The sequence below is a fragment of the Myotis daubentonii genome, chromosome 12 (assembly GCF_963259705.1).
Source record: "Myotis daubentonii chromosome 12, mMyoDau2.1, whole genome shotgun sequence".
In the NCBI taxonomy this organism is placed as follows: Eukaryota; Metazoa; Chordata; class Mammalia; order Chiroptera; family Vespertilionidae; genus Myotis; species Myotis daubentonii.
Window position 1 is genome coordinate 23,851,118 of NC_081851.1, and position 128,537 is coordinate 23,979,654.

Sequence of the window (128,537 nt, forward strand, 5' to 3'; positions counted from 1 at the left end):
CTCTTAAGAAGATAGTTTAAAAGTTTGGAGCTGAGTGAATGTCCCCAAACCCCGGAGCGAGGAGCATCCTGCCAGGAGGATGAGCCCCGCCAGCCAGGCAGGCAGGCGGGCGGCTAAGAGAAAGGACCCCAGGATGGCACCCGTCCGTCTCCCTACCAGCCACAAGCAAATGTTTCCAAAGCGCGGATATAAATTTAGAAAAGAAGGTATTGTGATGTCAAACAATACCTAGAGTGCGCCAGGTTTCCGCTTCTGGGCCAGTGCCTGAGGATCTCTGAAAATGCCCTTCACAAATCGCGGGAGCACTCTGGCAAAACCGGCTACAGCCATTTTTTTCAGAACTCTGGGAATTAAGTTCAAACAGATGAATTCAAAGAGAATTTACTCAAGAAAAACAGCTGGGTTGTAGTAAATGCCTGGTGGCCATGACTTGCCCCAATCTCACCCCCCTCCCCAGCTCACGACGACAGTAACTGTCAAAGCCAGCGCCCAGGGGTCACCAGTGAGTGGAACAGGTTTGGAGCTCCTCAAAAGCCCCCAAAAGGTTGCACTTTAAAAATTCCTCACCTGAGGGTATTTTTCCTTTGTTTTTGTTTTTGTTTTTTTGAGAGTGGGAGGGGGAGAAACATTCATGTGAGAGAGACACATCCATTGGTTGCCTCCCACACCGGCCCCAACCAGGGCTGGGATAGAACCTGCAACCCAGGTGTGTGCCCTTGACCGGGAATCCAACTGCGTGAGCCACTCGGCCAGGGCCCAGTCACTTTTGATCTATGTGACAGCTCACAAGCAGCTATACTCTCAAGGCATCTTCATCTGAACAGACTGTCGCGATTAAAAACCTTCTGGGCTCCTTAGGGAAATGGCTGATTTGAAGGCTGAGGTGGGGATGTACAAAGTGAGCTGGAGCTCCTCAGGCAAGTCCATCCAGCTAGCTGGCAGAATTCAGTAACATGAAGACTCAAGTTCCCAGGGCTCGCACAGCAGGGCAGCTTCCAGGCTGGCAGGCCCTCCCTCTGCTTCTCGTCTTTGATTTCAGGAGGTGCCCAGTGTCTTTTAAAGGTTCATCTGATCAGCCGAGACCCACCCAGGAACATCTCCTTTTTGTTAAACTCAAAACCAACTGACCCAAGACCTTAATTAAATCAAAGGTATAACTGCTTCATCTTTATCTGTATCATAAACTAGTCCTGGGAGTGAAATCCCTCACACTCACAGAAATGCCCACTCATCGAGGGTTGGAGTCACCAGGCAAGTCTTGGGAGCCATCTGAGAATTCTGCCTTCCACAGCCTGGCTGGGTGGCTCAGCTGGTTGGGGCATCATCCTGCTACCCCAAGGTTACAGGTTTGGTCCCCAGTCAGGGCACATACAAGAATCAACCAATGAATGCATAAATAAGTGGAACAACAAATCATTGGCTCTCTCTCTCTCCCCGTTTCCTCTAGGTCTCTACAAAAAAAAAAAATCTACCTATCTATCAATCAATCAATCAAGAACTCTGCCTACACAAAGGGGGCAGGGGAAGTGACAGAAACCACTCTTTCATAAAAAACCTCTTTGTTTTCATAATTTATTAATCCAAAATAAATTTCATAACAAATTTTACTTCACAGTAAACTTTTGACTATATACATGTACAACTTCAGTTTAAAATTACATTCAAATCTAAACATGTCACCAACCTAACAAGAGCCATTATTCATGTACTAATAAAAATAAACTGACAATTAAAATGTGACATTATACCAACTGAAAAAGACACTCCAACCTTAGAGATGTTAACTACAAACACGTACCTCAGAATTAGTGACATAATAACCAAAAATGTTTACTTCCCCCACATTTTTAAATGATGTAAAGGAGGGTTGCACATTTCACAGGAACCAACACCACCTTCAGGTGAGCTGGGCAGCTTGTCCCTCCCTAGTCAACATGCACATTCTCTCCTCTCCTCTCAGCCCTCTAAATAGGTCCTTTCCTTGCGGATGTCGTGTTTCCTCCTTTCTCACACCGGCTTCGTGCTGTGTGCTGTCAACAGGAGCCAAGGCAGTGAACGCAGCCTTCGGTGGAGAGGGGTGAGCAGAAAGGTGGACTCGGACAATGAATGTAGGTTTGATTCTTGGCTCATATTTATCACCTTGCCTTTGGCTGCAGATAACAGAGAACTCAAATCAAAATGGCTCAAACAGTAAAGAATAAAAAGAAATTGTACATATATAATTTCACGTGGTATATGTAACGTGCAGGCCGAAGGCTGGCTCTCTCCTCACTAAGGCTGCTGAATTCCATGGCTCAGCTACCGAGGACCAGCTTCTTCCCAGGTTTCTCCTGTCAACCTCAGCTGGTTTGCTAGCTCCCCCTGAAGTCCTGAGACAGCTGCATCCGCTCTGGGTGTCATATTCAGACATGGCAACGTCTAGCCTCTTCCTGTGTATCTCAAGAGATGATCACTTTCCCAGCAGTGTACCAGAGGATCTGTATCCCTATTTCAAGCCTGAACCAACTGCTGGCAAAGAGTGGCACTTCTAATATTTGTTGGGGCCAGTGTTTTTCAACCTTGGCTGTGCTTCAGAATCACCTGGAAGCTACTGAAAATCTCATGTTCGCACCCCAGCCCCCAACCCCAAATCAGAATTTCTGGGAGTGGGCCCCAGGCACCCTATCTTTTACAGAGCTTCCTAGCTGATCCCAATGTGACGCCAAGGTGGAAATCACAACTCTAGACCCTTGTTGCTACACCCTAAGGGTTGGGGCCAGGGCCGTCATACACAAAGCACAGATCAGCCATGGACAAGCAGGGACACCTCAGTGAAACTGGAATTCTGTTAGGAAGGGAAGCACACATGCATGATGTTCACAACTAAGAACAGGAACTGGGTGGCCTTCTCACAGACACAGCTTCCTCATCTGTGAATAGCAAAGCTGGATTTCACCCCATAATCCCTGCGTGGAGCTGTGACAGGTATTAAGGAGGACTTCATGTGTATGATCCTAGCATTTCGTCAGCAGCTGCTTACCCTGAGATACTCTGATCCCACTAAACCCCAGTGTGGTGTTGGTGCTTCTAACCGGCAGTCTGAGCCCCTATTATTCAGACCAGATCACCCAATCACAGCATTTTGACCTCTACAAGCAATTTTGTAAGAAATCCATAACCATAACCCCCTAATGGTTATGCTTATCAGAACCTAGTCAGTGAACCGAGACAACTGTGCAGGAAGTGAGGGACAAGTCACTTAACATCTCTGATCGGAATTCCTTCAGTTCTACAACTGGATCAAGTCAAAACACCAAAAAGCTACATACTTGGTTTATCTTACAAACTGACAAAAGTTGAGTTTTACTGTTGTGGCATTTAGTAAGTGACCACAAAAATTTATATGAAACCTGTCACACAGGATCTTAGAAATTAAAATGCTATCCATTCTATTCAGTGAATTCCATAATGAAGACCTACGTAAGAACTGTTTTTTATGAAATTACAATTAGGAGAGGTTTTGCATCTACCTTTCTGATAATAAAAGATAAATAGATAAACTACTCATCCTTTTTGTTTTGGCTCTAAAAAAGAGCAGATATAAATTTAATACAGCCATGATAACCATGCTGGCCACACACGTGTAAATCCATATACAGCTTTTCCCTTTCAGCTTTCTTACTTATATTTCCTCTGGTCCTCATTCTTTAACCAACTATGGTTTCATTATACATGGGCTTGTTTGGAGCTGCAGGGGTCGGTGAGATTTAGTTCCCAGGAGGAAACCAAGGGGGGCAGAGTGGAGCAAACGGCAGCAGGAACTAAAGCTCGGTAGGCTGAGATGGCGAGACTACAGAGAACGTAAAAGGCAGACAAGCAGCTCCCGACTCAGGGCACTACACAGTGAAGGCGCAGGGGAAGCAGTGCACTGGGAAATCTGCCCTCTAAGGAAAAGAAAGTGGAAATGGAGGCAGATCGGTTGGAAAGGGCTGCAATAATACAGCTATAAGAAACGCTAAGAATTATATGATGGTCAAATGAATATTAAAAATATATGCAAGAGTAAAACATACGGTGACAGATGGAGATTTGACTTTGGGTGTTAAACACACAATGCAATATAAAGATGATGTATTATAGGGTTGTACACCTGAAACCTACGTAATTTTATTAACCAATGTCATCTCAATAAATTTAATTTTGAAATAAAAGTATTAGAAAAAAATTTTAAGTAAAATAAGTTTTCTGTAAAACAAACAAACAAATAAACAAATAAACAAATGCAAACAAATTTCCAGTTGCAATGCAGAATCTGAAACCACATCAAGGAATGATCTACCCAGTGGTCGGCAAACAGCAGCTCACGAGCCACTGAGTGTGGCTCTTCCACAAAATACCGACTTCTGCGCATGGGCCACGAAGTTTCAATTGCACTCTCCATGCGCACCCGCACGTGGTATTTTGTGGAAGAGCCACACTCAAGGGGCCAAAGAGCCGCAGTTTGCCGACCACTGATCTACACTGTTACATGAAAATACATTAGTCTGTATTACAGGTTGGATGGGTGTTTTGCCCACGCATAATTTTGTGATGTCATGCATTGCTTATTTGGAAAATGTTAGTTTACTAATTTATGCAGATCTTTCAAATGTTCTACTATACAGTATTTTAAAAATCACCAACCAACTTCACCAAAAGAATGTTTAAGTACAGAAAAGCTTTCAAGCTCAGAGGCAGATAAAATGTTCTGATATTGTCCTTTGTGCTCAAAAGCCAGAATTTTACCATTGAAAACAAATATTTCCCGTTGTTTTCCTTGAAGTGACAGTCACTCCATTCACCTGTGGAACAGCACCGGCCAGACCGCCACATCTGAAGAAACGAGCTGGCCCCACGGTTGTTCTTTGAAGCAAAGAGTATTCATAAAGACACAGCTGATTCAGCTTCAACTCAGATATAGCATGAGTGCTCTTCCTCAAAATACCACTTAGTGTGGAAATGTAAACACGTGATAATATCTTTCCATTTTGCGAGACATGATGATGAAAGACGAGAACTCAAGAACTGAAGTTTAATAGCATGAATACTTTTTACTGCCTCATCCAGGGCATTCATGAATGAAACTGGCGCCTGGTGCAGATGTTTTCAGAGAACTTCTTCAACTTTTAGAAACCAGACAGTCCCATTGGACATTTCTAGTGGAAATGCCTCTTCTGTTTGCCCATTAAGTACAATGCTGACTTTCTTACTAAGTGTAACATTATATCATGTGAAAAAAACATCCATCCAATGATCTCATATGTAGAAAATTTACTTAAAGATTCCACAGAAAAGCTAGAATAAACAAATTCAACAAAATAGTAGAATACACAGTCAACAAACAAATATCTGTAACATTTCTATACAATGATGGTAAACAATCTCAAAAGGAAATTAAGAAAATAATTCCATTTACTATATCTCAAAAGAATTAAAATACTTAGGAATTAACTTGACCAAAAGGGGAAAAGCTGTACAGTGAAAACTCTGAAACATTGCTGAAAGAATTTAAAGAAGTAGTAAAAAATGGAAAGACCCCCAGTTCATGTGTTAAAAGACTTAATATTATTAAGTTGTCAATATTATACAGTGACCTACAGATTCAATGTAATCCCTACCAAAATCACAATGACACTTTTTTTTTTGCAGAGAGAGAGAAATCTATCCTAAAATTTGTATGAAATCTTAAGGGGTCCCAATTAGCCAAAACAAAGTTGAAAAAGAACAAAGACGAATGGAATAGAACACAGAGCCTAGAAATAAACTCTCACATATTTCAATAAGAAGCCAAGATCATTCAATGAGGAAAGGACAGTGCTTTCAATAAATGGTGCTGGGAAAACTGGATATCCATATGCAAAACAATGAGGTTTTGGCCCTTACCTAATACCATATACAAAATTAACAAAAAATGGATCAAAGACCTAAACATAAGAGCCAGAGCTACAAAACTCTTACAAGAAAATATAGGATAAAAGCTTAATGACACTGGATTTGCAGTGATTTCTTAAATATGACACCAAAGGCACAGAAAGTAAAAACAAACAAATTTGTCTTCATAAAAATTTTTAAATCTTATGCATCAAAGGACACTATCAACAGAATGAAGAGGCAACCCAACAGAATGGGAGAAAATATTTGCAAATGATATATATCGTGATTAATATCTAATATCCAGAATATAGAGAATTCCTAAAAACTTAACTATAAAAACAAACACCCAATTCAAAATTGGGCAAAGAACTTCAATAGACATTTCTCTGAAGAAGATAAACACATGGCCAATAAGCACATGAACAGATGCTCAACATCACTGATCATTAAGGAAATGCCAATAAAAACTACAAGATACCACCTCCAAAAAACAAAAACAAAAAAACAAACAAAATAATGTTGGTGTGGATATGGAGAAATTGGAATCCTGTGTACTCCTGCTGGGAATGTGAAGTGGTACAGCTGCTGGGGAAAACAGTATGGTGGTTCCTCAAAAAATTAAAAATAGAATTACCATATGATCTAGCAATTCTACTTCTGGATATATATTCACAATTGAAAATATGGTTTCAAAAGATATTTGTATACCCATGTCTATAACAGCATCATTCACAATAGTTAAAACATGAAAGCAACTCAAGTGACCATTAACAGATGAATGAGTAAAATGTGGTATATGCATACAATGGAATATTATTCAGCCTTACCATTAAATAAAGTAAATGATTAGCTGCACTTCTTCCTTTCTCCCTACAGCCATAGCCACACTCTTTTTCGTGTAATATAGAAGCTCCTCCCACACAGAAAGTATAAAAAAAAAAGAATGTCCTTCCTACTCCTTGACTTTGGAGTTGGATATGTGACTGACTTTGGCCAACGGTTGTATGCAAATGTGATGCAAACAGGACCTCTTGAGCTGCTAGGAAAAGAACATGCCCAGCCAGCCTACTGGTCCCAGGAAGACAAATGTGGGGCAGAGCCATCCCAGTGGACCTGCTACATAAGTACAGCCAACCCAACCATCTGCAGCTGCAGGAAAAAGAAATTTTTATTTTTACCTGGTATGGAGAGTTTGTGGTGGTTTGTTAACATCATTACTGTGGCAAATGTTAACTGATATAATTTCAGTTCAAGGAATCTATTTATATAAAAACCCTGGGTGTAACATCACGACCACGACCGAGGCTCGACCAACCGGAAGAAGTCAGTCCTGCAGGGGTTGTCTTGGCAACGGCTGTGCCCTCCCCAAGCTGTTTCCCAGAGCTGTTTCCGTAAGGGCGAGGTTTGAAGCAGGAACCTGACCTCGGAGCGTGGAGGCAGATCTTTATAAAGTTTTAATACATTATATTAGAGGTCGTGGTAGTACTGTTTTACCCACAGCGTCTACAGGAATTGCTGCAAGTTTACTTCTCGGTGGAAGCACCTTTCATTCCCAATATAAATTACCCATTCCACTAAATGAAACTTCAATTTCTAGACTCGATATAAACAGTGAAGTTGCTAAAACTATTAAAAAGGCCCAACTTCTCATTATTGATGAATGCACCATGGCATCCAGTCATGCTATAAACGCCATAGACAGATTACTAAGAGAAATTTGAATGTTGTATTTGGTGGGAAAGTTCTCCTTCTTGGAAGGGATTTTCGACAATATCTCAGTATTGTACTGCATGCTATGCAATCTGCCATAGTACAAACGAGTTTAAAGTACTGCAATGTTTGGGGATGTTTCAGAAAGTTGTCTCTTACAACAAATATGAGATCAGAGGATTCTGCTTAAAGTGGATGGTTAGTAAAACTTGGAGATGGCAAAAATAGCAGTTTTCATTTAGGAATGGATATTACTGAAATTCCCTGTGAAATGATTTGTAATGGATCTATTATTGAAGCTACCTTTGGAAATACTATACCTATAGATAATATTAAAAATATATAAACATGCAATTCTTTGTCCAAAAAATGAGCACGTTCAAAAAGCAAATGAAGAAATTTTGGATATACTCAATGGAGATTTTCACACATATTTGAGTGATGATTCCATTGATTCCACAGATGATGCTGAAAAAGAAAATTTTCCCATCGAATTTCTTAATAGTATTACTCCTTTGGGAATGCCATGTCATAAATTAAAATTGAAAGTGGGTGCAATCATCATGCTATTGAGAAATCTTAATAGTAAATGGGGTCTTTGTAATAGTACCAGATTTATTGTCAAAAGATTGCAACCTAACATTATCGAAGATGAAGTATTAACAGGATATGCAGAGGGAGAGGTTGTTCTGATTCCAAGAATTGATTTGTCCCCATCTGACACTGGCCTCCCATTTAAATTGTTTCGATGACAGTTTCCTGTGATGCCAGCATTTGTGATGACTATTAACAAATCACAAGGACAAACTCTAGACTGAGTAGGCATATTCCTACCTGAACCCATTTTCGCACATGGTCAGTTATATGTTGCTTTCCCTTGAGTTTGAAGAGCATGTGACGTTACAGTTAAAGTTCTAAATACTTCAGCACAAGGGAAATTAGTCAAGCACTCTGAAAGTGTTTTCACTCTTAATGTGGTGTACAGGGAGATATTAGAATAAGTTTAATCACTTTATCAGTCATTGTTTGCATCACTGTTGTTTTTATATCATGTTTTTGTTTTTATATCATGATTTTGTCATTTTTATATCATGCCTCTGTTGTTATATCCTTTTGTTACTGTTTATTTAATAAATTTATCTATTATTTTCATATACATTTTACTAATTTCCTTTCATCTCTCACACTTATATTATAGAGAAAGGGCAAATAGCAATATTAAAATATTTCTGCTAATTAATTCCCTTTTAACGTGCACGAATTTCATGCACCAGGCTACTAGTTAAAATATAAAGGTAAAAAGTAAAACTTAAAAAAATATTAAAGTATTTTATAGCTTCATGACTGGGAAGGATTTCTTAAATAAGATATGAAACACAAAACATACCATAAGAAAAAAATTGCCAAAATAATTCTGCTCATTGAGACACCTCAAAAAAAGTGAAAAGACAGCCCACAAAATGGAAAAAAACCTGCCACACATACCTCACAAAGGATTATACGTGGAATATGTAAAACCAATTTATAGAGGACAATCAGCCCAACAAGCAAAGACATTCATGAAAATAAAGCTATGGGCCTAGCCAGTTTAGCTCAGTGGATAGAGCATTGGCCTGCAGACTGAAGGGGCCGGGATTCAATTCTGGTGAAGGACACATGCCTGGGTGTCAGGCTCAATCCCCAGAAGGGAGCATGCAGGAGACAGCCAATCAATGATTCTCTCTCATCATTGATGTTTCTATCTTTTTCTCCCTTCCTGTCTGAAATCAATAAAAATATATTAAAAATAAGTACATAAGCCCTAACCAGTTTGGCTCAGTGGATAGAGCGTCGGCCTATGGACTGAAGGGTCCCAGGTTCAATTCCGGTCAAGGGCATGTACCTTGGTTGCGGGCACATCCCCAGTAGGGGGTGTGCAGGAGGCAGCTGATCGATGTCTCTCTCTCTCTCATCGAAGTTTCTAACTCTCTATCCCTCTCCCTTCCTCTCTGTAAAAAAATCAATAAATATATTTTTTTAAAATAAAAATAAGTACATAAAATAAAGCTATGGACACGATTTTTCCACCTACTAAATTGGTTAAAAAAAATTGTTGGCAAGTGGATCAAAAGCTCTTTAACACAATTGGTGGGAGTACAAACTGTTACAAGCACTTTACAGAAGATTGGTATCATCTTAAATATTAAGATAATGCAACAACTCTATTCCTTAGTATACACCCAGGATAACTCACACACTTTTGTATCAGGAGACATGAACATGATTATTTGTAGTAACAGTGTGTATTTAAAAAACTGAAAATAACCTCAGTGTTCATCAATAAAAAAATAAATAAACTATAACATACTCAATTATTAAAATACTATGTAGGAGTAAAAGTGAATGAATGACAGCTGCATGCATTTACATAAATCTTAGAAGGATAATGTTGAGTGAGAACAGCAAGTCACCAATAAATACAGAGGATGATAGTATTTAAATAAAACCCAAACACAAGCACAACTAAATATACTATTTAGTGAACTATGTACCTTTGGTAAATTTACAAAGAAACAGAGGAGGAAAATAAAAATGTGAAAGATAGTGACAAACGCAGAGGAGGAAGCAGGTCCATGGAGACCCATAATATACAGGGTAATACTCTTTAACAGCTGATTTCTATTACATTTTGAAAATAAATGTATTTCAATAAACACTGCCTTTGTAATTTTTCAAAGTGTGCAAACATTTTTTGGGACACCCTATATATCTATGCGTATGTACCAAATATTTTATCATTTTTTTAGTGGGGGAGTAAAGAGAAAATTACTTCTATTTAAGAAAATGGAAAAGGTCCTGTTTCCATGCCAACTTCTAGAGATGTTTCAGAAAAAAAAAATGCACTAAATCTTAATTTTACCTTATTTTTATGTTTTTGGTTTTCATGATGACTTCTTTTCAGTGTTTAAAACCTAATATGAAAAAAAAACAATCATTTTATGCATATCACATATACCATAATACTCGTAATTTTTCTCATGATCCAATAATATTCATCCAGTAATCATCTAATGTTGACTGTAAGAGAAACTGAAAAACAAATTTTATATGCCATTTTCCCATACATATTTCATACTAACAAACAAATAAATATTTGGTATGACTTCTAATTCTAGAGTAACCCTTCAGATTTTACAACCTAAAAATATCTAGAAACTAGAGGACTGGTGCATGAAATTCGTGCATGGGGGGGGGGGAAGGGTGAGGTCCCTCAGCCTGGCCTGCACCCTCTCCAATCCAGGATTCCTCTCACAATCTGGAACCACTGGCTCCTAACCGCTCCCCTGCCTGCCTGCCTGATGCCCCTAACTGCTCTCCCCTCCTGGCCTGATCCCCCTAACTGCCTATCTGCTCTCCCGTCCTGGCCTGATCCCCCTAATTGCCTATCTGCTCTCCCCTCCTGGCCTGATTCCCCTGCCTATCTGCTCTCCCTTCCTCTCCGCACCCTTTGGACCCCCAGCACAGGCATGCTGAGAGCTTTTTGCTGCGGCCCCGTCCCTGCCCCCCGTCCTGATTGGTTGTTATGTGACGGCACCCCAGCGAATTTGCATATTCCTCTATTGTTAGTATAGATAAGCACCTTTGAGTTTCTAACATTTGCATGTGTTCAAAACAACTGTCACAATATGGTATGGCTTAGTTTTAAAATAATCTTTTATTTTCACTTATATGTCAATTTAATTTTTGAGACTTGCTCCAAATAACATATGGGAAATGATAGAATATAAATGACTATTACTTTTCAATTATCCTTTCTCACAGACTGAAAGAATATTTAAAGAAAAGGCTTGAAAGAGCTAGAATATTCTGTAATGTGACTCTAAAATATTTATCAACCAACCAATGATCCTTAACTTTCCTTACCTTTCTCCTATTTGCTGTTTCCTTTTTTAGCTTAGCTATTAACATTTCTAACTACATTCAAGGTTCTAAGAATACTCAAATTAATACCAGCAACGAGTGTAAATTTTCCTTCAAGCTACAAGGAAAAATATAAAAATGAATAATAATATTCTAAGCTGAAGTAAATTCTCAGATTATCAGTCCTAATATATGCTATTTGCTAAGCTAGGAGGCATGTTCCTCCAAGAACAATAGCTTTTCAAATTCTCACCCTTAATTCAAACAAATTCTTTAAAAAATAACAACAAAAGATGACTAAAACTGTACTTACTTTAACCAAAAGTTCCTGTGTTTCAGCAGTCAGAGGAGCATGGGAAAACTTGCAGCCCTCGCCTTGATAACATTTTGCTCCTGTGTGATAAAACTTGCAAGGATATTCATGTATCCCAAATGTTAAGGAAGAGAACAATCTTAATCCAACTAAAACAATTTGTGATGACTTTGATATAAGTAAGAGGTGTGGCTCTAGCCCAGCTGTGGGCAAACTACGGCCGCGGGCCGGATCCGGCCCGTTCGGCTGTTCTATCCGGCCCGCGGAGCCGAAAGAGCGGAGGGTTCTCTTGCTCTCCCCTCCGCTCCTTCACCAGCAGCAGTGTTAACATGTATTAGTTCACACAAACACTCCATCCATGCTTTTGTTCCGGCCCTCCGGTCCAGTTTAAGAACCCATTGTGGCCCTCGAGTCAAAAAGTTTGCCCACCCCTGCTCTAGCCCGTTAGCTCAATTGGTTAGAGCAGTGGTTCTCAACCTTGGCTGCACATTAGCATTACCTGGGAATCTTTTTAAAATCCTGATTTCTGGGCCTCATCCTCCAGAAATTGTTACTAATGTTGTGGCCCCAACCCATAACAAAGAAACAGAATTTCCGGAGGATGAGGCCCAGAAATCAGGATTTTTAAAAAGATTCCCAGGCGATTCTAATGTGCAGCCAAGGTTGACAACCACTGGGTTAGAGCATCATTCTGATGCTCTAGGTTACGGGTCTGATCCCCAGTCAGAGCACATACAAGAATCAGCCAGTGAATGCATAAATAAATGGAACAACAAACTGACATTTCTCTCTCTTCTCACTCTCTTCTTCCCTCTTTAAAATCCTATATAATAAAGCGGTAATATGCAAATTGACCATTACACCCTCACAAGATGGCTGCCTACGACCAGGCCAGCAGGGAAGTTAGTGAGGGACGACCAAACGACTGAACAAGCAGCCTGCGTGGGGTAACCAGGCTTGCGGGGGGCCATGAGGGGCGACCAGGCCTGCAGGGGGTGGGGGGGCAGTTGGGGGCAACCAGGCCAGCATGGGGTGCAGTAAGGGGTGACCAGGCCAGCAGGTAAGGGGGCAGTTAGGAGCGACCAGGGCGGCAGGGAGGGGGCAGTTGGGGGCGACCTGGCCGGCAGCAGGGGGCAGTTGGGGGCAACCAGGCAGGTGAGTGATTAGGAGCCAGCGGTCCAGGATTGTGAGAGGGATGTCCGACTGCCAGTTTAGGCCCGATCCCAAGGATCGGGCCTAAACCGGCAGTCGGACATTCCCTGAGGGGTCCCCGATTGGAGAGGGTGAAGGCTGGGCTGAGGGGGACCTCCCCCCATGCACGAATTTCATGCACTGGGCCTCAAGTCAATAAAATTTTAAAAGAAAAGAGATGTGTATTTTAAATACCCTGAGAAGTGTGATTATTTTTAAAACATTCTTTTGGGGTAGAGAAATTCAAGTCAATGACAATGTTATGTCTTAACAACTCTGAATCCTTCATGTATAAGAATCAATTTATACAATGTCAGCATTGTTTCCCAGGAAAAAAAATCTCAGGTTAGAATTTGTGATTTCCTGTTCTAATGACTAAAAGTAATCAAAGGTGTTATTACCTTAAAATGTTCATGTTTTTACAACATGTCTGTACCCTATGCTCTGAAGTGAGGGTTAGCTTCAAATCAAGGAAAAGTTAACCCCTACAGAATACAAAATATACAGAAAACAAGCATTCCCAAATAATGAAGTCCTGCCTCTGTTAGATTCAATGACTGAATGTCACAGCAGAAATTCTGACAAAGTCTTTCTGGACTTAAACAGGTCTCACAAACCTACTATACTTCATGTGAGAGACTTTCTAAGGGATCCCTCTTTTCTTACGTGAAATAAAAAATCTATATACAACTGAATCACTTCAATAGTGAGTTGGGCTTGGATAATAAAGTATGGCTTGTCTTTGCCATAGCTAAGACACTGGTTCCATTCAAAATTGTACATATTTTAAATGTTCACATAAGTGCTTATGAAGAGTAAAGTTATATCTTGTGATAAAGGATATTATGCAAATACAGACAGTTTTCAGCTTTGGTACAATATCCTTGTACATAAAATTTACACATTTCCTTTTTCTTCTCTATCTCTGCATCATGATCAAATTTACATTCGTCTCCCTGGGCCAAAAGAAGAAACAAAAAAATTATTTTTCACAGTTAACTCATTACAATTCCTACTAAACTTTAGATAAACAAATAATTCCAGAAAAAAAATAGTCTTAGAAGCTATATGGTTCAATTCTTAGAGTTATCATATTTATCTACTTAAAATTTTAGAGGCCTAAACATCTGTAATACAAAACATTTTTAAAAAATTATCTTTCTTAAACTTAAAAAAGTATTTTAGTAAAATTTTCTAAGTGAACATTTTCCAAGAGGAAACAGGTATGCTTTTAGAGTGTTTAATGGAAATAGGAGTCAATCTTAGTACATTTTTGCTACACCTTCCATTTCAGTATGTTTTTGCTTACACATTTTTCATACCTTAATACATTTCCTTTCAAGGAAATATTTACAAACTTGCTTTCCCTTTCGCTCCACTGTATGTTGGTTGATGAACCCCTGACTCATTTGCACGTGCTGCTGATTCTCTTTAGGTTTATCATCCTTTGAAAACAAAAACAAAAAACTAAATGTGAGAAACAGAAAATGAAATATTTTATTTCATTGCACAAATTATTTTAAAACACATACAAAACATTAAAAAGTAATTTTTCTAAATTGACCTTCACATATAAGATCTGGACTTTTGTACACCAGTTGAAAAGTGAATATTTTGCCAGTTTCAACAGCATTCTATCATTGAACTTTAGTATTTATACAATTTGAATATTTTATTGTACTTTGCCCTTACTTTTTTAAATGAATAAGAAAAATAAAAGTGCTACTACTTGTGATAGAGAGCGAAATGTAAGAGCAAGTCTCTTTATTTTTATTTTTTAAAACATTTTTTATTGATTTCAGAGAGGAAGGGAGAGGGAGAAATAGAAACATCAATGATGAAAAATAATCATTGATCGGCTGCCTCCTGCACACCCCCTTCTGGGATCGAGCCCATAACCTGGGCATGTGCCCTGACCGGGAATCAAACATTGTGCTCCTGGTTCATAGGTCGATGCTCAACCACTGAGCCATACCAGCCAGGCAAGAACAAGGCTCTTTAGAAAAATGGAGACAAAACTGGAAATCATAAAAACTAAAAGCAGTGTAATGTTTCATGTCAATGAGATGCTCTCTGGGTGTGAGCTAAGTATACCGACCAGCTCAAATGAACAAATGTAGCCCAACCTAAGTGGATCATTTGGTTAAGTGTTGACCTGTGCACCAAAAGGTGTGAGATCAAGGCACATACCTGGGTTGAGAGTTTGATCGCCAGTCAGGGAGCATAAGAAAGGCAACCGATCGGTTGATATTTCTCTCTCTCCATTCCTCTCTAAGCATGTCCTCAGGTGAGGATAAAAATAACAAAAAACAAATGTAACTAGAACTATCCCCTCAAAGATGGTCATAAAGGTATAAAAACAAAAGGGGATCTCATAATACATTTTAGCTCTCTAGAAGCATAAATCACTGCTAGTGTGTTAACTTGTAATACAGCTTCTAGCTTCTGCACATCAAATTTCTTAATAGTTTGAGAAATACAAAGAAGGGAGGTGGCTGTATGTTTATATGTCTGCTTCATAATAATGTCAAATTTTCACTGAGCACTATCAAATAATTGTCTTATAAATACGTCAATTTAAATCTTTGGTTCTCTTATTAAATTGTAACATATATACTTAGATTTGTTTCTCATATAGAAAAGCTCTCAGCTTTGGCTGAATAACCTTTTAAGTCAATGTAAACCAAATGAAAGGAAATACTCATGGGGGTGGGGGTCAGAACACGAAGTGCCAGCACTGGCCTGGCCCTGGGTGGCCACGACAGTCACCTGAAACCTCAGGGCCTGATTCCTCATTTGTTAAATATGGGGGCGGAGCAAGATTGTATATAAATATACAGTTTAGTATTTCTAGTAATTTAGCACATGTCCCTTTGGACAAACCTGATAAAAATGGTTACCACCAGTTTAGAAGCCCTCAGAAAGGCCGAGTCCAGAGTCATTTATTGAACCACCCTGATTACATGTAAAGAACTTTTATAAGCAAAATCAAACTAAGAGGAGGGTAGAGGTGGGTGGTAAGGCCAATGCTCGGATATATTCTTTTTTTTTTCCAGGGGGAGTCTAGACCCAGTAGACCCAGGACTGCAACAGCAGAAACTTTGTAAGACTCTGTGGCCTTTGAAACATGCTCATGATTATTGTATTTTCTCCCCGTTACCCGTCTGTCAATCCATATACACTGACTGCACAACACTAAAAATCAAGTCAATGTAAACCAAATGAAGGGAATACTGAGGTGCATATATGCATGGCAACGGTGCTTAAATGGGGTGCTGGCAGCTCCTGTGTGAGCGAGAACGTGTAGCCCACTGCTGTCGGAGATTTCACTACTGATAACCCTCATTTTGTGCCTTGTCACTGAGGGTAAGGCAGAAATGGTCCTTTTACCTGTCCCTGTGAGCCACTGTTCCTCAGTGATGCATATGATCCCTTGTCTGCAGTGCCGGGCCATTTCCGCTTCATTTTCTTCTGTTTACCATTCTTATGGGCAGCTTTAAAGTTTTTATTTTTTTGTTTAACATCTGAAAACAGAAAATTAACTTTAATGATGATATAAAAGCACAACAGCAGCACTGGCTGCTATTGTGTGGCTCAGTTGTTTGGAACGTCGCCCAGTACACCAAAGGGTCTCAGGTTTGATTCCTAGTCAGGGCACATACCTACACTGCAGGTTCGGTCCCCGGTCTAGCCACAAGCCAGATCCTTCTGAAGTGTTCAGGATATAAGGAATCTAATTAGGAACTACCATAACACTATAACAGTAAAACGTCAAATGTTTAAACTGACTGTGTAGATTACTATCAGATTTTCCACTGAAAACGTTTCATACAGATTGAACTCATCTATGACTCATATGAAACAGAAAAGCATTTTAAGGGGGGAGGCAGTAAATGAGGATCAAGTATTGCATTTACACAATGATACTGTAATAACTATGTATGGGGTCAGATGGGTACTGGACGTATTTATGTAACTCACCTTACAGTTATATAACTGACTAATCACTAAGCTGTACACCTGAAACTAAGACATCTAAAAGAATACATACGTGAAATTAGTCTGACACACCACCATCCCTGACATTGAGTCAATTCATCTTCAGCTGACAGCAATACAAACAGGTATATCTTGTCCCTTTTACATGCAGAGGCTGGGATTTAGCATTCTCCCTTTCAAAGTAGTCATGGCCTTTGATAACCCTCCTGAACTCCCAGCTCCTCCTGCAAACTCAGTGAGCACTGTAAACTGAGTGGCCAGGTGTTGAAGGGTGTCTCACATCTGTAGTAAAGACCATATAAAATATGATCTTCTATATATATAAAAGGCTATTATGCAAAGTGTCCCCTCGGGAGTTCGACCAGGAGTTCGATCACTCGCTATGATGAGTGCTGACTACCAGGGGGTGGCATGGAACATGGTGGGTGACCAGCAGGCGGTGGTGATGGGGCACTGAAGGAGCAAGGGAAGTAGGAGGCTGGGAGGTTGGAGGCGGTGAGGCAGGGAATCTGATTGGCCCTGATCACCAGCCAGGACTAGGGAACCTACCCATGCACGAATTTCGTGCACTGTGCCTCTAGTCCTATATTATAAAAGAGAAACATGTAAATTGACCGTCCCTCCACTATGCTCACCAATCAGGAGTGAGTATGCAAATAAACCCAGCAAAGATGGCAGGTTTATTTGCATACACAGGTGCCAGGCAGAAAGCAGAGCAGGAGAGCCAGCAGCCTGGGGGGATGTGGCTCCCTTGGTCGCCCCCCCTAGCCACTGGGCGGAGAGCAGAGTGGGAGAGCCGGCTGAGAGTAGAGCTGCTTGGCGAACTTGGCTCTCAAGCTGCCAGGCGGAGAGCGGAGAGGGAGAGCTGGCGGCTTGGAGGACTTGGAAGAGTGGGAGGCCGTGGTACAGAGACAGAGCAGGAAGGGCAAACTAAGAGCGTGGGGAGCACCAGGAATTCTGGGAATAGTTCTGGTGGCAGCCCCAGGACCGGAAGCCCAGAGCATGGGGAGCACCAGGAATGCTGGGAATCGTAGTTCTGGTGGCAGACTGATCTCCCAGACTGGTGATGGCGAACCTTTTGAGCTCGGCGTGTCAGTATTTTGAAAAACCCTAACTTAACTCTGGTGCCATGTCACATATAGAAATTTTTTGATATTTGCAACCACAGTAAAACAAAGACTTATATTTTTGATATTTATTTTATATATTTAAATGCCATTTAACAAAGAAAAATCAACCCAAAAAATGAGTTTGCGTGTCACCTCTGACACGCGTGTCATAGGTTCGCCATCACTGTCCTAGACACTAGAGCAAAGTGAGCCTGGAGCAAGTTACTGTTGTGGTGGGGGGTGGAGGGAAAGCAAAGGTGAGAGACATAAGTAATATCAGAGTGTCTAGGAAAAATTAAAGGAAAGATATCCTAAAACTTCCAGGAAATCTCCACCAATGAAGCAAAGCAAAAAAAAATGCCTCTATTATTCTGTGAGCAACAAACCAAACTGGGTTGGGGGTCTCAGACAACTCACTCATATGATTACAAAGACAGACAGAAACTCCCAGATTGGCAAGGGCTCCCTTGAGGGCTCCCAGATTAGACAGGGTGCAGGTCGGGCTGAGGGACCCACTCCCAGTGCACGAATTTTCGTGCACCAGGTCCCTACTCTTATCTTAAAATGCAGTAGAACCCCCACCCTCCAAGTCATGAACAAAGTGATTGCTCCTCTAGATAGACTTTAAATGATAAAATAGTTTTACCTTTACCTTCCTGTGTACACTCTGTTTCCTCTTTCTTCATGGATTCTTTATGAGACAATAAGGACTGAGCAGCTTTTGCCATTTCTCTGGCTTGTATATATTGTTGAAGCTCTTTAGCAAAATTATCTTCTGGTTCCTGATTGCAGATATTATCAGTGTATACATCATAGTCCTTACTTCTTGATTTTCTATATAGCAAATTCTTTGGTGATGTTGTAGAGTTTCCAAAGTGCCTAAACTAAGTAAAATTAAAATTTTAATTTAAAAAACCTAGCATGCTTCAAAACTATGTGGTTATAAAGAAGAAACAATGACTAACCATAAACTGATCATTACTGAGGTTAGGTGATGGATACATGGGAGATATACTACCCTTTCCATTCTCAGGTATTTGAAGTTTTCCAGAATTAAAAAACAAAACAAAACAAAAAACAAAAACAAAAAGCCAGCATGACACAGCCATCCTTAAAGGTAATTTGAGGGAAGATTCTTAATTTGTATACTCTATGTACTTTGCTGAATTAAGAAAGTAAATACCGAGAACTGAGAACACAGAACTTAGGAGACAGAACTTGAACCAAGATGGCGGCATAGGTTAACGCCGGAGTTTGCTGCTTTGAACAACTACTTCAAAAGTGAAACCAAAAAACGGAAGGGACAGCACCCAGAACCACAGGAACGCTGGATGAGTGGAAGTCCTACAACTAGGAGGAAAGAGAAACGCACACGGACACTCAGAGGAGGCGCAGTGCTGAAGTCAAATTCTGAGGTGCGGAGTGTGCGATGCGGGCTGGCGGCGGAGGGCGTGGTTGGCGTTTTCAATCGGGAGGGAGTCGAAGACTCTGAGCTCCAGATCCAGGCAAGTCTTTAGGGACCCAGACTCAAACGGGAGAAGCGGGACTGTCTGGCTTCGGTCAGAGCGAGTGCAGCTTTCTCTCCAAGCTTTGCAGCGGGTGCTGGGACTCAGAGAGGCAGAGCCCCTGGGGACAGGACTGAGAGCCGCCATAACTGCTCTCTCCGGCCCACACTGTTGATCCTGTGCGACCGGCCCCGCCCAAGCCCTGCACAGAGGCATTTGCCGGATAGCCTCAGGCAAAGGCTAGATTAGCACCTCCCTAGAGGACAGAAGTTCTCTCACTGCTGACACAGCTGATTCTCATAGCCACTTGGCCTGGAGGTCAAATCCTCCCTGGGATTAGCTACAACAATCAAGATTTAACTATAAGACTGCGAACAAAGACCAGAAGGGGGTGCACCAAGGAAGCATAACAAAATGCGGAGACAAAGAAACAGGACAAAATTGTCAATGGAAGATATAGAGTTCAGAACCACACTTTTAAGGTCTCTCAAGAACTGTTTAGAAGCTGCCGATAAAGTTAATGAGATCTACACGAAAACTAATAAGACCCTCGATCTTATATTGGGGAACCAACTAGAAATTAAGCATACACGGACTGAAATAACGAATATTATACAGACGCCCGACAGCAGACCAGAGGAGCGCAAGAATCAAGTCAATGATTTGAAATGCGAGGAAGCAAAAAACATCCAACCGGAAAAGCAAAATGAAAAAAGAATCCAAAAATGCGAGGATAGTGTAAGGAGCCTCTGGGACAGCTTCAAGCGTACCAACATCAGAATTATAGGGGTGCCAGAAGATGAGAGAGAGCAAGATATTGAAAACCTATTTGAAGAAATAATGACAGAAAACTTCCCCCACCTGGTGAAAGAAATGGACTTACAGGTCCAAGAAGCGCGGAGAACCCCAAACAAAAGGAATCCAAAGAGGACCACACCAAGACACACCATAATTAAAATGCCAAGAGCAAAAGATAAAGAGAGAATCTTAAAAACAGCAAGAGAAAGAAACTCAGTTACCTACAAGGGAATACCCATACGACTGTCAGCTGATTTCTCAACAGAAACTTTGCAGGCCAGAAGGGAGTGGCAAGAAATATTCAAAGTGATGAATACCAAGAACCTACAACCAAGATTACTTTATCCAGCAAAGCTATCATTCAGAACTGAAGGTCAGATAAAGAGCTTCACAGATAAGGAAAAGCTAAAGGAGTTCATCACCACCAAACCAGGATTATATGAAATGCTGAAAGGTATCCTTTAAGAAGAGGAAGAGGAAGAAAAAGGTAAAGATACAAATTATGAACAACAAATATGCATCTATCAACAAGTGAATCTAAGAATCAAGTGAATAAATAATCTGATGAACAGAATGAACTGGTGATTATAATAGAATCAGGGACATAGAAAGGGAATGGACTGACTATTCTTGGGGGGGAAAGGGGCGTGGGAGATGCGGGAAGAGACTGGACAAAAATCGTGCACCTATGGATGAGGACAGTGGGTGGGGAGTGAGGGCGGAGGGTGGGGCGGGAACTGGGAGGAGGGGAGTTATGGGGGGGAAAAAAAGAGGAACAAATGTAATAATCTGAACAATAAAGATTCAATTAAAAAAAAAAAAAAAAAAGAAAGTAAATACCCAAATTTTAACTTTTGACTAAAAAAAAAAAAAAAATTGCCCAGGTGCTGTGGCTCAGTGGTTGAGCTTTGAACTAGGAGGTCATGGTTCGATTCTCAGTCAAGGCACAGGCCTGGGTTGCAGGCTCGATCCCCAGTAGGGGGCGTGCAGGAGGCAGCTGATCAATGATTCTCATCATTGATATCTCTAGCTCTCTCTCTCTTCCTCTCCCTTCCTCTCTGAAATCAATAATAACATATTTTTTAAAAGGAAACAGAGAATTCTTGTATTAAAAAAATTACAGTATTATAGTTCACATTTTATTTCTCCCTTCATATTGACTATACTTCCAAATGGTTTAATTCATAACTCATGATTTCATAAAAGTAAACTGTAATGGCCCAATTAAAAATGTACTACACTAAGATATATCATAGACACCAAAGCCTATTCTTTTTCCAATTTAAAGGTCTGCCAACCGCAAGCCTAGAAAATGAATTTACTTCTGCTTGAAGAATCCAAAGAAACTGAGAAAGTTTCCTAGCCTGACAAGGGCCTCAATGCACACTTTATCTTCATTACACCAGACAAGACTACCAACCAATCCAACAGTCTTCAGGCCACCAAGTTCATCTCCACATCCTCAAGAAAGAGCACCCTTTTCCAACTAACACCATACAAAAAACTTACAAACGGAACTTCTGGTCAGGAATTGCCAAACACTGGCCTGGACTCCTGTTTTTGTAAATAAAGTTCTGCTGGAACACAGGCACACCCATTCATTCATCATCTATAATCTATGGCTGCTTAGTGGTGGCAGAGACAATATGGCTCACAAAGTCGAAAAGATGCACTATCTGGTCCGTTATGAAAAAGTTGGCTCAGTCTTGTAATGATTGTGTTTACCATGGTTCTGTTCTTTAATTTTTATTTAGAGAACCAAAAAATCATTCAATATGCCATAGCTCCCAAGTTTAGCTCAGTCAAACACACAGATAAAATTCCATTCAGTGTATGTGAATTATAATTACAATAATCCAAATGAGTGACTAAATGCCCCCTTTGCACAAAACATACAGGCCTACAGTACTGCAGCAGACCCCTTCTATTGCAAGTAATAACGTATTTGATTTTCTTGTATTAAAGAAAAAGATGAGATGACTTAGGAATATAAATAAAACCAGGACAATGGCAATGGCCCAATTAAAAATGCACTACACTGCCCTAACGGGTTGGCTCAGTGGATAGAGTCTCGGCCTGTGGACTGAAGGGTCCTAGGTTCGATTCTGGTCGGGGCATGTACCTTGGTTGCCGGCACATCCCCAGTAGGGGGCGTGCAGGAGGCAGCTGATCAATGTTTCTCTCTCAACGATGTTTCTAACTCTCTATCCCTCTCCCTTCCTCTCTGTAAAAAAACCAATAAAATATATTTTTAAAAAATTTTTTAAAATGCACTACACTAAGATATATCATAGCTACCAAAGCCTATCCTTTTTCCCATAATTCACAGCTTTGGTGACAGAGGAGGTGGCAGTCCTGATGACAAGAAGGAAGACCTGCCCGGTTCTCTTTAATCAGGGTAACTTTATTTGCAGGAATGCTTTTCTAACTGCTGCTGGAGCTGTTCTGAAATGACAGCTGCAATCATAGGTACCCACTGTAGCAGAAGCCCAGGGCTGGCAGCTGCCCTTGGAGAGCCTGTTTTAATAATATTAGAGATGAGTATTACTAGTTGATATGATTCTTTTCAGAGGGCAATGAAATAACCCAAAATACAAATTACTGCCTTAATACTCTCCTTCACACAACTAGCTATAAACTCACTGCTTTGATGTTTGCTGTTCTCTACATAATTTAGAATGCACACAAACATGACAGTAAAACTTTGTTTCCCCCCCTTTTTGTAAAGGAGTCTAAATAAAGCAGTTTTAAGTAAAAAAATTTCCTGCTTTTGATTCAGGATGGTTTACTGAACTAGTATGGCTTCCTGACATTCCACAGAAATAAAGTACAGAAGGAGGGCATGAAGTTAATTGAGAGAATTCAACAGGTTCTTGGCAGATTTTTTATAAATGAAAAGCAGGTTTTAAGCTGGAGGCTCGGCTTAGGTGGAGTCTGAGAAATAAGGCCATAACTGAGGACAAATTAAAATTCTACACGGAAACAAACAAAGCTATTATAACAAGTTCTCTCTGCCCACCCCTCATCAGAACACAATTAAAGAGAAGTTTACCCTGGGCAAAAGAGAGGGCTGTTCTCCGAAGAAATTGAATACAATGCCTGATAAAAGCCAGGACTCCTTAGGTGGGTAATAAGACCTCAGAGTAAGTCCTCTACATTCTGGCATTTGGGAACACCTCAGTGCACCATACATTTCAGTGACAGTTATAACTTGACTAGAGGCCCGGTGCACGCAATTAGTGTACAGGGAGAGGGGGGTCAGGGGGTCCCTCAGTCCAGCCTGCACCCTCTTGCAATCCAGGACCACTGGCTCCTAACCGCTCGCCTACCTGCCTGACTGCTCGCCCCTAACCACTCTGCCTGCCTGCCTGATCACTGCTAACCACTCTGCATGCCTGCCTGATCGCCCCTAACCACCTCTGCCTGCTTGCCTAATCCTCCCTAACCACTCACCTGCCTGCCTGATTGCCCTAACCGCTCGCCTGCCTGCCTAATCCTTCCTAACCACTCCGCCTGTCTGATCACCCCTAACTGCTTGCCTGCCTGCCTGATTGCCCCTAACTGCTCATCTGCTTGCCAGATCGCCCCAAGCCCCTCTGCCTGCCTGCCTGATCACCCCTAACTTCTCACTTGCCTGCCTGATCACCCCTAACCACCTCTGCCTGCCTGCCTGATCACCCTTAAATGCTACCCTGCCGGTGTGATCACACCTAAGTGCTTCCCCTTGCCAGCCTGATCACCCCTAACTGCTCTCCCCTGCCGACCTGAAAGCCCCTAACTGCTCTCCCCTGCCGGCCTGATCACCCCTAACCGCCTCTGCCTCGGCCCCTGCCACCATGGCTTTGTCCTGAAGGATGTCCAAAAGATGTCTGGTCTAATTAGCATATTACCCTTTTATTAGTATAGACCAGTGGTCAGCAAACTGTGGCTCCAGAGCCACATATAGCTCTATGGCCCCTTGAGTGTGGCTCTTGCACAAAATACCGACTTCTGCGCATGGGCTACAAAATTTCAATCGCACTGTATGTGCGCGCCTGCACATGGTATTTTGTGGAAGAGCCACACTCAAGGGGCCAAAGAGCCATGTGTGGCTCGCAAGCCGCAGTTTGCTGACCACTGGTATACAAATTTAGTATTCCTAGTAATTTAGCACATGTCCCTGTGGACAAACCTGATAAAAATAGTTGCGCCAGTTCAGAAGCCCTCAGAAAGGCCGAGTCCAGAGGAGTCATTTATTGTCCCACCCTGATTACATGTACAGAACTTCTACAAGCAAAATCAAACTAAGAGGAGGGTAGGGGAGGGTGGTAAGGCCAATGCTCAGATATATTCATTTTTAACTAGAGGCCCAGTGCAAGAAATTCATGTACGAATAGGGTCCCCAGGCCTGGCCAGTGATCAGGGCCAAGTGGGGTGACAGGCACGGTGATCAGGGGGCCCCCACTGCCACCTGCCTGGGCTGGGCTGGGGGCTGCAGGCTGGGGGCAGCTCGTGCATTGAACGCATGCCCCCTGGTGGTCAGTGCACGTCATAGCGACCGGTCATTCTGCTGGTCATTGCGCCATTTGGTCAATTTGCATATTAGGTTTTTATTATATAGGATTTCTAGAGGGAGTCTAGAGCAGGGGTGGGCAAACTTTTTGACTCGAGGGCCACAATGGGTTCTTAAACTGGACCGGAGGGCCGGAACAAAAGCATGGATGGAGTGTTTGTGTGAACAAACATAAATTCAAAGTAAACATCATTACATAAAAGGGTACGGTCTTTTTTCTCAATAGTTTTATTCATTTCAAACGGGCCGGATCCGGCCCGCAGGCCGTAGTTTGTCCATGGCTGGTCTAGACCCAGTAGACCAGGGACTGCAACAGCAGAAACTTTGTAAGACTCTCTGGCCTTTGAAACATGCTCATGATTATTGTATTTTTCCCCATTACCCGTCTGTCAATCCATATACACTGACTGCACAACACTCAAAAATCAAGTCAATGTAAACCAAATGAAGGGAATACTGAGGTGCATATATGCGTGGCAACAGTACAGCATGAGGGCTTAAAGGGGGTGCTGGCAGCTCCTGTGTGAGCGAGAACGTGTAGCCCACTGCTGTCGGAGATTTCACTACTGATAACCCTCATTTTGTGCCTTGTCACTGAGGGTAAGGCAGAAATGGTCCTTTTACCTGTCCTTGTGAGCCACTGTTCCTCAGTGATGCATATGATCCCTTGTCTGCAGTGCCGGGCCATTTCCGCTTCATTTTCTTCTGTTTACCATTCTTATGGGCAGCTTTAAAGTTTTTATTTTTTTGTTTAACATCTGAAAACAGAAAATTAACTTTAATGATGATATAAAAGCACAACAGCAGCACTGGCTGCTATTGTGTGGCTCAGTTGTTTGGAACGTCGCCCAGTACACCAAAGGGTCTCAGGTTTGATTCCTAGTCAGGGCACATACCTACACTGCAGGTTCGGTCCCCGGTCTAGCCACAAGCCAGATCCTTCTGAAGTGTTCAGGATATGAGGAATCTAATTAGGAACTACCATAACACTATAACAGTAAAACGTCAAATGTTTAAACTGACTGTGTAGATTACTATCAGATTTTCCACTGAAAACGTTTCATACAGATTGAACTCATCTATGACCCATATGAAACAGAAAAGCATTTTAAGGGGGGAGGCAGTAAATGAGGATCAAGTATTGCATTTACACAATGATACTGTAATAACTATGTATGGGGTCAGATGGGTACTGGACGTATTTATGTAACTCACCTTACAGTTATATAACTGACTAATCACTAAGCTGTACACCTGAAACTAAGACATCTAAAAGAATACATACGTGAAATTAGTCTGACACACCACCATCCCTGACATTGAGTCAATTCATCTTCAGCTGACAGCAATACAAACAGGTATATCTTGTCCCTTTTACATGCAGAGGCTGGGATTTAGCATTCTCCCTTTCAAAGTAGTCATGGCCTTTGATAACCCTCCTGAACTCCCAGCTCCTCCTACAAACTCAGTGAGCACTGTATAGTATACTAAGTGGCCAGGTGTTGAAGAGTGTCTCATATCTGGAGTAAAGATCCATATAAATCATGATCTTCTATATATATAAAAGGCTATTATGGAAAGTGTCCCCTCGGGAGTTCGACCAGGAGTTCAATCACTCGCTATGATGTGCGCTGACCACCAGGGTGTGGCGCGGAACATGGCGGGTGACCAGCAGGCAGTGGTGACGGGGCGCTAAGGGAGCGAGGGAAGGAGGAGGCTGGGAAGTTGGAGGTGGTGAGGCGGGGAACCGGATCAGCGCTGATGGCCGGCCAGGCATAGGGAACCTACCCATGCACAAATTTCGTGCACTGGGCCTCTACTCTTATCATAAAATGCAGGTGAACCCCCACCCCCCAAGTCATGAACAAAGTGATTGCTCCTCTAGATAGACCTTAAATGATAAAATAGTTTTACCTTTACCTTTCTGTGTACACTTTGCTTCCTCTTTCTTCATGGATTCTTTATGAGACAGTAAGGACTGAGCAGCATTTGCCATTTCTTTGGCTTGTATATTCTGTTGAAGCTCTTTAGCAAAATTATCTTCTGGTTCCTGATTGCAGACATTATCAGTGTATACATCATAGTCCTTACTTCTTGATTTTCTATGTAGCAAATTCTCTGGTGATGTTGTAGAGTTTCCAAAGTGCCTAAACTAAGTAAAATTAAAATTTCAATTTAAAAAACCTAGCATGCTTCAAAACTATGTGGTTATAAAGAAGAAACAATGACTGACCATAAACTGATCATTGCTGAGATTAGGTGATGGATACATGGGGGATCATATACTATTCTTTTCATTTTCAGGTATTTGAAATTTTCCAGATTTAAAAAACAAATACAAAACAACGTAAAAACAAAAACAAAAAACCAGCATGACACAGCCATCCTTAAAGGTAATTTGAGGGAAGATTCTTAATTTGTATACGCTATGTACTTTGCTGAATTAAGAGAGTAAAAGCCCAAATTTTAACTTTTTGATTAAAAAAAAAATCGCCCAGGTGCTGTGGCTCAGTGGTTGAGCATTGAACCAGGAGGTCATGGTTCGATTCTCAGTCAAGGCACAGGCCTGGGTTGCAGGCTCGATCCCCAGTAGGGGGTGTGCAGGAGGCAGCTGATCAATGATTCTCTCTCATCATTGATATCTCTATCTCTCTCTCTCTTCCTCTCCCTTCCTCTCTGAAATCAATAATAACATATTTTTTAAAAGGAAACAGAGAATTCTTGTATTAAAAAAATTACAGTATTATAGTTCACATTTTATTTCTCCCTTCATATTGACTATACTTCCAAATGGTTTAATTCAGTAACTCATGATTTCATAAAAGTAAACTGTAATGGCCCAATTAAAAATGTACTACACTAAGATATATCATAGACACCAAAGCCTATTCTTTTTCCAATTTAAAGGTCTGCCAACCGCAAGCCTAGAAAATGAATTTACTTCTGCTTGAAGAATCCAAAGAAACTGAGAAAGTTTCCTAACCTGACAAGGGCCTCAATGCACACTTTATCTTCATTACACCAGACAAGACTACCAACCAATCCAACAGTCTTCAGGCCACCAAGTTCATCTCCACATCCTCAAGAAAGAGCACCCTTTTCCAACTAACACCATACAAAAAACTTACAAACAGAACTTCTGGTCAGGAATTGGCAAACACTGGCCTGGCCTCCTGTTTTTGTAAATAAAGTTTTGCTGGAACACAGGCACACGCATTCATTCATCATCTATAATCTATGGTTGCTCAGCTGTGGCTAAATTAGCTATCAACTATGAGGATAAATTCAAGATATTTCCTGAAAAGCTAACAAGTACTCAAAGGTTTAATCCCATACATTCCTACATATGCCAGCCAAATAAGAAACCTACATAAGCCCTAGCTGGTTTGGCTCAGAGCATTGGCCTGCAGAATGAAGGATTCTGGGTTTGATTCTGGTCAAGGGCACATGCCTGGGTTGAGGGCTTGATCCCCAGTAGGGGGCGTGCAGGAGGCAGCCGATCAATGATTATCATAATTGATGTTTCTATCTCTCTCTCCCTCTCCCTTCATCACTGAAATCAATAAAAATATATTTAGTTTAAAAAGAAACCAACATAAAAAAAGATGTCATTGACAACAGCCTCACCAAAGATATAGCAATAAATCTAACACAAAAAAGTGTAAGATGTAAGACATCTACCAAGAAAATTATAAAACACTGTTAGAGAGAAATTAAAGAGGACTCAAAGATTGAGAAACTCAATGTTCTAAAGGTGTCAATTTTCCCTCAAATGATCTAGATTCAATGCATTCCCAATAAATTTCCCACCAGGATTTTCTGTGGAACTTGACAAACTGCTCCTAAAACTTATATGGAAATCTAAAAAGCTAAGACTAGCCAAGACACAAAGAAGATATACAAACTCATTATAAAGTTGTAGTAATTAACAGAGTGAGGTCTTAAGGGACAGAATAGACAATAGACAAATAAGCCAGTGGAAGAGAATAGTCCAGAAACAGACCCGTCTGAACATGAGCACTTGATTTTTGACAATGGTGACACTGCAGGCCTATGGGAGCAAAGGCAGTCCTTTCTCCTCAGCGAATGATGCCAGAACAATTGCATATGATAACAAAAATAAAAAGTAAAACAAAATTTGTTGTTCTCTGCACCTATTAGTGTTCACAAAAATCAATCCTGGTGATTATAAACTTAAGTGTGAAAGGCAAAACAATAAAGACACTGTAGGAAAATATTTTTACTCAGGATATTTAAATAAAGCAGTAACTATATAGGGAAAAATTAATAAATTTGAATACATTAAAATTATAAGCTTTTCATCAATAGAGTCATTGAGTGGAAAGAAAATCAGAAAATGTGCAGATATCTGCAATACATAATCCACAATGAAGGGAAAAAACCCTTTATATCCAGAATAAAGAACTATAAATGAAGATATAAACATTCAGACAAACCAATTTAAAAAAGGACAGAAAGACTTGAATAGGCGCGCACACACACACACACACACACACACACACACACACACACAAAGGGAAATCCAAATGTACAAACATATGGAAAGATGCTCCATCTCAACAGCAATCAAGAAAATACAAAGTAAATTGCAATGAGATACCTCATCAGATGGCAAAAAATTAGAAAGATAAAAATATCAAGTGTGGCCCTGACCGGTTTGGCTCAGTGGATAGAACGTCAGCCTGCGGACTGAGGGGTCCCGGGTTCGATTCCGGTCAAGGGCATGTACCTTGGTTGCGGGCACATCCCCAGCGGAGGGTGTGCAAGAGGCAGCTGATCGATGTTTCTCTCTCATCGATGTTTCTGACTCTCTATCCCTCTCCTTTCCTTTCTGTGGAAAATCAATAAAATATATTTAAAATATATATATATATATATCAAGTGTGGAGCAGTAGAAATACAGTCCCTTAAATAAAAGTCAGAACCCCTTTGGAATGCAGGTTGCCATTATGGTAAAGGTAAAGATGCTTGAAGACCCAGCAGTTCCACTCCTATGTACATGCAGAGTAGAGTTGTTCCTACTTATTCATTCCAAGACCCCCACTGGATGCCCGAAACTGCAGATAGTATCAAACTCCATATATACTGTTTTTCCTATACTAATACTAGTATATACATATACTAATATATACGTGTGATAATCCTAGAATGTGGTACCTGCCTATCTGGTGCTAAAGTTTAATTTATAAATTAGGCACAGTAAAATGTGAACAACAATAACTAATAAAATAAACAATTGTACCAACATACTTGCTATAAAAACGTTTTATGAATGTGATCTCTCTCTCTAAATACCTTATTGTACTGTACTCATACCTTTTCACTGGAAGGAAGCACCTCCGGCTTTTCTTTGACACATCCGAATTGCCAGCATCACTACCCTTGCACTTTGGGGCCGTTATTAAGTAAAATAAAGATCACTTGAACACAAGCACTGTGATACCACAACAATCGATCTGATAACCGAAATGGCTACCAAGTAATCAACAGGCAGGAAGTGTCTACACACAGTGTGGATAAGCTGGACAAAGAGACGCTTCACATCCTGGGCAGAATGGAGCGGGATGGCCTGAGATCTCATCATGCTACTCAGAACAGCGTGCAATTTAAAACTTAAGAATTGTTTCTTTCTGGAATTTTCCATTTAATATTTTTGGACCATGGCTGACCATGGGTAACTGAAAGCAAAATTGTAGGTAAAGGGGACCACTGAACACGTGCAGCAGGATACAAGTGAAAATGTAGTAGCAGCATTGCCCATAATCTCCAAAAATGAGAATCAAACCAAAAGTCTACCAACAACAGATCTAATATGTTCAAATAATGGAACACTATGCAGCTAAGACAGCAAGCAAACAAGTATACACCATAATATCTATGAATCATATAATGTTAAGAAAAAGAACATCCATGGCACTATCTTATTTCTATAAAGTACAAAAACGGGCAAGAACAAACTGTATTCTTATGGATGACAGCATTAGTAAAACTGTAAAGAAGAGCAAGGAAGTGATTAGTACATAAGTTAGGACTGTACCTCTAGGAAGAAATAAGGAGGGTGGCTGAGAAGGGAGGCACCAGAGGCTCTGATGGTAATGATCATTCTTGACTTCCAATGTGCTGACGTGGGTGCTCTCTTTTTGATCAGCTGGGATACATTCACATTCTACACACTTGTGAGTAAAGAGCCTGGGCTAAAGCAAGCCTCCTTGGGAATAATCTACGTGTCTATCTTTTCATAGTACTATTTCCTGGAAACCACTTAAAATAATCCTAGAATGTTGTACCTGCCTATCTCCTGTATAGTGTTATACATGGATTAGAGGACTTTAAATGGGCATGAAGTATCGGACCCAAATGACTAAAATAGTAGAAAAAAATTGTAGGCAATCCAAGCTGTAACTTCTCCCTGTCAATCTTGGCCCTCGTCTATAGCAAAGCAAAAGAAGTCCTTGGGTAGCCAAGAGTCTTCCTGAGGTGCTGAAGATGCTGTACCTGCTGTATTTCCTGTCTTATAGCCTTGTACAAACCTAAGTAAAGAGTATTGCAGGATAGTCTATTTGTGTCTGTAAAGTCTCCTTGCCAACTAAAACCCATTCTTTTGTAATGTGCTAAAATTAATAATTAAAAAAATAGTTCAAAAGAGAAAAAGAGGCAAAGGAAGAGCAGATATTGGCTTTGTTACTGGTTGTGTCCTCCCAAATTCTTACATTGAACTCCTAACACTCAGTACCTTAGAATGTGACTGTTTGGAAACAGGGCATTGTATGTATAATTAAAATGAGGTATTAGGGTGGGCTATCATCCTTTAAAACCAGTGTCCTTATGAAAAGGAGAAATTTAGACACAGACATGCACACAGGGAGAACACCATTCAAACAGGTAGGTAAAGATCCAGGCAATGCTCTGGAAGCCAAGCTGGCCACCCAAAGATGCCAGCAAACCACGAGAAGTTATGGGAAAGGCCTGGAACAGATTCCCTTTCACAGCCGACACCTTGATCTCAGACTTTTAGCCTCCAGAAGCTTGAGTCAACAAATTTCTACTTTTTAAGTTACCCAGTTTGTGGTACTTTTTAAAAATGAGAATATGTTTTTCATTTATTATAGAGACAGAGGAAAGGAGAGGGAGAGAGAGAAACATCGACAGGTTGCCTCACATCCAGGCCCAGACAGGGGATTGAACCTGAACCTGAGTATGTGCACTGACTGGGATTTAAACCTGTGACCCTTCGATGCACAGGATGACGCTCTAACCATTGAGAATACCAGCCAGGTACTTTGTTATGGCAGTCCTAGCAAATGAATAGAAGCTTTAAGCTTTAAATCACTAAGGTTAGTTACATTAGCAATTCAATATCCTTAAAATTTAGATCTAATATGAGAAGAAAATTTTGAAATACTTTACAACCCATTTCAGAAATAGAAAAAATAAATGCAATGCACTAAAAATAGTTCATGTTAAATGACAAAGCCCTTAAAGGATAAATTTTTTAAAAAGTGTAACTGGGTTTGATATAAGTAACTGTGTCTCAAATGCTAACTAAAATGAGACAAACAGGATCTCTAAAAAATTTCTCATATCCATTACAGTAAAACCTCAATATAGCAGACTAATTCAGGTGAGGGGGTGTCTGTTAAAGCTGAAAGTCTGTTATATAATAAAGTATGTTTTACGAATTCATATATTAAATAATTGACAAATTAGTTTACCTGTTTTTACTTATGTAGACACATTTGTGCAATTAAAATTAAGTATGAAAAGTTTAATTTCACAGAAAAGTATTACAGTGGGGCCTTGACTTACGAGTTTAATTCGTTCCATGACGGAGCTCATAACTCAAATTACTCGTATGTCAAATCACTGTGACGTTCGCTGCACCAACTAGTGGTGGGGTATCTGAAGCTGGCTTGTAACCCGAATTTTTTTGAGCTTGCAACTCAAAGCAAAAAATCGGCCGAGAGACGGCTCGTATCTCAAAAAAACTCATTAGTCGGCACACTTGTAAGTCAAGGCCCCACTGTACTCTAATTTTAAATTGATTAAATGTATGCATTCACCAGTTACCATGAGCAAACAAATGCACATGGCTGGGCATGGCTTAGTGCACAGGGGAACATCCCACATCATGAGTTAATACTATGGCAGAAAGTGACACCACTCAAAAGCAGAGCAAATTACATGTGCAATAAGGTGTGATCACATTCTAATCATGGCCAAACATTGGCTACAAGCAGTGACTCTTGGATTTAAATATGTAAACTATAGTTGTAGATATGTAATATTTATTTATGTTGGCGAAATTTCTACAGTGTTTTCCAACATATTGCTTATTTGCTAAAATTTTTTTTAAATAACAGTGAATTAATAAAAAAAATAACCAGTTAATTTAATTATAAGCAAATCTTGGTTAAAACATTTTAAAATTAACAGGATATTAATTTTCAGATGACATATGGACCAGAAATTTTGTCCATTAAATCCAAAGGCCGTTAAATCAAGGTCCGCAAAATCAATTATTGTGCTGTTATTTCGATATGCCAACTTAATCTTACTTTTTTGGAAATATGCTCACACTCCACTTTTACTTTTATTTTCTCTTCTTGTGTTTCTTCAACTTCTGTATCATCTATTTCATCATCGATTCTGTAGCAAAAATATGAAATAACACAAGAGGATTTTTTTAAACCTGAAAAGGGTTCATCCACAGCATTAAAATCCACGGCTTTGGCTTATCTTCAACTTGCCCTCAAAGAAATTCCAAATTCAAATCCTACTCCAACTACCCTTCTTTCCAGAAAATTATGTACAAAATTATAAGTAGTAAATGGCAAACATGTTTGAGTAAAAAATAAAGCTGGAATTTTAGATTACATAACCTCAAACATTAGCTCAAGTATTAGCAGGTTTTTAATTTATCCATTCATTCTCATTCAATTCATTCAACAAATGCTGAGTATCTACCATATTCAGCATACAGGCTCTGGGCCTTAAATCCTAGGATACAACAATGAGTAAAACAGACCTTGTTCTTGCCTTCTGAGAACTTTCTATCTGTTTGGGAGAAAGAAGGGAAGCAATTTCAATATGATGTAAGTACAGGTATATATATATGAAATAACCTAGATTTAGGTGCCAGAGGCTTTCTGAACCCAAGACATGCAAGAGTTAGCAAACAAAGAGGAATGAGTGCAAGGGAGAAGTATTTCAGGTAGAATTCAGGGTGCCTTCTCAGGTCAGGAGAGCCCAAACTTATATTCAAGTGGAAGATGAAAAAGGAAGTTGTTTTCATACTCAAAAGGACTGAGAAGTTGGCATGCATGCACATCATCAAGTAAAGTTAGTTGAGGGTATTTCAGCAAAACTAAAAGTGAACCCAAGAAAGATAAAGACAGGAATACAAAAAACTGGTGAACAAAGAAGCCAATAAAATCTACACTAATAAAAGAGAAACATGCAAATTAGTGTCACTCCGCTACGCCCACCAGCCAATCAAGATGAGTATGCAAATCAGCCCAACAAAGATGGTGGTTAATTTGCATATCCAGGCATGGAACTAAGACTGAAGGCTCCGGCCCGAGTGAAGACTGAAGATGACTGAAAAGGCTTGGCTTCTCCGCTGCAGCCGAAGCAAAGGCCTGGGTCCCAGGTGCCAGAGGAAATCCGGAGCTAGCAGCCAGGGGAAGGAAGGCCTATTGCACGAATTTCTTCGTGCAACAGGCCTCTAGTTCATAAACAAACCTAAATAATGGTTGATGGTATAGATACAGGGCATTAAACACAATTTTGTCTCAGAAAGTAGTGACTACTGAATAAAGCTTCAAATATGTGTTACATGCCAGATAAAGGCAAGGACTAAGCACCTGTACATACTCAAAGCAACATGTTACAAGAATGTGAATAGTGGCTTTGTGCTTCTTTCCAAGTTACAGGAGTTCAGGCTTCACAGCTATACCCAATCCAACAGTTTATCACTGATCTCTCCCCATTCAGAGCTTCAGAGTTACACCCATCAGATAAGTTACCATGTTTTAGCCTTTTACAGAAATAAGAGCCAACAAACCAAATCCTGTGGATCTTTATTGCTCTACTTTTCAGTAATGAATCATGGGGAGCAGGAAGTAATCTATCCTTGGGCAGAATACTGACGACAATAGTAACTACAGCAGCAGCAAACACTTGCATTATGATTACTCTGTGCCCGGACACTGTCCCATACACATCATCGCAACAACCCTATAACATACATGCTACTGCTTAAAAAGCTATTTTACAGATGAGAGAACTGAATTACAGAAAGCTTATGCAACTTGTCACAAATCTAGTAAATGGTGGAGCTGAGATTGGAACGCTGGCAGGCAGAGCCAACCCCCTATTCACCATATCTACCTGGTGTCTACTAGATATAACCTTACGGTAATATATTCAAAAATGAACTCCTGCTATCTTAAACTGCAACTCCAATCTTCTAATGATACCTCCCAAAAACCTTGATGTTGTCCTTGACTCCTCCCATGTCCCTCATCCAAACCATGAAGACATCCAGTTTATCTTCAACATTTTATCTATATTTGACCACTTCTTACCACTAATACTATGATGCAAGCTCTTGCCCCCCACATTCTACTCTCTCCATAAGCAGAATGACCCCACTAAACTGTCACTCTCTGCTGAAAACCCTCCAATGGCCTCTTACCATATTTAGGGTAGAAGCCGAAATCCTTCTTATGGCACCTACAAGTCCCTGCATGATCTGCCTCCCCCATCCTACCCAATAGCACTCAAGTCTGACTACTCTTACCCCACTCCAATTGTCATTCTGGCCACTTAGTTCCCACCATCCAATCACACCAAGCTCCTGCACTTCAGGACCTTTATATGGAACATTCTCCAGCGAGATATCAACCTCCCTCACTTCCTTCAGGTTCTTACTGAACTATTACTCATTAATGTTAATATATAAGGCTTCCCTTAACCACCTTCTTTAAAATATCTACATCCTTTCCATCATACATTCTCCCTTCTATCCAACTAACACTCTTTCATTTTTATGTCATTTATCATCACCTACAATACCATCTATCTATACTAATAAAAGGGTAATATGCTAATTAGACCGGACATCTTCTGGACAACCTTCCAGACATCCTTCCGGACAAAGCCATGGTGGCGGAGTCGAGGCAGAGGCAGTTAGGGGCGATCAGGCCAGCAGGGGAGGGCAGTTAGGGGGATCAGCCTGGCAGGGGAGAGCAGTTAGGGGGATCAGACCAGCAAGCAGGTGAGCAGTTAGGTGCCAACGGTCCCGGATTGCGAGAGGGATGTCCGACTGCCGGTTTAGGCCCAATCCCTGGGATCAGGCCTAACCCAGCAGTCAGACATCCCCTGAGGGGTCCCAGATTGGAGAGGGTGCAGGCTGGGCTGAGGACCCCCCCCCCCCTCCAGTGCACCGGGCCTCTAGTACGGTATATCATCCATAGGCTCTTGGAACTGCAGTGAAGCATATAATGTAATCAATTTTACCAGAGGCTAACTGATATACACAGGAGTTGGGTTCCTACAGAATCTCATGGACCTTAGAATGAAACAACGTTGAATGAAATGACATTACTTGAGGACTGTATATTTACATATTGCCTGTGCCCCAAGAATAGAAATCTCACGAGTACGAGACTTTTAAAAAATATATTTTATTTATTACTATGTCCCCAGGGCCTAGAATAATGTCTTGTACATAGCTGGTACTCAATAAATGAGTAATTCCATAATAAAGTTACTAGTAAAAAAACAACAACTCCAGAAACCATAAAAGATTGATTCACTTGACTGCTTTTAAAACAGACAAAAACCTTTATGCATAGAAAATAATGCCATAGGCAAAGTCAAAAGACAAATAACAAATTGGGGTAAAATATCTGCTTACTAGAGATCCTAAATTTTCAAAGAGAAGGATGGGCAAAGGATATAAACGAGTAATAGTTCACACTCACCATAACCATATTGCAATACCATCTTCACCTGACATTTTGGCAAAAGTCCGTGTCATAAAAGGATGACATAAAAGTAGTTCAGTAAAATTTTCAAACTGATGGCTGCTATTGGTTTTTTACAGGTTGCTACTGTCTTTTTTGTGATTATTTATCTTGCTGATTTTTCTTACGTATTTTAAGTTTATTGATTCCTGTTCTTTTTCTTTGTAGATGATCCTATCATCTGCAAGTAATTAGTATCTTTTTCTCTTTTCAATATTTATAGGTCTTACTTTAGCCAATTGTGCCTTAGAAACATGGGGATGAGATCATGGGTCCTAGAGGAAAACTTATCTAAGTAACTTAATCCTAGTTTTGCCACTTACACTGTGTAATCTTGGCAAGTTATTTATTCTCTCTGTGCCTCAACTTTCTCATCTACAAAAACAAGGATATTTTAAAGGCTGTGAAGATTAAATGACATTTTATGTAAAGCACCATAGGAAAGCTCTTGATGGTAGCCTGAATTAAAGCAATACAGAACTTCCAATTAAGGTATGTGAGACGGAGAGACGTGAAAAGATTTTAGTGATATGGAGGTAAAGTCAACCATAGTATGACTTATAGTTGATACGAGAAATAAAGGGATAAAGGCTGTGTTATGGTTTTGGCCTAGGGAAACTGGGGCAAAGATACAGGTTTAGAAGAAAAGGTGGGTTTTTAGCATTTCAAAGTCACAAGGAAAAGAGTCATTGAATATCTGGGTGTAAAAAAAAACTACACTAACCACGTCTCCGAGAATGAAAAGAGTTAGAGCCATTTGGCCAGCGGCCTCATTTCCCGTTTCAACATAAAGGAAATATATCCAAAAGGTCTTTGCTGCTTTATGATGGTTTTTCGGGTCTTTCGATCCTGATCAGTGGAATAAGAACAGACTATTCACTCATACTCCACCGCTTGGCGAGCTAACGGTTTCATATTTTCTACCAAAAAAAGCGCCTAGCACGTGTCGGTGAGAAATGACAGATGACCTCTGTCTTCTAGGAGCTCACACGTGCTCTAGTCCCGCTGGGAGAAGGGGGAGCTTCTCGGCGCACCCTCGCCCCGATCGAGCCCCGCACCTCCTCCTTCCACCAGCGCGCCCGCCCCGCACCATCGCACCATGTCCGAGCTTCCCGCGCGCTCCACGTCCCCCGCGACCTGGCGTCCAGGACGCGAGAGGGGGCGGAACCCGCTGGGACCCCGGCGCTCGGGGCAGCAAAACACGGGCGTCACCTGTCGTCGGAATCCATGACGTCGGAGTCCGTGACCGGTTTCCTGCCCAGGGCCGGGTTGGGGGGTTTGGAGAAAAGATTCTCGAAATCCATCCTCCTGTCCAGAGTCCCGCAGCTACCGAGTGACAACCACCGCGGGAGCGGAGAGAGGAGAGGAAGGAGGGGCTGCCGGGGCCCCCAGGCAGCCTACGCATGCGCCGCCCGCCCCTCTGCGCACGCGCTCCTTGCCCCAGTGCGCAGGCGCGCTCTTAACTACCTACCTCCGCGCAGGCACCGCCCTAATCTATGCTTCTCATTTCACCTGGCGACCCGTTATCTCAAATATTTGCTATAGTGTTTAGGCTCGGTCCTTAGGGTTCTTCTCTGGATCGAAACCCCAGTGTTTCTAAAAAGAAACATTGATTTAATGCTCGCTTAGTATCAGGCATGTTTCACATTCAGCCCACTTAATGCTCAATGGAACCCAGGACGCGTCCGTACTACAGGTGCTAGTCCACATTTTCTAGATGAGGAAACAGGTGTGGACAGTTCATGTGCCTTGTAGAGTGCTGTCATCCAATGGGATTAACACAACCTTTAGGCAGGAAGTTTATTTAAAAATACCAAGAACTAAGAGGATTCAGAAGAGAAGACAACCTGTGGTTGGAAAGGCTTCTTGAAAGGAGCATATTTGAGCTCAGTATTGATGTAACGTCCACAGGAAAAGATAAAGCTGGAGTATAAATGGACTCTGGAAAAAGGCAGTTCTTCAGTCCCTTTTATGCATTAGAATCACAGGAGCGATTATAAGAAAGGTGCGTGAAATCCATTGGTGGTAGAGTAAGGAGGTGAGAGAAAGCAAAGCATTGAAATCATTGGATAAAAAACAAAATGGAGAGTTACATCTTTTACGTTGGTAAGTATGGGATAATTAACATTGACAGTAAATAAGTGGGCAGCAAGATAACAATGATAAGTTTCATAGTCTCCCAGGCGAGGTGTTGGAAAAGAAAATTACCCGACCTTTCAAAGGTGGGTCACCCTCCTAGATTCATGAGAATAGGCTGGGCTCCTTCAAGGCCGAGAGTGGCGTTGCTAAGGAAGCTACCAGGCCTGGAACTTGACACCTGCCATGGCCGACCCGCCCAGTCAGCAATTTGTGATCAGGCCGCCCTGGTGGTTACCCTTGGTCTCCCACCCGCCAGGACTGCAGTGGCCCCGGAGCTGGCCTGGCCTACTGTGGACCTTTTTTGTTACCACTAAGGAATGACAAAAGAAGGCAGATATTTGGGAGGGTCAAGTCCCTAAGTCCATCATTTTAATAAAAAGCAAGGACGGTTCCTCTAGAACTAAGCCACGCTATTTTCCTCAAAACGTGATTCTGAGCACTAAACGTTATAAACAGAGAGCTCGCTACAACCTTGAAGGAGGAAGCACATTTCTCCATCACGTAAGCAACAAAGATTTTATTTAAAAAAAAATAAATGTATTAAAAATAACTCCCTATATTTAAAAAACACACCCCACGAGTGGCCTTTATTACACAGCCCCCACCGAAGGACTGCTTCAGGAGCCACTCGTTAGGGGCCCCCCCACAACCCCCGGTTGGCGGCGTCCTGCAGCGCCACTGAGCCCCGAGCCACACGGGAAACTCGAGCGGAGGCCGCCTCCCGGCCCTGAGCCGCCTCCGCCGCCGGGCACGGGCTGAAGCCCCGCCCCTGCAGGTGACTGACGGCCGCGTCCTGCAATGGCCGACGCGCGATGGGCGGGGCGAGGCGGGCGCGCGGAGGGATATTGCGCCTGGAGTCCCGGGCTGGTGAGCGACGCCATCTTGTCGAACGCCGCCCCGGGGCCGCCATGTCGGTGAGGAGCAGTCACCGCCACGGCCACTGTCCAAACCCCTGCGTCGCGGCGCGCTCGCCCGCCCGCTCCCGAGCCTCGGCCGCCGGCGGCGAGTAGAGACTAGCGTGGCGGCGCCGGCCGCGGCCGCGCCCGTGTTTGCAGAGAGCCCATCTCTCTGGCGTGGTTGTTAACAGACTGGAAAGTCTGTGTCTGTGTCGCTCACTAGTAACCGTGAGTTTTTACCGCCTCGTTACGGCGGGCGGCCGGGGTCCCGCGCCCCGCAGACCGGCCCGCAGCCCCGCCCCGCTCCTGACCAAACATGACAGACTGTGAACACGCAGGGCGCGGCAGGTCGGAACCTTGTCTGTCTGTGTGTCGGAGGAGAGGGCTGGGCGGGGGCGGGCGGGCCCTGCATGACCGAGGCAGCTCCGGGCCGCCGCGCTGGACGGCGCCCCGGGAGGCCGGCGGGCGGCCGCGGGGAGGCCGGCCCCTCCCGTCCGGTCCCGTCCAGCCCGCCGCGCGGGTCCTTCCGGCCTCGCGCCCCGCCCGCCGCACGCGCGACCCCCGCCCACGGCTGGCGCTGCGGGCCTGGCCGGGCAGGGCCGGCCTCGGATTGGTAATGACTGGTGTTTGAGCGGTACCCTAGCACACTCCGAAAAATAAACATGTTTGGGGTTTTTTGTTTTGTTTTGTTTTGTTTTGTTTGTTTGTTTTCTTTTAGGAAATAGTTAAGCAAACCCAAAAAGGCCATGTGTCTGCAATGGCCAGTTTCAAGTTTAAAATCGTAACACAAATACTTAGGCTTGGCCACCCTTACGGTAGCGCTTCGTGGAAACGCCGTGGGTTATCCCATCTAGCCCAGTTTTTCTAAAGATGGTAGGTCACCGGAACATTTAGCCGAGATGTTGATTTTTTTTTTTTTTTTAGTTTTGCTTTACCTTTAGAGGCATACTCTCAGTTCCATTTCAAGGTTTGTGTTATTTACCGATTTTAAACAGGGTGAAGAGCATATTGAACTTTTGATTAGGTTTCTGACTTAGAGTCTGCGGTGAGATGGCATTTGGGTCGACAATGGACCAAAAGTATGCCCCGGGGGTCCCGGAGGATTACGCAGTCATGGAGCCGAGCGATGCCTGCCGCCCGGTGCCGCGTGGCTGCTCTGCTCCGACATTATCCCCGTGTGGGTGGTGATGCCAAGTCTGGCACCTGTAATGACGGCCGCAGTGCCCCCTGTGAGGTTGGCACAGTGAGGAAACCTAACCGAGCCGGGAGGCATTCCCTTTGCGAAGCAGCACATGCCTGTGCGTTGACATCTCAACGGTTAGGAAAAAGGAAGAGCTTTCCTTGTCTAAAATTACTAGCATCCATTGAATGTGATTGCAAACCCCATTGCATCTGATTCTTCTTATATGTGGTCTATTTAAAAATCTAGAATCTGGCAGTTCTTCGGGAATAGAAGTAATCAAAAGTACACATTTGTACATACAAATCGCTCAAGTTCTACCTATGGACTAATGTGGCCTGCTTTCGCAGCATGCCAAACGCTTCAACACACACACACACACACACACACCCCAGAAGCAGACATCACAAACATCACAGAAATTTGAAAATTTAAAATATCTGAACATCTGGCAGTTTTGAGAGGGATAAAAATGATATCTTGATAACTTTGGTACTGTAATGATAAAAGTAGATTGCCAGAAAGCATTAAACGTAGTAATTTTTGGAAAGTAAACACTTAAAAGTTATCTGTACGTAAGCTTGCACTTGACATTTTTCATGATTTATTTTTACATTATCTTATTAAAATAAGAAAATTCTAGGAATGGGTTGAGAAGTTTCCCACTCAATATCTGTAGACGAGCCAAAGTTGAGGTTTTGCCTAGGAGCCTAAAATCATTTTTGTGTGTGTGTGGAAGAAGAAAATCTGTTCTCTGTTCACAATATGTAGAGTTATGTATTCTATGTATTGAAGAAACCATGTCACCAAATTCAGATGTCAAAATAATTTTGCTAGTAAGGAACTTTAAAAATAATGAAAATTTGAAACACTGAATCAGAAGTTAAAAATAATTTTAAAGAATTCTCCATAAGATACATTAACAGCTTAGTAGGAACCAAAGATTAAGTAGTAAGCTTATTTTCTATTAGGACTAAGAAAATGTTTTCTAGTAATTTCTGAAACAAGGTTAGCTTATTAAGGGCCAGCATTAATCTGAGGCAAAAAGATGTGTTTTTCACACTTTTTTTTTTTTTTTGTCAACCTACATGAGAAAACAGCTACATTAAAAAAACAAAGTGAACTAGGAGTCAGGAGAAATGGTTCCAGCTCCAGCTTTGGTACCCTTTAGCTTTGTGAACTTCAGCAAGCCTCCTTTCTTAATTGATAAGAGGGTTCTGCAAGAATGGTTCACGTTCTCCAAGATCTGGTTCTCAGTCGTCCATGGAGAGCTTTTTCAAAGGTGTTGATGTCATGGCCATGTCTAAACCTCAGCCTGTGTTTAAGGTTTTTAAAAGCTCAAGTTATGCTAATACCTGGTAATTTGAGAACTACTCTACTAGATCAGTGTTTTCCAAACTTAGCTAATCATCCAGTCGCTTTGAGGAATAAAAATTTTTGTCCTGCTCAGAGCAATTGAATCAGAATTTCTGGGGAGAAATGTGGTAGTCTGTATTTTTAATAGGCTCCCCCTAAGTGATTCTTAAGAAATTTGGGGGGAAATGGATATTACAGTTATTTTGTACTGTAATAAAAGTTTCTGTTAATTAGGTGGTGAAGATACATGAATTCTGGTATTTGTAGCTATGCATTGTCTCAAGGATATTCTATTTCTGACATAGAGTAGGAAAAACAAATCTATGATTTTTATTCATAACTACTTTGATTATAAAGTTAAAATATTATGATTATACTATATATGCAAATGAGATTCTAAATGGAAATTCACATAATGCACATTTTTTTCTCTTTAAATGTTTTTTTTGCACATGTTTTATATGGTGAATATTTTGCACAAGATTTGTTTGCCAAATGAGTTAACTTTAAAAAAAATACCCATTTGGTATTTCCTCTCAATATAAGATGGGACGAAAGTAGGTTTAGTGTTCATATGGAAAGTTTTATAACTAATAAATAATAATATAAGAATAAACCCTTGCATACTCACCACTGTAAACCTACTTTTGCCCCACTCTGTATTTTCATGCCTGGGGTGAAAACACTATTTTTATAAAGTGTTAACAATATAAAAATACTTATAAATAAACATGCAGACATATAGAATGTTAATTAGTAAGTAGAGGGCTTCTACCTAGATCTTTAGAAATAAATGATAGAGGTTGGGGGAAGTCAAAGGGAGATGAAATTCTTGTTTATTTTTTCATTCATTTCTTCCTTTCAACCAGTTCTCTTATGCACAACTCCAGCCACCTAGCTTTATATTGTAGCTGAATATTGACTCAATTAAGACAATCCATAAACAACTCCAAAAGTTGTTAAATACTGAGTCCTTAATTTAGACATATCTGCAGTAGAGTAGGAAAGGTAAATATACATCCAAGTAACTATTGTATAATTTCCTGAAATATGCTAAAGGTCAAAAGTTTTACAGGGCCGTCACTGGGGAAAAAGTTTAACATGAGCAGTTTATATTGAGCTTATGATTCCGTCTTTCATTGATAAGTAGGTATGGTTAATCCTTTGTTTTGGGAAGAAGTTATTTGCTCGTTATGAACAACTTTCCTACCTTTTTTCCTCTTCTCCCGCCTCTTCCTTGTGTAAAACAAGAACAACAGAACTCCACCTAGTCCCTCACCCCCACAGAATGATGGGAACCTTGCTGAGAGACTTGGAGAATCTGGAGAAGTGAGGTTGGAGAAGATGATTACACATTCCATTTGTAATAAGGCTTTCGTTTGATTCTCACGTTAATCCCAGTAGGTAGTATAGCATTACAGTGTGTCATATTTGTTTGATATCTCACAGGTAGAGCCTAGATAACCCAGTTATGCAAACTCCTACCTGAAGTATTAATGCATTACACGCTAATCTTCACTTATTGAATTGTTTGGGGTTGTAATGTGCTAGTATTGTGTGTGTGTGTGTGTGTGTGTGTGCACGCACCCACTACTATTTTAAGAGAGCCCTTTCATTCTTAATAAAACCTGGGTTCTGATCTTAGTTTTTTTCCTCTAACTTGGTTAATGCTTTTTTCTTTTCCATGATTTTTCTTATTTCTAAAATCATCTAGTTTTAATAAGTCACTAATTTTAATTAAATTACAGATGCAACTTCGTACATCAGAGTTCACTCAATGCTCCATACAATATCTGGTTTATAAATTAGTACTGAAGTAAACGTCTTCTCTCCTTAGGCCATTAGTCAATTAATTGTATTCTTAAGTGTACAATTCAGTGCTATTAAGTGCATTCATATTATTGTGCATCCCAGAACTATTCATCTTACAAAAGTGAAACTATCATTAATTTATTTTTTATTCCTGAATCTGCTAATTCAACTATTATTCAAACTATCAGGGTGAGTTTTTCTTTAGCTAAAAAACCACAGACATCATGTACAGGTTTGATGTAGGAAAGCACTTTGTTAAGAAGACATTTTTCTTTTCCTAGCCCCTTAAAAACAAGTTATTGCATTCATTAAATTTTTTTATTTTATTTATTTTACTTTGAAATATATTTTTATTGATTCAGAGAGGAAGGGAAAGGAGAAAGAGATAGAAACATCAATAATGAGAGAGAATCATTGATCCGCTGCCTCCTGCATGTCCCCTATGAGGGATCCAGCCTGCAGCCCAGGCATTTGCCCTGACCAGGAATTGAACCGTGACTGGGAATATAACCATGACCTCCTGGCTCATAGGTTGAAGCTTAACCACTGAGCCACGGTGGCTGGCCTAAATTTTTATTTACCAGAAGTTTCTGTGCCAAGTATAGTGATAAGCACTGGGGAAACAATCTGAATACAACATCACTGAACTTGCTCTCCAGGATCTTACGACCCAGTAGGTGAGAAACAGATTGGTAAATACATAGTGATAGCACCGTGTACAATGGAGGTATGAACTGAATGCAGTGGTGGCACAGATGGGAGCATCCAGGAGGCATCACCGAATAGCCAGGTCTGGAGGGTGATTAAGTTTTGGCCAAGCAGAGGCAGAAGTATATGAAAAGCATGAAGAAATGAAATGGTAGATTCGGGGATGGAAAGAGTGTTAGTATGTGGAGCGTGTACAACATATTTTGGGCAATGAGGAAACGGCTTAAATGAATAAAGATCTTGTCAAAAGTTTTTTCAGCAGGAGAGTGATCAGATACACTTCTAATATCTTGGGGGCTAAGAGACAGTAGACTACTGAAAGGGAGATCAGAAGACAAGTTAGGGAGCTTTCAATCACTTTCATTAAATGCTAAGCACCTAATATTTAGTATGTATTGTTCTATGCTGAGGGAAGATAGCAGTGAAGAAACGAATCCTTTACCTAATGGATCTTACATTTTCTTTGGAGACAAGAAACATGAAAAACAAATGTGTTAGGTGATAAAGTAGGTAAAGGAAAGTAAAAGTATACTATATTAGGACATTTAAAAACTTGAATAATAGAGTGTTGCAGGATTTGCAAACAGGTGGGTTTCAGGCCTAAAATCTGCCCACAATGGTTTTCCTGACATGAATGCTTCAAAATATTTGTGTTTGAATGCCGTCAGGCTTGACTTGTGTTCCCCAACCTCCACAGTACTATCACTCACACTTCCTCTGCAAACTCAGCACCTGAGCAAGGTCGGCTTCACTCATTAGATGACCTTATTGACCACTTGTTACACAGTGAAGTTTTCACCTGGACAGACTGGCAATCTAGCTAGCTACCTGAAAACCCTCACAGAGATGGTGACTTTGAATTCACCAGGTCAAGCCTCCACTCTAAGGCTTCCAGCATATTCTTTTGTTCATAGGTATCCCCTGGATTTGTACAACATAGTGGTCCTGCGTTAGTTTTTCAGATTCAGAAATTGATCAGTCTCATAGCTTATCAGACTTGGGGATGTTATTCATCCTCAAAAATAATAACAATGACTAACATTTACTTGGTGCTAAAGTGTATGACAGGTTCTAGGTGCTTTACATGAATTATTTAATCTTCACAACAACCCAAGGAAGTAGTCTCCATCTTTGCAAATGAAGAAACAGTCTAAGAGGTTGCTAAATTTTCCAGGGTCACAGAGTAAATCAGTGGGAACTCAAATCTAACTCCAGAGCTCAAGCTTGTATAAGGGAGTATATTCTCTTCATGTAGAATGATACTTGAAAACTAAATTATTAAAAGTTGCCTAATAAACAAGAGCATGGGATTAGAACAAGGCAGTTGGTTATAAATGACTGATTGTAAATGGCATTAGGCTCAGATAAAGTGGTATTTCCATCTCATATCTGCCAAGTAGATTCTTGCTCCCATGTGCCTTAAGGATATCTTCACTCCTAGGCAGTGCTTCCCTGGGCACTGGCCACATTTGTCTTCCTTTTCATCACTTTCATTACTAACCAGTCCTCGTTCCTGACAGGTAAATTTCTTTTCATTTGCATGTTAATACCTTAAATTTTAGGTAGTCATCTTTTTACTTGGTCCTGTGTGTCTGACTTCCTAATCTCTATTCTGGTTCATCTTGTTTTGGTTTATGGTTGAACTTTCTGAGGGCATTTTAAAAAATACTTTTATTGATTTTTAGAGAAAGAGGAAGGAAGGGGGAGAGATAAACATTGATCGGCTGCCTCCTGCACACCCCCTACTGGGGATGGAGCCTACAACCCAGGCATGTGCTCTGACTGGAAATTGAATCAGCAATCTTGAGCTGCACACTGGGCAGAGCCTGAGGGCATTCTTATTTCCAATCTTTTTTGCAGTGTTTGTGTCCTGGAAGATATACTTGACTGCTGATGTCCAGACAGTAGTCATATTGGATGACATCAGCAAAAGCAATTTCAATAGATTATTATTACTCTTGCACAGAGCAACCTTTCTCTGTTATAAAATTATATATGTTACTTTTCTTTTTTTATAATGTAAATTCATGGCTTAACACTTTAAATGAACTGTTTTAATACTTAAACTTTCACAAGTCATAGCCACATTCTTGAGTGGCAAATAAATGACCAAAACAAATTCCATGGAGCTTTTAAAAGGAGTCCTAAGTTAATTATCATTTAAATTATACATAAAACCATTATGAAAATCAATAATCTATTATAAAAGTGATAGAAAAATTTAAAACCTACGTTTAGAACTCATGATAGTGTTTTACATATATTGTTGTTTATAACTCACATACTTTAATTCATTTGGTCCATATGACAAAATAAATATTGATGTGTTCATTTTATAGTTTAGGAAACAGATTCAGAGGGTAAATAACTTGTCCAAGGTGACTAAACAGCTGAGTGAGAAATACAGTCTGTGTCTGTGGCATTCGGTTTCAGTCCTCTCTGTTGCTTCCATTGCCTTCTAATGATAGTAAATCTGCTATCAGATGCTGGGTTGGGTTTTGGACACTTAAGTGGTTTGGGTTTTTGTTTATTTTGAGGTATTATTTGATCACAGATAATTTCATCCTAGTCATTAAAATTCATCTTATATGACAGCATTTTTCTGAATCTAAAGCATTAAAAATTGAATTTATAAAGAATATGGATTTTTCATATAATTCAAGAGAATATGGAATAAATTTAACTTAAGTCTGCAAATTTTTAGCTGTAAAAAACACAAGTTTCAGTCTGTTAAGGGAATTCATTGGAAATGCATAGAGATCAGAAGAACTGACAATAAATTATTGTTACATGGTATAGTATTTCAATTATTGTTACATAAATTACTGGTACATGTGTGGGGTTGAGTTCTTTATAACTTCTATACTAGCCCATAAAGAAGGTTGTGGGTTGATTTCTACCCTTGGAGAACATAGGAGTCTGTTTAAAAATTATAGTTTGCTGCCGAAACCGGTTTGGCTCAGTGGATAGAGCGTTGGCCTGCGGACTGAAAGGTCCCGGGTTCAGTTCCGGTCAAGGGCATGTACCTGGGTTGCGGGCACATCCCCAGTGGGGAGTGTGTAGGAGGCGGCTGATTGATGTTTCTCTCCCATCAATGTTTCTAACTCTCTGTCTCTCTCTCCCTTCCTCTCTGTAAAAAATCAATAAAATATATTTAAATAAATAAATAAATAAATAAATAAATAAATAAATATAAAAATTATAGTTTGGGTAAGCAAATAAAAATGAAAATGAATAAGTAAGAAATACCTACCTCTTTTAACTGTATAAATATATTGCACCAAATATACATTTTTTAAATGCCTAATGTCCAAGTGTGAAAGCCAGTATTTGACCAAAGCTGGGGCTGAAGCTAGAATCATATATTAAATTTCTGGAATATGTTAATAAACCTTAAATATTCTTTAAATTATAATTTATTATTATAAAAGTTGTGGTCTAATTTTAAAAATAGGGCATGACAGTAGAGTAATAATAATTTTCAACACTGCCTATTGTTAGGTTGCTTCTGTGATTGCTGTAAGTGCACACAATAGGTCCTGAATAGATTCTTATCATTGATGTTGCTATTTCTCTCTCCCTCACCCTCTCTGAGAGCAATAAAAATCTATTTTAAAAAACACACAAAAACTATGGCAAGTGAGTTCACAGTTTTGAGTCATGTAATTGTCTCTGCTTATGGCATAAAGGCTGTTTGAGGAATGGAATGCTTTTCCTTCATAATGTCAAATATACAAGTTTAAGGCTATATTTTAAAATTCTTAATTTTTCTTCTGGCATTGAGTGGGGGTTGGGAATTAACATTTTATCAGCAGCCAATTTTATTGTAAATATTTTCAAAGGAACTCTTTATAAATAAAATACTTGGTGTGCTTTCCTATCTTACTAAATAGTTACTGATTTATCATTTTCTAAGTTACTTTGGGTCATCATGAATATCTGTTGTCACCATAGCCACTCTGAACACTAGGTGCTGCATTCCGTCTTGTATTTTGTTACATTAAGGAGACTGGAAATATGGGAGCTTTGACACACGCTGTAGGAAAAGCAGAAATGCCCTCATGAACAGACTTCAAACTTGGTGCACTCCAGCTTCCTTTCTGCTTTTTCTTGTTTTGGTAATTTATTCTCTGGGCAATTTCTCCTTAGAATCCCTGCCTCTTGGATTTATAACCTTCCCCAATTTCAGTGAAAGTAACTGTAGTCTAGCATGCCCATTTTATTCAAATGCTTCTATTTCAAGTAAATCACAACAGGAAAGGAAATTTTAGTTGAGGACTGTCTGCTAGGTATAGTGATAAGTGGTTTATCCTAACTATCTTTATCCTTAACTCTGCAATGGTAAATTGGTTAATCCCATTTTATAGATGAGGAACCTGAGAATTTGAGTGTGAGATAATTTGTTCAAGTTCAAGGTAGTATAAGACTTGGGAAACAAGACTTGAACCCAGATCTTTCCAGCTCTAGAGCTTCTGTTCTACCCTACTATGAATGTCTTAAGTACTCAGTTTTAACATGCCATGAATTTAAAACATTAATTAGTCCTTTTAAGAAATCTATTGTTGGTTATTGTTCTTGTTTAACATTCCTACTTTAATTTCCAGTTACAGGTGACTTCACTTTGCCAGAACCCTGAGCCCTCATTAAAGGGTTTGTTTGGGGTGGTTTTTGGTGGTGGTGGTGGTGGTGATGATTGTGTGTGTGTGTTATTTTTTTGGTTTGAGTCTTTAACTGCAGGTGAAAATTGCTATTCTGGCAGTCTCATTATTATTCCACTCTTATCTGGATATGGTGCTTAGCCTAATTTTGTTTTAATTAAATAGCAAATCTTAGTAAAAACAGCATTTTTATTTCTTCCAGCATTCCCCTCTTTCCTTTCCCTCTTCTGATTTGGATGTGGAGGCTTTCACCTAATAGGCTGTTACCTACCCTGCACCACTCTCTATCAACTTGTCTGAGATCCGAAATGAATTAGGGAGACCCATTTTCCATCTCTGCATCATTTAAGTATTTTTATCTCTTTTTAAAAAAATCTGTATAATAAAAATTTTGACAGCCTAACAGGCCTAGTCTGGTAGCTACTATTTCCTGACAGTCATTAAAATAACTCATGTGGAATTGAAGTAATTCACATTTACTTTTGCATGTTAGAAATGCAGCTTTCAGATTTTTTTTTTTTGCAGCTTTCAGATTTTAACAGTTCTTTGTATCATCTCTTAAAATACCACCTAAATGTTGCATCAATGAAATTTCCTTTTCCCGATATTTTATTATGAAAAATTTTAACATAAAAATGTGGAAAAAAATTTTACTGTAAACAGCCCCATATTCTGCCTACCAGTTGGTGAGGTTCTTAAATTTTATATCAGCTGAGAAGTGTTTGGGCTATTTGCAAGTTCTTCCTAAGAACAAACGTGTGTAGCTGTTACAGCAACATGGCTAAGATGATGGGTCTGGAAATCGAGTGCCTGGGTTTGGTTTCTAGCTTTGCCATCTGCTAGCAATTAGTTCAGCTCTGTGTCTCCTTTCTGTGCCTCATTAATTGAGATGATAGTATTTCATAGATTGCGCATGACGATGAAATAAACTGATCCAACATACCTGGCAGCATAGTAAGTGCTCAATAATTGTTAATTATCACACTAGTTTGGTTTTTTACTGCAAATTTTGAATCAAGATGTAACTTTAGAATTATTTTATTATGAACACATTAACTGGAATCAAAGATAGTGAATAGACTAAAAATTATTGAACATTGTTTTTAAATTATTTGTTAAAGTCATGGATCAATAATCCTCCAACAACCCAAGTTTTTTAAAGGTTCTGTTCCAGGCAGTATTTGGCCTTTGTGGGGAAAACAGCAAAGTTAACTTGTCCTCTTTTAAAGACAGCTAAAATGGCATCATTTACATTACTTTTGTTCATGCCTATATTAGAGTGACCGCAGGACTATTGAGGCCAACTGATAGTGAGTGGTGGATGGTTCTGCCTCTAAAAAATATCCTGAAGCTTTATTTACATCCACTATTTTTTTTATCTTTATTTTGTTGATTTCTGCCCTTATATTATTTTTATTCTTCTTGTTCTTTTGGTTTTGCCCATTTTCAAGGTCTTCATTTGAATGTATGTATAGCTCATTTGTTCTTAATCATTTTTATTTTCTGAAAATGTGTTTAAATAAAAGCATAAATCTCCCTCTGAGGACTCCTTTTCTTTGTTTAGAGGTCTTTTATGACTTCCTGGTGTACTCTGTACCAAATTTATACTTGGAAGTTAGTTCATTAGGGGGTTACATTGCTTGAATTTAGATGTCTCATTAGTACATTACCTCCAGCAGGTGATACACACACACACACACACACACACACACACACACACACACACTTTGACATTTCTGAGACTGAAATGATTGGGATTATGTACTGCTAAGGTATAGAAAATAAACTCACTGTTCATTCATAGCCTATTTTTAAGGAAAATCTTGACCCTATTAAAAGGAATGGCCTCAGTAGAAATAATGAAGTAACATTTTAAAAGTATAAATTATGGGAATGTTTGAAATATTCATGGAGGATTGTCTGAATGATAATAGCCTATTGATTTCTCAGTATTAGTTGTTTTCAGCTAATTTTTTTCTGCCTCAACACTCTTGGGGAAAAAGCGTTCTCGTTAGTGACTGGGTGTGGCTGGCATCAGAATCTCCATGTACATTCCATTGTGGGCTCTCACTGGATTGCTGTAGTGTGTCCAAACTGCTTCCCTCCACCTGTTTGTTTTCTCTAGGTCTGTTTTTCACTTTCAGTCACAATGGAAGCCTAATTACATCACCTTCTTTCCTGAAAACTCTTCAGTGCTTCCTCCTTTTTCTCAGGATGCTCAAAGCTCTGTGTGATCCAGTGCCACCTGTCACTCCAGCATACTTTTGAACCAGCCTCCCCCCTTTTCTTTATGAGCCAGTGATACTGGCCTTGTCTCAGTTCCTGTCGCAGTTCTACATAGAAATTTTTGCTCATCCGATTTCCTGTTTGCCTGAGGCCCACCCTTACCTCTCAGGCTAACTCTTCATCTCAGTTCATTCATGACTTCCTCAGGGAGAGCCTTCCAGACTTTCCCCGACTGTGTGTGCTCATATCACTATTTACCTTTTTCATATACTCGTATGGTTACTTTATTTTTGTGATTCTTTGATGTCTGTCTGTCACCTCCACCACTAGATTGAAAACTTTATGAGAGAAAACCATGTCTCTTTCTTGTTTGCCATTGTATCCCCACTGAGAAGGTGATGAATAAATATTTTCTAAATGAATTCATGGCTTTTTTTTTCTGACAGAAAATTCTTATATACATAGTTTTTGAGAATCACTTCTCTAGATGTGGGTTTCATCTCTGGATTAAGTCAGAACATGGGGCACTGTGTACTTCAGTGATGGCGAGCCTTTTGAGCTCGGCATGTCTGCATTTTGAAAAAAACCCAACTTAGCTCTAGTGCCGTGTCACATACGGACATTTTTTGATATTTGCAACCATCGTAAAACAAAGACATTTTTGATATTAATTTTATATATTTAAATGCCATTTAACAAAGAAAAATCAACCAAAAAAATGAGTTTGCGTGTCACCTCTGACACACGTGTCATAGGTTCGCCATCACTGGTGTACTTGAACAATATTTGTTTCTTTAATTAATTGCTTTTTCTCGATTGAACTGTGGCAGCATGTTCTTCACATTGGAGTATGCTGTAAGTCATAAGCTGTTGAATTGATTACATGGACACTATCGATAGTATCTGTTGTGCCAGATAATAGTGTCTTCATGAAGACTCAGGACAAATATATCTCTGATCTCCCACAAAAATATGTGATTCTCTTGAATAAGCGGTCTTTTTTTTTTTTTTTTTGTCCTGGAAGCACTTTGGTCTTACATCTAATCCTTCTTGAAATGCAGAGCCAAGTTTGCAGCTCACATCTAAGAATTAGTCCAAGGTTTCTGGCATGCCCCTCTGAAAACTAATCTTAATCTTTAGAATTTTAACTGTGATATTTACATATTTCATAGTTTGTTCAATAAAAGGCTCTATAATTAGCTTTCAAGAAAGAATGAAACTCCACCAGAGCTTGCTTTTTTTCTTCTTCTTTTTCTGTTTGCTGGGTAAGAAATGAGTTCAGTGTGTTTCTATGTGCTGAAAAGGGAGAGAATAACAGAATGAAGTGTATTACATATTGGGAGGAATTCTAGATGTTAAGTTATTACTGGTTCATTTAGGAACTAGAAATTCTTCCCCTTTTTTCTGCTTATGTCACAAAAGCACAGGCATTGCTTTATAGATAGCTGAGGTATATGAGAGTTGTCTGTTAGGCTCAGGGATCTGTAGTTAACACTTTTGTGTGCACATGCTGGGGAACTAGACAGAGTTTTATTTTAACTGCCCTCTCCCCCACCCCTTAGTCCTACCCACACAGAGCAGTAGTTAGAGGTTCACTGCTGTGTGGGTTATGAGCTCTGTGGAAGTTCTGATCAGAGACCTTGCTTGGTATTTAGCTTGACTAAATATCAGAATCCCTTTGTTTTCCTTGTGTTGCAAGATAAAATTTTGTGCCATTTGATGAAATGACAGTTGTGCAGTAGCGTATCTGACTCTGGAGACCAGGCATTGCAGAAGTAAGAGCAGCCACAACTATTATAAGGAAAGCTGGAAGGCATTTTAGAGTGATAACTGAAGAATCCCTCACTTTGACCAGATCTTAAGACTCCTTCAGAGTCCATTTTTGATGGCCCTGTTCTCTTTTCCTTTAGTTTGAGTATAGATTGGTCAGCTTTCCCTGTGGCATTCATTACTCTATGTGGGAAGCAGGATCTAGGGCTATGCTGTTACCCACAACTACTTGGAGCAATGACTTTAGTTGTACTGCTAGGCTTTACAGTATTATTTACCTTTACAGTCAGTGTTAGTAACATTTTTTTTGGACTATGTAAGCCAGTAACATAGTTATTTATTATCATTAGCCATTTATTATCTCTATTTGTACAGAATTATATGTTCCATGCTTTTATTTTTATTTTATTTTTTAATTTTTTATTGTTGAAAGTATTACATCTGTCCCCTTTCCCCCTATTGACTTGTCCCAGCCTGTCCCCACCCCCAGCCCAGATCTTCAATGTTAGTAACACATTTTTATAAATTTCCAAGTTATATGACTCCCATAGTTGAAAATAGAGCCCTCATGATTCTAGCATAAAAGGAATAACAAGCCCTGACCGGTGTGGCTCAGTGGATAGAGCGTCGGCCTGTGGACTGAGGGGTCCTGGGTTCGATTCGGGTCAAGAGCATGTATCTTGGTTGCGGGCACATTCCCAGTAGGGGGCGTGCAGGAGGCGGCTGGTCGATGTTTCTAACTCTATCCCTCTCTGTGAAAAATCAATAAAATATATATATATATATATTTTAAAAAGGAGGAGTAACAGTTTTTTTCTCCAGAGAAATCACTATCTTTTTAGATTCTCCCAGAGAAGCATGGCTTCCTGAAGGTCATGGGAAAGAAATATCTATAAATGTCTAACTATTACATGTTACATAGAAGTGTTATTTGTATATGCAAGTTAGATTTTGATGACACAAGTATGAATAAGCATGTCGATTCAGGAAATGAAGACTAGAAGAGCCACATTCAGTTGTAAAAACAAAAAGGAATTACTTGTACCAAGTCCCATTCCTGAAAGAATTTGTATTTGGGTTGAGGCTTTGACAGATTCTAAGATTGGCTCAAGGAGTAAAACAAGCCAAGTAAAAATTGCTAATGCTGTAGATTGTAAAAGGATAAGCGGAGTTTCAGCCAACCAGATCCATTCCAGGTTCAAAATGTGTTGGATAAATGATAACGGCAAACATGCTTTGGAGGCTGTAGATATCCAGATTTTACCACTGGTGGTTTGTAAAGGGAAACGTTTTCTGAAACAAATACAATAAGCCAGCTAGGACATAAATGTTCAAGGGCCAGTTGAGGACAAACATAAAATCACAAAGACATATGAGCTCTTTCATGGCCCCAGTATGACCAGCCATTACTTGCCTTAAGGGGAAGTACCTAGTTTGGTAGAAAGTTGGGTCAGAGCTTAATCAGGAGGGTCCCGTGTAAGCTATACAGGTTGAGGGAGAAGATCGGGGAAGGTGCAGGCAAAGCCTAGGAAACTCAAGCGAGTTTTCTGTGAAGACTGCTGGCAGGTTCAGCCAGTTCATTACTTACATAGGCATTCTCAATCAGCATTTTTAGCTCCGCATGTCCCTCAACTGGCAGGAGAACACTGACCCCTAAGAGGCCAGATGGTCATAGGTAATACGAGGAACAGTTTCCGTACTGTAGCTCAGCAGTTTTTTAGCCTGAGGGGTGGCGTGAGGAGCTGGCAAGGTGGGTGAGAACCTGCCTCACAGCAGCCTCCATGAAGCAGGGAGGAGGATACGAGTCTTGTAGAGGCACCTCCAGGACCTCCTATCTTCCGTACCTGGAAGATCACCGGTGCTCCGCCAAGGCTCAGGTCACCTGTGGTTGGGCCTGTCTGTATAGCAATGTGGAGACATGAAGATTGCGGGGTGCCGGTCAAGAGCAGTTCACCTACCTATCATATGTGGGAAGGGAGAGAGGACGTTGGATCAGGGCAGAGTTTCAAGCACTTAGGAAATTTGTGTTCTATTGGTCTTAGGATAAGCAGTCTATTCTAATGTCTGCTCCCGGACTGTGAAGAAGTCCTGGATATCCTCTCACAGTCGCTCGGGACATTCTGGAAGATGTCCTTCTTAGGATCATACAGCTTATCCCAAGAAGCTCATGTTCATGAGTAGTGTCTGTGTAGTATCATCCGTCAGGAGTACTGGTATCGCCTTTCAGTGAGGATTTTGTATTTCTTCCAAATACGCAGCTTCTGACCGGTAGTTTGTAACAGGAGCCTTTAGGCAGCATGAAGAAGCAGAAACTGCCTGTGGAGGTAACACCGAATGGTTCTAGTTCATTTATTTTACAAGCCAACAAAACCAGAATGGAAAAAGGTAGATTCCTTTATTGAGGCACATCGGTTTATGAGGATTTAGTGACTAATGACCTCAAAATAGGAACATATCAGGGGCAGTAAGGACATTGACCAATTCCAGTCTTTAATTTACTAGTATACCAGTGTGTTATGATTTTTTCCAGTTGCCTCCAATCTACATATTTAAATCAAGAGATAAAACCTTTTTTAATTTATTACAATTTTTTTAAATGACAGCTTTATTGAGACAAAATTCACCCATTTAAAGTATGCAGTTCACTGGTTTTTAGGATATTCACAGAGTTGTATAACCATTACCACTGTCTTTAATTTAGAACATTTTTATCACTCAAAAAATGAACGCAATCACTCTGAATTCTTCCCTCTAATCTACCTGGCAGCCCCTAATCTACTTTCTGTCTATGGATTTGTCTAAAAGATAAATTCTTTTAAAAATAGTTTTGTGCCCAGCTGGCGTGACTCAGTGGTTGAGCATCGACCTATGAGCCAGGAGATTATGGTTCGATTCTTGGTCAGGACACATGCCCAGTTGTGGGCTCGATCCCCAGAGGGGAGTGTGCAGAGGCAGCTGATGGATGCTGTTTCTCTCTCACTGATGTTTCTCTCTCTCTATCCCTCTCATTCTCTCTCTCTCTCTAAAAAATCAATAGAAACGTTTTTTCTTATATTTTTAAAATATATTTTTATTGATTTCAGAGAGGAAGGGGAGAGAGAGAGAAAGAGAGAGAGAAACATGAATGATTAGAGAGAATCACTGATCGGCTGCCTCTTTCATGCCCCCCACTGGGGATCGAGCCTGCACCCAGGCATGTGTCCTGACTGTGAATTTAACTGTGACCTCCTGGTTCATAGGTCGATGCTCAACTACTGAGCTATGCTAGCCAGACTGAAAACATTTTTTAAAAAAAGTAATTTTGTTTAATAACTGGACAGTTATTTGCATGTCTGTAAATGGAATATGACTGTTAAAAGGACATAATCACTATTTTACATTCATAAAAGTCATATATAATTGACCTAGGAACTCCTCTTTCTGATTTATTAAAGTTTAAACATTATCTTGGGTTTAGTAAACAAAACAGCTTTCGTGATAGTGTTGAGATAACTCAAACTTTAGAGAATGCTAGCACCCTTGGTTATTTTGTTATGTCTTCTATTAATTTTTTGCAGAGCTGGATTAATGTCTGGTACATCAGTATGTGTCAATTAAGGAAGCTTTATTTTACTCTGGTGACAGAGCTAGAATTAGAATCCAGCTTCCCTCCCATTAAGTCTCCTCTTTCCATTATGCCACACATGTTTTCCAGATGTGCCCAAAGCTGTTTTTTTTTAAAAAAAAACACACAAAAACATTTGGAAGCATTCCATAGAAGTGTGGATCATTGTTCTTTATTTCCGTGTTCTATCCTATTTTTTGTTACTAAGCATAAAAATCACAAGTTTAAACTTGTTATTGTTTGAATGCTGAAATGACAAGTAGGCTAAGGGAGAAGAAAAAAAAATTTTCCATGTTTTGCCCTGGCAGATTGCTCAGTGGTTAGAGTTTTGGCCCACTGACTTAAGGGGCATGGGTTTGATTCTGGTCAAGAGCACATACCTCAGTTACAGGCTCAATCCGAGGCGTCAGTTGGGGTGGGTGTGGGAGGCAACCAATTGACATTTCTCTCTGTATGTCTCTCCCCCTCCCTTCCACTGTCTCTAAAAATCAATGGAAAAAAATATCCTCAGGTGAGAATTAACAACAATGAAAATTTCGGTGTTTTATGTCTAATAAGTATACATGTCCCATATTTCACAGTAAAAGAATTTATGTAAAGCAGGAGGACTTACTAGTAAATTCTGTGCAGCATTTTCAGCTTGAATACTTTATGTATTTAAATAGCTCTAGTCAAAATGCTGAATATGTATCAATGGTTTTATGAATATGAATCAAGTAGGAGGAGACAATGACCACCTATAAGACTTTTTGTTGTTTGTATTTTAAATGTTATGGTGTAGATACAGACAGCAAAGCTCAGGATTCTTTTCATTTTTATTTATTGATTTGAGAGAAAGGGAGAGAGAGAAACATGGGTTTGTTGTTCCACCCATCTGTGCATCCATTGGTTGCTTCTTATATGTGCTCTGACTGGGGATCAAACCCACAACTTTGGCATATCATTACACTGCTCTAACCAACTGAACTACCTAGGATAAGCACACGGTTCTTAAATGTACAACTTGAAGTTTTACACATGTATATGTGTATATAATATCATCACACAGATAGTATAAATAATATCTCAACATCCAGAAGGCTCCTTAGTACCTGGTATTTGTCAGTTACAACCTTCCTCGAGGTTATCACTATTCTGACCTATAAGCATGGATTCATGATGCATGTTAATAGCATCAAATGAGTCTCTTGTGTCTGGCTTCTCATAATTACAAGATTCATTTATATTGTGTATAGACGTAGTTAATTTTTTTCTTAATAGTATCATATAAGTATGGCACAATTTATGTATGTATTCACATGTTCATGGATATTTAAGATGTTTATAATTTTTTTTCATTATTATGCCCGAAGCTGCTAAGAACATCCTAATACTTGTCTTTTTGTGAATATATGCACTCATTTTTCTGGGGCCATATGGTTTTAGTGTATTATAAATGTTCCGAATTTTTTAATTAAAACAGCCAAAATGTCAGGTCTTCTTCACAAGAAATTTTGAAGTTCACCTGACTGGATATATACCTCTTTGCTTCTATAATAGAAACTGGGGGCTAATAACATTGATTTCACAGTCATTTTGGGGTAATATCATGGGCCTATTCTACAATGGCAAGGGTTAGGGATGTTATATATTTGGTTATTCAGTAAATAGCATGCACCATGCTAGAAATTAGAGCTACAGCCTTGGAAGACTGATTCATATACCCTGCTTCTACCAACCAGTGAACAACTCATTCAAACATAATGTGTAGAGGGCAGTGATTCAGAAATGAGAGTTACTGGGGGAATACTTAGGATGGAGCATCTCACTTAAATCTGTGTAGTCAGTGGAGACATCTTGGAGGAAGTGATATCTAAACTGGGTCCTAAAGATTGAATTGGAATTGGCCAGGTGAAGGAGTGAGGGGGTGGGTGTTGAGAGGAGCAGGGCAATGAGAGTCTCTAGAGCAGTGGTTCCCAACCTTCCTAATGCCGCGACCCTTTAATACAGTTCCTCATGTTGTGGTGATCCCCAATTTCATTGTTACAAATAGAACATAATTAAAGAATAGTGATTAATCACAAAAACGCTATGTAATTATATATGTGTTTCCCGATGGTCTTAGGTGACCCCTGTGAAAGGGTCGTTCGACCCCCAAAGGGGTCACGACCTACAGGTTGAGAACCGCTGCTCTAAAGCAATGTTTCAGGCTTGGAAGAAATTGAAAGTAGCCAAGTAAGCAGAGACTCAGTGATAAAGAGCCTTTGGGCAATATCGAGTTTTGACATCCTCAGATCATTGATATCACTTTTTTTTATCATGGAAAACGTCAATCCTAACGTGATAATAGTAGAATGAACCCTCAAATACAAATACCACTGTCCAGCAACTCCAGCTAATGGCCAATCTTGAGAATACCTTTTCTATCCCCAGTGGATTGTTTTTGAAGCATTATGAGCCATCACGTCATCACTGAGGATTTTTAGCAATACTGTGACATGATCAGTTTTATATTTTAGAAATCACACATTTCTAGGAATTTTAAAGTATCTTTTAAATGCATACACCATGGTTTGGGTGCTTCTCATGTGCTTTCAGTAACACAAAAACATCTGTCTCTATGCACTAGCATCTACTATTGGTAGTAGTTCGCATTTTTTTTCAAACTATGGAAGCAGGATTAAATGTTAAAATTATGTATTTATCTTCCCATGTCAGTTAATTTGCACTTAAAATACTATTAATGAACATTTTGGCTTCTATAACTAGGAGAATGTCATAATCGATATAAAAGTTTGTTTCTAGGATTCAGCCTCCATAATAGCAAAGATAACTAGTATTTGGAAAGTAGAATTAGATTTATAGTATTATTCTGAATATTTTCTATAAATTCAAGTTGAGGAATTTACTATTCTTCTTTTATGGCAAAGGTTTTGTTACTTATCTACCTGTTGCAATTTGCTTGTTGATTCTGATGGCAAGAATTAAGATAGATTAATTCTCACTTTTATTTTAAAACTGTTTTTAGCTGTCTAAGGTCCCTAAGTTAAAAACCCCTTCCTGGAGTTATTTTAGGTATTTTTGTGGATTTGGTAACTATTGTAATACTTTGGGATGGTACTGCATTTATTTTGTGAGAATAATCTTAATCTAAATCAGAGGTTGGCAAACTGGCTGCTGAGACTGGTTCTTACATTTTTGAAGAGTTATTAAAATACAAGGAAAAATTTGCAACAGAAACCATATGTTGCCTGCAATTTTAAAATATTTACTATCTGGTCATTTACAGAAAAAGTTTGCCAACCCTGATCTAAGTTAATATAACATAAATTCTGTTCACCTGCTTGTTTTCTTTGGGAAATGTTCCTGTAAGATTTGTTTAGAATGGACATTTGAAAATTTTCATTGTCTTCTACAGAGAAGATGGTGAATTAGAAGACGGTGAAATTGATGATGCAGGATTTGAAGAAACACAAGAACAGGAAGAGGATGAGAAGCAGAAAAATGAGAAAGCCTATAGAAAATCAAGAAAAAAACACAAGAAAGAAAGAGAAAAGAAAAAATCCAAAAGGAGAAAACGTGAGAAACATAAGGTTAGTTAGAATCTACTTTTTATTTTCAATAAATTTTTATGAAATATAAAATACTGAAAATTAGAAAGTATAAATCATTGCTTATTTTCTTATAAAACATGGATTATATCTTTTATTTATGTGATTAATATATTTTTAACATGAATATTATATGAATTAAAGATTTAAAAAATAAGGTAGCTTTTAATGCAAATTAAAATAAATCTTTTTAGTTGATGGAAGTTTGTAGAATGCTGAAGCTTAGGGAATGAAAGTTTCATTCTCTGCAGATACAGATTAGCAGCATTGGCATTGTCCATCCATTTATTGATTTATTTACAGGCATCACGTGCTTGCTGTGGAAGTCTCCGTGTTGTGTGCTGGGGGTTATGGTAAAAGTGAAGAGGCCTCTGTTCTTAAAGAGATTACCTTGAAACGGGAAGGAGAGGCAGTAAACCCATGATAAACAGATGCTATCAAGAAAACAGTAGAGTGCTGAATAGATAATGTGAGTTGGGGTGGAGTAGAAAGGAAAACTATGCTGACAGAGAACCCAGGTAGTTTTTGAAACTCTGAATTTTCCCCATAAAAACAAAGCAATTAGCATATTGTCAAAACCAAAAAGTTACAATATCTACAAAAAATGAAGTAACAAGCTATCCCCACAAATGTCAAAAATACAAATGGATAAGACTAAACCACAAATAGCAACTGTGTAATGAAGCAGAGGGAAGGTAAAAGGAACTTCCAGAAAACAGACTGGCAACAGGTGTTTTTCTCAAATGGCAGAGTCCCGAGTGAACCTGGTTGAGGGCACCAATTCTATTCCCAGTCAGGGCCGATAGAGTTTATCATCAATGTTTCTATCTCTCTCCCCCTCTCCCTTCCTCTCTCTTAAGTCAGTAAGAACATTTTTTTTAATTTAAGTCTTATTCCCAAGGTAAAAGTTCTTTACTCCAAGAAGACACTCAGAAATATAAAAGGAAAAAGAAACCACCTAAAATTAAACTAACGAGAGTAACCACTGTTAACATTTTTATATATTTCCTTCAAATCTTTTTTCTTCTGTGATTTTTCCCCTTAATATTGGAGACATACTGTTTAATTGATTTTATATTTGGTATATTTACTAATATTACAGATAAACATTTTTATGTTACTCTAAAATCTTCCAAAATACCATTTTAATTTATTGTTACATCCTTTAGTAAATCATTCTCTTCCGGAGGTCATTTGTGGTAAACCTTGAAGTATAGGTGGGAGTTAGATAGTTGGCCAAAGAAATCCAGAGAATACAAAAGCAAAAATTGTGAAAAGAATTGCATGTTTGGGGAAATCACTGAAGTTCCTAAATTCTTTCTGTCACTATTTGAATATTTAAGGGGATCACCAAGTGGCTTCCTGTTAATTTGTTCTTGAATTATATGTCTTGCCCTTTTCACTCACCATGATGTGATGTGATGTTTTTTGGTAAAGAGTTCTATAAAAAACAAAATAATTTAGACTTGAACTTTAGTACTTACTAATCAAGTTCAGCATATTGAAGGAAATAAACTACCAGTGTATAATAAATAAAATAACAAAAAATAAAGGAACACTTTCAAACACTTTGAACAGATACCAACAATACCCAAAAAAAGGAAGAAAAAGTATAACATCCTTTTCACTTAAAATTTTAATAACTTTTAATTAGCATTTCCAGCTATTTTAATGTAGACCAATTGCTAATTCCAGGTTAATGATTACTTCTTAGTATACATGTGAGCCCATAAGGTTCTCCCTTAAGCAGAACTTCTTTCTCTGATAGTTCTTCCTGAAACAGTCTTCATTTGCGCTACTTCTTTCTTAAGCAAGTTATCTTCTTTAAGTGAAAAGTTTTCCTTTGAGCTGGAGCTGACTTCTGTTAGCGACTTAACAAATTTGGCTTTTAAATGGACAATATTTATTTCAAACCCTTACCAACAAAGATTAGGTAGTTAAGCATGAAACATTTCATAGCATAATTGTAAAGAGGTTTCTTCATATCACTTATCGAGTCAATAAAAACAGAACTAACAGCACCATAAAACTAAACCCCAGAACATTTGAAGAACAAAGTAGAGGAAAACAGATTGTGTTCCTTAAAAAGCATTTAAGAATGTAGTAGAGGAGCCCGGCCAGTATGGCTCAGTGGTTGAGCATCGACCCATGAACCAGGAGGTCACGGTTCATTCCCAGTCAGGGCACATGCCCAGGTTGCTGGCTTGGCTCCCAGAAGGGGGCATGCAGGAGGCAGCTGATCCATGATTCTCTCTCATCATTGATGTTTCTCTCTCTCCCATTCCCTTCCTCTCTCTGAAATCAATAAAAACATTTTTTTAAAAAAAGAATGTAGTAGAGGAAAACAGATCTACTCTAAAAGCATCAGAGTTCAATTAACTCAGCCAAATTTTAACTGAGTTTGCTCTAGGTCTAGATACTGGGAATGCAATAAGGATAAAATACAGAGGCAGTTCTTCACTGATAAGACCTTTAGGAATTCTTTAAAGAATGCTCAACCTGGGAACGTAATTATTTTGACTAGATGGAGGAGATTTGGTGACTTTTTTTTTTTTTTAGAAATTGTACTTATACTTAAAGAATGATATTTGTCACTTTATCAGTTACTGGTGGTTTCTGTTTTACTTTTGTTCAGTTTTATGGGTTGGATTTATTTTATAATTTAGAATGTTTTAATATCTTTTAGCTTTAGGGTACTTATATAATAGAATAAGAACTCTAAAGCCATTTTAGGTAAAAGTAAATTAATTCATACTCTACGCATGTTCTAGAATCCTTTTCAGTGACGAGGAACCAACTTTATTTCCTTTAAAATTAACTTATATCTAAGGTTTCTTTAGAGCATAGAGATTTAGTATTTCCTGTTTGAAGTCCTTGAGCCAAAAGTATGATGAGGAAAATGCTGTCATGAAGTCCCTGAGATGAGGGGAAGATATGCTTTCCCTCAGAAAATTTTAGAGAATTTTTTTGGGGGGTGGCCTTTGGAGCAAGAAATTTTTTTTTAATATATTTTATTGATTTTTTACAGAGAGGAAGGGAGAGGGACAGAGAGTTAGAAACATCGATGAGAGAAAAACATTGATCAGCTGCCTCCGGCACACCCCCCACTGGGGATGTGCCCGCACCGCAACCAAGGTACATGCCCTTGACCGGAATCGAACCCGGGACCCTTCAGTCCGCAGGCCAACGCTCTATCCACTGAGCCAAACTGGTCAGGGCTGGAACAAGAAATTTTTAATAAACATTTTAGAACCTACTAGGCTAATGTAATCTATTGATTAGCCCCTCTGGCTGAAATAAGCTTATCTAGTTACTAGTTAAATATTCTTTTCTTTGCAAAGTAACATATTTGTTTTTTCCTTCTTTTAGCATAATTCTCCATCTAGTGATGACAGTTCAGACTACAGCCTTGATTCAGATGTCGGACATACAGAAAGTTCCCACAAAAAAAGAACTGGTTTCTACAGGGATTATGACATTCCATTTCCTCAGGTATTGTCTTTTTTTTATTGTAATAAAATACACATAACATAAAATTTACAGTTTTAACCATGTAAACATGTACAGTTCAGTAGTGCTAAGCGTATTCACAATAATCCATTTTGAGAACTTTTTCATCATCCCAAACAGAAACTGTGTTTCTATCTACATATGTATAAAAGCCTAAGCGATGAACATGTGCAGCCTAAGGAGACGTTTTCCTAGAGCATGAAAGGGGCTGCTTGTGGCCAGCCTGGGCTCTGACCCTCAGGAAGCCACGAGACTTCCACTGGGAAAGGAGCCCTGAGACAGGATGTTTGCCGTTGTGAAAACTAGGGAGAAGATGAAGTGAAAGCTAGGGATAATTCTTTTAATAACTAGGAATATGAAGATTATTTTTGTGAAGGCCATGACAAATCAGAGAATTGAATTAAATTAAGACTTAAAAGCTTTTATGATAAACATCTAATCTCTAGAGAAGAATTCCTACTCACCTATTAAGAGTAGTTTTTAGTCATAAAGCATTGGATATATTATTGAGGCAGTATTACTATATTTTTATTTTAAAAAGTAGATACCATTCAACTAATTAACTTAATTTAAACAATTATTTTCTGTTTTGTTTCATTGGCTTAAAAAAAATCAGAAACTATGCCTTTTGACTACCATTTTTATTTCTTTTCTGAATTTCTGAAGTGCTAGACTTGAGAATAGTTTATAAATTTTAAAAATACTGCTTAAAACAAATGAAAAATCTAATACAATGTCTTCAGTATTTGAAATTTATGAGCTAATTGATTTTCTTGATTGTGTTAATTACATATTTTCTCTAATTTCTAATTACTGAAAAGAACTTAATATTTCGCTGCATTTTATTAAAAACTCATAGTCGCATGTTGGTATTCTGACAGGGGCAGTATTTTTATATCACAGTTAAAATGTATAAACTGGGTTTGTCTGGATTCTCAAGTTGTAATTACAATCTTTTTTGCTTTCTTATAATAAAAAAATTGACAGAAGATATGATAGACCTAATAAAGTGAATAGAGATAGGCTTGAATACTGTCATTAAATAAACTTCTAGGACTAAAAAGTGTGTTGTTTTCACATGCTTTAGTAAAGAAGCAATAAAGTTAATAAAGTATATTGTCATAAATAATTCTTAATGAATAGTTTATTAGATATCTTTTATTTCTAGGGAAATAATCTATTTTTCAGTATTAGACCTCAGATACAAATATTTTCTTAGAAAAATGTCTAAACATATCATTTTTTATTAAATATAATATGCTTAAACATGTAATTTTGGAACTTTTCAACGTTAGAACAATATATATGTTTTTCTACCCCTCCCCCAAGCTATTTTACTATCCTTTCCTTATTTTCAACAAGACTTTTTCTGTTTTTTGGAGAAGGAATTCATGTATGACAGGAATTCACATAAGTATCCTGTATGTACAAATGTTGAGACATGGGACATGGAAAGCAAAAAGTGAATAAAACATCCCAGCAAGGATCTTTGAACATTATGAAATTTAATGATATCAGAGTAGCATTTACTTTTTAACTTATTTTCAAATAGTGTCCTAGATCAGTACTAATCAAAGGGCAGAACTAATAACTATCTCCTTTCTTCCAACTTTCGGGGGGAGAAAAGAGGCCTTATGGTACTCTCAGTTCCTGTATGTAACTGAAAAATCCTAACAGTGGATTGTCCGTTTCCACTTAGCATGGGCACATATCAGGAAGCTACGTGACATCAAGGAGGAGTCAATATAACAAAAAATTTAAAAGTAAAGAATATGGTGAGTACAGTACCTATAGTGATGACAACTTCGGTAACTACAGTGATGACAACTTCGGTAACTACAGTCAGGAAACAGAAGAAGATTTTGACAGTCAGCTCAAACATTACAGACAAGCTAAAGAACCCTCCAGTATTGCTTTAGGATCATCATTTTTTAAAGAACCAGGGAAAAAACAAAGAATGAAAGGAATTCAGCAAGGTAAGTTTTAAATTGTCAATCTGTTTTTGAATATAAGAACCTTATTAAAATAGGTAGTGATGGAGTAAAAACTTACAGTTCTTAGCCCCTTTTCAAGATCAGTTTATTCATTTTTGTTTATTTTGTAGTCCTTGAGGACAAAAATCTATAAATATTTCAATCTGTATGAAATCTTAATATTTGAATTATAAAGATACCCTAATATTTTAAAAGTATGTAAAAGTATAAAACAATTTTCCTCTTACATTTTTCCCTGAAATATACTACTATACTTATAAAAAATAACCTACCTTTTTCCATTCTCTCTGATGCTCTAAGTACATATATACTTTAGACCAGTAAAGACAGAGTTCTGGGAAGCTATTCTTTCTTTGTTTATCCTCACCTGAGAATATTTTTTCCATTGATTTTTTTAGAGAAGAGTGTAAGGGAGTGGGGGAGAGAGAGAGAGAGAAACATCAATGTGAGAGAGAGACATCGATTGCTTGCCTCCCGAGTGCGCCCCAACCAGGCCAGGAATTGAACCTGCAAATGAGGTATGTGCCCTTGACTGGAATTGAACCCACAATCCTACGCTTAACCACAGAGCCAAACTGGCTAGGGCTGGGAAGCTATTCTTTTGTTAGGCTTTAAAAAGTGGTTACCTTTACTATGCATGTGTACTTAGGACTATGGACATATATCAAGATTGGAAATAACCTAATCTAAAGAAATTTCTACAGTCATCACCTATTCATCTGCTATATTGAGACACATGGTCCCTGGGAAGGTCAGGGCAAGTTACCATAGAAAGACATGGTGGGCCCCATAAAGGTCGAAGCGAGCTTAAGAAATGTTCAGTCAATGTGCTCGACTCAAGAAAACTGGAGCAAGATGAGGCTGAGGTTAAACAGTGGGCACCCAAACTCTGTGAATCTATCCTTTAATTGTTGTTGAGAAAAGCAGTTAGTGACAAGTAAATTTGGTTATTTCAATGGCTTTTTATTTCTTAGCAAAATTTAATTGAAAAATATGAAACTAGGCTTTGCTGAACTAAGGAAAAGAAATTTGACTATGCATCTGCTACTGTAATTATAGTCCAACAGTGGTGTGGAGATAACTCCACATGGGAATACCCGAATGTGGAGGCCTCTTCATCCCTTCCCGCTGAGGTTTTCCATCAGCCGCTTTCTGTTTGTGCTGTTAATGAACTGAGTGATACATTTATTTTTGACATTTGTTTTCTCCTGGATTATGGAAGGAATATATGGCCAAATGCAGAAAACTTTTCCTATATGTAGACAAGATAATCCAGCAAAGATCAAAGATAAAATAATTTTAATCCCTACTTCCAGAGATAATTACTTGAACATTTTGGTGTACTATACATTCTTTTAGAATTTTTCTGACAATTATTTTTAACAAAAACTATTTATACTGTGGTAATTTATTCCCCACCCCCCCTTAACTTCTAATGTTAATAAGTAGCTTTAAATGCCTGCATTCTAGTAAAAGTAAATATACCATAATTTGTCTAACAAATTGTTATGTTTGTTTGATGTAATTGTTTGAGATTTAAGTTGCACCCAGTTTTTTAAAATTCTGTGATTAATCTGGCATATTTATACATATATCAGAAAACACCTTGGCAAACATATTTCTTAGGATAAATTCTGAAATGTAGAATTGAGTCAAAAGACATAGCCACACATTTGAAGATTTTTGATTCATATAGCAAGGTGATATCCAAAAAAGTGATGTGTCTGTTTAAAAAAGTGATGATCCCTGCTAGTGTGTGAAAATGCCAAACTCTCCAAGTCCCTACACACAGTATTCTTTGAGGTGAAAATTGGTATGTTATTTTTTAAATTTTAATTTCTTTTAATGAGATAAAACTTTTTATTCGCATATTTATTGGCTATTTTGTAGGTTTAAGGTCATTAGAAAATGTATTAGTTCAATATGACTTTGGTAAAATAAGAAATCATTTTGTATTTTAACTTCTTACCCTAATAAATACTTTTGTTATTTGGCTATCTTTTTAGATGCTTTTAAATAGCAAGTTTTTGAAAAGTAAAAGACAAGTCGCCCAGCTGGCGTGGCTCAGTGGTTGAGTGTCAACCTATGAACCAGGAGGTCATATTCGAATCCAGGTCAGGGCATATGCCCAGGTTGTGGGCTCAATCCCTAGTGTGGGGTGTGTAGGAGGTCATCGCTCAGTGATTCTCTCTCATCATTGATGTTTCTATCTCTCTCTCCCTCTCCCTTCCTCTCTGAAATCAATTAAAAAAATATTTTTTTAAAAAGTAAAAGACATATATAAGTTTTACTTGGAAATATATGTGCTATGTACTCAAAATTATCAATAGAAACTCAATTCACTATAAATTAACCACTAATACCTACAGTGTCTTCCATAGAGATGAATATATTATTTAATTCTCTGAAAAACTGAAAGCCTTGTTAATTGCTTTTTCTAAAGAAAATTGAAAAGAATGAAGCTGGATTTGACTTCTCCATCCATGTACATCCTTGTTCTTGTCTTCCTTAATGTTGTTAACATCCCTTAAGGAACAAAAGAGCCCTGGCGTGGTGGTTGAGTTTGTTCGAGCATCATCCTGTATAAAAAAAGGTTGGGGTTCAATCCCATACAGGTCAGGGCCTGTATGGGAGGCAACTGACCAATGTTTCTCACATCGAAGTTTCTCTCTCTTCCTTTCTCTGTCTAAAAAATCAATGAAAACATATTCTTGGGTGAGGATTAAAAACCAAAATAAAAGTATAAGAAGCAATGCCCAGAAAGTTTTAACATGTAAAGATTGAAATAATTTTTTTCATTGAATTTAAAGGAGAAAGATGCACTGTACATTATAGACTGTTAAAAAATAAGGTGTTGCCCTGGCCGGTGTGCTTAGTGGTTAGAGCATCAGCCACACACTGAAGGGTCTTGGGTTTGATTACCGGTCAAGGGCAGGTATCTGGGTTGCAGGTTCGATCCCGTGCCCTGACCAGGGTACGTGCTGGAGGCAACCAAGGGATGTGTCTCTTTCACGTCAGTTGCTATCTCTCTCTCTCTCTCTCTCTCTCTCTCTCCCTCTCCCTCTCTCCCCCCTCCCTCCCTTTCTCTCTCACCTTCCCTCCCTCCCTCCCTCCCTCCCTCCCTCCCTCCCTCCTTTCTTCCTTTCCTACCACTCTCTCTAAAAGCACTGGAAAAAAAATATCCTCAGGTGAGGATTAACCAAAAAAACACACACACAAACAAACAGCTGTTTCCAATAAACTAATATATTGACAGGTGTACTGTTTTTCTATAGTATTTGAAGTACATTTTTAACTTTTTTAGGTACTGAACAGAGGCTTAAAAGTTTTAATGTTGGTCGTGGACGAGGTTTGCTGAAGAAAATCAAACGCAAAGACCGTGGGGGAAGAGTCGGTAAAGGGCCCAGCATGTTTTCAGGAATGGATGACTTTCAGGAGGTACTGAGTTTATACATAATGAGGAGATTAGCTTCTCCATCATTTAACCTATTTGGCTACAAATAAAGCATTCGATTTTAATGCTACTTTTCTAGTAAAATGAATCATTCTTAATTCAGATCAAATTAATATAAATAAATTCCAAAAAGTAATTGTTTTTTAATTAGTCATGATTATAATATAGAGATGCAAATTTAGGTGACTTTGAAATAATACTGATATGTTTGAAAGCAGTTCAAAACAACAGTGATATATTTGGAAAGCAAAAACATGTTCTGTTAGTTCTCTGTTGGGCTTTCCTTTCCTAGGAGTTGTCTTCGCCAGATGCAGATGGCAATAAAATGGTAATAGCTCAATATGTAGCAGGCCAAGAAGAGAGACAGTAGTAAATTAGCTAACTGAAGTTGAAAGCATTAAAAGAGAAGAAAAGGAAATATAAATGGTTGGAAAGATGAATTTATGAACTACCCATATGGTAGATAGCAAATAAATATATGTTAACTTGAACTCAGATGTGTACATTTCAACTGTGTAGCTACTTTCTGTAGTCTGTATTCTGCCCACAGATCCAGTGAGGTCTGACTGAATTCACAGATAAGGGTGGGTTATAAAGCTGCAACCTTAGTTGAGAGCAAGGGGATAGCAATCTATTGTAATTTAAAATGCTTGGTTTTCTGATCTCTGGGCTTAAAGATAATGGGTAAAGATTTCTTAATATGTACTCCTTAAGATACTACTTAGGGAAATGTTAGTAAGTGTGACCTAAAAAAGGTAGTTGAGGCCCAGATAAATTTGTGAAACTCTACACATACCACTCTTCCCTTAGGATTCTCAGTCATCATTGACATATTAAGGGCTCTGCGCAGATTAGGCACAAATAAGCCTGTTCATGTTCTATGGAATAGTAACTTTGAACATTATAGACTGTTAAAAATCTTTTTGGGTGATTCTAACCTGCCTGTCCTTCTTCTATACCAGTTGACCTCCAGAATGTGTTGCACTGCCTAGACCAAATTAGTATGAATACTTTCTAAGTAAGCGTTCTTTTACATGCATTACCTACCCTATACCTGGGGAAAAATAGCTTCCAGGAAAGCATGGCTTCAAGCAAGTTTCTGCCTGTCTCTGTGAGCTTCAGTTTGCTAAAATGAGAATACATACAGTATTAAATTAACTGTAAGGGCCCCTTCAAGCTAACATTTTAGATGTTTACAGATCTGGCCTACAACTAAAAGATTCTTTGTCATGTAATATAAAATCAGAATAAATTATTTTTCAGTCATCAGATTTAGACACTTTATTTATCGAGATTAAAATATGTCATTGACTGTCCGTTTATTGGTTGTCATGAGAGATTTCTTTTTGTGGTCTTGGAAACAAGGGTGAGAGTGCTCATGTTCAGACCCATCCAGGGTTGGGTGGACATGCTGAGTGGCTGGCATAGATCCACTTCCATCCTAGTCTTTTGAGGAAGTATAAGAGCCCCAGAGGCCAGATAAGTTTGGGAATACCTGCACATCTACACTAATTTCTTGAAAACTCAAGGGTACAGAACAAGCAAACTTTTCCTGGATTTTAAAGACTTATTATTTATTCTGTTGGCCATAAAATGCTTTAAATAGTTTAGTCTTTATGGTAGCTATTAAATTTTCTATAAATATGTGTTCTTTTCCTGGTAGATCCTTCCATTTCCCCTTCCTCATATACTTTTAAAAATCTTTTATGCTTTTGTTCATTGTACCAATATAATACATGCTTTAGAGGAAATTTAGAAGACCCAGTAGTGGGTTGGGTTTTCTTCTCTCCCTTCACCTTTCCCTTCTCTCCCTCTTTCTTAAGTTTGTGTTTTCTTAAGAGATGTATGAGTTACTGCAGAGCTGCTAATGTGCCATGTGACTTTTGGTAAATCACTAACTTCTCTAATCTGCAGTTGTCATAATCTGTCCAGTGAGGGTGATAAACCGCTGACTTCTGCCGTCCTTTCAGCTTTTACTTAATAAGAGGACATTTGTGGTCCTTCTGTAGGCTCAAACTTAAAAGATCAGATCTTCTGGGCACTTTAATTTGTGCTAAAATTGCATTTGTTAAAGTTGCTTAGATTTTCTAGAATACCTTGATTATAGTTAGAGTTCTCATAGTTATGTATACTGAGATATATTCTACTCATTTAAGCAGAACTAAACTGGAAAACAAAACAAAAACTACAATCCTCTATTAAAACACCGAGGCATATCATTAGAAAGTAACATAGACTGACAGAAAGAGACAAAATGAGAGTACATACAGTATTAAATTAATAAAGCCTAAGTACTACTTGGTGCATTTTTAGGGGGTTCTTTGATGATAATCACTAGATATTTTTACTGTTTAATTTCAGAGTATATTTCTCAGGTTGGCTCACTGGCTTTGCATAATGAATTCTCTTCATCTGTCTATTTCATTATAGCCATGATTCTTTATACAGATGGCATATGTGAGCTGGTCATTTATATTTACTTTTTCTAAGTGAGCCAGAAATAGAAAATGTTTGTAAGTCAAATTTACATAGATTTAAGATACTTTCAGTGATATGTAAGAGTAAAATATACACAATTTTATTCTCTCCTGGGGCAATTTAGGTATACTTATATTTTTAAAAAGAACCTCAAAGATTATGTTTTCTTGGTATTGTGCTTTTTAAAAGAATTCCTACAGTAAAATGGATACTTCTGCTCTGAGCATTGAGGATCAGGTGTAAATCTGGCCATCTGTTGCTCAAAGTGTTTGCTTTGAGGCAATTTCCTATTTCAGTAGATTGTGCAATATTGTTCTCTGTCTTCTAGTAAATTGAGGGAAAAGGGAAACTGGAATCATATCAGGAGAGCAAATAGTCACTGCACTTCTACGGTGCGCCAGGCACACACATGAAGGGCGCTCAGTGAACAGTGCTGCTTCATGGCCACATGAACGGCAGTCCTTAGCATGACCAAGCCTATCCCCTGTCGTGACTCAGTCTTCCTATTCGCACAGAAGTCAAGTTGGCACCTGAGGAGAAAGAAGGAAAACAGGGCTGTGAGATTTGCCATCATACACTTTTTTCCTTAATTTTTTAAAATTTATAAATTAAAGGTAATACATCCTCACTGAGGATTTTTTTCTCTAAAGAAAGTACAAAATAATCTAATTTTTAAGAGAATCATCTAGAGACATACACTATTCAATGTGGGGGTATATTTTTTTGTTTTTTATTTTTACTATAAAATTGGGATTCATTTTGGATGTGTAGAATGTTTCTAGGGTTTTTGTTTGTTTGGTGTGGTGGTTTTCATATTTTTTTTTTACTATGTAAGTAATTCTGCCGTTGTTATATTTATGAATAACTCTTTGTGTGCCTTCATGATAATTCCTTTAGAATAATCCTATAAAGTACAAATTCTGTGTCAAACAATATGGAAATTTTAAGTCTTTTATAACATACCTATCAACACTATGTTTTATTGTTTCTTTGCCAAAATGGGGTATTATTGTTAATTTTCAAGCTTTTCATAATTTTATGCTTTAAAATGTAGTTATACATTCTCCTTAAAATAGAAATAGGGTTCTTTGCAACCACTAGTAGCATACACTGTTCACTAGAAGCATATCTCTCTCCAAATAAATGAGTAACCTCAGAATGTCCCATCTTGCCCACTTTTAATAATGAATTTGAACTGCTTTCCAGATTCATTTGACTGTACATTTTAATACCTATTTAATATATGTTGCACTTAAATAAAAAATTTTTCTTTCAGTATAATAAACCAGGGAAAAAATGGAAGGTGATGACTCAGGAATTTATTAATCAGCACACAGTGGAACACAAAGGAAAACAAATCTGTAAATACTTTCTGGAAGGGAGATGTATTAAGGTAAATTCACAGGGGTATCATAAATCATTTCACTTCCAAAATGCTCTTTAAAATTTAAACCTTTTTGGGTTTTGTTTTGTTTTTCATTTCTCATTTAGTTGTAATAAAACTGGTTCTTCACAATGTATCTAATGGAAATACTATACATCAGAACTCATTTAATTATATTTTGGGATATTGATGTAATTTGTTGAAATTAGATTTTATTTAATAAACACACTGCTGACTGTGTGGCAAGTCCTGTTCAAAGTGGATTACTAATATTAAATGTTTGAATCTTTATAGTAACCCTAGAAAGCGGTTACTATTACTGACCCATTGTAAACACGGCTACACCAGATGGTTAAATTAGTCCCCATAGTAGCTCAGCTAGACATGGTGAGTGGGCAGATGCCCCTGAGCCTGCACTGTGCTGCCTTTGCACCTACTAGCAGCCACACCCACCATCTTGGGCAAAAACTCTTAAGGAATTGTTTGGATTATTAGCTCATTATTTAAAGACTGAAGATGTAACCATAGTTCCGCTGTGAAATGCCATGGAGAAAATTCAATTCAGTTGTTTCTTTTTTTCTCTTTGTTTCCTCCTTTCTTTTCTTTTTGGAACAGGGAGATCAATGTAAATTTGATCATGATGCAGAGTTGGAGAAGAGGAAAGAGATCTGCAGATTTTATTTACAAGGATATTGTACGAAAGGGGAGAACTGCATTTACATGCATAATATCCTTTACTGAAAATATGTTAACCAAAATATTGAGGTTTGAAAAAAATCATTGAGGGTTTGAAAAATCTTAAGTACAACCTAGAAAGCCTAGTTTGATTTTAAATTTAAAACAACACATTACACAAACTAAGTCTAGTCAGCCTTTGTACTTTAGAAGGGCAAGCTGAGTTTTTTTCTTTAGGGAAATGAAATAAATAACATCCCTGTGGAGAAAAATCTGTGAAATAAAGGTACTTTGTATTTAATATACACTTATATGTATTTCAATAGCATGGGTTCCTGAAAGAGTTGGCAAAATACAGGGTGTCCCTAAAAAATGTATACATGCTTTAACAGCTGATAGCTCAATTTTGAAAATGAAATGTATTTTAATAAATACTGTCTTTATAATTATTCAAAGTGTGTGTCTACATTTTTGGGGATACCCTGTATTTATGTTATGACTTTATTATTTTTACTTAGGTTCATAAGTAATAAATTATCATTGTTAAACATTATAAAATCAGGGTCTCATCAAATCTTACCCCTAATTATCACTGTATATTCTTCCTCAGTTCTTTCTTTAGAAATCTATACATCTAAATTGTACACCTGCCCCCTTTCAAATTGGTATTTCACTATATGTTTATAGTTCTTTAAAATATATATGTGTGTGTGTGTGTGTGTGTGTATGTGTATAGAGAGAGAGAGAGAGCACGAGAGAGAGAGAAGCTGGTTTTTCACTGCCCTTGATGACTAATGGAGCCTTTCTCCCTCAAACGGAAATCCCATCTTCATTATGATGAAATGTTATGTGTATGGTTTTGTCCTAGAGTTTCTGTTTGGCCCCATGCTCTGTTCGTCTTCCTATCTCTGCTGCTTTGATGAGATTATTTCCGCCTCACCAGTACACTTGATATTTGGTAGATTCTCATGTTTATTTTTCCAGATACAATTTAAAATAGTCTTGTCTAGTTCAAAAATAATGTAAAAGAAGAAAGTAAAAAATTCCTGATATCATTGATCTAAATGTAAAGATAAAGCCATACAAATACCAGAGAAGTGTGTGGATGGGTTCCTTTATACTCCAGAACAGAAGTATGACTTAAAATCCAGAAGCAATGAGAGAAAAGACTGAAAATTGACAGTATAAAAATTTTTAATTTTACATACAAATATCTGACATAAGCAAAGTAAAAGATAAATAATAAAATGGGATAAGTTGTTTGCATCTTATATCACAAAAAGTTTGATATATGAGCTTCTAAAAATTGAGAAGAAAAATGGGATAAGACATACAGATAATTCATAGAGAGAAATGCAAATGATCCAAAACATGAAAAGGTGCTCAATCCTATCTATATAAAAGGCTAATATGCAAAGTGTCCCCTCAGGAGTTCAACTGGGAAACTGGGAGTTGGATCACTCGCTGTGATGTGTGCTAACCACCAGGGGGGGTGTGGAAAGAAGGGAGGCCCCAGCCAGCAGCCAGCAGCCAGCAGCCAGCAGCCACTAAGGACCATACCTGTGCATGAATTTCATGCACTTGACCTCTAGTTCATAATAAGAGAAATGCAATTTATCTATGCCCAAGATACCATTTGCAGTTACTGGATTTGCAAAAATCCTTCCTCCCCCCCACCACCAAAAAGGGACAGCAAAGATTGTTAGCAAGGCTGTGATAAAATAGACACCCTGAGACTTTGTTGGCAGGAATTCGAAATGGGGCCACCCTTGTGGAGAAGAGCAGGGCTGTGTTGGCACAATTACACACGACTTCACCCTCTGACATAGATCCTACCATTTTGCATATTTTGGTGAATTAATAGATTTGGGCAGTGATTACTGATGGCTATTAAAACCATTAAATGAAAAGTTGATGAGAAATTTTGTAATTGATGAATGGGACTGACAACACCTGCTCCAACCCATCAGCCTTAACATTAAAAAGAAACAGCTGGGCATCAAATGCCTCTTGATGCAATCGGGAGTACTTATTTTAACATCAATGACAAATATTAAAATTAACAAATAAATGATCCTATCTAATAAAGAGGAAATATGCTAATTGACCCTCACACCATCGCAAAGATGGCAGTGCCCACAGCCAATTAGGAGGGAATATGTTAATTGACTGTCACGCCCTCAAAGATGGTGGCACCCACAGCCAATAAGGAGGGAATATGCTAATTCACGGACACGCCCTCAAAGATGGCGGCGCCCAGTCCCCTCAACCCCGCCACTCAGGGCCGGCCTGAGACACAAGCAAGCCTCAGATGGTGGCTGCCCAGCTGCCCAGGGCCAGCCCGAGGCACAGGTAACCAGGGCTGGCTGAGGCTTGCACTGCCAGCAGTGGCAACAGCAGAGTTGTGATGGGGGCGTAGCCTTCCCCTGATCGCTGGGTCACCTCCCTGAGGGCTCCCGGACTGTGAAAGGGATCAGGCTGGGCTGAGGGACCCCCTCCACCCAGTGCATGAATTTCATGCACCGGGCCTCTAGTATAAAAATTAAAGGGGAGGGGAACTGGTATAGATCAATTAAAGAACTTGAGATATATGTTAACCAGATGCAATTTGTGGACCATGTTTGGATCTTAATCTAAACAAAGCAATTATAAAAAGAGCTTTTTTTGAAACAGTCTAAAATATTTGTATATTGACAGGGTAGTAGATAAAATTAAAGTATTAATTTTTCATATTAATGATAGGTTGTGATTATTAAGAAAAATATTCCTTATCTGTTTGAAATAAACATGGAAATATCCACAGATTAAATGTGTTTGGAATACTCCAGTGTTTTTTGATGGAGGTCTGAGGAGAGTATGGGGGTGGCACAGATCTCACAAAATTGCCAGGTGATGAAATTGAACTTACACAGGCAGTCTGAGGGAGCTAATTGTATTATTTGCTTTCCTTTGGTATATGTTTGATAATTTTCAAGTTAACTTTTTAAAAAATTCCAAATAATCTAATTCTTCAGGAATAATTATGCTAACAATATGGCATAAAGTCTTTTGGATTTTTTTCTACAACTGGATGTATGCATTTGTGAATGGATGGATGTATACATTTAACCATAATTTTTCTAAAAATGTGATTGAGCTATGATTGTGAAGGTTGTATCTTTAACGTTTACTTCATATGGATTCTATTTTGATATATGATGTGCATTAAGGACCTAATTTTTTCCAAATGGTTAACTCATTGTCTCATCTTCAGTGAATTAAAATGGCACCTTTACCAGAGCCTAAATTTCCCTGTATGCACAGTTCAGCTTCTATACTACTATTTGACCAGTCCCCTCTATAAGAGTATGGTTAATAATTAGTAGGGCAAACAATCTTCCTTTCCTGATTAAAATGTTCTAATAAATATGTTTTATTCAAGAAAAAGAAAACAGCCTGGCCAGGTGGCTCAGTGGTTGAGCATCAACCCAGGAACCAAGAGGCTGCTGGTTCGATTCCCCGTCAGGGCACATGCCTGGGTTGCAGGCTCAATCCTCAGTACAGTGTGTGCAGGAGCAGTCAGTCAGTGATTCTCTCTCATCATTGATGTTTCTCTCTCTCTCTCTCTCTCTCTCTCTCTCTCCCTCTCTCCCTCTCTCCCTCTCTCCCTCCCTCCCTCTCCCTCTCCCTTCAATAAAAATATATTTTAAAAAAAGAAAACATTTTTTCAGATCTGACATATTTCCTTAGAAACCAGACACCTTATTACTCTGTTTCTAAATGCTTTCAGTCTATCCTTACAGTTTTCCCCACAGTCATACCATCTGTAAATATGATAATTTATAGCTCCTGTTTTAATTGTATTGGCTACATGTCCAGAATAATGTTAAATAGTGATGATTATGGCAAACATAGTACACAATTTTAATGATAATGTCCTTTTGCTTTAGCTTGTGGCTATGGTTTTAAGATAGATTTTCAAGTTAAGTATATTCTTACTTTACTAAGAGTTTTTTAAATCAAATGAGGACTTTGAATTGTATTAGTCGCCATTTGCACTTGCTAAGATAATCGTGTAATTTTTTCTTTTGAACTTATCAGTGTGATGATTATAGTAATAAATTTCCTAAAACCATCCAGGAATTCTCTCTGAACATATGCCATGTGAAAATGTTATATTTTTCACCATACTTCAGGAGTTAATATTTTTTTTAGAATTTTGACTCCAAAACCTTAGGTGACTACCTTTTAAGTCAGACTAGCCTGTAGCTTTCATTGTTGGGTTAACTTTAACTTGACATATCAAGCCCATTATTCTTCATAGGTATGAGTTCTTGCTATAAAATGTATTTGTTCTGCATAATACTTTATTGTGGGAAGTAACAGGGCTTGCATAAACATTATAAATACTATAACCATTATATTTCTTTTAAAATTGTTTTCTCGTTTTAATAGAGTAAGAGAGATTTTAAATTTTTTGAATATTTTGCAGCATAACTAAAATATTTCATCTTAAATTATCTGATGTGCTTATAGAAAATTCAGTATAATACAGTGGGGCCTTGACTTACGAGTTCAATTCGTTCCGAGACCGAGCTCGTTAAGGAGTTCGTTAAGGAGCTCATTAACTCAAATTACTCTGTCAACTCAATGCAAAAAATCAGCTGAGAGACAGCTGGTATCTCAAAAAACTCGTTAGTCGGGACACTCGTAAGTCAAGGCCCCACTGTATATAATTATGGAGTCTTATTGATTCAGCACAGTTATGTTTTTTGGCTTAAAAATATTAGAATTTTATTTTATTTGGTCTGTTCCTTAATATTTTTATTTACATGAATTTCCATGCAAGTTCTATCATAGTGGAGCAAAATGTTACCAAGGAGACAAGTGTAAATTTTCACATGATGATTTGACAAAAGAAACGAGGAAACTTTTGGACAAAGTAAGTAATGTTTTTGTTCCTTGATTGTTAAGTCTGTCTACAGATTCATTTGACTTGAATCGTGTTTTATTAAACTGCTCATAAGTCAGGGATTTGTTATTTCATGTTTCATTAATACAGTGTTTTAGAAAAGCAGAATATTGGGCTAGGAATTAAGAATCTTTTATTCTCATCCTTGTTTTGCTGTTAAAAAGCTAGCTTACTTTGAGAAATATCCTTTACCTCTCTGAACTTCATTCTCTTTATGAAAATGAGTTTGTGTGTGACCCATGCAGCTTAATGTTATGTTTTCCTATTAATAGAACTAATTTACTGAACTCTTTATACAATGTTAAACGTGAGGAAGATAGTTTGTTTTTATGTGGTAATCTTTGCCAATTATTTTCAGGTGTTGAACACTGAAGAGGACCCCACAAATGAGGATGAAAGAGAGTTAGAGGAACTTAGGAAGCGCGGCATAACCCCTCTTCCCAAACCACCTCCAGGAGTGGGGCTCCTGCCAACCCCAGCAGAGCACTTTCCCTTTTCTGATCCTGAAGATGACTTTCAGACAGATCTCTCTGATGATTTCAAGAAAATCCCATCTCTTTTTGAAATAGTTGTAAAACCTACTGTGGACTTAGCACATAAGATTGGGAAGAAGTAAGTTAACGTTTTCAAAAACGGTGGCATTTTCTCCCTAGAAATACTTATTAAGAAACTAACTTGTGTCCATGTTAATCGTGTGCGTAAGCTCAGATAGAGATAGCAGCTGTCCTAGCACGCACCTGATTGCTTCTTCCCACATCCTCCTGCCCGTCCTCTGCTGCCTCCTCTTAGCTTTCTCTATAGAATCCCGAGCCAGTTTCAGAACCTCCTCACAGTGATGAGGACTAGAAGAGAACCAGTCAAAACATTTATCTCTGGGTGATGGGATTAGGGGTGTTTCTTATTTGTCTTTGTACTTTCTACATTTTTCAAAAGCAGTAATGAATACGATTTTAGAACAACAGTTAATAAGCAGCAACTTAGAAAACTATGGGCTAAAACACAGGCAGGATGCACATGTTGGTCCTTCCAGTTACTATAGGTAATATGAAATAAATGCCTTCTTAGAAGCAGACTATTCTCCTCTGATATAGAAAACACATGTAATCGTTTAAAAACATGACCTTCTTGTTTGTCTCTTTTCTTTGAACTAAGAAATATTATTCTTTCTGTCTACAGACCACCAGCATTTTATAGCAGTGACTCGCCACCAGGACCACAATATCAGGAAAGCAGCCCACATCCTCAGCATATCTACAGTTCTGGGTCAAGTCCAGGTCCTGAACCTAATATGTCTCAGGGACACAGTATTCCTGTGATGCACTCAGGCTCCCCTAGACATCATCCATGTGCAGGACCTCCTGGCCTACCAGTGCCACAGAGCCCACCTTTGCCACCCGGTCCACATGGAGCTGGAGTAATTGTTCAACCAGATGCATCTTTGTCAGTACCAAGTATGAGTGGTGCTTACCATTGTCCGGGCTTTCCAGAACACATGATGAAAGTACCCAGAGAGAATCACGGTTCTCCAGGCTCATCACACCTGCAAGGTTCTGGTGAAATGCAGCTCAGCACCAGTTATGAGTCCCTACAAAACCCCGCTGAGTTTTATGAGAATTACTATTCTCAGCATGGTGCACCTAATTTTCAGCCACCCAGTAACTCTAGTGGTAAGTGTACCTTTCAGAATCAAGCCAAATATTTAGAGTCCTATCTTTCATTAAAAGGATAATAAGTATGTTTTAAATAAAGCTACATGAAAACAAATAAGTAAATCTAAGTAAAATGTGATGAAATTGAGACCTTAAATATGTTTTAACTTTTTTTTGTTAATTCCCACCCGAAGATATTTTTTCCACTGATTATTAGAGAGTGGAAAAGAGAAAGGGAGGTAGAAAGAGAAAAACATCAATGTGAGAGAGACACATTGATTGGTTGTCTTCCAACGAGGGTCAGGATCAAACCTGCAACCCATGCACATGCCCTTGACCAATAATGAAACCCAAGACCCTTCAGATCATGGACCCATGCTCTAACCACCACGCAACACCAGGGAAGGCTTCAAATTTAACCAAACATTTTTAACAATAGAACTTTAGATAACTTCAAAAATATTTACAATCACATAATAGTTTTCTAATCAAATGTGATTATTAGTAGGGCTTCAATTTCTTATAACTCACAGGGGTACTCTCTCGTGGAATACTGTACTTTAATCAATGTCTGTTTCTTTATTATGTGCAGATGGGATGTGGCATGATGAGTTTGCTCAGCATCAGCCTCCCATTGTTCAAGACTCACCTAACCGTGGGAGTGGGTGTGATGGCAGCGGCAGCATGACAGGCCATGACCCCCTGCCTGCACCAGGCCTCCTCCCTGCAGTACAGAGAGCTCTTTTTGTCAGACTTACTCAGAAATACCAAGACGACGAAGAACCAAGCAGCACCCACCCTCACAGGACACCCAGCAAAGAAGAAGGTCTGTCATGTTATTTTTTCATAATGCTGCAAAGAATATTGTCAAACAAGCGTCTGAGCCCATGTTTTTGTGGGTTTTTTAAAATATATTTTTATTGATTTTTTACAGAGAGGAAAGGAGAGGGATAGAGAGTTAGAAACATCAATGAGAGAGAAACATCAATGAGCTGCCTCCTGCACACCCCTTACTGGGGATGTGCCTGCAACCAAGGTACATGCCCCTGACCGGAATCAAACCTGGGACCTTTCAGTCCGCAGGCTGATGCTCTATCCACTGAGCCAAACCAGTTAGGCTGAGTCCATGTTTTTAATTCTTTTGGAATATACCGAGGAGTGGACTTGCTGGGTCATTTGATAACTATATGTTTAACTTTTTGAAGAACCACCAGATTTTTCCACAGTGGCTGCATCATTTTACATTCCCACCAGCAATGTAGGAGGGTTGCAGTTTCACTATATTCTCACCTATACTTACTATTTTCTCTTTTTGAAATTATTATTTTAGCCATCCGTGTAGGTGTGAAGTGATACCTCATTATGATTTTGATTTGCATTTCCCTAGTGGATATGTCACATGTTATGATACAGCATCTCACAACCTGTTTGGGTCACAGTTCCTAAAATGGTCTTAAATAGGTTAAAGTTTGAAAAAATGAGTTTCTCTGAACTGTCTCTCATATTTCCAGCTTACTTCATAGCTCCTTTCTTGGGGATTGTTTGTGGTTTCCATGCCATCGGTATATTAGCAATTAATTGCAAGGGGGTTGACTTGAACCAGTGATTAGATCTGAAATTAGAGTGCAAGGCCTAAGTGAGCAGACTTGCTATTTATTGGGCCTTTTTATTTTGGAAGACAATAAATAGAAAAGGAATAAGACACCTTTCAATTCAGGAATTTGGACTTCTAGACCAAGCTCAAAACAATTCAGTTATTAGAGGAATGTTTATGGGCATAGACTATACACTTCAGATTCTGCTATATTATTTATATATACTAGAGGCCCGGTGTACGACATTCATGCATTGGGGGTTGTGGGGGTTCCTCAGCCTGACCTGCACCCTCTCCAATCTGGGAGCCCTCAGGAGAGCCCTCTCCAATCCGGGAGTTTCTGTCTATTTGCGCAATCATATGAGCGAATTGTCTGAGACCCCAACTCAGTTTGGCTTGTTGCTCACAGAATAATAGAGGCATATTTTTTTCCTTTGCTTCATTGGTGGAGATTTCCTGGAAGTTTTAGTATATCTTCCCTTTAATTTTTCCTAGACACTCTGATTTTACTTATGTCTCTGACCTTTGCTTTCCCTCCATCCCCCACTGCAACAGTAACTTGCTCCAGGCTCACTTTGCTCTGCAGTGTTCTCAACCTTCCTAATGTCACGACCCTTTAATACAGTTCCTCATGTTGTAGTGACCCCCAACCATAAAATTATTTTCGTTGCTACTTCATAACTGTAATTTTGCTACTGTTATGAATCGTAATATAAGTATCTGATATGCAGGATGTATTTTCATTGTTCGCAACCCAAAGGTTGAGAACTGCTGCTAGTGTCTAAGAGATCCGTCTGCCACCAGAACGATGATTCCCAGCATTCCTGATGCTCCCCTCGCTCTTGGTTTTCCCTTCCTGCTCTGTCTCTGTTCCATGGCCTCCTACTCTGCCAAGTCCTCCAAGCTGCCAGCTCTCCCTCTCTGCTCTCCGTCTGGCGGCTTGGGGAGCCAATTTCCCCAAGCTGCTCCATTCTCCGCTGGCTCACCCATTCTGCTCTCCACCCGGTGCCTGTGTATGCAAATTAACCCGCCATCTTTGTCAGGTTAATTTGCATACTCCTGATTGGCTGATGTGCGTAGCGGAAGGACGGTCAATTTACATGTTTCTCTTTTATTATATAGAATAAAAGCCTAAGCGACCATTATGAATGGAACAACTGGTCAACCAGTTACTATGACGCACAGTGACCACCAGGGGGCAGATGCTCAATGCAGGAGCTGCCCTCTGGAGGTCAGTGCACTCCCACAGCCAACCTCCCACAGTCCTTCTCCACAGCCAGCTGGTGCGCACCCCCCAATTGCCCCAATCACCAGCCAGGCCAAGGGACTCCACCTGTGCACGAATTCATGCACTGGGCCTCTAGTTAGGGAATGTTATTCTATATAATAAAAGCGTAATATGCTAAGTGTTCAGTTGTCCGGTCACCCATTCAACCAATCAAAGCATAATATGCTAATGATATGCTAAGGCTACTCAACCACTTGCTATGATGTGCACTGACCACCAGGGGGCAGACAGTTGACCAGTCACTATGACATGCACTGACCAGCAGGGGGCAGACACTCCGACTGGTAGGTTAGCTTGCTGCTGGGGTCTGGCCAATCGGGACTGAGTGAGAGGAGCTGGGTACACCCTGGAGCCCTCCTGTGGTCCCTCCGCTGGCCAACCTCCCTCATCCCTCCCCAGCCCTGATTGTGCACTGGTGGGGTCCCTCGGCCTGGCCTGCAGCCTCTCACAATCTGGGACCCCTTGGGAGATATTGGAGAGCCGACAGCCCAATCCCACAGGCCAGGCTGAGGGACCCCACTGGTGCATGAATTCGTGCACTGGGCCTCTATTTTTCAATATAAAAGATAATATGGAGACACTAAGTTTACCTTAGTGTTTTCAATGTTGATAAGTGTACAGCATCTAGTTAATTAAGGAGAAAAAAGTTTAAGGCATCCAGTTCTTACAAATTACAAAATCTTAAACATAAAATTTATTAATAGCTATCTAAAACTATGACAGGTAGCTACAAGCTATTACATAAATATTCAGTATATTTTCAAATACGGTAACATTAGTTCTTCATTTACTTAACATCACAGGGAAATGAGGGATACCTAATAACTTAATTTCCTGTACAGTTTATGTTTATTCCTTTAAGTGCTAAAACTTTCATTTAAAAAACAACAACCATTTATCAGTCGACTTTTTAGTCTTACAGAGCTTTATGTTTTCATAAGCAAGAAAATAACTTTTCTAGATGATAAAAAATCCTATATAATAAAAAGATAATATGCAAATTGACCATTATGCCCTCGCACAAGATGGCTGCCCCCATGTGGTCAAAGATGGCCGGCAGGGGAGAGCAGTGAGGGTGACCAGGCCAGCAGGGGAGGGCAGTTGGGGGGGGGGCAGGCCTGCAGGGGAGGGCAATTAGGGGGGACCAGGCTGTCAGGGGAGGGCAATTGAAGGCGACCAGGCATGCAGGGGAGAGTAGTTGGGGGGGACCAGGCCGGCAGGGGAGGGCAGTTAGGGGTGACCAGGCAGTCAGGGGAGGGCAGTTATGGGGGGACCAGGCCAGCAGGGGAGGGCAGTTAGGGGTGACCAGGCTGTCAGGGGAGGGCAGTTATGGGGGGACCAGGCCTGCAGGGGAAGGCAGTTGAGGGCAACCAGGCTGGCAGGGGAGGGCAGTTAGGGGCAATCAGGCCAGCAGGGGAGCAGTTAGGCGTTGTTGATCAAGCTGGCAGGGGAGTGGTTAGGGGGTGATCAGGCTGGCAGGCAGAGTGGTTAGGGGCAATCAGGTAGGCAGACAAGTGGTTGGGAGCCAGTAGTTCGGATTGTGAGAGGGATGTGCAACTGCCAGATGTCCGACTAAACCAGCAGTCGGACATCCCCCAAGGGGTCCCAGATTGGAGAGGGTACAGGCTGGGCTGAGGGACATCCCCCCCCCCCCAGTGCACTAATTTCTTGCACCGGGCCTCTAGTTCTATAATATTATACAACTGGTGATGTTTTATAAAGGTTGTTTTCTCTATATACAGAAAAAGTCTTGACCAGTTAGGATTTTTATGTATTTGTTGTTATATTCATAAAATTTTAATGCCTTTAAATTGTATCTGTCCCTTGATAAAAAGTTGTTACTCATCATTTCCTGTCTAATATTTGCTGCCTGTTGGCCTCTGCGGTTCTACTTTCCTTCTGTTCTATATTCATTCTCATTCCAAAAGGGATTTGACTGCTTATTAAATATGTTCATATGAAAGTGAGAATAAAATAGCATCTTCCCTCTTTGGGTCAGGTAACAACTTCTGTGAGGAGCAAAGTTACTCTACAGAAACATTGAAAATGAATTGCAAGCCCAGCTCTAGGCCTCCTGGAGGTCCAAGAAAAGAAGGAAAGAGACCTAGAATCTAAACTCTGTTTTCCATACCCTGAGACCCAAAAATATCTTTTGCTGTTGTGACATAGTGTAGTCTATATTAAGACACATCCCCACCCTAAACACCATTGCTTATTTTGTGAGCACTGCTCTGTTCAAACTAAGGGTAACACTAAAGTTCCATGAGGTAGAAACACATTAGTTAGCAGTGCAAGGAGGTAAAAGAAGAATATCTGCAATGGTCTGTTGGTCTGGGATATTCTAGGGCAGTGGTTCTCAACCTCCTGGCCCTTTAAATACAGTTCCTCATGTTGTGACCCAACCATAAAATTACTTTCGTTGCTACTTCATAACTGTAATGTTGCTACTGTTATGAATTGTAATGTAAATATCTGATATGCAGGATGGTCTTAGGCAACCCCTGTGAAAGGGTCTTTTGACCACTAAAGGGGTTGCGACCCACAGGTTGAGAACCGCTGTTCTAGGGTGTGTGTGTGTGTGTGTGTGTGTGTGTGTGTGTGTGTGTGTGTCCAACTTAGCGTCGACCTGTATGTGTCTGAATTGAGAGGAAGGAGACTCACCCTATCATATCTTCTACTCATTGTGCGCAACACACGAGGGATAAAAAGACTTTAGGAGTAAGGCCCAAAGTGTTCTCATAAAGGTCAAGTATATAAACTTTAGGGTGTTAATTTTGTTTGATATTTTTAATTTAGTGCTGGAATAGCTAATATAGTCACATAGGTCAAATATCTAAAATGTAAAATACAAATGAAAAGTGTGCACCTCACCCCTCATTTGCTCAGTTCCCATGGCTTCCTTAACTGTCATTATTAGTGCTCTGTTGTCTTTCCAAACATATTTTTATATCTCTCCCTTGCTATCAAAATAAATGAAGAGCTTAAGGATTACTTGAATTAAGGAGACCCAAAACCTTTTCATCTTCTGTCCCCAGAGGATTTTGCCTTCTCCCTGAAGCCTGTTACACCACACAGGCTCTGAGTTCCCTTGGCCAATTGGCAGGAAAGACCCAGGGTTTCTCTGGCTGGAAGGACTTGCACATGTCCCAGTATCCCAGCTGTCTTTCCAGAGTGTGATAACCAAATTGATGGTCATCATACCATATCCTGCCTTGTTCCGGTGTTGAAACCCTAGCATTTCTATGAGGACATTGTCTTTCTGGCACATGGGGCAATGCCCAACCAACTGAGCCACACTGGCCAGGGACTATGATGCATTGTCTTGAAATTAAACTTCAGAAATAGCATGTCTGGAGCTCCAGTGGCGCAATCGGTTAGCGCGCGGTACTTATACAGAAATAGCATGTGCTTTTTTATCTTAATTCAGGCTGAATCTGCATGCTTCATTCTTTATAATAAGTCTTTGTCTGCATTTAGATGATCCTGTTAACTGGTATTCCAGTAGTGAAGAGGATGAAGGGAGCAGTGTCAAGGCAATCCTGAAAACGTTACAGAAACAAACAGAAACTTTAAGGAGTCAGCAGCAGTCTTCCTTGGAACTCGGCACTCCTACTGATCCAAGACTTGCTAAAGAGAAGAGTAAAGGTAACCAGGTGTCTGACCCTCGACTTAGGACCATCCCAAGACAAGACATTAGAAAGTCTTCTGAGTCTCCTGCACAGGGTCTCAGACTCGTGTGGGATCCCAGGAAACCAAGAGGAAACGGAAGTGGGCAGGTGAGCTCCTCTGCTGGCTCAGCAAAGTGCGATTTACATCATGCACATTCTGGCGCTAACATCAAACACAAGAGAGGAGATGATGAGGAAGAGGACACAGAACGAGAACTGAGAGAAAAGGCTTCCTTAATACCCCTGGACTCTCCCCCCGGGGCAGTGCTCCAGGACCCACGGTCGCAGCTGAGGCAGTTCAGTCACATTAAAATGGATATCATACTCACCAAGCCCAATTTCGCAAAACACATCGTGTGGGCTCCAGAGGACTTACTTCCAGTCCCTTTACCAAAACCGGACCCCGTCTCTTCAATCAGCTTACCTCTGCCCCCTCTTATAGCTGACCAGAGGCTATGGAATTCGAAAAGCGATCTCCATCAAAGCACAGTTCCCCTGGATTCAAAATTGGCAGTCAAAGCCAAAATTAACACAACAAGCAGAGAAGGCTACCTGGAACCATTTGGGGACTTGCACAGCTCAGCAAGTAAATTGGGAGACCCCAGGCTACAAAAAAAATGTGATCCTAGACTTCACAGACTGCACAACACAGTATCTCAGCAAGCAGTTACAAAGGAGTCACATACACCAAAGTGTGCCCCTCACTTGGCCAGGTCAAGCCCTGGTGCATCGCAGCCCTCGGCGGCAGTAACCAGCAACTCTGGGCCTGGGGTTTTGCCTCCCTACACTCCTAAACTGTCTCCTTCAGCTGGTGTTCCACTGGGGACTCCAAGTTCAGTTCTCAGTGGTATTAGTTTGTATGACCCTAGGGAGCCTGGCTCATCATCTGCACCAGAGCCAGCAACGGAAAATGCAGAGAACCAGAAAAAAAGTGGTGGTTTAAAAGGCAGTGACAAAAATGAGCACGCTCCTGGAGAAGCAGCCCTGCCACAGAAAACCACTGCCGACGCGGAGGCCACTGTCCATGGGCCAGCCGACGCACCGGCCCATGTCCCCAGCAGCTCCTGTGCAGGCCAGGTCCCCGCAGTGCACAGCCTTCCTGTGCAGGCGTTAACAGGCTTAATGAGACCCCAGTACAGCGATCCCAGACAGTCCAGGCAGCTGGGACAGCTGAGCCCCACCCCAGAGGATAACCCCAGTGGGGAAACAGATGACAAATCTCTGAAAGAGGTTTTTAAAACTTTCGATCCAACTGCTTCACCATTTTGCTAGCTACTGTGTAATTAAGCAGTTCTTTTCAGTCTCGTGACCATCGCAGTCCTCGCTGTTTTGTAACTGGTTTACCTCTATAGTTTATTTATTTTTAAATTATGAACACTTTTCAGCTGCTAGTATCAGAACCACATGAAGTTATATCCTCTAAAGGCTGTGGTATTTTATATAATATTTTTATAAATTTAAGAGACTGTAGCAAGTGACATAGAAAACTATATATCATGTTAGCTTCAGTAAAAATACTTTTTTTGTAAATAAACCATCATGAACTGGACACTCTGCCTGAATATATGCCAGTTGTCTTTCTTAATCAATGTTTAGATAAATGATTACCACTTTTATATGGTTGTTCATTTCAAGCAATATGATGTATATTACTTTTGGGAAACAGTATTTTGACTAGGATCCTTTCTGTCAACACATAACTGCTAACAAAAATGTAAAATGAAATAAAGAAAACATTTTAAATCATAGCAGAACAGTTCATATTTAAGGGCATCACTTTTATTAATGTGGGCAATATTGTGTAAATGAAGCATTTGAATGTCATATCTTTTAAAAAATATTTTATTGTATCATAGAAGTTAGAGATATATAAGTAGATTGTTTTGCTGAAGTGAAAATTCCCAAGTTCTCTGACATACCTTTTTACAATTAATTTTCATATTAAATAGTTATGAGTTACTGCTGTCACCTGGTGATGTTTATGTGTGCTCATGTGTTTTGTCTTTAGCAGCATAATTTATATTACTTTTTCAAATGATGTAGCTACAATAATTGTATTCGTCATGACCTTGGCAATTTTTACAAACTAAATTTTAAAGATTCAGTGAAAGTCTATCGTGATTATTGCATTGATAATGTTTTAAGTGTCCAGGTTCCATATTTTTTTAAATAGCAAGAAAACACAGAGATATTGTAGTCAACTGTGTGGCTACCAATAAAAAAACTTTCAGATCTCACATGACTGGCGTTCTATAACAGAGTTTGGAAATCCCCTAAATTGGTTAGAAATTGCATTTTTATGAAAAATAACATATTCATTCTTGTGTATTTATTGCAGTCTAAAATAATAGCAGCCTTACCAGTTTTATGCATTTATTATTTATAATGGAAGCAGTTTACACTGATACTGATGTCTTGAACTGAAAGATTATGACAGTGTTTGCTGGTAACAATTTCAGCAACTTGAAAAGGAACATTTCCTCACAAAAGATAATGAAAGTGATGGATATCAGTCCTTGGGTGAACAGCTATCCTGGAGAAGTGATGTAAAAATATACAGCAAAATATTTCTCTAGGAACCTATGGTTTAATGTTAAAGCCTGCCCTGTATGTTCACTTCCTAACCCTTTACCTTTTGCTTGGATCCTGCGTTCCCAAAGGGTTAAGTGAACAGAACTCTGCCAACCTAAGAAGCTCACTTTGTTCAAGGAAACGTGGATTTCTGCTATTTATACTTCGTCTACATTATTGTCTAAAATGGCTCTGGATAATATTTTTAGGTTAAAAATGCAGTTTAAAGTCACCATAGAAAACATTTTCTGTTCAAACAAACTTTATTATTAATTGAAAAGTCACTGAAATGAATAAAACTGACAGAAAACAAGATTTTATATATATGTATAATCATATATATTAGTAGTTATATATTATACATATATATGATTATATATCTTTGCTATTATGTATAGATGATATATATCTTTGTTAAAGACTAAAATGTAATCCAAATCCTTAACAGAAGATATTTTTTACTACTAAAATAGATGTTAAAAAGTTAATTAAAAAGTAAAGTTTAAAAATCATTAATGCAAATAATGTTCATTTACTCAGTATCCTTGAATCCATATATCAGTTAATGTCCTAGAACAGCGGTTCTCAACCTGTGGGTCGTGACCCCTTTGGGGGTCTAACGACCCTTTCACAGGGGTCACCTAAGACCATTGGAAAAGACATATGTAATTACATATTGTTTTTGTGATTAATCACTATGCTTTAATTATATTCGATTTGTAACAATGAAACTACATCCTGCATATCTGATATTTACATTACGATTCATAACAGTAGCAAAACTACAGTTATGAAGTAGCAATGAAAATAATTTTATGGTTGGGGGTCACCACAACATGAGGAACTGTATTAAAGGGTCGTGGCATTAGGAAGGTTGAGAACCACTGTCCTAGAAGCTATTTTACAAGAAAGTTTGGACTTACTTTCAAATTTAACAATATATTTTATATGAAAATGTGCTGTCTGTGTTTAAAATAATGATTTCTATCTGTGATGCTTTTTAAATTGTAGTGACATTAGCTTAGGAGATATTGTTACATCCTATCAACTGCGGTTATTTTTTAAAAGATTTTTTATTGATTTTTAGAGAGGAGGAAGGGAGAGGGAGAAAGAAAGAGAAACATTGATGTGAGAGAGAAACATTGATCAGCTGCCTTTTGCACTCCTAGTGGGGATTGTGCCCACAACCCAGGCATGTGCCCTGATCAGGAATCAAACCAGCCACCTTTCGTTTCATGGGACGACGCCGAACCTGAGCCACACCAGCCAGGGCCAAACTGGATTACTTTTATGTTTCTTTTTTCCTATTTTCTCACCAAGTTAATAGTAGCCATTTTCCCCAAAGAATAAGCTCCTCTTTAAGGAGAATTGTGATTTTAAAATCCATGGAATTTGATTTGTACTATAGTATGCTGAGGAGTATGTTATGTCCCTATCCTTAGAAGCCAAACATTTATAGATAACAGAAGTAACTTGCATCTTAAAAGAGTCTGGATTGGATTCATTGGTTGGGATGTGACTTAACCATTCATACTGGTTTGTGACAGAAGTTTTATGCCTGTTCACTTTGATGTTGAATAGAGTAGGATATTCAGGATGTTGATTTATGATTCCCAGAGCAAATGTTTTCCCATTACTTCTTTAGTTTTGCTCCAAACTCCTGTCTCTGGAGCTTTCCCACTTAGGACCTCATTCTGAACCTTGAAGATGAGCCAAGTGTTAGAGTGATTTCAAACTCTGTTTCCGTCGGACGCTGTGACCCCGCCCTTGAGCCACACCCCAGTGTTAGGCTGCAACCAAAGCAGTCTGCATTTGAAATGATGTTGGGTTAGGTTTCTGTCTGTCTGGAGACCTGTTTGGACTTCAAATGGTAGTTTTTATTCCTGGTCCCCCTTATTTTAAGACTGGAAGAATGGTTGTTTAGTAAATAAATCCTGGATGAGCATTCATATAAGGCTTATATGAGCTTATTATAAGCCACTTTGCTGAATTAATTAGAAGGGAGAGGGAGGAAAGGAGAACTTATGAGGGCTGGAGGTTCAAAGCCCATGAATTCATATTCTTGTTCTGATATGATAAGCATTTCATCTCATGTGTAGTTTCTTCTCTGTGAAATGGGGATAATTTTTACTGCTCACAAGTTAGACTTAAGGAGGAAATGAATTATTAAGTATTTATAAATATAAAATTGCTTCATAACTTTCACAAACATAATACACTCCCATTAGAGTAACAAAGCCCAAATTAACCTGCCTCTTTTAGAAAGAATATGGGTCTAAGGAAGGACATTAGATTAACATCAATATAATATTTAGAATATATAATTTTTAAATGAAAACCACATTTTAAGCTGTAACTTATGCTTTTGAAAACAGGACCCATATGTGTCTCCGTACTTTTCTGTTTTCCCATAGCAACAAGCCTAGCTCTAGGCACACAGTGGGTGCTTTGTTAACTGCTTCTTGAATGCTTCTCACAATCCATCCAGGCTTAGATTTTTCAGGTGCTATCAACTATTAGGGCAGACGGCAAAGCCATTCTGCGATTGCATTAGAAATACAGTTCATAACTTATACCTCTTTAGGTAGACACTGGGCACATAGCTTCTCCCCTCTCCCCCATCAACTGAACAATGTGAAGGTAGGGCTGCAGCAGCTCTGCTTGGAGTTAAATGTTTCTAGAATAATTCATAAATCTTAAGAATCCTCCAGACTTAATGTAACTTAATGGTGGAGGTTTGAATAGATCAATAATTTATTCCTATAGATCTACAAAGGATTATTTCTGTAACCAGAAGGAATTGCATAACTAGAGTCTTATGTTTTTATTTTAAATGTCTTTCTCTAGTTTCTCCCTTTCGGTTATCTTCAAAATATCAACCAAAATTATGAAGATATACCTAACCTAATGAATTTCCAATAGCACTGAAATGTGTTTCTCCTAACACCATGAACAGTAATTCACCTTTTTAGTCATGAATTGCACTCTAGTGTGGGCCTTGTGTCTGGTCCTTAAACACCCTCATTACCCTTTGGAACAGAACAGTCATGCTACAGTTGACAAAACTGTTGTGTGCACAATGAAACTCTTCAAACGAGATTGTGAGTCCTTGCAATAGTATCTTACAGTTTTGTTCAGCCTTGAATCTCTTGTTTTTTAAAACTTAGAATTTATTTTTTATTAATATGCAGATAATTATAGCATTTTAGAAGAAAATCAGCTCTGAATTATCGGGCCCATGCTTCTTGCCTCACTACTCTGCGTGTCACATACTGTTGTCTCAGCGACCCCACGAACGAGCGATGTCCTCCGTGTCCTGGCCTCAGCAGCCCCGCCCAGCAGCTGTAGACTCACACCTGTGGCTTTGTTAACGGAGTCTATCCTTCTAGTATTTGGCCTTCCCCTCCTCCTGCTGCCTTCTGTTTTTCCCAGTATTATTGTCTTTTCCAAAGAGCCTGCCTTCCCTAGATGTGCCTGAAGTCGGACAGCTTCAGTTTTGTCATACTTGCCTCCAGCAACGTTTTAGGCTTAATTTGCTCTCGGACCCACTTGTCTGTCTGGTGGCCTGAGTTATTCGTAAAGCAATCCTCCAACACCATGTTTCAAAAGAATCAATTGTTTTCTATGAGCCTTCTTCCCTGTCCAGCTTTTGCATACGAGGGTGTGGGTAGCCTCGGTCCTGGTCTCTAACGACACATCTTTGCTTTTGGTGATCTTTTCTAATTTTCTCATGGCTGTCCTTCCTAGTCTAAGCCTTCTCTTGATTTCGTGGCTGCAGTCTCCATTTGAATCGATGCCTGCTTGCATCAGCTAATATTTTATTTTATCAAGGGTCTGATGTATAGTTTATTTAAAGGAATTAAATAAAGGACCAACTTTAAAAAAAATTGTTCCAGACCTCCATTATGAGCAATAGCTCGGGATTAGTTGTCAGTGACAGGTTATATATTTTATATGCTTTTTAAAATAGAGAAGGTGAAAAATAACCATTACTGCAGGCAAGAGGTTTTAGTCCACTTCTGTGTTACAGGAGTTTGCCCTCCAAATGTCTGAGGCAAGTTGAATGAGGAGATTCTGTTTCCAAGAAGGAGGGTGATATTTCCTTATAAAAGTGACAATCAAGCCAGTTGTTTGTATACGTAACTTGCCAAAGTTTTAGAAAACCTTCAATATTTGCCCTAAACGCATGCTCCCCGACCCATGACTAGAAAGAGCATGGCTGCCGGGTGCCAGGACCCAGGTCACTTTGCTTTTAGTCCAGGGCTTCTGTGCCTGCCCATGGCAAGGGTGCTGGTGGCAATGTGTCCTAAGATGCAGTGTGTGTGTGTGTGTGTATAGGGGGGAGCTGTGTCCAGACTTAGCATGGCCTGTTTTCTGTCAGATCCTCAAGCACCATCTATGGGCTGAAATCCAGGTGAAACCTATTCAGTATGAAGCGGGTGTTTGTTTTTCACTTCCTAGCATTATTCCAGTTCCCCAAGTTCTATCTTTCCCCAAGTTATAAATGTCGGGGAAATGCTGCCAAAATTGTTTCACTCTGGAAGGTTTTCGTAAATACCAGTTTATTGGCTTCACTCAATTTTTAATCTCCTTTCTGTTCAAAAGATACCAGCAATGAGAGGATTTTGCTGAATTGATAAATTATTCTGCTTAAGGCTGAGCAAATCACTTGGTAAAATCAGGAATATCTATTATTTCTTCTCAGTAATAACTCTTGCAAGGTTACATTCTGTTGTTGCAAATTTCTGTAATTTTTTTTTCTGTGGCACCTTTCTATTGTCTGACTTTAAATAAAATGTTTCTAATAGTAACTGTCTGGCAGTGCATTGCTTTGCTTTAATACAGTCATCTTTAAAGACAGAGTGTAGCGGTGCCGTGTACTCATATAAGAGCTGGTAAAGGGAGCCCCTCCTGCCTTCCTGAAAGGAGAAGGGGTGAGCTGGTCCTCCAGTGTATCCAGCAGGAGGCTGCACGCCCCACAGCGACTAGCAGCACTGCAGGCCCTGTGTCCGGATGCTGTGTTTGTCTGGGAAGTCTCTCACATCAGCAAAACTAGTTTTCTGTTGGAGGATCTGAATGAGAGGTTGCTGGCAAATGGGTTGCTTAGAGCAGAGCGGGAAATCCAGGGTCAAAGTCAGATCTGGCGGGAAAGGCTCTCAGAGAGCCTGGTCACTCTCCCCCTCATGATCAGAGCAACAACGAGGTGACGATGCTTCCCTCAGAGGTCGGAAACCTGTTAGCAAATGTCCCGTGGCTTCTCCTGTGTGTTCAGTCAGAACGAGGGAGCCCTGGATTAATGGCCGAGCAGCTCTGACGGTGGCCACTTCTCCCCGGAGCAGAGCGGAGCGAGCACAGTCCGCCCTGCACGAGGCCGCAGTGGACCAGTCAGGACTGGGCATCGCTTCCTCATGGGCGAAGCGAGGACTCGTCCCTGATTTCAGAGCCGGCATTTGAGTGCTTATCTGTGCCAGTGGGTGCTGAGTACTGAGATGGGAAAGACGGCTGTTTCCCAACGACACTGCAAAGTGAGTCTGAAGTCTCCCTGCTCTGTGGCGAATGTCAAACGATCAAGCACACAGGCTACATTTTAGAAGCCGTGAGGAACAAATGGTGCATAGTGTTACTTAAGCACTCCACTCTCACCGTGCGCCTCTCCAACACCCTCACATGGAGGTGGTTCTGCCCTGGACCACCCTCCGCAATGGCACGTCCCTGCCCAGCATTTATGATAATGACAGTAACCCTCCATGCTGGTCGGGTGATGGCGGTGAGCTGGGGATCTACATGCATCACCTCACAGCCCGCTAGTGAGCACGTGAGTCCATTGGCCTTACAGGCGTGCAGCACAGCAGGTCTCTGAGGGCCCCTGAGTGTCCTTAATTATCCCCGGAACCACTTCTCCCAAAAGTGAGGGAAGGAAGCCGCGCGACCTCCCGAGGTCCATCCCCTTCCTCGAAGTAGCAGCAGAAGAGGCATTAAAAGGGTGCTATTTTGAAGGTTACTAATGGACTTTCTCTTTTGTCTTTCCAAGTTTGCAAACCATTGCCTCTTTGGCTTGTGACATCCATCCACCTGGGACAGTACAGAGGAGAGAGAGAGACTCTTGCAGTTTGTTACAGGGACGCTAAGAGAATGAAAGTAATATTCAGCTTTGACGCACAAAGATGAGACTTTGCAGCAGTGCCATAACCTCATTTGAAATGATGTCCAAGTCTCTCTATTCTTCCTCCAGCGTATCAGTGAGCAGTGCCCAAGGGAGGGCCAAGCAGAAGAGGGCGGGTGAGGGGTGGAGGGGGAAGGAGGCCCTTTTCTCTCCTCCCTGGGAATCCCGAACAGAAGGAGGAGAGCAGGTGGATCAGATGTGTGTGGACTGTTTCCGTGCGCGCAGTGGATGATGAGCTCGCTGGTGCCATGGCTGAGGTTCTGGGAGGAGGCCGGTGCAGAGCCCTGTCGCTGGTGAGTGTATTTCCTGTGTCCTGATTGTCCTGGGCTCTCAGGGTCTGTGCGGCATGGATGCCCTCTGACAACTGGAGGTGCCCACCCTTCAGAAGCCAGGGAAGGGCCCCCATGGTCTTGAGCCGTAAGAACTGAGGAGGGCAAAGTCCTGAGGGAGGTTGGTTGGTGCTCCCTGGGAGCACTTCTCAACCAAAAGGCCCGGGGGCACCCAGGTACATACAGCGGGAGAGGCCAGAGGGTTGTCGTTGGAATGGTGACCAGCCAGTGGTCACCCCAGGGCCAGCACAGTGCTACAGGGCTCCCTGCCCTCCCCCAGTGCATAGAGGTAAGAGCCCACTCCTTTCCACATCTGCGGTGTGGGAGCCAACCTCTGCAGCCCCGCGGACACTTGCCGAAGAGCAGCCTCCCGCCTGTCAAGCAGCGGGGTTTTCGGAGCCCAGCGCTCACTGCGGCCCACTGGGCAGTTTGCTCCGAGGCCTGGGCTGCTGTTTCATTTGATCACTGGCTCAGAGAGTCCCCAGATCCCCACAGGCACGCAGCCCTTACCCAGAGCCAGGGCGCATTGAGGAGATACCTCGTGAGATGTTCCAGGAGGCGGGCGGGGCCATCCACTCGCAGGAGGCAGACACTGACAATGTGGTGACTATCGCTCAAAGGTCTCCAGTACTGAGAGAGGAATCTGGGCACCAGCGAGGCTGAGCAAACGTGGCTGCGAGACAGGTTAGACAGAAAATAATTCCAGCCAGCACCCACCCAACCCACTTCACCGCCTGTCCCCACAGGCTGGTTCCCATGGCGACCAGCGCCTCAGGGCAATGTCAGCACTACCAGAGCCTGGGAGACGTTTCTCAGCTTTCTTCTCAGCTTTCGTAATGCTCCGGCGCCAGGGCTGCGAGCGTTGGGGGAGCTCTGGTGCTGGCTTTCCGCAGGCCCAGCTCATCGCAGTCCCGGTCGGAGGTCTCCTGAAGCCGGTGCTGCAGCAGTTTCTGTCTCCACTGCATGCAGAAGGCGGCAACTTCCAGCTCCTCCGCATCCGAGGACAGCGGTCTCAAACCCTGGCAGAGAGAGAGACAGGTGAGCCCCGGGGACACTGCACACTCTCCCAGTGTCTGCTGACTGGAGCTCTCGGGGATTCCTCTGAGAGGCTGGGCTGGTTTCCTTTCCAGCTGGTCTAGCTTTGCTTTCACAGAGACCACGGAACGGTGTTCGGAGAGTTCCTCTGGGTGGGCACCCACTCATTCTGAAAGGAGATGCACAACAGCGCAGAGGGCCTTACATTCGTCAACACAAGATGTTCTGAGAGTGTAATTTTTAAAACTCTCTCTTTCCCCTAAATTCTGCCTCCTCTGGATTGCGCCTTGTTCATTTTGCTTTATGCAAACGCTCCAGGGTCTGGCCAGCGGCTTGAGCAGAGCCAGGACACAGGTGTACACTCGGCTTCACTGTCAGGCTCACTTACACTCAGACGGCCTGGAGATGGGGCCATGTGGACTGGCTGGCCTGGGCTGGTGCTGCAGGACCAGTGGGAGGCCGTGGGCGTGGTTGTGCTGGAGGGAGGGACACTATTCCTTAATGGCCAGGCCTGAGCTTTTCTCTCAAGGGTTGGGATAAAATCAAGTTGAATTTTTTTTATAAGAGAGAGAAGCATGGATCTGTTGTTCCACTTATTTATGCATTCATTGGTTGATGCGTGCATGTGCCCTGACTGGGGATCGAACCTGCAACCTTGGCGTATTGGGATGACACTCTAATCAAATGAGCTACCTGGCCAGGTTGAATTTAACAACTAAGAAGAAGGTAGCGTTTCCTCATGCATGTTTGCAGTACATCATGTTCCTGTCGGGCTGTGACCCAACTCACAGCCCCGCACACTGCTTCACACCAGCACCTGCTCTGGGATCAGCACTTACCCTGAGACTCGCAGCCTCTGCGGCCCTCACGGTCTTGGAGACGGCCCGGAGGAGCTGCTGTGCATTTCCCAGCAGGAGCTCCTCAGAGGACTTGCTTCTGGCTAGGGAGGCCTTGACACTGGGGGTTACAAGAGGAAAGCAGCTGATGTCACACTGGGTGGGAGGTGAATCTCAGACAGCTCGATGCCAGAACGTTCGCAATGTGAGCCTTTGTGGGCACGGCTCAGAGAAAGAATGTCCTAATGATCTAATTTGTCATTTTAAAATAAAAATGTACATCTGGATACGAAGAAAGTATGACTCATATAGTATCTATAAATTAACAAGAAGTGTTTTTAATGAAAATAACTGAAGAGATGTACTTAAGTAATGAACTTTGGTAAAATCTCAGACCTGAGAGCTTGACAAATCCACCTTATGAGTCAGGCCTTACCTTTGTGGTCTGAGCACTGACATCTTAGGGCCCTGCTCAGCTTGGAAAGGCTGACCCTCCCAAGGGCAGCCAATTCCTGGAGGTAGTGAATGATCGCCTGCAAGTGCATCTTCCATATGCAAACTGACCAACCCAAACCCCGCCCACCTCCTCCCCACGGAGCTCTCCACTCTGGGCCACTGTTCCCTGCACAGATCACACTAGGGCCGGGCACCAGACAAGGAGGGGCAGCCTCTGTACTGCAGAGCCCGAGGAAATTAGTCAAACCAGCCGATCCTAAACCCCTGTAACTCGCTCACCCCCTCTTGCCTATTCCTTCCCATGACAACCATAGTAGGTCTCTGGCCTGTTTCCCCCTCACTCCCGCTTCTGACGGACCCTGGCTGGCCCCGCATGGCCTCTTGTAGCTCTGCTCCTAGGCCCTGTGAGGGTCTTCTTCCTCTCTGACAGTCAGTTCCCTGCGAGTGCGTCCTGCCATACTTGATTTAAACAAACCCCGAGCACCCTTACAATACCTGGATTTGAAGTGCTAATTCGTTGCAGTTCCTATAGTTTAAGTAGAGAAATTTGAGTAGCTAATCTTGAGATGATTATGTGCCTGAAATATTTCCTAGACGTGATTTTCCACATTTTTCATGCCATAGCACACAGAAACTAATTACTAAAATTCTGCTGCACACCAAAAACAAACAAACAAAAAAAACACTTGTTTTTGCTGATCTGACCCAAAAAAATAGGTATAATTTTGATTCATTCACACCAGATGGCTAATGTTGTATTGGCTGTTGTCATTATTTTATTTGACAATCTAAGGGAAAAGAAGTCAGTGCCCCTGACTCTTGAACACAACTAGTTGAAAATCACTGTCCTAGATAAAAGTAACCAGGTTTTATTTCTATACAATTTATATACCTTGATCTTGGCAATGTTATTTTTATAACTCACAATAATTGATACCTGTTTTAGCTAGCAGCTTCCCATAACATCAGAATATTACAAACTAGAGGCCTGGTGCATGAATTCGTGCACAGGTGGCATCCCTCAGCCTGGCCAGCAATTGGGCCAATTGGGACCGCAGGAGGTTGGCCGGGGGGAGGAGCCCCAGGAGGCTGGCTGTGGGAGTGCACTGACCACCAGAGGGCAGCTCCTGCATTGAGCATCTGCTCCCTCGTGGTCAGTGAGCATCATAGCCGGTCATTCAGTCGTTCGGTCATTCTGTTGCTAAGGCTTTTATATATATAGATATATATCTGTTACTGATGAATGTGCAGTGCAGCTTTAAGGCACTTGGGTTGAAATAAAACTGGTCCATACTTATGACATTGTATATTGTCAACACGAAAGCTGTGGTAAGGAACAGCATGGCTCAGTGGTTGAGTTCAACCTATGAACCAGGAGGTCACTGTTTGATTCCCAGTCAGGGCACATGCCTGGGTTGCAGGCTCGATCCACAGTGTGAGGCATGCAGGAGGCAGCCAATCAATGATTCTCTCTCATCATTGATATTACTATCTCTCTTTCCCTCTCCCTTCCCCTCTGAAACCAATAAAAATATATTTAAAAAACAAAAATCAAAAAAATCCTGCTCACCTCCAGAGTTCAGGCACATTAAATTAATTCGTCTTAACATAAGTTATGTGCTAGCATAGTCTTTCCTGGGCAGGTAACTCTGAAAATACTTCCACTTTGCAATTATTTTTAGAAATAAATGGCTTTTTTGGTTATATTATTAGTATAAAAACAAAGAGATAACTAATGGTAAAATGTTAAACATAATTATAAAGCACAGACTTGTTTTGCAGATGGAGCCTGATGTGCAAACACCAGCATGCGTGTGTGATGTTGCAAAGGGAGGCGGGAAGCGTCGATGCCGGTGTATTTGATTCCTGAAAATCCTTATGGTTACTCTATGTTCACACCTACTCAGGAACAGGTTCTCCATGTTAAGTCTTATTTTTCTTTCTTACGTATATCACCCGATATATTTGTGATAAAATGAGAAACAACAGTGGCTTAAATGCATTTCTGGTCCTCTGTATTAATTTGAAATTCCCGAAATTAATGTGGGCTCTTGGAGGATGAAACGTTAAAAGGAGTATATAAAAAAAGGAGTTTCCTCCCCACCCAGCCCTCCAGAGCCTGAGACAGCAGAGCACACTGCCCCCGCCCCCCCCCCCCCCCAGCCGGTCCCACAAGGCGCTTCTACCTGGAGATGATGCGGAGCTGGTTGCTCATGGTCTGGATCTGCTCCACGACACACAGGAGCTCCTGCGAACACCTGAGGTCTATGCAGTTCTTAGCAATGATGTGGATAAGCCTGGCCAAGTTTTGTCCAGAAGTCGCAACTTTCCTGGCAGAGGCAATGAGCTGCTCTTTGGTCTGTATCCAAAGAAATGCAAAGAAGTGGGTGAGCAATGCTGTCGCCGTTTCCCCTAAGAAATCGGTGGCAAAGTGTGCCCGGCACAACCTACTTCGGCCCCAGAGGGAACACAGTTGAACGTGGTCTCCAGTGAAGGAGAGGGGCTCAACTGAAGAGGTCAAGCTGAGTATCCATAACCTTTGAGTCATGGAAGGTCATAACCCAGGACTCGAAGGTGCCAGAGAAAACTCAGACCACAAGAGAGTAGTCTGGTATAGATCTCTGCCAAGAAAGGAGGTGCTGCCCTGGCCAGGTGGCTCGGTTGGAGCGACGTCCTGTACACCAAAAGGTTGTGGGTTCGATTCCTGGTCAGGGCACATACTTAGGTCGTGGGTTTGATCCTCAGTCAAAGCGAGTGAGGGAGGCAACCAGTGTCCCCCCCACCTCTCTCTCTCTCTCTCTCTCGCTCCCTCCCCCTCCTCCCTTCTGCTCTCCCTAAAAATCAATGAAAATATCCTCAGATAAGGACTACAATAAAAAAGGAGACTCCTCGATCTTCCTGCCGTCCTCCAGCTGCACCCAGCCTCAGCGCTGGAGAGGTCTAAGGCCCTTCCCCAGGGTCACAGACTCTCCCAGCTCCTGTCAGGTCCCTGGGTCCCCCACCCTGTGTGGCCTGTGGCCCTCTAACTGCCATTTCAAACTCTTTTCCGTTTTACTCCAGAGCACCAAGCATTTCGGTGCTTGAAATAGGGTTGGTAAGAAGATGGGAATTGGAGAATTGGAGGAGAATTCTTCATGTTCCTCCATCTCACCAGGCACGAGCCTCACTATTAAAATTATCCTCTGGGCCCGCCCGCGTGGACCAGTTGGTGAGCATCGTCCCATGCACCAGGAGGTCGCTGGTTCGATTCCCGGTCAGGGCAGGCTCGAGCCCCGCTGGGGGAGGGGGGGCATGCAGGAGGCAGGCAATCGATGTTTCTCTCTCATGAATGTTTCTATTTCTCTTTTCCTCTCTCTCAAACCAATAAAAACATTTTTTCTTTTTTTAAAATATATTTTTTATTGATCTAAGAAATGAAGGGAAAGGGAGAGAGAGAGAGAATCATTGACTGGCTGCACCCTGCACGCCCCCCCCACTGGGGATCGAGCCCGCATCCCGGACATATGCCCTTGACCAGAATCAAACCCGGGATCCTTCAGTCTGCAGGCCGACACTCTATCCACCGAGCCAAACCAGCTAGGGCAAAACATAGTTTTAAACAACGTATCCTTTGGTTTTTCTTTAGGTGCCATTGCCCAGGGAGCCCCATGGGGCACAGGATTTGCATATTCCTGGCCCCCTGGACCACACACCACGGCCAACACCCAAGTCTGATGAATTAGGATATCAGAGGTGTTTGGAAAGGGAATGGGAGTCAGCAAAAAGAGGTAACCACTGCCAGGTCTGACCTAATGACCTTGGGGCCACAGTCCAATGAGAAACTGGCTGTTTGAAGTGGGCAGGGTTGGGAGGAGGGACAATGGCAGGTCCTACTGGAAGTGGCCAGGGGGCTGCTAGGTTTGGCTTGTAGTCACCTGGTTGGGGGCACCCTGACATCCAACCTTCTTACCTGGACTCCCTTTCCACCCAGAATGAGAAATGGGGCCCCATGCAGCCTGGCCGTGATTTGGGGAGCCATTTGTCCCCCGCAGACCAACATGGAAGGAGTTTTCCAAACAGCTTTGGAGCCATTCTAGCTCTCCGTTCTGGCCCCCACTCGGTAAATGAACCCTTTTACTTTCTCAGTGTTGGTAAACGTTGCTCAACTAAACTGAATCCAGACGAGGGCCCGAGAGAGTGAGGACAGGGCCAGGGTGGAAGCGGGCACCACCCCCCAACCCCCTCCCACCCCCCCAGGCCGTGCTGGCCCTGAACCGGGTGCTGCAGAGGCTGTCGCCCTGTTACCTCCATTTGGGGCAAATTTAGAGGATGTAAATGGCCCCTTAGCCATCCTTCTGGGATACAAATGAGTCCTTGTGTTCACTAAACTGCAGCTTCTGACCATTTATCTTTCTGGTGACTAAGACGAAACTGCAGTCATTGAGCCCAAAAGAGGAGGGGAGAGAGGTGACGTGACATTTATGATACAGTTGACAGAGACAGGAGGGAGCGTGCAAGAATGCTAAGTGCTGAGCAGCCGAGTAGGGTGTGGCCCAACTGTGCAGGGAGCCCCAGGCCTGGAGGGCAGCGCCCAGCACCCGTTTCCCCCCACGGTGCCCAGTCCTCCCACCACCGAAGTCCCCAAAGGCCACGTACCAGGAGGCGTCCTCTGCTCCGTAGACTCTGAGCCATCAGGAGCACCTCCTCGGCCATGTCCTGGGTCAGCTGGGTGATTCTGTTCCCGCCGTCTGTGCTGCGGTCCTGCGGGGGCTGCTCCGGCTCTGCACTCGCCGGGCCGCCAGGGGCGCAGGGGGCGCCGCTGCGGGGCTGCCGCTGTAGGAGGAAGACAAAGCCGGTGAGACGCCTGCCGCTCGGACCTTCCAACTGCCAGGGGCGGTTCACGGCCCTGTCATCATGTAGCCGAGGGAACCGGGAAGGCTTCCGACTGCCCACATGCCAGCTGCCCTTAGCATCTCTCCAAACCCACAGGAAAACAGCGAGAAGAGGGAACAGCGGGTCCCTGTCCCTCAGGGCCATTCACCAGAATTTGCATAAACTGGAACCTGGCTTTGTCGATCCCAGGATCGTTACAGTATCGGTGTCTTTCCCTCGGTGACTTTTCGGGCCTCACCTGGGAGAAGGGGGAACCTATAGGTTCTTGAAGAAATTCAGGAACCCCTGAATGTTTCCACTTTGGGAACCCAAATACTGGCACATAGGGAGATGATTCACAAAATCATAACCTTTCTTGAACCCACTAGGGAGCTGAGGTTGAAGGACATCAACTAGCCTGAAATCTAAGACAGACCTTCACAGCTCCGCTGTGAGTGGTGATGCTCCCCCCGCCCCCCCACCCCACTGCCTTGTTGTTTCCTAGTGAGGAAGCAGCGGGACACTCCCAACTGGGCCCTGAGCAGAGCCTCCCGGGCCCTGAGCCACACAAGTTGCTCTGCACTTAGCAGTGAATCCAGTGACCACGTTCAAGAGTGGCCTGCCTCGCCAGCCAGTCTCAAGCTCCTCAGGGCAGGGCCTGGGCCCCGGTTCGAGCGGGCAGGAGGGGAGCCGCCTCCAGGCCCACCCGCCCCCACGTCCCCCCCCGGACCCCTCCTAGCACACTAAGGCCTCAGAAGGGATATGACTGAGCTGTTGGAAAAGCCTGAGGCCGCAGACCTGATGGTAAATTCCACCTAAACTGGGAGCTTTAAGTTCATGGTCCCCTTTGGTCTGAGGCTGTGAATGTAGCAGATTCTCCACCAAGAGAGGAATGGGGTCACAGGGGCGCGCAGGGCTGTGGACAGGCCGCGTGTGGCCACCACGTGTGGCCTGTGGTCTTCCGCCCCTGCCCGGCTGGCAGGCTGTGTCCAGTGTTGGTCACGCTCCCCTCACACGGGAAGGCTCTGCTGCTACCATGTGACGTCAGGAGGCCAGCCACCAAGGAGGGTGGGTGGACCGTACCCTAGAGCTGTGGGTGCAGGCGGGTGTTTCAGTGAGCAGTGTGTGAGTGTGGGGCCAGGAGACGGCGGAGGCTGGGATCCAGGTGAGCCACGCTGCGAGGTGGGCTCATATGAGTGCGCTTGGCCCTGAACTGGCCCAGGAGCAAGCAGGCTTGTGGGAAGAGCCCTGATAGCTGAGTTCAACTCAGAAGCTGTCCAGATGTCAGGGCAGCAGCCAGCAGGTGGGGGTGGGGCAGGATGTGCCTGGCCTGGCCTGACTGCAGCTGCTCTCCCCTCCCACCCAGAACACCTACTCCCCCCTCCCCCCACCCCCATCATTCTGCCCCAAATCCAAACCTCTCCTGCACCTCTGGGCTGTCTTTCACATCCTAGCAAGCAATCAAAGCCACTTACTGTGCACCTGCGATGCCCAGACACTGAGCTTGGCACGAAGGATCTAACGACGGGGAAGACAGGGTCCCTGAACTCCTCCGCTGACAGTGCAGTCTTTCTAAACGAGTGCACACGGGAAGTCACGGGCTTTGCTATCGTCTTTCTGTGTTGGCGTCTTCAATTAAATCACCCCCCGCCTCCTGGAGCCTGTGTGGTGGCCTTGCTCCCGACAGGCCCAGGGGAAGCCTGGGAGAGGGGGCCAGTGACACGGAGGGCCCGCGGGACCCCGATGGGCCCGAGGACTCATCTGGGACTACAACTCAACTGCAGTGACCGAGAACAGGGAGAAAATGGCAAACCCGTGATTCGATGGCCCTTGAGCTAAGGGTTAGGAAAGTCGGGAATGTTCTTTTCAGCTCGTGTCTCACATGGAGCTGTCAGGGACCCTCCACTGCCAAAGCTGGAAAGGTCCCAGGCTCCTCCGCGATGAGGGGGGCCACGTTGGAGGCCCCGTAGCTGCTCTGACTGCGTGTTCAAAACAGAGGATGTCCAGGCGGTGACGTACGAGTGCCCAGACACCCACCAACCCCTTTCCAAACCATGTCGGCCTCAGCAGGCTCTGGCCGGTGCTCCCGGTTGGGGGTGCTGTTCTGGGCTGTGTGGAGGGGTGTCTCTGCCCTCGGGAGCCCCAGTTAGCGGGAGAGCGGGGCAGATGCAGCATGGGGGCTGGTTCCCCTCTCCCTGGCCTGGTGCCCCCACACAAGGGGCCCCGGGCACAGCCCTCGTCCCTGTGGTTGTGGAACGGGCGCCGTTGTGGAGGAGGAGTGCCTGGAACAGAAACCCTGAGGTGGGGCCTGTCCACCCAGAGGCCCCCAGCTGCGCAGGAGAGAGGACACCCTTTGTGGGCAGGAGGGGGCTGAACGAGCGTGCTGTGGTCTCCGCCCGGTGCCGGTGCCGCTGCGCTGGGCGCCAGCAGGTGTGTGAGGCGCTCCTGTCTGCAGGTTCTGATGAGAAGGGGGATGTGTCAGGTGAGCTGAGAGACACGGAATGTGCCAGTCAGTGGCATTAAGTGTCAGGAAGACCAGCGGGAAAACAGAAAAGGAGGAGCCCACAGGCTATCGGAGCTGAGGGGCCAGGAGCCATGGAGGCTGGAGTGCCTGGAAGGCGGCTGGGAAAGGGACCTGCCTGCCCGCCCAGCTACTTTGGGAACAGGGCCCCTTCTCAAGGTAATTCCCTTTTTTTAAATCCTCACCCGAGGAGTGAGGATATTTTTCCCATTGATTTTTAGAGAAAGTGGAAGGAAGGGGGGAGGGAAGAGAGACAGGAGAGAGAGAAATATCGATGTGAGACACACTGATTGGTTGCCTCCTCCATAGGCCTCGAACTTACCACCCAGGTATGTGCCCTTGACCAGGAATCGAACCCGTGACCCTCTGGTGCACCTGCCGGCGCTCTAACCACTGAGACACTGGCCAGGGCTCAAGGTAATTACGAGAAACGGGAAGTGCAGAGATAAAGAGAAATGGGGTGAAGAAACAGGTGATCTGGTCAACTTCTTCTCGGGTGAGGACCCGGGGCAGGGTTTGGAGGGTCTGGGCTTCCTAGCACAAGGTCGCAAAGGGGACAGAGCAGGTTTGCTAAAATGCTGGCTGCGCCCTCTGCTAGGAGCTTCCCGGGCCCCGCCAACCCCCTGTCTCTCCCACTGGCTTTGATCACAGTTGGTCTAAGAAAATCAAGTGTTTGGGATCCATCATGCCCGACTGTGCTATCTGTTGCCCTGGGAAGAAATGACAGTGCTAGAGGGTATCCCAGACCCAGCACCCTCCCAACAAGGCCTTCTTTTGCCTACGCTGACTCAGCTTGGGTCCCTGCCACTTGCAAACAAAAGAACCCTAATGGGAGCAGGGCAGTAAAGGTGGCACAAGGAGCCAGGGCCATGGAGGATAGCTGTCAGTCACAGCAAGGGGACTCGCTGCAGCTGGGCAACTCGGCAAACGTCCTGGAGGCCAGTCATTATGGCCACTCCGCACAACACCCCTACTATGTGCAAGTATTTCATGTGGATGCTTCATGAACCCTCTGCCCAGAAGGTATCAATGCTCCCATTCTCCAGATTAGAATCTTGAGCCCAAAATAGCTGAAAGCTTCTCTGTGGACTCAGGGCAGGGAAATGGCAGAGGCAGGCGCAGCCCAGGCCATCTGCTTCCCGACCCTGGGCTCTCAGAGGCTGCCTGTGCTGCCTGCCAGGGGGGAGTTGTCCACGTGGGCACCGACCGGGACAGCTTTTTCTGGAACACGGCAGCAGCTTCGGTTCCTAGAAAGTGGGCTGAGGAGGGGGAGGAGGAAAGGTGCTGCTGTCCTACCGTGTCCAGGTCCGCTGCGATGGTCCCGGTGATGGCTGGACCGGCCGTGCAGGTCCCTGCTGAGCTCCCTGGGGTCTCTCTTGGGGCAGCACCCGGAGAATCCACACTGCCTGCTGCAGCAGCCCCTGAGGCACCCTCCTGGAGGTGGAACTGGGGCTGGGCAGGGTCCTGTTCATCACTGGGCTTCAAGCACCTCTCCAGGAGTCTGCAGGCCTGGCTGTGACCACCTTTCCAGGCCTGGAGCTGGGCCACGGCGTGGTGGGCCTTGGCCGCCCACTCCCACTGAAGCCAGTTCAGGCTGTGCGCTCCCCCCGCCTCTGGGTGTTCTTGGAGCACAGGGACCCTCTGGGCCACCTCCTTGGTGAGGGCGAGAATGCTCTCCAGAGCCACTAGAAGGCCTTCCTGACAGGGCCCGGCCTCCTGGCCTTCTGCCACGATGGTCTGCACAGCTTGGATGCCAGACACCATCCTTTCCAGGGAGCTGTCTGGCCTGCGGGGTCTGAGGCCAGGGGTCTGGGGGTCTTGGCAGACAGACAGCCTTGGGCAGAAGGCATCTTGGAGGGCCTGTGCATAGTCCGCATTGATGCTGCTGAGGTGGCCAGTCAGGGCCTTGGCTCTGAGGGTGAGCTCCAGGCAGAGAAGTTCAAAGCGTGTGGACAGGCTGGGAGACGGTCTGGGGGAGGAGGCCAAGATCTGCGCCACGTCCAGCAGAGCGTCTGTGAGCACATGAACTTCCCTGCACAGAAAGGCGACCTCGCCCTTTACCTGCTCGTCCCCACACAGGAGCCTGGACAGCCTGGCAGCCTCCTGTAGCCTCTGAGAAACATCTGCTGCCTGAGCCACCCCTTCCTGCAGCCCCTGCTGGTCCTTCACCGCCTGTCGCAGGGGCAGGAGGAACAGTCCTTGTCTCCCGCTGAGCCTCTCCATGCACTGGAGCAGGTCTTGGACAGCCACTGACCACAGCAGGCACCTGTCCTCAAGGCTCTCCTCCCACAATACGGCAGCTTGGCGACCATCAGAGGCCAGAACCTTGTCCAGCAGCTGTTGAGCCTGGGCCTCCGCCTCCTCCAATCGGTCCTGCATTTGTAAAAGTGCTTCTGGATGCCCCACTGCGTCAGGGTCCTTCTTACCCAAACCCATGGGCCCACCTTTGGCCGCTAGTTGAGCCATGGAAGCTAAATTCTGCTGAAGCTCCGTGAACACTGCCGTGCTCCCCGGAAGATCAGCTGCTGGGTTGTGACGAAACAGCTGTTGACACAGAGGGTACCAGTCACCAGCCATAGCTACCAAGTCCTGCCTGCTGTCCCTGCCTCTCCGAGAAGGCTGGGGAGACGATTCTAGAAGCCTGCTGGTTCCAGCAGCTGTGCCACATGCTCTCTTCCCCGCCGGGTCAGTAGCAGAAGGTGCCAGCACTGGGGTCTCTTGGAGTCCATTCATCCTCAGTGGTCCCTCCCCAGCCAGGGGCTCTTGAGCTGCAGCCACAGCTACACCCGGCTGCTGAGGGGTGGTGCCGGCTGAGGACACGGGCTGGTGGCTACAGCTCTCTGCAGCAAGAGGGAGTTTGCTGACGGTGGGGAGTGGAGGGCCCCTACTCTGTGTACAGGTGTTGGGACTCAAGGGACTGGAAAGATGGTCTCTGGGTGGGTAGGAGGTGCCTGGGTCACTTTTCCCAAACCCTGGCCCCAGCTGGTGCGTCAGCGCCGGAGCTGGGGAGTCCCAGAGGCTGGGGAGAACATGAGGTTGTCTCTTTGCCACGTCAAACCTCTGGACTTGGCCCCGAAGGGGGCTGAGGATATCGGGGTGGTTCGTGCCATCCAGCCCCTCCCGGAGGCTCTGAGCGGCACAGATGAGACGTTTTGCCAAGATCAGAAACGCATCTGTGTCCTGAGAGCTGTGCCCACCTGAACAGCGATCAGCAGCCGCACCCAGGACCAGGGAGGATTGCTCCAGCTGCCGGATCAAGACTCTCAGGCCGTTCCGGAAGATGGGGTCTCGATCTTGGTCCACGTATCTGTTCATCACCTGCACGATGTGTGTGGCGCGGCCCTGCAGGTATGCCACCAGCCTGGGAAACTCACGGGAGTCTCCACTCCTCCAAGCCCAGGTGAAGAAGTCCAAGTGCTTGCCCATTTCCTGGATGGATACACTCAGGAACTCAGGAATACTGAGAACCGCATCAAAACATGCCAACAGGCGCCCAGAGGCCCCGGCCCAGGCCTGGAGCAGGGCCTGCAGGGCGGAGGGGCTCCAGTCTGGGCCGGGCGCCTGCGGGTCTTGTGAGAAAAGCTGCTGCACTGTGACCACAAGCCCCCAGAGGCCTGCCATGGTGACCTCCAAGTCTCCGCCGGTTTGTTGTCGGGGACAGCAAACCAAGGCCAAGTGGCCCACCCGCAGCATCTGCTGCGCCTGCTCCTGGAACGCGCCCAGGAGAAGCTGGAGGCTCTCGGGCCCGGCCTCGCTGCCGGGCGGGGCGTGAACCGGTGCTGTCGCCAAGGCGGCGCGGACCAGCCTTTGCAGAGGACCCTGCGTGTCGGTGAACGTGCCCAGGATCTGGCGCAGCAGCCCGGCGCGCACGCCCTGGGAGAGCGCCTCGGTGGCGGCCCTCAGCGCCGCGCGCTCCTCCGGGGGCTCCAGGCGTCGCAGCTCCAGCAGCCGGCGGCAGGGGGCCACCAGGCGCTGCCTCTCGGGCGGCGCGGCGCCGGCAGCCAGGCGCATGCAGGGCCCCAGCACGGCGGCCAGCAGTGCGTCCAGCCCGCCCCGCAGGCCCTCGGGCCCGGGCGCAGCCAGAAGGGAGCGCAGCTGCCGCAGGTGCCGGGGGAGCGCGCCACGCGCACAGGCCGGGGTCGCCTGGACGCCAGGCTCCAGCTGCTCCAGCAGCTCGCCCAGCGCCTCCCGGGCCAGAGCGAACAGGCGGCGCCGGGCGGCCAGCGGCGGACGCGGGGGTTGGGCGCGGGCGGCGGCGAGCAGCGCGGGGACCCGGCTCCTCAGCAGGCGTCCCCCGGGCCAGCGCGCACCCAGGCGGCCCAGGCTCAGCAGCGCGCCGGCCAGGTCCATCCAGGGTCCCCGGGGCGAGCCCGTGCCTGCCGCCTCCAGTGCGTCCAGGCAAGCCAGGCACCGGCCGGCAGCCCGGGCCGCGGTCCGAGCCGCCGCCGCGTCTTCCAGGAGCAGCACCTGTTGGGCAGAGCGGAGAAGGGAGCTTGAGCGGCCTGCACGTTTCTGGAGCGACTGCGAGCTTCCCTGACCCCACACCGTTTTACAAATAAGCGTCCAGACGTCCCACAGTAATGGGAACGGAATTTCAGCCCCTCCGCCCCGCCCAGAAAAAGTCACCAGGAGTGACACTTAGGGAAAACGCTTGTGTAACTGAAAGTGTAAACCTCCTGAATCCGAACGACATCTCATGAGGGGTCCCGTCTGGGTTTGAGCGCCTCTCTCCAGGTTAGAGGAGGCCATCACCCGCCCACCTGGTAGCCAACATAACCAAGGAAAGAGCGTGTCGGAGGGACTGGCTGCTTGGATGAGGTGATGGGGGCTGGGGAGATAGATGCCTGTCCGGGAAGCACCCTGAGACTCCCGGCCTGACCGCCCCTGTCCAGCTCTCTACCTCCCCTTCCACAGAGAAGGTGCCCAGTCCCTCCTCCACTCCCTTCCCCCACACCAGGTGCCCAAGCCCTCTGGTTCTCACCTTCTCATTTCCACCTCACTTTAATGAGATTCCTTTAAATTACAAATTCACCCCACAGTAACCCACACTACTAAAGTTTTAATGATGAACATTACTAATATTTGATCATATTTGTGGCAAACACATTCCAACAGGGAGCATGTGCCAACCAAGAAGAGTTGTGCCAGGTAGTGGCACGTCAGGCTGCAGTGTGGGGAGCATTTGGAGGCTGAGGGGCTGTCCTAGCCCCGGGGTCCTCACAGCTGTAGGCCAAGCAGGCTGAGAGCTGCAGAGGTTTCTGTAGCTCCTCCACGTAGCTTCTGGCCAAGGGTAGGGTGGGAATGAAGCTCTCAGTGACACCTTTCATTCGGGGTTGTGGACAAGTGTGGGGGTGCACAGGCTGCACATAGGTTTGAGATCATAGAGCCCAGCTCAGGATGTCTACTCAAGCTCCCTATGGCAGCTCCCACACTTGGCATTCATTCAATTGGTAATGAACTCTGTGCCTGTGACCTTGGCAGGAACGTGGGCAGGTCTCTCTCCTGGGAGGGTGTCCACTGTGGGAGCAGCATGCCCCATCCAGGCCTCCCAGCCATGAGCTCTCTGCCCAGGCCAGCCCGCCAGCCAGCTCTGGCATCAGCCTCACCTTCGTGGTGTCCAGCAGGACCTGCTGAGCTGTGTTCACTAGCTCCTCCCGGTGGCTCTGACATTCTGGCTGAACGCGGAGCTTCTGAGCCACCAGCATGATGTTCCTCCCAGACGTGATGAGAGAGTCGGCGGCAGGGCCCATTTCCTCCCGGAGCCACTCCTCCTCGGAGTCCCCGGCCAGCCTGCAGACACGTTCTCACTCAGCATTTACCAACGTGCAACGGGACAACAAAGAAACATACCCACCAGGAAATTACGATACATAGAAGTGACAGAGCACCATGAAGCCATTAAAATGGTGATGGAGAGCCAACCCTTCACCCTAAGACAAGTCACAGGATATAAGGTAGAGCACAGGGAACATAGTTAATATTATCATGAAAATGTACAGTGGCAGATGGCACCAGACTTATCGTGGTGATCACTTCATAAGGTATATAAACACTGGATCACTATAGTGTACACCTGAAACTAATATAATATTGTATGTCAACTATGATTTGAAATAGATAAATTTTTTTAATTTAAATATTTATTAATTAAACTGATTGGGGTGACATTGGTCAACATGAACGTCTGGGTTTCAGGTGTCGGTTTCCATGTTACAAGATCTGTATATTGCACAGTGTGTTCACCATCTAAAGTCAAATCTCCTGTCACCTTAGGAGCCCCTTCTCCTAATAAATTAATTTTTTAAAGTGACGTAGGCCTATTTTTATGATAATAGAGCCTCTCCCGGATGTAGTGTTACGTAAATAAAATCAAATTATATGCTAGCATCTATGGCAAGATCTCACTGTTTTCAATCAGATCTATGCAGACCTACATAGAGAACCACGTGTCCAGAAGAATAAACCTCCAGCTGCAGCTCTATCTTGGTGTTTTAAAATATGCTCTGTTCCTTTTGCATCGCTCCCATCTTCTGTAATGACCACCTATAATTACTACAAAACACAAGAAGCCTCTTTTTGTCAGGAAAAAATGTGCAGACTCTCATTTCCATCGTGTTATCAAGAGGAGAGGTTTTCTGTGACAAAAATTCGTTTCCATGAACACAGATGTCCACAGCAACTGTTCTGTTCATGAGATGGCAAACATTCCTCCGCCAATAATCGTCCCTCACCACACAGAACAAAACAAGAGGAGTTCCCCGCCCGCCCCCCCCCCCCCGGACCGCCCCCCGCCCCCGGTCTCCGTCCTGATAGTGGTTATTCCTTGTGAACAAGGCTGAGGGCTGTGCCTTTGGAGGTGAAGGCTGGGAGGACTCGCAAGTGCCAGCTCAAGGTTACTGAGCAGCTCCTCTCAGCTTGTGGTCCCTTATGAGTGACAGCCAATTTCAACGCCCCGGCCCCTCCTGCCCCAGACATCCCAGCTTCCCTCATGTGAAATGTCCCCTGACTCCCGTGTGCAGTGTCACTTCAACCCAAACAGCCCAGCATGGCAAACCGTTGAAACCCTGGGAGAGAAAAGCAGAGGGAAGGATGCGTGACAGCTGTCTCTTCCCTTTATTCTACTTTGACCCCTTGTGGAGCATGTGCTCACCAGCACAGCTGACATTCAGGTCACTCAGCCTATACATATGACAGCGCCACATCCTGACAGCTGCTCTTCACAGCGTGGGGCCTCATCCACGCAGCCTCCCTTCCTGGGTCTCCTCATTTCTCGGCGTTAAAAAGAGGAGGGAGAAGCACAGCTATGAGGCATCAGGGCTCTACTGCGAAGTGGGGTTGTATTGTCCAGTGCTCAGGCCATTTAAGACGATGTCCTAGTGTGACCTCGAGTACAAGGTACTTCACACAGAGAGATAACCCTCTGATGGCCTGCTGAGCTTCCCCACTCTCCTCTCCCTTCCCTCACTCCGATCGCCACTTTGAGATTGGGCTGAGCTGGTTTAATGTTTTTAACTTGAAACGACTATTCGAGTTTCCCTTAACCTTCTCTTTCAAGGACACATATAGCATTGTCCTTTCCAAAGCTCTTTCCTTCTTCATCTTTCCTTCTCTTGAGGTCTCTGGTTTCCGCTTGTGGGTTAGAGTTGTCCACCAATATTCCTCTTGAGTTTCTTGAGTTGGGGTGCAAGGAGAGATAGTCGCTAAGTCCTTGCACATCTGCATTCATGTTCTCCCAGTGGTCCGCTGAATGATAAGCTGTCTGGATGGTGCATTCTCGGTGGTAGGCCTGTCCCCTCACAGTTCACAGATTTGATTCCATCATCTTCTGGCCGCCAGTTATGGGTGCAAACTCTGAGGCCGGTCTATCTGATATCAGGCTAATTAAACTTCCTTTGTAAGTAGTTTGCTTTCTCTTGTCTGAAAGCACTGAGAGTTCGGGGATTTACCAATGTATGCTTTATGCACATCTTTCCTCCACAATCTCGCCTAGAACCCAGGAAGCAGTTATTATGTACAGATTTTGGGTCATTAACTGGCTCAAGAGATATTTTCTTCTATTATTTGTTTAGTTATTGCCTCTCCTCAATGTCTTCATTTTTCTACTTCTAGAAGTTCCATTATTTGCAAATTGGATCTGTCTTCCATGTCTAACCATTTTTTTTTCATGTATGATTTCTATACCTTCCTGCTTTTAATCTATGGTTTGAATGAAACTATTGGCTTGATATTTAAAACCACTGGAATCATAGTATTAAGCAGTCTCAAATTTCCACTTCAAGCCATGAGCCTTGAAGTGGAAATTTGAGCCCAAACTTTCCACCAACAACACTTATAAAAGACAGATAAAATGCTAAAAAAAAATTTCAGATATTTTAAGGGTCTAGAGAAAAAACAAGGCAGTGGGACTTCATCCTGAGTAACACAGGCCAAGAGGCAGAAAAGCCATGTAAAAGGGGCAGCTATGCTGTGACCTCAGAGGTCTCACGATGCTGAGAAAACAAGAATTAGGGTCTGGGTCTTGTGAATGTGGACAGAACCTGATGATCATCCCAGGATTTCAGCTGAGTCTCCAAAGACTACACCTTAGGAGTGAGAACAACCTGGAAACAGGAATTTCCTTAGAACAGTGGTTCTCAACCTGTGGGTTGCGAACAATGAAAATACATCCTGTGTATCAGATATTTACATTACGATTCATAACAGTAGCAAAATTACAGTTATAAAGTAGCAACGAAAATAATTTTATGGTTGGGGGTTACCACAACATGAGGAACTGTATTAAAGGGTCACAGCATTAGGAAGGTTGAGAACCACTGGCTTAGAAAGACTGAAACTGGTCTTGAATCATCTCAAGACTTTGATTGGATAAGAATGGCCTCTCCCTACTTTAACTGCCACCAGAATAAAATTAAATTCTCTATAGGAGACAATTCTATCTAGAAGCACTATAATTTTATATACATACATAATGTACTGTACTCAGTGTTTTAAAATTACCCCAAATGAAAAGATAAAGGTGGCATTTTGAATTGCTTGGGTAAAAAAGATAGAACTTGGAACAAATAGTGTTGGGGCAACTGAGTAGAGTAGCCATCTGGAAAAATATAAAGTGAGTTCCCTAACTCAGTCCATATACAAGTTTGAACTTCAAATGGATTAACGATTCTAAATGTAAAATCAAAGCCATACAAGAAAAGACAAGTGAATTCCTCTTTAATATTGGTATAAAGAAATCTTTGTAACTATAACTCAAAGTCCTAAGGCAATAAAAGAATTAAGTAAATACATTTAATTCCGCCAAAACCGGTTTGGCTCAGTGGCTAGAGCGTCGGTCTGCGGACTGAAGGGTCCCAGGTTCGATTCCGGTCAAGGGCATGTACCTGGGTTGCAGGTACATCCCCAGTAGGAGATGTGTAGGAGGCAACTGATCGATGTTTCTCTTCCATCGATGTTTCTAACTCTCTATATCTCTCCCTTCCTCTCTGTAAAAAATCAATAAAATATATTTAAAAAAATACATTTAATTCCATAAAAATTTTAAAAGTTTAAATGACAAAAAAAATTTTAAAAATCAGAAGACAGATGGTAAACTGGGAGAAGATATCTGCAATATATATGACAGACAATGGGCTCAAACCTTAATGCATTATACATTTCCATATTTATAAACCTGATGCTATAACTATCCATGTACACTTTGTTTTATCGTTTAATATGCCTGTGTGTTGGGTTAATAATATAACCCAATAAATAATACAAAGGACTAATAACGTAATACATATTTAATATATATTTTAACCCAGAAATCTCCCAACTAGGACTCTACCATCCCCAACAATTGAAAGTACACATGCACAGCATTATTTGCTGCAGTATTGTTTATAATGTCAAATCCTGGAAACAGTCTAGATGCCCATTGGTGGGAGAGTAGTTGAATAAATTGTTGTGCCTTCATACACATAATGACATATTATGAAATTGTTTAAAAATTAAGGATATTTTTGTAAAATTATATGTGCTATTTCCAGCATATGTTGTTAAGTTAAAAAAAAAACTAAAAGTGCACAACAATATCTATAGTCGACTACCCTAGGGAAGAAAGAATATATCAGAAAATACACCTAGAATGGAAGGAAACCCCAGAATGAATTATGAAAAGTAAGAAATTACTTTAACTAGTTATGATAGATGGTAGAATTCTAAGATGGCTCCCAAGGTTCCATTCCCTGGGTGCACGCCCTGTTTGACGGCCTCTCCCGGTCTGTGGGTGAGACCTGTGAATCGGATGGGATGTCACTCTTTGATTATGTTTTGTTATATGAAAAAAGGAATTTTTTTCCAAATGTAATTAAGGTCCCTAATCAGTTGGCTTGAGTTAATCAAAAGATTATCATGGTGGGCCTGGCCAAATCAGATGAGCCCTTAACAGAGGGAGTGGATCCTTACTGAAGAGACACTCAATTGTTGGCCTTGAAGGAGTAGATTGTCTCATTGTAGAGCAGGCCACGTGTCAGGGCCTCGGTTCTGCAGCCCCAAGGAGTTGAATTCTGCCAACGGCCAGGGAGCCTGATGGATTCCCGAGCCTCAGGTGAGATTGCAGCCCAGTTAACACTTGGATCCCCAGGTCTCCCAGCCTGGTGAGCCAGCAAACCAGCTGCCCCAGACCCAGACTCCTGACCACAGACACTGTGAGATAATAAATGGGTATTGTTTTAAGTTGCTAAATTTGTGGCAATTTATGATGCAGCAATATAAAATGAATACAAGTACAAATGAATAACATTAAAATACTTTGGGCAAGAAAAGAACTAACCTAAGTAACGTTGGAGAGCAGCATTTTTTCCAGGATAGAGTCAGGCTAAAAACAACAAGAACTGCATACAAACTGCCCTCTAGCTAGTCCATCTCTGGCTCAGGGGGTTACGGGTGAACTCTGCAACTTCAAGTGTATGTGAGGGTTGAACAGGTAAATGGATCCGTTGTGGATCATGAGAGTGAGGATTTCCACTCCTGGAGAAAGAAGCTGCAGATAAGGAGAGGGGTTGATGCTGGATTGAAATGGGAGGTGTTGGGTTGATTATATGTGTATGAGTATTACATAGGAATATGTGTTCAGACACAGAGAAGTAAGTATGGAGGAGTGTGCATCCATGAATTGGCATACACGCATATAATCTTAGCTCTGTCTGCTGATGCCCGAGGAGTCACAACACCTGTGGTCATAAGCACATTTAGAACCCACATCTTGGTTTCCAAACACTATTCTTCAGTAAAGAACCCAGGGCTCTTGGGGAAGATCCCAGGGCTGGGGCTGAAAAAGTACAAGATGAGCCTGGAAAATAAGGAAGTGCTTTAAAACAATGGCGATGTCTCTAAAGAACAGCGGAGCCCACCGGAGGAGCCCCCAGTGACCAAAGCAGGAATGAACTGAACGATAAAATAAATGATGACAGTATTGGATTAAAACCCACAAAATCAAATCAATATCCATGAGTCTATAATGTATAATTAAATAAATAAATGTAATTGAATAAATGAATGGGAGAGAAAGGATAACCTTTCTATACAGAAGAATTTCAACTCGTACATGTGAGACATGAAAAAATTATCTCTAGGCAAACATCACAGTATCAGTTTTTGCAGGCAAGATACAACGATGGGCGTGGCTCGGTGGTTGAGGGTTGACCTATGAACCAGGAGGTCAGGGTTCAATTCCCAGTCCAGGACACATGCCCGGGTTGCTGGCTTGATCCCCAGTAGGGGGCGTGCAGGAAGCAGCCAATCAAGGATTTTCTCTCATTGATGTTTCTATCTCTCTCTCCCTTCCTCTCTGAAATCAATAAAAATATGTATATATGTTTAAAAGATACAACGATGAACGCTAGAGCCAATGCATGCAGGTCTGAAGAGAAGCTGCCAGATGCCAGTCGCAAAGGGAAAACAGTGCAGTGTCTATTAGACAGCAGCTTCACCTAATGATAAAGTGTGAGACAGGTTAACATCTGATAGAATGGTGACAAGGGACACAGCACCCCTTCTGTGGTGTCCTTGCCACGAATGTACAATCTCAATCTAATCAACAAAAAGAAATGGCAAACCCAAATTGATAGATATTCTACAGAATAACTGACCGGGCCCTAACTGGTTTGGCTCAGTGGATAGAGCGTCGGCCTTCGGACTGAAGGGTCCCAGGTTCGATTCCGGTCAAGGGCATGTACCTTGGTTGCGGGCACATCCCCAGTAGGGGGTGTGCAGGAGGCAGCTGATCGATGTTTCTCTCTCATCGATGTTTCTAACTCTCTATCCCTCTCCCTTCCTCTCTGTAAAAAATCAATAAAATATATTTTTAAAAAATAAAATAAATAACTGACCGGTACTTATCACAGTGCCAGGGTCATGAAAGACAAAGAAAAAGAAACCGTCACAGACTAGAAAAGCTTAAGGAGAGACAATTAAATGCAATCACAGTGAGAGGTTTTTATCACACTTTTCTCAGAGGAAGGAAGGAAGGAAGGAAGGAAGAAAGGAAGGAAGGAAGGAAGGAGGGAGGGAGGGAGGGAGGAAGGAAGGAAGAGAAAGGTGGGGACAGCAGATCTGAACATATAAATTTGACCTAGATGATCTATATACCCAGTAATAGAATACATGTCTAGTTGAAGGCACAGGGCACATTTACAAATATAGACTAAATGCTGGGCTACAAAACATGCCTCAAAAATCATACAGAGGCCTGGCCAGTGGGCTCAGTGGGTGAGTGTCAACCCACGAATCAGGAGGTCAGGGTTTGATTCCCTGGTCAGGGCACATGCCTGGGTTTCGGGCTCAATCCCCAGTAGAGGCATGCAGGAGGCAGCCAATCCGTGATTATCTCTCATCATTGACGTTTCTCTCTCTCCCTCTCCCTCTCTCTGAAGTCAATAAAAATGTATATTTTTTAAATCACACAAAGGATTTGCAAAACCACAGTGCAGTTATACTAGAAATCAGAACAAAACGATTAACTAGAAACCCCCAACCTCAAGGGCCAGGAGAGACTGATGTTGAAGTGGGGGCAGGAGATGTGTTTAGCACCGTCTTTCCCAGAGCTGCTGCCAGGATGCTCACGCTGACTGCGCAGGGCACACCTCAAAGGCCCTGCTCCGTCCCCAGACTCTGGAGCAAGTGGAGCCTCTGGAAAAGGCAATCCAGGGGCCGGCCCTGTTTACCAATCAGTGTGACTGATTTTACGTATCCATGTCCATGCTTGTGCATATATGAGGCCCATTTACATATACGTATCCATGGGTACATACGTGTATATGTGGATATGAATACACATAGGTACACAGTTCTTTATAAACATTTTTTTAAAGGAAAAGGAGGGACGGGAAGAAAAGAGGATGGGAATGGGAAGTGGGAAAGAGGGAGAGAAAGAGGAAATGTCTGGAATAAAATACGCCCCAGTGCTCCTTGTGCTTATCTCCGGGACGTAGGCTTATGGGTAATTCCTTTCTTCCTCGTTCCATTCGCATTTTCTAAATATTCATCGTAGGATATATTTTGAAGCAAAAGGAAGCATACACTTGTGCTGATCTCCCCTTGTGGGGTCTTCCCGGCGCCCTGCCGGCTGCCAGCTCTGCTCTGCTGACGCGGTGGCTTCTTCTGGCTCCTGAGAGCTGACCCGGCAGAAGCACTGGAACTCACCAGCCAACGCGTGGCCTGCTCGGAGACCTCCACTGCCTCTCCCAGCAGCTGCCTGACAGCCGAGGGAGCCCAGCCCGAGCCAGAATATGCATTATTTGCAGTATTGCCCGGATGGATGGGCTGGACCGTCTCCCATGGTCATGAGCACGGATAATTCACTTCATAAATAATTCACCTGCCCATATCAGACACCAAAAGGACATTTAACGTCTCTCAAATTTAACGTACCTTTTTTTTTGTGTGATTACAAAATGCATTGCATTAGAAAACTGAGACTGTACAAAAGAGTATAAAATTGGTGTACAATCACTATGTTCTCAAACTCCTAAGTAAATTAATATCTTGGCAATTTTTTTCATGATTTTTTTTCATTTTACATAAACACAGAACAATCTTCAAAATCAGGAAATTAAATATTGACACAATGCTTTTGGCTGTTGTGAATCATGCTGCTATAAACATGGGTGTGCAGATACCTGTTCGAGTCCCTGCTTTCACTCCTTTTAGGTATAAGCCCAAAAGTGGTGTTGTTGAACCATGTGGTGAACCTATTCTCAATTTTTTGACGACTCATACACAGTTTTGAATCCTCTTTATTTCCAAGTCACTTAACTTTTGAGCATGATTATCTTCAACAATATTTTGTCACTTTTTATTTTTATATAATTTCAAACTTTCCAAAAAGTTGCAAAAATAATGTAACAAACTGACATATCCTCAGCCAGATTCACCATTTGTTCTCATTTTGCCATGTTTGTTCTTCTCTCTTTCTCTCTCTGCATGCGTGTGGGTGTGTGTGTGCATGTGTGGATGTATGTACATGTGCCAGTGTGTGTGTCCATGTATACATGCGTGTGTGCAGAAAGTCCCAGACAGGATGCTTCTCTACCCGCAAATAATTCAACACGGGCTGCCTGTGGAAAGGACGTTCATTTCCATAAACACAGAACAATCATCAAGATCAGGAAATCAAATACTGACAAAACGCTATTATCTAACTCAAAGTCAGTATTCAAATTTTGTTCAGTGTCTACCCTGGCTGGTACACTCGGTGGTTAGAACACCAGCCCCACATTCCAAAGGGTCCCGGGTTCTATTCCCAGTCAAGGGCATGTCCCTGGGTTGCAGGTTCAATCCCTGGTCCCAGTCAGGGCCCATGCAGGTGGCAACGAATTGATGTGTCTCTCACATCAATTGTTCCTCTCTCTCTCTCTCTCTCTCTCTCTCTCTCTCTCCCCCGCCCTTCCACTCTCTATAAAAATCAATGGGAAAAATACCCTTGGGTGAGGATTAACCAAAAAAAAATTTTGTGAATTGTCCCCAATCTGAGAACATGCATTAAATTTGTGGGGTTTTTATTTGTTAATCCTCACCAAGGGATAGTTTTCCCATTTTTAGAGAGAATGGAAGGGAGGGAGAGAGAGAGAGAGAGAGAGGAACATTGATGTGAGACACACAGTGATTGGGTGCCTCACGCACTCACCCTGACTGGAGCCAGGGATTGAATCGGCAGCCTAGGTCTGTGCCCTTGGCTGGGAATCAAACCCTCCACTCTTTGGAGCGTGGGACCGATGCTCTAACCACTGAGCACTCCAACCAGGGGGGATTTAATGGCTAAGTCCTGTGGTGGACAGTTCTAAAGATGCCCCACCTCAAAATCCCTGCCTCCTGGTTAGTCAACCAAATCTTAATCTGGACCTGCTGGGAAGGGGCTTCGCCAATGGAATTAGGGTGATAATTAGCTGACCTTAAAATAGAGAGATGACCCTGGACTATCCGGGTGGGTCCAATGTCATCACACGAGCCCTTGAAAGCAGAGGAGGAAGGCAGAAGCAGACGTCAGAGAGAGAGGTTTGAAGCACCAGAGGAGCTTGACCCGACATCGCTGGGGGTGGGGTCGGGGGGGGGGGGGGATGTCTGGAATGCAGGCTGCCTTGGCGAGCAAAGACCAGCCTGTGGCTCACGGCCTTAAGAAAGGGATTCCTCAGACCCATGGCCACAAGGAACTGGGTTTGGCCAACCCGAAAGAACCTAGAAGCAAATTCTTCCCAGGCCTCTGTGTAAGAGTCAGGCCCGCCAACACCTTGATTCTGGTCTGTGAAACCCAAAACAGAGAAACCAGTCAGGCCCACCGACTTCCAACCTACACACCTGTGAGGGAATGAATTTGTGTTGTTTCGAGTTCCTCACTTTGTGATAACCTGTTACAGCAGCGATAGGTATTTGGCTTTTCCCTTTTGATAGTTATATGCTTTCTCCTCTGTTTGCTCCTCTGCTCCTGCGGGCAGGGCCTGTGAAGGTCTTACTCTGCATTTTAGCGCCATGCATCGTGCCTGACATCTTAGCAGGTGGTCAGTGCAGGCTGCTGGATGAAAGGGGAAGACTTAGGGACTCTTTCTATTTGACAGATAGATCTGAAGCAGTTGTTCATTGCTGCCACGCTCTGGGCACGATGACTTTCTCATGCCCCCATGACAGTCCTGTGAGGGAGGTTTGGTGATCGCGTCTACCTTGACAGATGAGGCGCAGACAGGTTTCAGAACTTAGCCAGACAATGAGTAAGTGTTCAGGTGGACTCAAACACAGGAAATCTAGCTGCAGCATCTACAGTTTGGTTGGGGCAGTAAAAGTGTAACACTTTTGTTACAACATGTAAGTTGTAATCAACTTTCATTTAGAGTTCAGTTTTGTTGCTATAACTAGGTCCTTTTCTATTAAACCTGGAATTGGAATTTAATATGGAAATAATTTGCATGCAGGTTTACTAAAAGGTCCAAGCCCCATGCACTGAATGGAAGACATGAAAATGATGTTTAGACAACTCTGAGAATTCTTCTCTCTATAATAAAAACAATCTGTGAAATAGGAATGAATCTAGAAACCTTATGATGGGACATACAACTGCTTCTTAATGCAAAACCCGGCCAACTCATTCTGAAATGTTTTCATATTGAAAGTACATCCCAACTAATAACATATTAAGCAAGTTTATATTTTTTAAAATAGGTTTTTATTGATATTTTTGGAGAGAAAGAGGAAGGGAGTGGGATAGAGAGATAGAAATATCGATGTGAGAGAAACATGAATCAGCTGCCTCCTGCATGCCTCCCTGCTAAGGACTGGGCCCAAATTCAGGGCATGTGTCCTGACCGAGAATCGAACCAGTGACCTCTTGGTTCATGGGGTCAATGCTCAACCACTGAGCCACACCGGCAGGGCTTCTTTATGTATTATCAATTCATTTTTCACACCTGACTTGACTCAAATAAGGCTCTATTACTCTCCTTCTGTGGACGTGTCAGTGTAAAGGGCTCACATTCTCTGAAATCATTACCTCTTAGCGATTTGCACGAACTCCTCACTCGCCTGAGCCAATTCCTCTGCGGTCTTCTCCAGAGAGGCGAATGCCTCGCTCTCCGCGCCGTTCCTCTCCGTGCACATGATCAGATGGCAAAGCTGAACCGTCATCGGCAAGATGAGTCTCTTGATGGCCTCGTTCGGAATCATGGAGCCGATGTCATCGAAGACAAAATACTCCATCTCTTCCTGTCTGTGAACGGAAGTGGCAGGGTCACAGCCCGGGCTGACGGGCACACAAGGTGCTTCTCTCTGACGTGATGCTCACCTAATCTTTTCTCTACAGTGGGAAAGAAATCTATGAATTACTAAAAGGACGAATGGGGTAATTGTCAGGACCTCACAAGTGTAGAGTAGGTTGTGGCTTAGCAGCCGGTGAAAAGCGTGATTCAGACAATGAGGTCGGCTCAGAGAAATAAAATGGAAAGCAGACCTACAAGCTGCATCGGCTTAAGGAATGGTTAATGACGGAACACGACAGAGGTCCTCGTTATTTGCACTTGTAGAACGAACATATTTTGCCCAACTTTCACTCTGTGACGCTCCTCAGAACGAGGGTGAAAGCCACGTGGCAGGAGAAGGTCCTCCGGGAGCCTGAATGGGCATCTGAAGACGAAATTCTCACAGATGCTAGGAGCACTGTTGCCTGGGGGTTAGTCAACGGCCTTCCCCAGGCGGTTTGCAAAGAGGGATGACGACTCAAAGGGTGTTATATAGGAAGGTCAAGCCCCGTGTTGGTGGCAGACAGATTTCCAATGCTGAAATGCTGGGACTTGTTCGGTTTTAGGCTCTCGTTCAAAATTCCCCTCAAGTGGAGATGGAAAGAGGGACCTCAGACTTGCCCTTCTCGTTAGGATAAAATAGATTACCACAGGTCAAAGGTCCCTGTGTCAGATGAATTATACACATGCTATTCCAAAACGCAGATCGCTGTGGAAGCAAGGATGGTGAGCTGGCCTGGAATTTCAGAGGGGAGGGTCTTGGAGACCTTAGTTAGTATCATGACTGTTTATCTTCTCAGGGGCATTTGACAATCTGGGCACAGGCGGAGAAATAGAGCCTGGACTAATCAGCAGTCCTGTGCTGGGGAAACATTTCAAACACATTTTCTAATAAAACAACCCCACCCCTAGAAACACCACATAGTCCCACTGCTAAAAATTGAACACACAGAAAAATCTTAAAGCATCCAGAGAAAAAAGGCGTGCTGTCTTTAGAGGAGCAGAACTGAGTTATCTACATATTTCCGTGTCCGTACAACCTTATGTCAAAACCTCACGGAAGCCCTGACCAGTTTGGCTCAGTGGATTGAGTGTCGGCCTGTGGACTGAAGAGTCCCAGGTTCGATTCCGGTCAAGGGCCTGTACCTTGGTTGCGGGCACATCCCCCATTAGGGGGTGTGCAGGAGGCAGCTGATCGATGTTTCTTTCTCATGGATGTTTCTAACTCTCTATCCCTCTCCCTTCCTCTCTGTAAAAAAATCAATAAAATATATTTTTTAAAAAAACAAAAAACAAAAACTCAGGGAAATCAAAAGGCCGGAGGCTTATTCAGTCACACAAAGGTCCCTTTAAACAGTGAAGGGGTCCCTCTTGGCTCCTCGCTGTGAACCAGCAAGGCCTTGGGAAGCGGCAGAGCTCCTCTCCGCAGGAGCTCAGGATACTGAAGGCTTAATCTCTGAAGGTCCACGGCTCTAGCACCCGGCCCTGCGCTGGTCATGTCTGTGGACGCAGCTGTGAGAATGGGTCTCCCCGTCATGCAGGAGGCCCCAGACCCTTACCCTTGGCTGTAGTTGGGATGTGATTGCTCTGAGACAGTCTCGTTGTCTCTTCAAATAATCAAAGATACTCAATAGCATCAAACAAGCCTACTGCCCCTGAGTTACTATTACTTCCCCTGCATCTCTAAAAACCAACAGTGCTGCATGAGGAAGTGCCTCCCTGTGGCTGTTTCTTGTTTCAATTCACCACAGGTAAACGTTTTCGATATTGAGCAGCTAAATTATGGCCATTTTGTGTGGTGTCAGATGGGTACTAGACTTAACGGGGTGATCACTGCATAAGTTATATACATGTCTAGTCACTGTGCTGTACACCTGATATGAATATAATATTATATGTCAATTGTAATTGAAAATTATGGCAATTTTATCAGCAATTTTGCCAGCTGGCTGGTGAGTGGCCCAGCTCTAGAGTCTGTCCTCAGCGTCGGCTTCCCAGGACTTTTCCCGGATGACTTTCTCAGGCTGGACTCCCTGGAACAGGTGTGTCGTGATACAGGGGTCTGGGTGACACGAGTCACTGAGGGAGTGAAGCAGGATAGTGCTGTGGTCTGCACGGTGCGTCCCCCAAAATTCATATGCTGAAACCTAACCCCATGTAATGTTAATAAAGGTGGGACATTTGGGGAGAGATTAGGTCATGGGGGATAGCGCCCTAGCATGTGGGATTTGTGTCCTTATTTCAGACCCAGAGAGCTCTGTGGCCCCTTCCACGCTGTGAGGACACCAGGGCAAAACCGCCCCCTACGATGCAGCCTACGATCCAGGGATCAGGCCCCGCCAGACACTGGACCTGCCAGTGCTGATCTTGGACTTCCAGCCTCCACAACAGTGAGAAATAAAGTTCTGTTGTTCACAAGCCACCCAGTCTGTTGTATTCTGATAGAGCAGCCGGAAGGGACAGTGTCTTGGCCTGATATATGGGGGAGCTCTAGAGCATAAACCATACTGCAGAGTTGCTCCCTTTAAGGCAAGGGGCCAGCATTTGGTTCCCCATGTCTTCGTTCAGCTGCTATAGTAAAATACCATCGCCTGGGAACTTAAACAAGAAACACTTAATTCTCAGAGTTCTGGAGGCTGGAAGTCTGAGATCAAGGTGCCAGCAGATTCAGTGTCTGGTGAGGACTCTCTTCCTGGTTTGCAGATGGCAGCCTGCTTGTTGTGTCCTCACATAGCAGAGACAGATATCGTGTCTGCTCCTGTTTTTAGCAGGCACTAACCCCATCATGAGGGTCCCACTTTCATGACCCAATCTAACCCAAATTGCCTCCCAAAGTCCCCACCTCCAAATACCATCACACTGGGGCTTCAACATACGAATTTGGTGGGGGACACAAACCATATCCACATCATTCACTTGTTAGTGTGGGCGGCCTCCCAGATCCTCTCCCCATGGCCAGGCACAGTGTAGAGGGAACATCTACGCTGTGAATCAGGTGAGGTGATTCCTGAGCTGAGGGCAATTCCTTAGAGAAGGGATGCGCCGTGGATCAGCAGCCGGAGGTGGATGCATTGACCTGGCGAAGGAAGCCCACCTCAGGGAAGGATATACTGATAGACCAGGTACAGTGGGGCCTCGACTTACGAGTTTAATTCGTTCCGAGACCCCGAGCTCGTTAAGGAGCTCGTTCAGGAGCTCGTTAACTCAAATTACTCTATCAACTCAATGCAAAAAATCGGCTGAGAGACAGCTGGTATCTCAAAAAACTCATTAGTCGGGACACTCGTAAGTCAAGGCCCCACTGTACAACTCATGTGCCCACCCTTACAGCCAGTGCTGGGATTGGCCCCACAGACCTCATGGACTAAAGGTGGGGGAGGAGGATTCTATATGCAAAACCAGTTCCTGTGGTCAGAGGAAGGATACCAAGCAGAAAAACAACAGGGAGCACTACCTTAAAATGTTAGATACCAAAGAATGTAATATAGTATATTTGAGATGATACACAAAAACAAAGTGATCAACCTACAATCTAAAGTAATTTTGCTAAATGTGTAACTCTAATTGTATTACCCAGAACACATTGATTAAAAAATTATTTAATTAAGCAATATCATCAGTGACTTCATGTCTCAGAAGCATCGCAAACAAGGGAACTGCTCTCCAAAAAGTAGGGGATAATCGGTCTCGGACGTCACTAGCTGAAGTGAGCACAGACTCAGGGCCGCGTCATTAAGTCTGTGCCAAACTCCCAAGGCAAAGAGTGGCTCTCAGAAGGTCAGCTTCCAACCCTACAGCTCCAGCCACACCCTCAGCCCAGTGCAATCCCCCTCCTCCTGGACCATCAATGCCCACACATAAGCCCTCTCTCAGGCCATTGATGAGCTCCTGTGACAGGATGGTTTTCCATCCTTTGAAATGTGCTGCTCCCAAAAGGTAGACTCCACTGAGAGCAGGACTAGTGGTGGAGATAGGAGTGGCCTTTCTCGCTGTCCTACTGGGGGGATTTGTGCTATAAGTCTGGAAACCCTGGTCCCCAAAGCAGGATGTACCCACAGGAACAGTCCCACTAAATGGTAAGTAGTGGGTGCCGCGGGGCCCATGCAGGCTCCACCAGCCAGAGCACCTGGTACTCTGACTTGGCCACTGATGGCTCACAGCTGCCCCCTCCCATGTGATTGCTCTGAGGTGGCAGACCTATTTTCCCTGGGGAGTAATTCCTTCCCCAGGGTGACCCTAACCAATGACTAAATGATACGGAGTGTAAATGGTCAGGCCTCCTTGCATCCAGGGTAATATCCTGTGGGTCAGCACAGGTCAGACTTGACCTGAGACCACATTCTTCCCTCCCTCTCCTACTGGCTTTTCCTGAAGGGAGTGTCTTCCATCACGTGCCTCCAAACCAGTTTGTCCAGTTAGCGCTGAGCCCCACGCCTGTGGAGAGCCAGGCTCTGTGCTGGGAGACGGCAATGGGGGTCTGTCTGTGTACATAGCCATCCAAGGGATGGAGACGGTGTGACCAAGTCCTGAAGATGTTGCTTAAACCCTTGGATTCAGGCAAAAAGTTGTCCTCCAACAACTCTTCTTTGTTTTTGCTAAAACCACTTTGATTGGGTTAATGAGACCCAGCACGTACACCTGGGAACCCCGGAGGGATGGGGACCTTCCAGGCTGTACAGCTACAGGTGGCCCACGGCCGTGCTTACAGGGGTGGAGGGAGGAGCTGCAGAAAACTGGCTGACTATCTGAATTATAAAAAATACATAAAAAAGAAGTTGCTGTATCTAGTATTATTTTTTTTGCTTTAGTGGATCTTGTCTTCTCATTTTTAAATGGATAACTCACATGATGTATTTAGTATGAACTCAGTTAATGGAACATTGGAACACAAAAACGTGTTATAAAATGAAC

The 128,537-nt window shown here is 42.3% G+C and overlaps 2 protein-coding genes across 10 annotated transcripts; one reads left to right on the forward strand and one right to left on the reverse strand.

Moving 5' to 3' along the window:
- Positions 1 to 1,549: 1,549 nt before the first annotated feature.
- ZC3H8 (zinc finger CCCH-type containing 8) lies at positions 1,550 to 38,421 on the reverse strand. Of its 5 annotated transcripts, none has more exons than XM_059659174.1 (11): positions 38,232 to 38,420; positions 33,546 to 33,636; positions 26,890 to 27,121; positions 25,594 to 25,727; positions 18,761 to 18,998; positions 16,397 to 16,530; positions 14,329 to 14,451; positions 13,849 to 13,962; positions 11,816 to 11,923; positions 10,502 to 10,553; positions 1,551 to 2,150 (listed from the first exon to the last, which is right to left on the reverse strand). In XM_059659174.1, exons 1-10 carry the CDS (start codon positions 38,321 to 38,323, stop codon positions 10,524 to 10,526), a joined length of 1,296 nt encoding a protein of 431 aa, XP_059515157.1. In that variant the 5' UTR covers positions 38,324 to 38,420; the 3' UTR covers positions 1,551 to 2,150; positions 10,502 to 10,523. The 5 variants fall into 5 exon arrangements, with proteins under 5 accessions (XP_059515159.1, XP_059515158.1, XP_059515157.1 ...); XM_059659173.1 differs by having other exon boundaries at positions 18,767 to 18,998; positions 26,884 to 27,121; XM_059659172.1 differs by having other exon boundaries at positions 26,884 to 27,121.
- Positions 38,422 to 39,941: 1,520 nt separating this feature from the next.
- Positions 39,942 to 94,985, forward strand: ZC3H6 (zinc finger CCCH-type containing 6). Of its 5 annotated transcripts, none has more exons than XM_059659177.1 (12): positions 39,942 to 40,072; positions 60,766 to 60,940; positions 64,328 to 64,450; positions 66,168 to 66,444; positions 69,767 to 69,900; positions 73,671 to 73,787; positions 74,394 to 74,505; positions 79,265 to 79,374; positions 79,763 to 80,016; positions 80,581 to 81,071; positions 81,646 to 81,879; positions 87,413 to 94,985. In XM_059659177.1, exons 1-12 carry the CDS (start codon positions 39,957 to 39,959, stop codon positions 88,873 to 88,875), a joined length of 3,606 nt encoding a protein of 1,201 aa, XP_059515160.1. In that variant the 5' UTR covers positions 39,942 to 39,956; the 3' UTR covers positions 88,876 to 94,985. The 5 variants fall into 5 exon arrangements, with proteins under 5 accessions (XP_059515160.1, XP_059515165.1, XP_059515162.1 ...); XM_059659182.1 differs by having other exon boundaries at positions 93,022 to 94,985; XM_059659178.1 differs by having other exon boundaries at positions 40,017 to 40,402.
- Positions 94,986 to 128,537: the final 33,552 nt, after the last annotated feature.

Bases quoted from the DNA above. Each gene is read 5' to 3' on its own strand.
- ZC3H8 (XM_059659172.1), bottom strand. From the start codon at position 38,323: ATGGATTTCGAGAATCTTTTCTCCAAACCCCCCAACCCGGCCCTGGGC. The intron at 25,728-26,883 runs GTAAAACTATTT...TTCTGTTTTCAG, and splicing joins GTGTACACAGAAAGGTAAAG to ATGTTAAACAAAAAAATAAA. The intron at 14,452-16,396 runs GTAAAAGGACCA...TTGTTTTCAAAG, and splicing joins ACAGTGGCTCACAGGGACAG to GATGATAAACCTAAAGAGAA.
- ZC3H6 (XM_059659177.1), top strand. From the start codon at position 39,957: ATGGCCGACGCGCGATGGGCGGGGCGAGGCGGGCGCGCGGAGGGATAT. The intron at 73,788-74,393 runs GTAAATTCACAG...TTTTTGGAACAG, and splicing joins TGGAAGGGAGATGTATTAAG to GGAGATCAATGTAAATTTGA. The intron at 79,375-79,762 runs GTAAGTAATGTT...AATTATTTTCAG, and splicing joins CGAGGAAACTTTTGGACAAA to GTGTTGAACACTGAAGAGGA.